Genomic DNA, 131,903 nt, shown 5'->3' with positions numbered 1-131,903 from the left:
GAACAGAGGAGGCTGAGGGGAGATTTGATTGAGGTATAAAATTATGAGGGGCCGAGATACAGTGGATAGGGAGGACCTATTTCCATTAGCGGAGAGGTCAATAACCAGGGGGCACAGATTTAAAGTAATTGGTAGAAGGATTAGGGGGGGAGCTGGGGAGAAATGTTTTCACCCAGAGGGTGGTGGGGGTCTGGAACTCACTGCCTGAGAGGGTGGGAGAGGCAGAAACCTTCAACTCATTTAAAAAGTACCTGGATGTGCACCTGAAATGCCGTAACCTACAGGGCTACGGACCAATTGCGGGAAAGTGGGATTAAGCAGGATGGCTCTTTTTCGGCCAGCACAGACACGATGGGCTGAATGGCCTCCTTCTGTGCTGTAAATTTCTATGATTCTATGAATGACCAGATCATCTGTTGCAGTGATGTTGGTTGAGGGATAAATATCGGCCCCAGGACACCGGGGAGAACTCCCCCCTGCTCTTCTTCGAAATAGTGGCCGTGGGATCTTTTACACCCACCTGAGAGGGGCAGACGGGGCCTCGGTTTAACGTCTTAACCGAAAGACGGCACCTCCGACAGTGCAGCGCTCCCTCAGTACTGACACTCCGACAGTGCAGGGCTCCCTCAGTACTGACCCTCCGACAGTGCGGCGCTCCCTCAGTACTGACCCTCCGACAGTGCAGCGCTCCCTCAGTACTGACCCTCCGACAGTGCAGCGCTCCCTCAGTACCGACCCTCCGACAGTGCGGCGCTCCCTCAGTACTGACCCTCCGACAGTGCGGCGCTCCCTCAGTACCGACCCTCCAACAGTGCGGTGCTCCCTCAGTACTGACCCTCCGACAGTGCAGCGCTCCCTCAGTACCGACCCTCCGACAGTGCGGCGCTCCCTCAGTACTGACCCTCCGACAGTGCAGCGCTCCCTCAGTACTGACCCTCCGACAGTACAGCACTCCCTCAGTACTGCCCCTCCGACAGTGCAGCGCTCCCTCAGTGCTGACCCTCCGACAGTGCAGCGCTCCCTCAGTACTGACCCTCCGACAGTACAGCACTCCCTCAGTACTGCCCCTCCGACAGTGCAGCGCTCCCTCAGTGCTGACCCTCCGACAGTGCAGCGCTCCCTCAGTACTGGCACTGGGGGAGTGTCGGCCTGGATTACGGGGCTCGAGTCTCTGGAGTGGGGACTCGAACCCACGACCTTCTGATTCGGAGGCTCAGTTGTGAGTTGGTTTGATTACGAGCCTAGTTAGTGGTGAATGATTCATTCTTACGGAGAGGTTAAAGAAGATGCAGTTGAACTTTGAACTCCTCCCCAACATCCCCCAAAATGGCGGGGGAGTGGGACCAGCTGGATTGCTCTTGCATAGAGCCGGCGGGGACTCGATGGGCCGAATGGCCTCCTTCCGTGCTGTAACCTTTCCATGGCTCTATGAAAAGCCACGCGAGTTACCCCATTGGGCTGTCCGACCATGGAAGGCATCATGGAATGACCCTCTCCCGTCGGACACGCTACGAGCAGGAGTCACAGGACGGTAACCGTGGCTCTTCCTCCAGCCGACACAACGTCCCCTGCCCAGGCTAACCGTTCTCTGTGTTCTGTGAGTACACACTTGGGAACTGGCCCCCTACGAGAAAAATGTTTACAGGACCGAGTCTGAGAATTCACCCAGTCACTCCAACCCGCCTTGACATTTTCAACAGGTCATGGGCACAGTGACCGGGATAATTAGTCCATCAATCATCTGGAGAGACTGCGTTCAGTTCTGGGCACCGCACCTCAGGAAGGATATATTGGCCTTGGAGGGGGTGCAGCCCTGATTCGCCAGAATGATACCAGGGCTAAAAGGGTTAAATTACGAGGACAGGTCGCACAGACTGGGCTTGTATTCCCTCGAGTGTAGAAGATTAAGGGGTGATCTAATCGAGGGGTTTGAGACGATTAAAGGATTCGATAGGGTCGATAGAGAGAAACTATTTCCTCTGGTGGGGGGAGTCCAGAACAAGGGGGCAGAACCTTAAAATTAGAGCCAGGCCGTTCAGGGGTGATGTCGGGAAGCACTTCCTCACACAAAGGGGAGTGGGAATCTGGAACTCTCTCCCCCCAAAAAGCTGTGGATGCAGAATACAGAGAGTCCAGCGGACAACTGAAAAGAGGAATAAAAAAGGCAAAGAGAGAGTATGAGAATAGACTGGCGGCCAACATAAAAGGGAATCCAAAAGTCTTTTATCAGAATATAAATAGTGAAAGGTCAGTCAAAGGAAGGGTGGGACCGATTAGGGACCAAAAAGGAGATCTTCCTGTGGAGGCAGAGGGCATGGTTGAGGTACTGAATGAACACTTTGCATCGGTTTTCGCTGGAGAAGAGGATGCTGCCATCGTAGCAGTAAAGGATGAGGTAGGGGCGATATTGGAGAGGATAAAAATAGATAAACAGGAGGCACTTAAAAGATTGGCAGTACTCAAAGTAGAATGGTCACTCGGTCCAGATGGGAGGCGTCCTCGGTTACTGAGGGGAGAAAGGGTGGAAACTGCGGAGGCTCTGGCCACAATCTTCCAATCCCCCTGAGATATCGGGATGGTGCCAGAGAACTGGAGAATTGCAAATTTTACAGCCTTGTTCAAAAAAGGGGAGAGGGATAAACCCGACAATTACAGGCCAGTCAGTCTGGATTTGTTAAAGGCAAATCATGTTTGACTTTTTTTTTTATTCGTTCATGGGATGTGGGCGTCGCTGGCGAGGCCGGCATTTATTGCCCATCCCTAATTGCCCCTTGAGAAGGTGGTGGTGAGCCGCCTTCTTGAACCGCTGCAGTCCGTGTGGTGAAGGTTCTCCCACAGTGCTGTTAGGAAGGGAGTTCCAGGATTTTGACCCAGCGACAATGAAGGAACGGCCGATATATTTCCAAGTCGGGATGGTGTGTGACTTGGAGGGGAACGTGCAGGTGGTGTTGTTCCCATGTGCCTGCTGCCCTTGTCCTTCTAGGTGGTAGAGGTCGTGGGTTTGGGAGGTGCTGTCGAAGATGCCTTGGCGAGTTGCTGCAGTGCATCCTGTGGATGGTGCACACTGCAGCCACTGTGCGCCGGTGGTGAAGGGAGTGAATGTTTAGGGTGGTGGATGGAGCCAATCAAGCGGGCTGCTTTATCTTGGATGGTGTCGAGCTTCTTGAGTGTTGTTGGAGCTGCACTCATCCAGGCAAGTGGAGAGTATTCCATCACACTCCTGACTTGTGCCTTGTAGATGGTGGAAAGGCTTTGGGGAGTCAGGAGGTGAGTCACTCGCCGCAGAATACCCAGCCTCTGACCTGCTCTCGTAGCCACAGTATTTATATGGCTGGTCCAGTTAAGTTTCTGGTCAATGGTGACCCCCAGGATGTTGATGTTGGGGGATTCGGCGATGGTAATGCCGTTGAATGTCAAGGGGAGGTGGTTAGACTCTCTCTTGTTGGAGATGGTCATTGCCTGGTACTTGTCTCGCGCGAATCTTACTTGCCACTTATGAGCCCAAGCCTGGATGTTGTCCAGGTCTTGCTGCATGCGGGCTCGGACTGCTTCATTATCTGAGGGGTTGCGAATGGAACTGAACACTGTGCAATCATCAGCGAACATCCCCATTTCTGACCTTATGATGGAGGGAAGGTCATTGATGAAGCAGCTGAAGATGGTTGGGCCTAGGACACTGCCTTGACTAACTTGCTTGAGTTCTCTGATGAAGTAACGGAGAGGGTTGATGAGGGCAGTGTGGTTGATGTGTATATGGACTTTAGAAAGGAATTTGATGAAATACCACATAATAGATTTGTTAGCAAAATTAAAGCCCATGGGATTAAAGGGACAGTGGCAGCATGGATACAAAATTGGCTAAAGGACAGAAAGCAGAGAGTAGTGGTGAACGGTTGTTTTTCAGACTGGAGGGAAGTATACAGTGGTGTCCCCCAGGGGTCAGTATTAGGACCACTGCTCTTTTTGTTATATATTAATGACCTGGACTTGGGTATAGAGGGTATAATTTGAAAGTTTGCAGATGACACAAAACTCGGGAATGCAGTAAACAGCGAGGAGGATAGTAACAGACTTCAGGAGGACAGAGACAGACTGGTGAAATGGGCAGACACATGGCAGAAGAAATTTAACACAGAGAAATGTGAAATGATGCATTTTGGTAGGAAGAATGAGGAGAGGCAATATAAACTAAATGGTTCAGTTTTAAAGTAGGTGCAGGAACAGAGAGACCTGGGGGTGTACGCAACCCCTCAGATAATGAAGCAGTCCGAGCCCGCATGCAGCAAGACCTGGACAACATCCAGGCTTGGGCTGATAAGGGGCAAGTAACATTCGCGCCAGACAAGTGCCAGGCAATGACCATCTACAATAAGAGAGAGTCTAACCACCTCCCCTTGACATTCAATGGCATTACCATCGCCGAATCCCCCACCATCAACATCCTGGGGGTCACCATTGACCAGAAACTTAACTGGACCAGCCATATAAATACTGTGGCTACAAGAGCAGGTCAGAGGCTGGGTATTCTGCAGCGAGTGACTCACCTCCTGACTCCCCAAAGCCTTTCCACCATCTACAAGGCACAAGTCAGGAGTGTGATGGAATACTCTCCACTTGCCTGGATGAATGCAGCTCCAACAACACTCAAGAAGCTCGACACCATCCAGGACAAAGCAGCCCGCTTGATTGGCACCCCATCCACCACCCTAAACATTCACTCCCTTCACCACCGGCGCACTGTGGCTGCAGTGTGTACCATCTACAGGATGCACTGCAGCAACTCGCCAAGGCTTCTTCGACAGCACCTCCCAAACCCGCGACCTCTACCACCTAGAAGGACAAGAGCAGCAGGCACATGGGAACAACACCACCTGCACATTCCCCTCCAAGTCACACACCATCCCGACTTGGAAATATATCGCCGTTCCTTCATCGTCGCTGGGTCAAAATCCTGGAACTCCCTTCCTAACAGCACTGTGGGAGAACCTTCACCACACGGACTGCAGCGGTTCAAGAAGGCGGCTCACCACCACCTTCTCAAGGGCAATTAGGGATGGGCAATAAATGCTGGCCTCGCCAGCGACGCCCACATCCCATGAATGAATAAAAAAAGTACACAAATACTTTAAGGTGGCAGGACAAGTTGAGAAGGCTGTTAAAAATCATTTGGGATCCTGGGCTTTATAAACAGAGGCAGAGAGTACAAAAGGAAGGAAGTTATACTAAACCCTTTATAAAACACTGGTTAGGCCTCAGCTGGAGTATTGTGTCCAATTCTGGGCACCGCACTTTAGGAAGGATGTCAAGGCCTTTGAGAGGGTGCAGAAGAGATTCACCAGAATGGTATCAGGGATGAGGGACTTCAGTTATGTGGAGAGACTGGAGAAGCTGGGATTGTTCTCCTCAGAGCAGAGAAGGTTAAGGGGAGATTTAATAGAGGGGTTCAAAATCATGAGGGGTTTTGATGGAGTAAATAAGGAGAAACTGTTTCCAGTGGCAGGAGGGTCGGTAACCAGAGGACACAGATTTAAGGTGATTGGCAAAAGAACCAGAGGTGGAGATGAGGAGAATGTTTTTTACGCAGCGAGTTGTTCTGATCTGGAATGCGCTGCCTGAAAGGGCGGTGGAAGCAGATTCAATAATAACTTTCAAAAGGGAATTGGATAAATACTTGAAGGGGAGAAAATTGGGAAAGAGCAGGGTGGGACTAATTGGATAGCCCTTTCAAAGAGCCGGCACAGACACGATGGGCCGAATGGCCTCCTTCTGTGCTGTACGATTTGAATGATTTGATGCTGGGGGTCAATTGGAGCTTTCGAGACTGAGAGCGATGGATTTTTGTCGGGTGAGGGGATTGAGGGATATGGAACAAAGGCGGGAAAATGGAGTTGAGGGGCAGATCAGCCTGGACAGGACATGTTGCCAAGGGAACAGATTTCTAAAGGCGATATTCAATGGCACCAAAGTATTTACTCTCTGTTGTGGTGGGAAACTTAAACATTTGTTTCCTGACTCAGGTAACCAGGGGTAACCAGGTATTAGATCTCGTGTTCAAGAGTAAACCTGACCTTCATATCAGTTAAAATTATGACAGGGGTTCGATAGGGTAGACATAGAGAAGATGTTTCCACTTGTGGGGGAGACCAGAACTAGGGGGCCATAAATATAAGATAGTCACTAATAAATCCAATAGGGAATTCAGGAGAAACTTCTTTACCCAGAGAGTGGTGAGAATGTGGAACTCGCTCCCACAAGGAGTAGTTGAGGTGAATAGTGTAGATGGATTTAAGGGGAAGCTGGATAAACACATGAGGGAGAAAGGAATAGAAGGATATGGTGATAGGGTGAGATGAAGTAGGGAGGGAGGAGGCTCGTGTGGAGCATAAACATCGGGATAGACCAGTTGGGCCGAATGGCCTGTTTCTGTGCTGTCGATTCGATGTAATTCTATGCAAGTCGAATAGGAATTGGGGAGATGTGCCCCTTTCACTTTCTCTAGTGATTGCCCCCATGCTCCGTAGATTAAGCGGGCCAGGATCGAGCACATGACGGAGTGAATTATACATTATCTGAAAGGTGAAAGCCGCAATTCTTATTTTGGTGTCCACCCCCTCTTCTTGCTTCAGGTGTCACCCCCTGGCTCAGTGAGTATCTCTCTCTCTCTCTCTCCTCCGAGTCAGAAGGTCGTGAGTTCGAGCCCCCCTCCACTCCCCACCCAGAGACTCGAGCCCCGTAATCCCAGGCCGACATTCCCCCAGTGCCCGGTACCGAGGGAGCGCCGCACTGTCGGATGAGACGTTAAGCCGAGGGCCCCGTCTGCCCCTCTCAGGTGGGGATGTAAAAGATCCCACGGCCACTATCTCGAAGGAGAGCAGGGGGGAGTTCTCCCCGGTGTCCTGGGGCCGATATTTATCCCTCAACCAACATCACTAAAAAAGACAGATGATCTGGTCATTTATCACATTGCTGTTTGTGGGATCGTGCTGTGCGCAAATTGGCTGCCACGTTTCCTACATTACAACAGTGACCACACTTCAAAAAAAGTACTTCATTGGCTGTAAAGCGCTTTGGGACATCCTGAGGTGGTGAAAGGCCCGGTAGAAATGCAAGTTCTTTCTTTAAAAATAGACCTGCATAATTAGGCGTTTGTATTTTTCTTCATTTTGGAAGCTTCTCTCGAAGGGTCTGGCAGACTCCCAGTACAGGGCCTGGCAGTCGACTCCCTCAGCAATCAGGGAGAATAAAGTGTCAGGAACGCAGTGGGGTAGACAAGACAGGAGGGTTAGTTCGTACAACTCAGAGCAGTGGGTAAAACCCTCTTATGTTTCGTTCCGTGACTTTTGGTTGGTTGGTGCTTGAGAATTTCTGTGCCAATGATCATTAAAAAGATTCACGAGGATGACACCAGAACTGAGAGGTTATAACTATCAGGAAAGATTGAACAGGCTGGGGCTCTTTTCTCTCGAAAAGAGAAGGCTGAGGGGTGACCTGATCGAGGTCTTTAAAATTATGAAAGGGGTTCGATAGGGTAGACGGAGAGAAGATGTTTCCACTTGTGGGGGAGACCAGAACTAGTGGCCATAAATATAAGATAGTCACTAATAAATCCAATGGGGAATTCAGGAGAAACTTCTTTACCCAGAGAGTGGTGAGAATGTGGAACTCGCTCCCACAAGGAGTAGTTGAGGTGAATAGTGTAGATGGATTTAAGGGGAAGCTGGATAAACACATGAGGGAGAAAGGAATAGAAGGATATGGTGATAGGGTGAGATGAAGTAGGGAGGGAGGAGGCTCAGGTGGAGCATAACCACCGGGATAGACCTGTTGGGCCGAATGGCCTGTTTCTGTGCTGTAGTTTCGATGTAACTCGATGTAACATAGGCCAGAGATTGTACCTGGGAAGGTCCCGATTTTCCTTATTGAACTGTGACTTTATGAACTGATTCGTCTCGAGAGTGCCCAAGGGACAAACGATTGAACAATGATATTGCTCAGAAACTCAGTTCCTCCTCCTTCCACACATATCGACACACCGTCACAACCTTATACCCAGGGACCTCCGCACAGGCCTGCAGGATAATGAGGAATGAAGGAGGGGTATGTTGAATCTTCACTGTCCCGTCCATGTGCTGCAACTCACCTTCAGACGAAAGTCTTCCCAAGGTAAACTTTCCATTCCCCTCATTGTGTGCCTTAACAAACAGTTGGTGGTCCAATCTCCGATTTTGTGGAATTCCAAAGGACTTAATGGAGATTGAACTCACTTTAATCAGGAGGCTCATCGACCAGCTGAAGTAGTAATCTCCTTCCAAAGATTTGCTCGATAGACCTCTGGTTTGGAGGTTATGGAGATCAGTACAGACTGTAGAGGATCCTCAAATACTCCATGGGCCTTAGCCGTTCCTGGGCAGTTTTGGCTGTGGGGACGGGCCAGCAAATTTTGGAACACAGCCCGTCAGAGTTAGATAGAGGAGATGGGAGACTGGATGAAATAATCTGGAGATTTGCCTGATTACGATTAGGAATCAGGAGGGATTTATATAGACGGTACCCTCAGGAGATTGAATGGGTGGGTGGAGTCCGTAATAGTGGGAGGAGATTAAATGGAGGGGAGAGTCCGTGATAGGGGAGAGTGTACAGGGACTGTGGGAGGAGATTAAATGGGTGGGGAGAGTCCATGATAGGGGAGAGTGTACAGGGGGTGTGGGAGGAGATTAAATGGGTGGGGAGAGTCCGTGATAGGGGAGAGTGTACAGGGGGTGTGGGAGGGGATTAAATGGGTGGGGAGAGTCTGTGATAGGGGAGAGTGTACAGGGGCTATGGGAGGAGATTAAATGGGTGGGGAGAGTCCATGATAGGGGAGAGTGTACAGGGGGTGTGGGAGGAGATTAAATGGGTGGGGAGAGTCCGTGATAGGGGAGAGTGTACAGGGGGTGTGGGAGGGGATTAAATGGGTGGGGAGAGTCTGTGATAGGGGAGAGTGTACAGGGGCAGTGGGAGGAGATTAAATGGGTGGGGAGAGTCCGTGATAGGGGAGAGTGTACAGGGGCAGTGGGAGGAGATTAAATGGGTGGGGAGAGTCCATGATAGGGGAAAGCGTACAGGGAGTGTGGGAGGAGATTAAATGGGTGGGGAGAGTCCATGATAGGGGAGAGTGTACATGGGCTGTGGGAGGAGATTAAATGGGTGGGGAGAGTCCATGATAGGGGAGAGTGTACAGGGGGTGTGGGAGGAGTGGGCTTGGAGAGCAAAATGGTCTTTTCTTTCATTCTTTGTCTCAAATTAGACAAGAAATGTTTCAATGGAAGAAGAGAAAGAAAAAGAAAGAGAAAAAGAGAGAGAGAGTTGGAACCTGGAGCTGAATGCAGGATTATCTATCGGATGATATGAGCTTTATAGGTTCTGATCAATCGGAGAAGGACACACCTACCTGGTTATGGGAACAGTCTTAACCGGACCTAAATATTATATTACAATTTAATATATTAATTTGGAGGCAAACATCTTGAATGGGTAATGAGATAACCCGACATTGTCTCTGCAGTGAGTTTCCAGGGTAACAGAGTCAATGGATGTATTAATAGGGCAGCAATAAGGTAATAAAAGCTTCTCTTTACACAGGTTCGTTCTGGTACATCCATATTGCTCTTGCACAAGAATTTAATGAGCCTCTTGTTGACATATATTAAAAAAAATCTCCTTTGGCAAATTACAGAAAAGCATTGATAATGGGCTGATAATTCTCCCCGGCCACTTATATGATTTGATCCCTGCCGATGTGCCTCCACATTCAGCTCCAATGGAAGGGTAGACACCTCACTAACTAAATTACTTGCTTTATTTGTAAGGAATGTAACGATTGGACGCCATTCGAAGGTGGATTGTAATATCCCGAGCTCGCCAGCTCTACTGGCTGTTTGATTGAGCCCGGCTGATGGGAAGGAGAGGATTTGCCTTTATATAGCACCTTTGCCAGGACATTTTCGAAAGCGTAATCGCTGTCAGCTTTCACTGGGCGACGTCTATGGCCGAGAATTTTGCTGTCAAATTAACAGGTGCTCGGCGGTATTTCCGAGCGAGTCGCGCGGCGGGGAGCAGATGCGCCATTAAACGCGGGAATCCGGAAGCTGCCGTTCGAGAGGCGCGGTTCGCTCTGCGAGAAGGGCGTCTCGCTGTCTGCCTCAGCGTTGAAATGCACTGAAGGGCGTGAAGTCGCTGTCTTGGCGTGTTCGATACAAACAAAACACACCGCAGAAAGTTCAGTCGCATCATTTCAAGTGTGAGTACCCTTTTTGACCAGACGATAAGTGTTAATAACTAGCAGTTAACCTCCCTGCTCTGAAAATTAACTATTACAAGTGGGGAGTCTCATTCATCCAGCTTTAAATTGTTGTGGGAGATTTTTTTTTAAATTTAAAATTTGCATTTTTTTTTCTTTCTCTCTCTCTCTCTCTCTTTATCCGCTCTTTCTTTCCCTCTCTTTATTTCGCTCTCTGTACCTGATTTAACCGTGAGATCACCCACTCGAATTTACACTGCCTGGTTCAGACTTTACCCTTTTTATTTCACAATCTTTCAATCTGATTGATGGAAAGGCTGGGGCTTTTTTCTCTAGAAAAGAGAAGACTGAGGGGTGACCTGATAGAGGTCTTTAAGATTATGAAGGGGTTCGATAGGGTAGACGTAGAGAAGATGTTTCCACTTGTGGGGGAGACCAGAACTAGGGGGCCATAAATATAAGATAGTCACTAATAAATCCAATAGGGAATTCAGGAGAAACTTCTTTACCCAGAGAGTGGTGAGAATGTGGAACTCGCTCCCACAAGGAGTAGTTGAGGTGAATAGTGTAGATGGATTTAAGGGGAAGCTGGATAAACACATGAGGGAGAAAGGAATAGAAGGACATGGTGATAGGGTGAGATGAAGTAGGGAGGGAGGAGGCTCGTGTGGAGCATAAACACCAGCATGGAGCAGTTGGGCCGAATGGCCTGTTTCTGTGCTGTAGACTCGATGTAACCCGTTGAATGTTTAGGAGATGCACAGCTGCTTGCCCCGTTCACCCAGGTCCAGGATGCCCTGTCCGCGCGGCCTGCTTCCCTCCGGCTCACAGCAACGTCCGCTGCAAGATCTGAGCGAGGTTAAACGGGCAAGAGGCAGGTCTAACTAACGGCGGGCAGCGGTCGTTCACCGGCTCCAGCAAACCCCGCGGCGATGAAGGGGATAGCGTCAGTGGGTTGGAGAGTCAACGGGCATGTTTCCGCAGAGAGAGAGAGAGAGAGAGAGAAGGGGGCTAAAGGAAGGAGGAATGCAAATCAAGGAAATGACTTGGTTTAGTTCCACAAAGAACTCCCTTGTTAGAATGTGGAGTGCCTACAATTATCGGTTATTAATAAAAGTGTGACTTAATCCTTATCTTCTGCCTTGCTATGAAGCAAACAGAATTAAATCCTAAAACCAACACAGGCAGATGGAGGCTCTAACACTCACACCCCCTTGGTCCTACTCACACCCCCTTGGTCAATACTATTTAAACCACCCTTCATTTCAATCTGCTGTCTCGTATACCCTCCCACTTGCTTTCATGATATGGTATGTGAACCTTTATCAACAGTGATCTGTGTGGCTATATAAAAACAATAACCTGCATTTATATAGCGCCTTTAACGTAGTAAAACGTCCCAAGGCGCTTCACAGGAGCGTAAATCAGACAAAAATTTGACACCGAGTCGCATGAGGAGATATTAGGACAGGTGACCAAAAGCTTGGTCAAAGAGGTAGGTTTTAAGGAGCGTCTTAAAGGAGGAGAGAGAGAGGCGGAGAGGTTTAGGGAGGGAATTCCAGAGCTTAGGGGCCCAGGCAGCTGAAGGCACGGCCGCCAATGGTGGAGCGATGGGAATCGTGGGGGATGCGCAAGAGGCCGGAATTGGAGGAGCGCAGAGATCTCGGAGGGTTTGTCGGGGCCGGAGGAGGTTACAGAGATACTCTGAAATTGCGTAAGAATGGAATTTCCCAACGACTATAAAAAGCAGAAATTAGAATTTCAGCCTCTGCTGATGCAAACCCCATCTTCAGACAGAACGAGAGAGAAAGGAAAAAGAAAGTAAGAACTGGCATTTCTGTCGTGTTTTTCACAATCTCGGGACGTCCCAAAGCGCTTTGCAGACAATGAAGCACTTTTGAAGTGTAGGCACTGTTTTAATGTAGGGAAATGAGGGCTAGAGGGAGAGAAAGGGAGAGAGAAATAGAGAGAGAGAGACAAAGAAGAGAGAGACAGAGAGAGAGAGAGGGAGAGAGACAGAGAGAGGGAGAGAGACAGAGAGAGAAAGAGAGAGATAGAGAGAGAGGGAGAGAGAGAGAGGGAGAGACAGAGAGAGAGAGAGGGAGAGAGACAGAGAGAGAAAGAGAGAGATAGAGAGAGAGGGAGAGAGAGAGAGAAAGAGGGAGAGACAGAGAGAGAGAAATAGAGACAGAGAGAGAGAGAGACAAAGAAGAGAGAGAGAGAGAGGGAGAGAGACAGAGAGAGAAAGAGAGACAGAGAGAGAGAGGGAGAGACAGAGAGAGAAAGAGGGAGAGACAAAGAAGAGAGAGACAGAAAGAGAGGGAGAGGGAGAGAGACAGAGAGAGAGATAGAGAGAGAGGGAGAGAGAGAGAAAGAGGGAGAGACAGAGAGAGAGAGAGAGAGGGAGAGACAGAGAGAGAAAGAGAGAGATAGAGAGAGAGGGAGAGATAGAGAAAGAGGGAGAGACAGTGAGAGAGAAATAGAGACAGAGAGAGAGAGAGACAAAGAAGAGAGAGACAGAGAGAGAGGGGGAAAGACAGAGAGAGAGGGAGAGACAGAGAGAGAAAGAGAGAGATAGAGAGGGAGAGAGAGAAAGAGGGAGAGACAGAGAGAGAGAGAGAAATAGAGACAGAGAGAGACAGAGACAAAGAAGAGAGAGACAGAGAGAGAGAGGGAGAGACAGAGAGAGAGGGAGAGACAGAGAGAGAAAGAGAGAGACAGAGAGAAAGATAGGGAGAGAGAGGGAGAGACAGAGAGAGAGAGGGAGAGACAGAGAGAGAGAAAGAGGCAGTGACAGAAAGAGGAAGAGAGAGAGAGAGAAAGAGGGAGAGACAAAGAAGAGAGAGACAGAGAGAGAGAGGGAGAGACAGAGAGAGAGGGAGAGACAGAAAAAGAGAAAGAGGGAGAGACAGGGAGAGAGAGGGAGCAACAGAGAGACACAGACAGAGAAAGAAAAAGAGAGAGCAACGGAGTGGGAGAAAGAGAGAAGGTGGCAGAGAAAGAAAGGGAAACAGGGAGAGGCAGAGAGAGAGAGGGAGAGACAGAGGGCGTGATTTAAACTCGGTAAAACGGGTGGGTTGAGGATGGGGGGGGCAGTAAAAATTTTAAAAATCTAAAACCCTCCCCCAACCCGCCCGATTTCCGTTTTTAGCAGACGGTCAGTAAAAGTTTTCAAGGAGGCTGCGGGCCTCCATTTTAAGAGCTCCATTTGTTTTTAGCCCCTGGGGGTCGGGATTCCCGGGTCTTCGGCTTCACGCTACACGATCTCTGAACCCCCCCACGATCTCTGACCCCCCCCACGATCTCCGACCCCCCCCACGATCTCCGACCCCCCCACGATCTCCGACCCCTCCACGATCTCCGACCCCCCCAACGATCTCCACCCTCCGCAATGACCTCTGACCACCGCACCGGTTAACCTCCACCCCCCCCCCACCGAATCTGACGCTTACCCTCGTTGGCTGCTCTCCCGTCCGACTGAAACCAGCCCGTCAATCAGGCCGGCCTCTCGGGCGGGAAACGCACAAGAAAGAGAAACACATCCTTACGCCGAAATCGTAAGGAAGTCCGGGAAATCCGTACTTCCGGGTTTCCCGTCAGGAATTCTAACCCCCTCCCCTTCCCAGCTCCCCGATCAAATCGTGCCTGGAGAGAGAGAAAGAAAAAGGGGGAGCAACAGAGAGAGAGAGAGAGAGAGAGAAAGGGAGGCGGAGAAAAAGAGAGGGGAAGACATGGAGAAAAAGACAGAAAGAAGGAGGCAGAGAGAAGGATAAGAAGGGAGAGAGAAGGAGAACAGGGAAAATAGAGAGAAAGAGGAAGAGAGAAAGAAAGAGAGAGGAGAGGAGAGGAACGCTGCACCAGAGATAGAAGGAAATATTCTCCCAGAGCAAAAATGAGAGGGGATATTCTCCTGGGATGAGAGGACTTTCCCTTTAGTGATGGGATTAGTTTTCACTTCTCATTAACTGCTCACAACTCCTGCTCACTGTCTGTCACAGTCCAATCCAGGAGATTATGTTTTAATCCTTCATTACATAGAATTGCATAGAATTTACAGCACAGAAACAGGCCATTCGGCCCAACTGGTCTATCCCGGTGTTTATGCTCCACACGAGCCTCCTCCCTCCCTACTCCATCTCACCCTATCACCATATCCTTCTATTCCTTTCTCCCTCATGTGTTTATCCAGCTTCCCCTTAAATCCATCGACACTATTCACCTCAACTACTCCTTGTGGGAGCGAGTTCCACATTCTCACCACTCTCTGGGTAAAGAAGTTTCTCCTGAATTCCCCATTGGATTTATTAGTGTTCACTCACACACAGTGACCCAGACGTGAGTTCAGCGTTAACTAATATGCAGCGTGACAACTTGTAACCCCTCAGAAAGTTCAGGCAGCCCAGTGTCCCTTACCATCAGCAGATTAGAGGACAATTGATGCAGGAAAATATATTTTGATTCTATCTTCTACCCAGGGCTCCACCTATAATTATTTGCATGTTTATTTCAATAGTCTTATCTAAACAACATTATTAAAGCTTTGCTCACGTAGGTAATTTTACCTTATTTTACCTAGAGTTTACCTTCCCCAGCTAGAACCCTTGTTCTCTTTGTTTGGTCGGTCTGGGCTGGGAGACACAAACCTTTATTAATGAATGTTCTATAGCTGTTCATCCAAAACATACAATCAATGATGGCCAGCGACAGATCGTTTGGCCCATCCAGCCTGTCCCACATCTGTTGGACACAGATCTGACACTGTATAACACTGGGGTACAGGTCTGACACTGTATAACACTGGGGTACAGGTCTGTCACTGTATAACACTGGGGTACAGGTCTGTCACTGTATAACACTGGGGTACAGGTCTGTCACTGTATAACACTGGGGTACAGGTCTGTCACTGTATAACACTGGGGTACAGGTCTGTCACTGTATAACACTGGGGTACAGTACTGGTGGGTACAGGTCTGTCACTGTATAACACTGAGGTTAGATACAGAGTAAAGCTCCTTCTACACTGTCGGATCAAACCTATCTGTGAAATTCCTCCCTGACTCTCTTGGGCGATCAAAGCTAGACCCGGTGATCACTCCGGCCCCTGATAATTTTCTGCAGGAGCTGCATTTTGTGAGAGGGGATCTCTGCCCCAGACAGGAACAGGTCCAGCCCTCTCGCTGGGAGGAATTCAGCAAATTGGCCTCCACAGGCCCACTATTCCCCGGGAAAAGAAACCTCCTGACATCTAACCCAGACCTGGGCCTCGTACACAACTTAAAATTGTGACCCCTGGTCCTCCTTAAACCTATTTAATCGGGACAAACCGTCTACTGGAACACAATCTACTCCCTCCATCATCTTATAAACCTCGATCACATCGTCCCCTAAGTCTACACTTCTCTACAGTCTGGAGTCCCAGATGTTTCAGCCTCTCTTGATGTTTTAAGCTGGGAATTATTCTAGTGACCCTCCTCCGCACTGTTTCCAAAGCCTCAATATCACCCACCATGCGAGGAGACCAAAACTGGAAGCACTGCTCCAACTGAGGACTGGCCAGGATCTCGTACTGGCACAAAATAGTCGGCTTAGTCTCAGGGTCAATCGTCCTCTAAATACACCCCATAAATTCACTCAATCTACGCTTATAGAATCACAGAACATAATTTGCCAATTATCTTAAATCTCGGTACCGATCAGAATTCCCACATCGCGGGTTTGGGACATGCAGGAGACGGTGATGGGATACATTTCCCCTCTTTATCTGTGCATTGCGTGATTTCCAAGGGGTCTGAAGCTAATGAACTTACAGTGGGCTTATACCATGCCTCCAGACTCGACTATTCCAATGCTCTCCTGGCCGGCCTCCCATCTCCCACCCTCCGTAAACTTGAGCTCCTCCAAAACTCGAGTCCTAACTCGCACCAAGTCCCGTTCACCCATCGCCCCCACTGTGCTCGCTTTCAAATCCTTCCATGGCCCTCGCCCCCCTCTCTATCTCTGTAACCTCCTCCAGTCCCTATGACCCTCTGAGATCTCTGCGCTCCTCCAATTCTGGCCTCTTGCGCATCCCCCGATTTCCATCGCTCCACCATTGGCGGCCGTGCCTTCAGCTGCCTGGGCCCTGAGCTCTGGAATTCCCTCCCTAAACCTCTCCGCCTCTCTCTCTCCTCCTTTAAGACGCTCCTTAAAACCTACCTCTTTGACCAAGCTTTTGGTCACCTGTCCTAATATCTCCTTATGTGGCTCGGGGTCAAATGAGTGTTTGTGTCTGTGTGTTTGTGTTGTTGTGTGTTTGAGTAACTGGGTCGAGAACCAGAGGACACAGATTTAAGGTGATTAGCAAAAGAACCAAAGGCGATATGAGGAAAAACTTTTTTACGCAGCGAGTGGTTAGGATCTGGAATGCGCTGCCCGAGGGGGTGGTGGAGGCAGATTCAATCATGGCCTTCAAAAGGGAACTGGATAAGTACTTGAAGCGAAAAAGTTTGCAGGACTTCGGGGAAAGGGCGGGGGAGTACTAGTGGGTACAGGTCTGTCACTTTATTGCTCTTGCAGAGAGACGACACGGGCTCAATGGGACGAGTGGCCTCCTTCTGTGCTGTAACCATTCTGTGATTCTATGATTCGAAGTGTGTTTGTGTTGTGTGTTTGTTTATGTGTGTCATTGTGTGTTTGGGCGAGTGTGTTTGTGTTGGTGTGTGTATGTATTGTATGTTTGGTATGTGTATTTGTGTATGTGTGTTGGTGTGTGTTTGGATATGTGTGTTTGAGTTGGTGTGTGTTTGGGTATGTGTTTTTGTTTTGTGTGTTTGGGTAAGTGTGCTTCTGTTGTGCGTTTGTATATGTGTGTTGGTGTGTGTTTTGTGTCTGTGTGTGTTGTGTATGTGTGTTGGTGTGTATTTGTGTCTGTGTGTGTTTGAGTATGTATGTGTTTGAGTATGTGTATTTGGGTAAGTGTCTTTGTCTTGTGTGTTGGTGTATGTTTGTGCTGGTATGTGTTTGTGTCTGTGTGTGTTTGTGTATGTGTATTTGGGTAAGTGTGTTTGTGTTGTGTGTTTGTAATGTGTGCTGGTGTGTGTTTGTGTTGGTGTGTGTTTGTGTCTTTGCGTGTTTGGGTAAGTGTGTTTGTGTTGGTGTGTGTTTGTGTCTGTGTATGTTTGGGTGTGTGTGTTGTGTGTGTTTGTGTCTTTGTGTGTTTGGGGATGTGTGTTTGGGTAAGTGTGTTTGTGTATGTGTGTTGTGTGTGTTTGTATTGGTGTGTGTTTGGGGATGTGTGTTGTGTGTGTTTGTGTCTTTGTGTGTTTGTATTGGTGTGTGTTTGGGGATGTGTGTTTGGGTAAGTGTGTTTGTGTGTTTGTGTCTGTGTGTGTTTGTATTGCTGTGTGTTTGGGGACGTGTGTTTGGGGACGTGTGTTTGGGGACGTGTGTTTGGGGACGTGTGTTTGTGCCTCTTTATTGTTTTGCCTGGGTGTGTCAGTGTGTGTTCGGGTGTGTGTGTTTGTATTGGTGTGTGTTTGGGGACGTGTGTTTGGGGATGTGTGTGTTTGTATTGCTGTGTGTTTGGGGACGTGTGTTTGGGGATGTGTGTGTTTGTATTGCTGTGTGTTTGGGGACGTGTGTTTGGGACGTGTGTTTGGGGACGTGTGTTTGTGTGTTTGTGTGTGTGTGTGTTTGTATTGCTGTGTGTTTGGGGACGTGTGTTTGTGTGTTTGTGTCTGTGTGTGTTTGTATTGCTGTGTGTTTGGGGACGTGTGTTTGGGACGTGTGTTTGGGGACGTTTGTTTGTGTGTTTGTGTCTGTGTGTGTTTGTATTTGTGTGTGTTTGGGGACGTGTGTTTGGGGACGTGTGTTTGTGTGTTTGTGTCTGTGTGTGTTTGTATTGCTGTGTGTTTGGGGACGTGTGTTTGTGTGTTTGTGTCTGTGTGTGTTTGTATTGCTGTGTGTTTGGGGACGTGTGTTTGGGGACGTGTGTTTGGGGACGTGTGTTTGTATTGCTGTGTGTTTGGGGACGTGTGTTTGTGTGTTTGTGTCTGTGTGTGTTTGTATTGCTGTGTGTTTGGGGACGTGTGTTTGGGGACGTGTATTTGGGGACGTGTGTTTGGGGACATGTGTTTGGGGACGTGTGTTTGGGGACGTGTGTTTGGGGACGTGTGTTTGGGGACGTGTGTTTGGGGACGTGTGTTTGGGGACGTGTATTTGGGGACGTGTGTTTGGGGACGTGTGTTTGGGGACGTGTATTTGGGGATGTGTGTTTGGGGACGTGTGTTTGGGGACGTGTATTTGGGGACGTGTATTTGGGGACGTGTGTTTGGGGACGTGTGTTTGGGGACGTGTGTTTGGGGACGTGTGTTTGGGGACGTGTGTTTGGGGACGTGTGTTTGGGGACGTGTGTTTGGGGACGTGTGTTTGTGTGTTTGTATTGCTGTGTGTTTGGGGACGTGTGTTTGTGTGTTTGTGTCTGTGTGTGTTTGTATTGCTGTGTGTTTGGGGACGTGTGTTTGGGACGTGTGTTTGGGGACGTTTGTTTGTGTGTTTGTGTCTGTGTGTGTTTGTATTTGTGTGTGTTTGGGGACGTGTGTTTGGGGACGTGTGTTTGTGTGTTTGTGTCTGTGTGTGTTTGTATTGCTGTGTGTTTGGGGACGTGTGTTTGTGTGTTTGTGTCTGTGTGTGTTTGTATTGCTGTGTGTTTGGGGACGTGTGTTTGGGGACGTGTGTTTGGGGACGTGTGTTTGTATTGCTGTGTGTTTGGGGACGTGTGTTTGTGTGTTTGTGTCTGTGTGTGTTTGTATTGCTGTGTGTTTGGGGACGTGTGTTTGGGGACGTGTATTTGGGGACGTGTGTTTGGGGACGTGTGTTTGGGGACGTGTGTTTGGGGACGTGTGTTTGGGGACGTGTGTTTGGGGACGTGTGTTTGGGGACGTGTGTTTGGGGACGTGTGTTTGGGGGACGTGTTTTTGGGGACGTGTGTTTGGGGACATGTGTTTGGGGACGTGTGTTTGGGGACGTGTGTTTGGGGACGTGTGTTTGGGGATGTGTGTTTGGGGACGTGTGTTTGGGGACGTGTGTTTGGGGACGTGTATTTGGGGACGTGTATTTGGGGACGTGTGTTTGGGGACGTGTGTTTGGGGACGTGTGTTTGGGGACGTGTGTTTGGGGACGTGTGTTTGGGGACGTGTATTTGGGGACGTGTGTTTGGGGACGTGTGTTTGGGGACGTGTGTTTGGGGACGTGTGTTTGGGGACGTGTATTTGGGGACGTGTGTTTGGGGACGTGTATTTGGGGACGTGTGTTTGGGGACGTGTGTTTGGGGACGTGTATTTGGGGACGTGTGTTTGGGGACGTGTGTTTGGGGACGTGTGTTTGGGGACGTGTATTTGGGGACGTGTGTTTGGGGACGTGTGTTTGGGGACGTGTGTTTGGGGACGTGTGTTTGGGGACGTGTGTTTGGGGACGTGTGTTTGGGGACATGTATTTGGGGACGTGTGTTTGGGGACGTGTGTTTGGGGACGTGTGTTTGGGGACGTGTGTTTGGGGACGTGTATTTGGGGACGTGTGTTTGGGGACGTGTGTTTGGGGACGTGTGTTTGGGGACGTGTATTTGGGGACGTGTGTTTGGGGACGTGTGTTTGGGGACGTGTGTTTGGGGACGTGTGTTTGGGGACGTGTATTTGGGGACGTGTGTTTGGGGACGTGTGTTTGGGGACGTGTGTTTGGGGACGTGTATTTGGGGACGTGTGTTTGGGGACGTGTATTTGGGGACGTGTATTTGGGGACGTGTGTTTGGGGACGTGTATTTGGGGACGTGTGTTTGGGGACGTGTGTTTGGGGACGTGTGTTTGGGGACATGTGTTTGGGGACGTGTGTTTGGGGACGTGTATTTGGGGACGTGTGTTTGGGGACGTGTGTTTGGGGACGTGTGTTTGGGGACGTGTGTTTGGGGATGTGTGTTTGGGGACGTGTGTTTGTGTGTTTGTGTCTGTGTGTGTTTGTATTGCTGTGTGTTTGGGGACGTGTGTTTGGGGACGTGTGTTTGTGTGTTTGTGTCTGTGTGTTTGTATTGCTGTGTGTTTGGGGACATGTGTTTGTGTGTTTGTGTCTGTGTGTGTTTGTATTGCTGTGTGTTTGGGGACGTGTGTTTGGGGACGTGTGTTTGGGGACGTGTGTTTGGGGATGTGTTTGGGGACGTGTGTTTGGGGACGTGTGTTTGGGGACGTGTGTTTGGGGACGTGTGTTTGGGGACGTGTGTTTGGGGACGTGTATTTGGGGACGTGTGTTTGGGGATGTGTGTTTGGGGACGTGTGTTTGGGGACGTGTGTTTGGGGACGTGTGTTTGGGGACGTGTGTTTGGGGACGTGTGTTTGTGTGTTTGTGTCTGTGTGTGTTTGTATTGCTGTGTGTTTGGGGATGTGTTTGGGGACGTGTGTTTGGGGACGTGTGTTTGGGGATGTGTGTTTGGGGACGTGTGTTTGGGGACGTGTGTTTGGGGATGTGTGTTTGGGGACGTGTGTTCGGGGACGTGTGTTTGGGGACGTGTGTTTGGGGATGTGTGTTTGGGGACGTGTGTTTGGGGACGTGTGTTTGGGGACGTGTGTTTGGGGACGTGTGTTTGTGTGTTTGTGTCTGTGTGTGTTTGTATTGCTGTGTGTTTGGGGACGTGTGTTTGGGGACGTGCGTTTGTGTGTTTGTGTCTGTGTGTGTTTGTATTGCTGTGTGTTTGGGGACGTGTGTTTGGGACGTGTGTTTGGGGACGTGTGTTTGTGTGTTTGTGTGTGTGTGTGTTTGTATTGCTGTGTGTTTGGGGACGTGTGTTTTGTGTGTTTGTGTCTGTGTGTGTTTGTATTGCTGTGTGTTTGGGGACGTGTGTTTGGGACGTGTGTTTGGGGACGTGTGTTTGTGTGTTTGTGTCTGTGTGTGTTTGTATTTGTGTGTGTTTGGGGACGTGTGTTTGGGGACGTGTGTTTGTGTGTTTGTGTCTGTGTGTGTTTGTATTGCTGTGTGTTTGGGGACGTGTGTTTGTGTGTTTGTGTCTGTGTGTGTTTGTATTGCTGTGTGTTTGGGGACGTGTGTTTTGTGTTTGGGGACGTGTGTTTGTGTGTTTGTGTCTGTGTGTGTTTGTATTGCTGTGTGTTTGGGGACGTGTGTTTGTGTGTTTGTGTCTGTGTGTGTTTGTATTGCTGTGTGTTTGGGGACGTGTGTTTGGGGACGTGTGTTTGGGGACGTGTGTTTGTATTGCTGTGTGTTTGGGGACGTGTGTTTGTGTGTTTGTGTCTGTGTGTGTTTGTATTGCTGTGTGTTTGGGGACGTGTGTTTGGGGACGTGTATTTGGGGACGTGTGTTTGGGGACATGTGTTTGGGGACGTGTGTTTGGGGACGTGTGTTTGGGGACGTGTGTTTGGGGACGTGTGTTTGGGGACGTGTGTTTGGGGACGTGTGTTTGGGGACGTGTGTTTGGGGACGTGTGTTTGGGGACGTGTGTTTGGGGACGTGTGTTTGGGGACGTGTATTTGGGGACGTGTGTTTGGGGACGTGTGTTTGGGGACGTGTATTTGGGGACGTGTGTTTGGGGACGTGTGTTTGGGGACTGTTTGGGGACGTGTGTTTGGGGACGTGTATTTGGGGACGTGTATTTGTGGACGTGTGTTTGGGGACGTGTGTTTGGGGACGTGTGTTTGGGGACGTGTGTTTGGGGACGTGTGTTTGGGGACGTATGTTTGGGGACGTGTATTTGGGGACGTGTGTTTGGGGACGTGTGTTTGGGGACGTGTGTTTGGGGACGTGTGTTTGGGGACGTGTGTTTGGGGACGTGTATTTGGGGACGTGTGTTTGGGGACGTGTGTTTGGGGACGTGTGTTTGGGGACGTGTGTTTGGGGACGTGTATTTGGGGACGTGTGTTTGGGGACGTGTATTTGGGGACGTGTGTTTGGGGACGTGTGTTTGGGGACGTGTGTTTGGGGACGTGTGTTTGGGGACGTGTGTTTGGGAACGTGTATTTGGGGACGTGTGTTTGGGGACGTGTGTTTGGGGACGTGTGTTTGGGGACGTGTGTTTGGGGACGTGTATTTGGGGACGTGTGTTTGGGGACGTGTATTTGGGGACGTGTGTTTGGGGACGTGTGTTTGGGGACGTGTGTTTGGGGACGTGTGTTTGGGGACGTGTGTTTGGGGACGTGTATTTGGGGACGTGTGTTTGGGGACGTGTGTTTGGGGACGTGTGTTTGGGGACGTGTGTTTGGGGATGTGTGTTTGGGGACGTGTGTTTGTGTGTTTGTGTCTGTGTGTGTTTGTATTGCTGTGTGTTTGGGGACGTGTGTTTGGGGACGTGTGTTGGTGTGTTTGTGTCTGTGTGTTTATATTGCTGTGTGTTTGGGGACATGTGTTTGTGTGTTTGTGTCTGTGTGTGTTTGTATTGCTGTGTGTTTGGGGACGTGTGTTTGGGGACGTGTGTTTGGGGACGTGTGTTTGGGGGTGTGTTTGGGGACGTGTGTTTGGGGACGTGTGTTTGGGGACGTGTGTTTGGGGACGTGTGTTTGGGGACGTGTATTTGGGGACGTGTGTTTGGGGACGTGTGTTTGGGGACGTGTGTTTGGGGACGTGTGTTTGGGGACGTGTGTTTGAGGACGTGTGTTTGTGTGTTTGTGTCTGTGTGTGTTTGTATTGCTGTGTGTTTGGGGACGTGTGTTTGGGGACGTGTGTTTGGGGACGTGTGTTTGGGGACGTGTGTTTGGGGACGTGTGTTTGGGGACGTGTGTTTGGGGACGTGTGTTCGGGGACGTGTGTTTGGGGACGTGTGTTTGGGGATGTGTGTTTGGGGACGTGTGTTTGGGGACGTGTGTTTGGGGACGTGTGTTTGGGGACGTGTGTTTGTGTGTTTGTGTCTGTGTGTGTTTGTATTGCTGTGTGTTTGGGGACGTGTGTTTGGGGACGTGTGTTTGTGTGTTTGTGTCTGTGTGTGTTTGTATTGCTGTGTGTTTGGGGACGTGTGTTTGGGGACGTGTGTTTGGGGACGTTTGTTTGGGGACGTGTGTTTGGGGACGTGTGTTTGTGTGTTTGTGTCTGTGTGTGTTTGTATTGCTGTGTGTTTGGGGAAATGTGTTTGGGGATGTGTGTTTGGGGACGTGTGTTTGTGTGTTTGTGTCTGTGTGTGTTTGTATTGCTGTGTGTTTGGGGACGTGTATTTGGGGACGTGTGTTTGGGGACGTGTATTTGGGGACGTGTGTTTGGGGACGTGTGTTTGGGGACATGTGTTTGGGGACTTGTGTTTGGGGATGTGTGTTTGGGGACGTGTGTTTGGGGACGTGTGTTTGGGGACGTGTGTTTGGGGACGTGTGTTTGGGGATGTGTGTTTGGGGACGTGTATTTGGGGACGTGTGTTTGGGGACGTGTATTTGGGGACGTGTGTTTGGGGACGTGTGTTTGGGGACGTGTGTTTGGGGACGTGTGTTTGGGGACGTGTATTTGGGGACGTGTGTTTGGGGACATGTGTTTGGGGACGTGTGTTTGGGGACGTGTATTTGGGGACATGTGTTTGGGGACGTGTATTTGGGGACGTGTGTTTGGGGACGTGTGTTTGGGGACGTGTGTTTGGGGACGTGTGTTTGGGGACGTGTATTTGGGGACGTGTGTTTGGGGACGTGTGTTTGGGGACGTGTGTTTGGGGACGTGTGTTTGGGGACGTGTGTTTGGGGACGTGTATTTGGGGACGTGTGTTTGGGGACGTGTGTTTGGGGACGTGTGTTTGGGGACGTGTGTTTGGGGACGTGTGTTTGGGGACGTGTGTTTGGGGACGTGTGTTTGGGGACGTGTGTTTGGGGACGTGTGTTTGGGGACGTGTATTTGGGGACGTGTGTTTGGGGACGTGTGTTTGGGGACGTGTGTTTGGGGACGTGTGTTTGGGGACGTGTGTTTGGGGACGTGTGTTTGGGGACGTGTATTTGGGGACGTGTGTTTGGGGACGTGTGTTTGGGGACGTGTGTTTGGGGACGTGTGTTTGGGGACGTGTGTTTGGGGACGTGTGTTTGGGGACGTGTGTTTGGGGACGTGTGTTTGGGGACGTGTGTTTGGGGACGTGTGTTTGGGGACGTGTGTTTGGGGATGTGTGTTTGGGGACGTGTGTTTGTGTGTTTGTGTCTGTGTGTGTTTGTATTGCTGTGTGTTTGGGGACGTGTGTTTGGGGACGTGTGTTTGTGTGTTTGTGTCTGTGTGTGTTTGTATTGCTGTGTGTTTGGGGACATGTGTTTGTGTGTTTGTGTCTGTGTGTGTTTGTATTGCTGTGTGTTTGGGGACGTGTGTTTGGGGACGTGTGTTTGGGGACGTGTGTTTGGGGATGTGTTTGGGGACGTGTGTTTGGGGACGTGTGTTTGGGGACGTGTGTTTGGGGACGTGTATTTGGGGACGTGTGTTTGGGGACGTGTATTTGGGGACGTGTGTTTGGGGATGTGTGTTTGGGGACGTGTGTTTGGGGACGTGTGTTTGGGGACGTGTGTTTGGGGACGTGTGTTTGGGGACGTGTGTTTGTGTGTTTGTGTCTGTGTGTGTTTGTATTGCTGTGTGTTTGGGGATGTGTTTGGGGACGTGTGTTTGGGGATGTGTGTTTGGGGATGTGTGTTTGGGGACGTGTGTTTGGGGACGTGTGTTTGGGGACATGTGTTTGGGGACGTGTGTTTGGGGACGTGTGTTTGGGGACGTGTGTTTGGGGACGTGTGTTTGGGGACGTGTATTTGGGGACGTGTGTTTGGGGACGTGTGTTTGGGGACGTGTGTTTGGGGACGTGTATTTGGGGACGTGTATTTGGGGACGTGTGTTTGGGGACGTGTGTTTGGGGACGTGTGTTTGGGGACGTGTGTTTGGGGACGTGTGTTTGGGGACGTGTGTTTGGGGACGTGTATTTGGGGACGTGTGTTTGGGGACGTGTATTTGGGGACGTGTGTTTGGGGACGTGTGTTTGGGGACGTGTATTTGGGGACGTGTATTTGGGGACGTGTGTTTGGGGACGTGTGTTTGGGGACGTGTGTTTGGGGACGTGTATTTGGGGACGTGTATTTGGGGACGTGTGTTTGGGGACGTGTGTTTGGGGACGTGTGTTTGGGGACGTGTATTTGGGGACGTGTACTTGGGGACGTGTGTTTGGGGACGTGTATTTGGGGACGTGTGTTTGGGGACGTGTGTTTGGGGACGTGTGTTTGGGGACGTGTGTTTGGGGACGTGTGTTTGGGGACGTGTGTTTGGGGACGTGTATTTGGGGACGTGTGTTTGGGGACGTGTGTTTGGGGACGTGTGTTTGGGGACGTGTGTTTGGGGACGTGTGTTTGGGGACGTGTGTTTGGGGACGTGTGTTTGGGGACGTGTGTTTGGGGACGTGTGTTTGGGGACGTGTGTTTGGGGACGTGTGTTTGGGGACGTGTGTTTGGGGACGTGTGTTTGGGGACGTGTGTTTGGGGACGTGTATTTGGGGACGTGTGTTTGGGGACGTGTGTTTGGGGACGTGTGTTTGGGGACGTGTGTTTGGGGACGTGTGTTTGGGGACGTGTGTTTGGGGACGTGTATTTGGGGACGTGTGTTTGGGGACGTGTGTTTGGGGACGTGTGTTTGGGGACGTGTGTTTGGGGACGTGTGTTTGGGGACGTGTGTTTGGGGACGTGTGTTTGGGGACGTGTGTTTGGGGACGTGTGTTTGGGGACGTGTGTTTGGGGACGTGTGTTTGTGTGTTTGTGTCTGTGTGTGTTTGTATTGCTGTGTGTTTGGGGACGTGTGTTTGGGGACGTGTGTTTGTGTGTTTGTGTCTGTGTGTGTTTGTATTGCTGTGTGTTTGGGGACATGTGTTTGTGTGTTTGTGTCTGTGTGTGTTTGTATTGCTGTGTGTTTGGGGACGTGTGTTTGGGGACGTGTGTTTGGGGACGTGTGTTTGGGGATGTGTTTGGGGACGTGTGTTTGGGGACGTGTGTTTGGGGACGTGTGTTTGGGGACGTGTATTTGGGGACGTGTGTTTGGGGACGTGTATTTGGGGACGTGTGTTTGGGGATGTGTGTTTGGGGACGTGTGTTTGGGGACGTGTGTTTGGGGACGTGTGTTTGGGGACGTGTGTTTGTGTGTTTGTGTCTGTGTGTGTTTGTATTGCTGTGTGTTTGGGGATGTGTTTGGGGACGTGTGTTTGGGGATGTGTGTTTGGGGATGTGTGTTTGGGGACGTGTGTTTGGGGACGTGTGTTTGGGGACATGTGTTTGGGGACGTGTGTTTGGGGACGTGTGTTTGGGGACGTGTGTTTGGGGACGTGTGTTTGGGGACGTGTATTTGGGGACGTGTGTTTGGGGACGTGTGTTTGGGGACGTGTGTTTGGGGACGTGTATTTGGGGACGTGTATTTGGGGACGTGTGTTTGGGGACGTGTGTTTGGGGACGTGTGTTTGGGGACGTGTGTTTGGGGACGTGTGTTTGGGGACGTGTGTTTGGGGACGTGTATTTGGGGACGTGTGTTTGGGGACGTGTATTTGGGGACGTGTGTTTGGGGACGTGTGTTTGGGGACGTGTATTTGGGGACGTGTATTTGGGGACGTGTGTTTGGGGACGTGTGTTTGGGGACGTGTGTTTGGGGACGTGTATTTGGGGACGTGTATTTGGGGACGTGTGTTTGGGGACGTGTGTTTGGGGACGTGTGTTTGGGGACGTGTATTTGGGGACGTGTACTTGGGGACGTGTGTTTGGGGACGTGTATTTGGGGACGTGTGTTTGGGGACGTGTGTTTGGGGACGTGTGTTTGGGGACGTGTGTTTGGGGACGTGTGTTTGGGGACGTGTATTTGGGGACGTGTGTTTGGGGACGTGTGTTTGGGGACGTGTGTTTGGGGACGTGTGTTTGGGGATGTGTGTTTGGGGACGTGTGTTTGTGTGTTTGTGTCTGTGTGTGTTTGTATTGCTGTGTGTTTGGGGACGTGTGTTTGGGGACGTGTGTTTGTGTGTTTGTGTCTGTGTGTGTTTGTATTGCTGTGTGTTTGGGGACATGTGTTTGTGTGTTTGTGTCTGTGTGTGTTTGTATTGCTGTGTGTTTGGGGACGTGTGTTTGGGGACGTGTGTTTGGGGACGTGTGTTTGGGGACGTGTGTTTGGGGATGTGTTTGGGGACGTGTGTTTGGGGACGTGTGTTTGGGGACGTGTATTTGGGGACGTGTGTTTGGGGACGTGTGTTTGGGGACGTTTGTTTGGGGACGTGTATTTGGGGACGTGTGTTTGGGGACGTGTGTTTGGGGACGTGTGTTTGGGGACGTGTGTTTGGGGACGTGTGTTCGGGGACGTGTGTTTGGGGACGTGTGTTCGGGGACGTGTGTTTGGGGACGTGTGTTTGGGGACGTGTGTTTGGGGACGTGTGTTTGGGGACGTGTGTTTGGGGACGTGTGTTCGGGGACGTGTGTTCGGGGACGTGTGTTTGGGGACGTGTGTTTGGGGACGTGTGTTTGGGGACGTGTGTTTGGGGACGTGTGTTTGTGTGTTTGTGTCTGTGTGTGTTTGTATTGCTGTGTGTTTGGGGACGTGTGTTTGGGGACGTGTGTTTGTGTGTTTGTGTCTGTGTGTGTTTGTATTGCTGTGTGTTTGGGGACGTGTGTTTGGGGACGTGTGTTTGGGGACGTGTGTTCGGGGACGTGTGTTCGGGGACGTGTGTTTGTGCCTCTTTATTGTTTTGCCTGGGTGTGTCAGTGTGTGTTCGGGTGTGTGTGTTTGTGTTCAGGTGTGTTTTTGCACCCTCGTGGTTCAGTGACGACGAGTGTAAATCCGGTCTGTGACACATGTCAGACCAATCAGTGATGTCCAGCCTCGAGTTGTGCACCAGCCCCGGTACCTGCGTGAAGCTGGTACATCGAGGGACCATATCAAACATCAGGAAGCAATAAACTCCCGGGGCTCTGACATGACCTAATATCCAGCAGCTTGGGAATGTCTGTCAGGTTGGCTGAACAAGCCTTTGTGCAGAATCAGGTAAATGTCACTCTTGTACTTTTAAACAGAAAGAACTGTGGAGACTTCACATTCAAAATGAAACGAATCAGTCAAATTAATTGATTGTTAAACGATCGGGTTTTACTTTCACACAAGAATTTTCTCTTAAAATGTTGGTTGTGGGGGTGTGTGGGGGGTAGGCAGAGAATGGGGGTTACCGTGGTCTTGTATCTGTGCACTTAGGTCCGTGTTTCTCGTGTGTCTCGCATTGAAGGCAGTTCAGAGAAGGTTCACTCGGTTGATTCCGGGTATGGAGGGGTTGTCTTATGAGGAAAGATTGAACAGGTTGGGTCTATACTCATTGGAGTTCAGAAGAATGAGGGAAGATCTTATTGAAACATACAAGATTCTGAGGGGACTCGATAGGGTAGATGCTGAGAGGATGTTACCCCTCATGGGGGAATCTAAAACTAGGGGGCATAGTCTCAGAATAAGGGGTCGCCCGTTTAAGACGGAAATGAGGAGGAATTTCTTCTCCCAGAAGGTCGTAAATCTTTGGAATTCTTTACCCCAAAAAGCTGTGGAGGCTGAGTCATTGAATACATTCAAGGCTGAGTTAGACAAATCTTTGATCAGCGAGGGAGTCAAAGGATATGGGGAAAGGGCGGGAAAGTGGAGTTGAGGTAAAAATCAGATCAGCCATGATCTCATTGAGTGGGGGAGCAGGCTCGAGGGGCCGAATGGCCTACTCCTGCTCCTATCTCTTATGGTCTCTCTCATGTGTGTATTTCTCTTCTGTTTGTTTCTCCTGTGTGGGTTTCTCAGGTATGTACAAATCTCTTTTGTGTTTGTGTGTATACCATGAGAGAATTTCCTGTGTGTACGTATATGTGTGTGTTTCTCTTTTTCCTGCGTTTGCGTGTGTGTGTATATGTATGTGTTTGTGTGTGTCTGTTTGTTCATGTATGTGTTTCTGTTTCCTGTGGCTGTATATGTAATCATAGGTGTACGTTTGTGAGTACATGTATGTGTACCTGTATCCCCGGTGTCCTGGGGCCAATATTTATCCCTCAACCAACTTCACTAAAACAGATGATCTGGTCATTTATCACAGTGCTGTTTGTGGGATCTTGCTGTGCGCAAATCGGCTGCCGCGTTTCCTACATTACAACAGTGACCACACCACAAAAAGTACTTCATTGGCTGAAAAATCCTTTGGGACGTCCTGAAGTTGTGAAAGGCGCTATATAAATGCACGACGTCCTTTCCCACTTTCTATATTTTTTAAATTATTCGTTCACGGGATGTGGGCGTCGCTGGCGAGGGGGCATTTATTGCCCATCCCTAGTTGCCCCTTGAGAAGGTGGTGGTGAGCCGCCTTCTTGAACCGCTGCAGTCCGTGTGGTAACGGTTCTCCCACAGTGCTGTTAGGAAGGGAGTTCCAGGATTTTGACCCAGCGACGATGAAGTCTGTGTGTGTCTGTGTGTATGTAGGTGTATGTGTTTGTGTTCTTTCCTGTGTTTGTGTTACCCATGTGTGTACACACAGCGTTGTGACTAAGATTTCATTGAAATATAATGATAGTCTGTCCGATTTTTGCATGACATCCATTTGAACTGTTGAAAAATATGCTGCATTAAAATAAGTAATATTGTCCTCGCGATTGAGGTCTGTCACTGTATAACACTGGGGTGCGGGTCTGACACTGTATAACACTGGGGTACAGGTCTGTCACTGTATAACACTGGGGTACGGGTCTGACACTGTATAACACTGGGGTACAGGTCTGACACTGTATAACACTGGGGTACAGGTCTGACACTGTATAACACTGGGGTACAGGTCTGTCACTGTATAACACTGGGGTACAGGTCTGTCACTGTATAACACTGGGGTACAGGTCAGTCACTGTATAGCACTGGGGTACAGGTCAGTCACTGTATAACACTGGGGTACAGGTCAGTCACTGTATAACACTGGGGTACAGGTCCGTCACTGTATAACACTGGGGTACAGGTCTGTCACTGTATAACACTGGGGTACAGGTCTGTCACTGTATAACACTGGGGTACAGGTCAGTCACTGTATAACACTGGGGTACAAGTCTGTCACTGTATAACACTGGGGTACATGTCTGACATTGTATAACACTGGGGTACAGGTCTGACACTGTATAACACTGGGGTACAGGTCCGTCACTGTATAACACTGGGGTACAGGTCTGACATTGTATAACACTGGGGTACAGGTCTGACATTGTATAACACTGGGGTACAGGTCCGTCACTGTATGACACTGGGGTACAGGTCTGACACTGTATAACACTGGGGTACAGGTCTGGCACTGTATAACACTGGGGTACATGTCTGACACTGTATAACACTGGGGTACATGTCTGACACTGTATAACACTGGGGTACATGTCTGACACTGTATAACACTGGGGTACAGGTCTGACACTGTATAACACTGGGGTACAGGTCTGACATTGTATAACACTGGGGTACAGGTCTGACACTGTATAACACTGGGGTACAGGTCTGACACTGTATAACACTGGGGTACAGGTCCGTCACTGTATAACACTGGGGTACAGGTCTGACATTGTATAACACTGGGGTACAGGTCTGACACTGTATAACACTGGGGTACAGGTCTGACATTGTATAACACTGGGGTACAGGTCTGACACTGTATAACACTGGGGTACAGGTCTGACATTGTATAACACTGGGGTACAGGTCTGGCACTGTATAACACTGGGGTACAGGTCTGACACTGTATAACACTGGGGTACAGGTCTGACATTGTATAACACTGGGGTACAGGTCTGTTACTGTATAACACTGGGGTACAGGTCTGTCACTGTATAACACTGGGGTACAGATCTGTCACTGTATAACACTGGGGGACAGGTCTGTCACTGTATAACACTGGGGTACAGGTCTGTCACTGTATAACACTGGGGTACAGGTCTGACACTGTATAACACTGGGGTACAGGTCTGTCACTGTATAACACTGGGGTACAGGTCTGACACTGTATAACACTGGGGTACAGGTCTGTCACTGTATAACACTGGGGTACAGGTCTGACATTGTATAACACTGGGGTACAGGTCTGACATTGTATAACACTGGGGTACAGGTCTGACATTGTATAACACTGGGGTACAGGTCTGACACTGTATAACACTGGGGTACAGGTCTGACATTGTATAACACTGGGGTACAGGTCCGTCACTGTATAACACTGGGGTACAGGTCTGTCACTGTATAACACTGGGGTACAGGTCTGACATTGTATAACACTGGGGTACAGGTCTGTCACTGTATAACACTGGGGTACAGGTCTGTCACTGTATAACACTGGGGTACAGGTCTGTCACTGTATAACACTGGGGTACAGGTCTGTCACTGTATAACACTGGGGTACAGGTCTGTCACTGTATAACACTGGGGTACAGGTCTGTCACTGTATAACACTGGGGTACAAGTCTGACATTGTATAACACTGGGGTACAGGTCTGACATTGTATAACACTGGGGTACAGGTCTGACACTGTATAACACTGGGGTACAGGTCTGTCACTGTATAACACTGGGGTACAGGTCTGTCACTGTATAACACTGGGGTACAGGTCTGACACTGTATAACACTGGGGTACAAGTCTGACACTGTATAACACTGGGGTACAGGTCTGTCACTGTATAACACTGGGGTACAGGTCTGACACTGTATAACACTGGGGTACAGATCTGTCACTGTATAACACTGGGGTACAAGTCTGACACTGTATAACACTGGGGTACAGGTCTGTCACTGTATAACACTGGGGTACAGGTCTGACACTGTATAACACTGGGTTACAGGTCTGTCACTGTATAACACTGGGGTACAAGTCTGACACTGTATAACACTGGGGTACAGGTCTGACATTGTATAACACTGGGGTACAGGTCTGACACTGTATAACACTGGTGTACAGGTCTGACACTGTATAACACTGGGGTACAGGTCTGACATTGTATAACACTGGGGTACAGGTCTGACACTGTATAACACTGGGGTACAAGTCTGACACTGTATAACACTGGGGTACAGGTCTGACACTGTATAACACTGGGGTACAGGTCTGACACTGTATAACACTGGGGTACAGTACTGTGCTCCAAGTGATGTTAATATGGAGACCAGAGTACTCCAATCACACGGCTTCTACATGTGCAGACGAGTTTAATATGAGGAATTCGACTGCTGCCTGTAACACGAAATGGTAACACTGGGGAAATTCATACCAGGCGCCAGGAGGCTTGCTGGTAAAGGCTGAGCTCAAAACTGTTCTTATCCTTTCAGAAAGGAGCGATGTTTAATACTCCAGGTGTGGTCTAACCAAGGTTCTGTACATGTGTAACATAAATTCCCTGCTTTTCATTTCTATCTCTCTAGAAATGAACCCCAGTGCTTGGTTTGCATTCTTATGGCCTTATTAACATAGATACATGTCTGCTCACACACAGTGACCCAGACGTGAGTTCAGCGTTAACTAATATGCAGCGTGACAATTTGTAACCCCTCAGAAAGTTCAGGCAGCCCAGTGTCCCTTATCATCAGCAGATTAGAGTACGCGCTCCACCAATAATTATTTACATGTTTATTACAAAAGCCTTATCTAAACAACATTATTAAAGCTTTGCTCACGTAGGTAATTTTACCATATTTTACCGAGAGTTTACCTTCCCCAGCTAGAACCCTTGTTCTCTTTGTTTGGTCGGTCTGGGCTGGGAGACACAAACCTTTATTAATGAACGTTCTATAGCTGTTCATCCAAAACATACAATCAATGATGGCCAGGGACAGATCGTTTGGCCCATCCAGACTGTCCCACATATGTTGGGCACAGGTCTGACACTGTATAACACTGGGGTACAGGTCTGTCACTGTATAACACTGGGGTACAGGTCTGACACTGTATAACACTGGGGTACAGGTCTGTCACTGTATAACACTGGGGTACAGGTCTGTCACTGTATAACACTGGGGTACAGGTCTGTCACTGTATAACACTGGGGTACAGGTCTGTCACTGTATAACACTGGGGTACAGGTCTGTCACTGTATAACACTGGGGTACAGGTCTGTCACTGTATAACACTGGGGTACAGGTCTGACACTGTATAACACTGGGGTACAGGTCTGACACTGTATAACACTGGGGTACAGGTCTGACACTGTATAACACTGGGGTACAGGTCTGTCACTGTATAACACTGGGGTACAGGTCTGTCACTGTATAACACTGGGGTACAGGTCTGACACTGTTTAACACTGGGGTACAGGTCTGACACTGTATAACACTGGGGTACAGGTCTGTCACTGTATAACACTGGGGTACAGGTCTGTCACTGTATAACACTGGGGTACAGGTCTGTCACTGTATAACACTGGGGTACAGGTCTGACACTGTATAACACTGGGGTACAGGTCTGTCACTGTATAACACTGGGGTACAGGTCTGTCACTGTATAACACTGGGGTACAGGTCTGACACTGTATAACACTGGGGTACAGGTCTGTCACTGTATAACACTGGGGTACAGGTCTGTCACTGTATAACACTGGGGTACGGGTCAGTCACTGTATAACACTGGGGTACAACTACAAATATTTGCATTTATAGCACCTTTAATGTAGTAAAACGCCTCAAGGCGGTTCACAGGAGAGGTTTCCAGACAAAATATGGCACCGAATCACATCAGGAGATATTAGGAAAGAGGTAGGTTTTAAGGAGCATCTTAAAGGAGGAGAGAGAGAGGCGGAGAGGATTAGGGAGGGAATTCCAGAGCTTAGGGCCCAGGCAGCTGAAGGCACGGCCGCCAATGGTGGAGCGATGGGAATCGGGGGATGCGCAAGACGCCAGTGTTATACAGTGACAGACCTGTACCCCAGTGTTATACAGTGACAGACCTGTACCCCAGTGTTATACAGTGACAGACCTGTACCCCAGTGTTATACAGTGACAGACCTGTACCCCAGTGTTATACAGTGACAGACCTGTACCCCAGTGTTATACAGTGACAGACCTGTACCCCAGTGTTATACAGTGACAGACCTGTACCCCAGTGTTATACAGTGACAGACCTGTACCCCAGTGTTATACAGTGACAGACCTGTACCCCAGTGTTATACAGTGACAGACCTGTACCCCAGTGTTATACAGTGTCAGACCTGTACCCCAGTGTTATACAGTGTCAGACCTGTATCCCAGTGTTATACAGTGACAGACCTGTACCCCAGTGTTATACAGTGTCAGACCTGTACCCCAGTGTTATACAGTGTCAGACCTGTACCCCAGTGTTATACAGTGTCAGACCTGTACCCCAGTGTTATACAGTGACAGACCTGTACCCCAGTGTTATGCAGTGTCAGACCTGTGCCCAACAGATGTGGGACAGTCTGGATGGGCCAAACGATCTGTCCCTGGCCATCATTGATTGTATGTTTTGGATGAACAGCTATAGAACGTTCATTAATAAAGGTTTGTGTCTCCCAGCCCAGACCGACCAAACAAAGAGAACAAGGGTTCTAGCTGGGGAAGGTAAACTCTAGGTAAAATAAGGTAAAATTACCTACGTGAGCAAAGCTTAATAATGTTGTTTAGATAAGACTATTGAAATAAACATGTAAATAATTATAGGTGGAGCCCTGGGTCGAAGATAGAATTACTGTATAACACTGGGCTACAACAACAACAGCCTGCATTTATATAGCGCCTTTAAAGTAGTAAAACATCCCAAGGCGCTGCACAGGAATGTTATCAAACAAAATTTGACACCGAGCCCCATAAGGAGATATTAGGACAGGTGACCAAAAGCTTGGTCAAAGAGGTAGGTTTTAAGGAGCGTCTTAAAGGAGGAGAGAGAGAGGCGGAGAGGTTTAGGGAGGGAATTCCAGAGCTTAGGGCCCAGGCAGCTGAAGGCACGGCCGCCAATGGTGGAGCGATGGAAATTGAGAATGCGCAAGAGGCCAGAATTGGAGGAGCGCAGAGATCTCGGAGGGTTGGAGGGGCTGGAGGAGGTTACAGAGATAGGGAGGGAGGGGGTGAGGCCTCGGAAGGATTGGAAGACGAGGCAAAATTGTGGCAATTTTAATATCTTCACAGGAGCCGCGGAGAAAACAGCATTGGAATCATGGAATCATACAGCACAGTAGGAGGCCATTCGGCCCATCGTGCCTGTGCTGGCTCTTTGAAAGGGCTATCCAATTAGTCCCACTCCCCCTTGCTCTTTCCCCGTAGCCCTGCAAAATTTTCCCCCTTCAAGTATTTATCCAATTCCCCTTTTGAAAGTTATTATTGAATCTGCTTCCACCGCCCTTTCAGGCAGCGCATTCCAGATCAGAACAACTCGCTGCGTAAAAAAACATTCTCCTCATCTCCCCCTCTGGTTCTTTTGCCAATTATCTTAAATCTGTGTCCTCTGGTTACCGACCCTCCTGCCACTGGAAACAGTTTCTCCTTATTTACTCTATCAAAACCCCTCATGATTTCGAACACCTCGATTAAATCTCCCCTTAACCTTCTCTGCTCCGAGGAGAACAATCCCAGCTTCTCCAGTCTCTCCACATAACTGAAGTCCCTCATCCCTGGTCCCATTCTGGTAAATCTCCTCCGCACCCTCTCCAAGGCCTTGACATCCTTCCTAAAGTGCGGTGCCCAGAATTGAGGCCTAACCAGTGTTTTATAAAGGATTTAGTATACCTTCCTTGCCTTGTACTCTATGGGGGTGACTTTCACCCCCAAGAGCAGGTGGGTTGGGGGCAGTTGGGACTTGAAAATAATTGTTTTTTTTGGTTACAGCTGCAAAATTTCCAGACTTTGCTTTCCCAGTGGGAAAGCCTGTACTTTTACGTGCCCACGTTAAGCCGGGTTGTGGTCTCCACTCAAAAAACAACTGTTTTCAACTCCCACCCACCCTCTACCCACCCGTTCTTCGGGATTAAAATCACCTCGATGCTTCTATTTATAGGCCCAGGATCCCGTATGCTTTTTTAACAGCCTTCTCAACTTGTCCTGCCGCCTTCAATGATTTGTATACATGCTCCCCCAGGTCTCTCTGTTCCTGCACTCCCTTTAAAATTGTACCATTTGGTTTATATTGCCTCTCCTCATTCTTCCTACTGAAATGCATCACTTCACATTTCTCTGTGTTAAATTTCTTCTGCCATGTGTCTGCCCATTTCACCAGTCTGTCTCTGTCCTCCTGAAGTCTGTTACTATCCTCCTCATTGTTTACTACTTTTCCGAGTTTCGTGTCATCTGCAAACTTTCAAATTACACCCTCTATACCCAAGTCCAGGTCATTAATATATATCAAAAAAAGCAGTGGTCCTAATACTGACCCCTGGGGGACACCACTGTATACTTCCCTCCAGTCTGAAAAACAACCGTTCACCACTACTCTCTGCTTTCTGTCCCTTAGCCAATTTTGTATCCATGCTGCCACTGTCCCTTTAATCCCCATGGGCTTTAATTTTGCTAGCAAGTCTATTATGTGGTACTTTATCAAACGCCTTTTGAAAGTCCATATAAACAACATCAACCGCACTCCCCTCATCATAGCTATACAAAACCCTGGTTAGACCTCACCTGGAGTACTGTGAGCAGTTCTGGGCACCGCACCTTCGGAAGGACATATTGGCCTTGGAGGGAGTGCAGCGTAGGTTTACTAGAATGATACCCGGACTTCAAGGGTTAAGTTACGAGGAGAGATTACACAAATTGGGGTTGTGTTCTCTCGAGTTTCGAAGGTTAAGGGGTGATCTGATCGAAGTTTATAAGATATTAAGGGGAACGGATAGGGTGGATAGAGAGAAACTATTTCTGCTGGTTGGGGATTCTAGGAGTAGGGGGCACAGTCTAAAAATTAGAGCCAGACCTTTCAGGAGTGAGATTAGAAAACATTTCCACACACAAAGGGTGGTAGAAGTTTGGAACTCTCTTCCGAAAAACGGCAATTGATACCAGCTCAATTGCTAAATTTAAATCTGAGATAGATAGCTTTTTGGCAACCAAAGGTATTAAGGGATATGGGCCAAAGGCAGGTATATGGAGTTAGATCACAGATCAGCCATGATCTTATCAAATGGCGGAGCAGGCACGAGGGGTTGAATGGCCTACTCCTGTTCCTATGTTCCTATCAACCCTCTCCGTTACTTCATCAAAGACTGACAAAGTTAACCAGACACGATTTGCCTTTAACAAATCTGGTGTTGGCTTTCATTTATCAACCCAGATTCACTAATGATATCCCTCCCTTCATTTTCAGGTGGCATGAGGAAAGAATGGCCTACCAGCCAAGGCATGACAGCCTGTACATCTCCGTCTACATCATCGCGCTCCTGACCGGCCTCCCCTGCAACATCCTGGCCCTCCACGCCTTTATAGGCAAGGCTCGGAGGAAAGCTGGCCCCAACGTCATCTTCCTCATCAACCTGACCATCTCCGATCTGGCGTTCCTGCTCTTCTTGCCTTTCAAGATCTTGGAGGCCACCGAGGGCAGCACCTGGACCCTGCCCGTCTTCTTGTGCCCGCTCAGCGGCCTGTTCTACTTCAGCACTATATACGGAAGCATCCTCTTCCTCACCGCGGTCAGTGTGGATCGTTACCTGGGCGTGGCTTTCCCCATCAAGTACAAGATGTACAGGAAATCGCCCTACGCCGTGATGGTTAGCTGCGTGCTCTGGGTCTGCGCCTTTGCGCACTGCAGCATTGTGTACATCACTGAGTACCGGGAAACGGGCAACCAAAGCTCCAACCACACCGTGTGCTACGACAACTTCACCCAAACCCAGCTGAAAGTCCTCTTGCCCACCAGGCTGGAGTTGGGCATCGTGATGTTCTGGGTCCCCTTCCTGATCACGACCTTTTGCTACTGCAGTTTCGTGCACATCGTCCTGTCGTCCCCGCACATCAACAGGGAGAAGAAGCAGAGAGCCATTGGGGTGGTCATGGCGACCCTCTTTGTCTTCTTGGTCTGTTACGCCCCTTACAACATCTCTCACTTTGTTGGCTTTGTCCAAAACCAGAGTCCCACCTGGCGGAAAGATGCACTGTTGCTCAGCACTTTCAACGCCAGCTTGGACCCCATTATCTTTTACTTCTCCTCCTCAGCTGTCAAGCGGGCTTGCAAAGGCTGCTTCTCGGAACTGACTCGGGAACTCAGCCTGCTCAATCCTATCCACCTCTTTGTCTCCTTCCTACGCAAGAGGAACAAGGCGCTGAGGGACCATTCGAACATCCATACGCAATCTTCCAACTTGTAGTCTATCAGCTGAGAGGGGGAGCCCCCTGAAAAATTGTCGTGTGTGTGTGTGCGGACTGAGCTATTTATCCGTCAAGTCTCTCGATACTGGCAAGATCCACAACCTTGGGCAGCGGCTGTGTCATACCGATGGTCACAACAAGTCTCTTCCAGAAAAAGCCAGGAATTGACGTCCTCCCAGCTTTCAAAAGGAGGTGACTGAGAGGGGAATTTGGTACAGGTTTTATTCGATGGTAAACAGCGTAAGGACAGGAAATGAAGAAAACTACCTCGAACCAGACCGTGACTGTAAGGGGCAGAGTGGGCACAGGGTCAAAGGGGAATCTAGGGCTGACTTTTCTCACACAACGAGCAGTCGGCACGTGTGAGGGGCTCTGAGTCGGGTAAGGCTGAATGTTGCCCACAGAGAGTTGGACACCATGGTGGGAGGGTCACTGATGTAACCCATCTTGCGATAGAGGCAAAGTGTTTGGATTTGATCAGAATAGACTCCGATACAGACAGAAACAGTGCTCGATCCCCTCTGCAAACTCCCTTCCCCCTGAATCTGGTGTTCCTCTGCGGAAACCTTCTCTCCCAAGATTAGGGCAGTCGGAGGGAGTGGGTATGAAAGGTCAATTTGCAATGCCAACTTCCTTACGTTCTTATTAACCTGATCACCCGCAAGTGAATTTGTTCTTTTATTATTCATTCTGGGGATGTGGGCGTCGCTGGCAAGGCCGGCATTTATTGCCCGTCCCTAGTTGCCCCCTGAGAAGATGGTGGTGGTGGGCCGCCTTCTTGAACCGCTGGTAGTGGGTTTCATGCAACCGAGTGTCTCGCTGGAGCCCGCTTCAGAGGGCAGTTAAGAGACAACCGCGTTGGTGTGGCGGCTGGAGTCACGTGTAGGCCCAGACCGGGTGAGGACGGCAGGTCTCCTTCCCCTAAAGAGACATTCGTGAAACTAGTTGGGTTTTTAACGGCAACCTGACAGCTTCACGGTCGCTTTTACGGACACCTGCTTTTTAATTCCCAGCTTTATTGAACTGAATTCAAATCCTGAATCCGCGGTGCTGGGATTTGAACTCGCTTCCGCTGGATCACTGGTAACCATGACGCCTTAGGGTCGTCAACTCTCCAGGGATTACCCTGGAATCTCCAGGACACTGCTACGAGCAAACACCCAGGAGAAAAATCACAGGGGCGTTAAGAGCAATTGTGCTTTTGTTCTCATTTTCTTTGAACACTTTTGTTTATTGGTTATAGAAATATTGCAGATGGCGAAAAAATTGCTCTTTGACTGAAATCATCCAACCGGGGAGTCTGTTGGCTCACTGATTGGCCGCGGGGAAGGCGGGGCCTCGTGAGGATTGACGTGTCGGTGACCAATGGCGGGCGGGGCGGTTGGAGGGTGGGGGGGGTGGGCGGGGAGGTCATGTGATGAAACCTCCAGGAATACGTCCAACCAGAGTTGGCAACCCCATCTCAGACTGCCGTCATTGTCATGACCGCCACGGTCTGGGTAAGAATCAAATAAGTCTTCAGAATCCACTCTGTTTCTGTGGCACGTTAAATGTTAACCTAGTAAAGGAATAGGTCAAAAATGAAATGTATGATAGTCTTTATTAAATGTTTTTTTGGAACCATTGCCAATTCCAGGTACGAGGTACCATCAAGCATGCCTTTTGGCACGGTACACGGACAATATTAAGAACAATTGTTTGGGATTCAGTCATCCTCGAAAGTTCTGACAAGGGCAGGCTCGTAGAATTACATAGGATTTACAGCACAGAAACAGGCCATTCGGCCCGACGGGTCCATGGTGGTGTTTATGCTCCACACGAGCCTCCTCCCTCCCTACTTCATCTCACCCTATCACCATATCCTTCTATTCCTTTCTCCCTCATGTGTTTATCCAGCTTCCCCTTAAATCCATCTACACTATTCACCTCAACTACTCCTTGTGGGAGCGAGTTCCACATTCTCACCACTCTCTGGGTAAAGAAGTTTCTCCTGAATTCCCTATTGGATTTATTAGTGACTCTCTTATATTTATGGCCCCCCTAGTTCTGGTCTCCCCCACAAGTGGAAACATCTCTACGTCTACACTATCGAACCCTTTCATAATTTTAAAGATCTCTATCAGGTCACCCCTCAATCTTCTCTTTTTTAGAGAAAAGAGCCCCAGCCTGCTCAGACTTTCCTGATAGTTATAACCTCTCAGTTCTGGTATCATCCTTGTAAATCTTTTTTGCACGTTCTCCAGTGCCTCAATATCCTTTTTGCACTATGGAGACCAGAACTGTGCACAGTGCTCCAAGTGTGGTCTAACCAAGGTATATAGAGACCAGAACAGTGCACAGTACTCCAAATGTGGTCTAACCAAGGTATATGGAGATCAGAACTGTGCACAGTGCTCCAAGAGTGGTCTAACCAAGGTATATAGAGACCAGAACAGTGCACAGTGCTCCAAGTGTGGTCTAACCAAGGTATATGGAGATCAGAACTGTGCACGGTGCTCCAAGAGTGGTCTAACCAAGGTATATAGAGACCAGAACTGTGCACAGTGCTCCAAGTGTGGTCTAACCAAGGTATATGGAGATCGGAACTGAGCACAGTGCTCCAAGTGTGGTCTAACCAAGGTATATGGAGACCGGAACTGTGCACAGTGCTCCAAGTGTGGTCTAACCAAGGTATATGGAGACCGGAACTGTGCACAGAACGCTAACTACTACCAGGCTTATCCAGGCCTTAGGCCTTCAAGTTTAACTAAAATTTCATTGGGACTTAGAAATTTCTAAATGTTGGGGATTACGTTGGTTAAACTTTCAATGGTGGCCTTTAGATGAGTAGAGTTTTTTTTTTACAGAGGCAGTCTGCCACTCCAAGGGCAGTGATGTACTGTCGAACGAGAAGATAAACCAAGGCTCCAACTGCCTGGTCGGAGTGGGTGTGAAAGGTCCCATTGGAAGAAAGGCGGAGAAGTTTCCCCGGCATCACAGCCAGCCACCCTCCCTCAAAAACAGGAGACCTCGTTTGCTCCTTTGCGGGATCTTGCTGTGCGCAGTTTGGCTGCTGCGTTTACCCACACAACAGCGAGTGCGTCTCGAAAGGAATTCATTGGGCGTGAAGCACTTTGTGACATCCTGAGACGCGATAGAAACTCCTCCTCTTTCTTTTCCCAACTAGATTTTCAGGTTTCGATGTGGGAGTATCGGGGTCACCTTCTGTTCTTGTTGTGACATGAGATCGCAGTTTCAGTGCCTATGCAACAGTAGTCACCGCACTACAGAGTTATTTATTGTCTATCAAGGTCTCTGAACTGTCTCTAAGAAGCATGATAAAGCATGAATCATAAATGTGAAGGAATGTTCAGGATCGGGAGAGATCAGTGTGGTCAAACCAGATAGTCCCAGTGTCGAGGATATTGCATATCTCACCATACTCCGATCCCAACATATCCCCTCTCCCCCCCAATGCTCCTCATATCCTATAGGTAGGAATTATAAGGGGGCCACATACTCCTTGGATAATAAGAGTCTAAATGGGGTAGAGGAGCAGAGGGATCTGGGGGTCCAGATACACAAATCACTAAGAGCAGCGACGCAGGTTAATAAGACCGTAAAAAAAAGCAAACCAAGCACTGGGGTTCATTTCTAGAGGGATAGAATTCAAAAGCAGAGAAGTTGTGTTAAACTTGTATAGAACCTTGGGTAGACCACACTTGGAGCACTGGGCACAGTTCTGGTCTCCATATACCTTGGTTAGACCACACTTGGAGCACTGGGCACAGTTCTGGTCTCCATATACCTTGGTTAGACCACACTTGGAGCACTGTGCACAGTTCTGGTCTCCATATACCTTGGTTAGATCACACTTGCAGTACTGTGAACAGTTCTGGTCTCCATGCTATAAAAAGGATATAGAGGCACTGGAGAAGATTTACTTGGATGACACCAGAACTGAGAGGTTATAACTATCAGGAAAGGCTGAACAGGCTGGGGCTCTTTTCTCTAGAAAAGAGAAGGCTGAGGGGTGACCTGATAGAGGTCTTTAAAATTATGAAGGGTTTCGATAGGGTAGATGTAGAGAAGATGTTTCCACTTGTGGGGGAGACCAGAACTAGGGGGTCATAAATATAAGATAGTCACTAATAAATCCAATAGGGAATTCAGGAGAAACTTCTTTACCCAGAGAGTGGTGAGAATGTGGAACTCGCTCCCACAAGGAGTAGTTGAGGTGAATAGTGTAGATGGATTTAAGGGGAAGCTGGATAAACACATGAGGGAGAAAGGAATAGAAGGATATGGTGATAGGGTGAGATGAAGTAGGGAGGGAGGAGGCTCGTGTGGAGCATAAACACCGGGATAGACCAGATGGGCCGAATGGCCTGTTTCTATGCTGTAGTTTCAATGTAACTCGATGTAACATCCCTCACACCCCATCATACTCCTCCGATTCCAACAATTCCCAGCACACTCCTCAAATCCCATCGGAACGCTACACAGGACTCCAGTCTGTCTATCTTTCGACTCTGATCACTATATAGTGGGGAATAGTGCACGCACGCACACACACACACGCACACAAACGCACACACGTGTGCACATGCAAAGGAAGAGATCAAACTCAACGTCGATTGTGCCTCATGGCCAAAGTAACCAAACACACAGGGGCTGCCTGGCTGACGTTCTGGGAGGGGCGAGGGGCCCCCACTGTCGCCCAACATAGGCCATTGAAGAGGGGGAAAGGGACGACCGGGGAAAAAATGGAGCGAGTTGTGTCAACTGTCCACTTTGGCCGTGGTTTGGCTCCTGGTTGTTGCTTTCCCATCGCCCAGGAAACCACTTTTTTTCCACTCGCCGTTGTAGCTTCCCCGTGTGACAAAGGAAAATTATCGATCAATATTAACACAAGGCGCGTTTATTCATGCCTCATTGGAAGAGCTGATTCACAGGTACCCTTCTGCAAACAGACAATCGGGTCAAATTTAACATCAGTCAAGTCTGAAAGAGAAATCGTTTGGTGATGGATTTTGTCGTGAAAAGGTGTGACTTTATTTATGAATATATCGGCCGTTCCTTCATCGTCGCTGGATCGAAATCCTGGAACTTCCCTCCCTGACAGCACTGTGGGAGAACCGTCACCACACGGACTGCAGCGGTTCAAGAAGGCGGCTCACCACCACCTTCTCAAGGGGCAATTAGGGATGGGCAATAAATGCCGGCCTCGCCAGCGACGCCCACATCCCCTGAATGAATTTTTTAACAAGTCTCTTTGCCTCCTGCCCGGCCTCCATTCTCCCACCCTCCGTAAACTCCAGCTCATCTAAAACTCTGCTGCCCCCGTATCCTAACTCGCACCGAGTCCCGTTCACCCATCACCCCCTGTGCTCACTGACCGACATTGGCTCCCGGTCCGGGAACCAGTATTTGCAGAGGAGAGGGTCCCCCGGAGTGTGTCAGTATTTACAGGGGGTCCCCGGGAGTGTGTCAGTATTTACAGGGGGTCCCCCGGAGTGTGTCAGTATTTACAGGGGGTCCCCGGGAGTGTGTCAGTATTTACAGGGGGTCCCCGGGAGTGTGTCAGTATTTACAGGGGGTCCCCGGGAGTGTGTCAGTATTCACAGGGGGTCCCCCGGAGTGTGTCAGTATTTACAGTGGGACCCCGGGAGTGTGTCAGTATTTACAGGGGGTCCCTGGGATTGTGTCAGTATTTACAGGGGGTCCGCGGGAGTGTGTCGGTATTTACAGGGGGTCCCCAGGAGTGTGTCGGTATTTACAGGGGGTCCCCGGGAGTGTGTCAGTATTTACAGGAGGTCCCCGGGAGTGTGTCAGTATTTACAGGGGGTCCCCGGAAGTGTGTCCGTATTTACAGGGGGTCCCCGGGAGTGTGTCAGTATTTACAGGGGGTCCCCGGAGTGTGTCAGTATTTACAGGGGGTCCCCGGGAGTGTGTCAGTATTTACAGGGGGTCCCCGGGAGTGTGTCAGTATTTACAGGGGGTCCCCGGGAGTGTGTCAGTATTTACAGGGGGTCCCCGGGAGTGTGTCAGTATTTACAGTGGGACCCCGGGAGTGTGTCGGTATTTACAGGGGGTCCCCGGGAGTGTGTCGGTATTTACAGGGGGTCCCCGGGAGTGTGTCAGTATTTACAGGGGGTCCCTGGGAGTGTCAGTATTTACAGGGGGTCCCCGGGAGTGAGTCAGTATTTACAGGGGGTCCCCGGGAGAGTGTCAGTATTTACAGGGGGTCCCCCGGAGTGTGTCGGTATTTACAGGGGGTCCCCGGGAGTGTGTCAGTATTTACAGGGGGTCCCCGGGAGTGTGTCAGTATTTACAGGGGGTCCCCGGGAGTGTGTCGGTATTTACAGGGGGTCCCCGGGAGTGTCTCGGTATTTACGGGGGGTCCCCGGGAGTGTGTCAGTATTTACAGGGGGTCCCCGGGAGTGTGTCAGTATTTACAGGGGGTCCCCGGGAGTGTGTCAGTATTTACAGGGGGTCCCCGGGAGTGTCTCGGTATTTACGGCGGGTCCCCGGGAGTGTGTCAGTATTTACAGGGGGTCCCCGGGAGTGTGTCCGTATTTACAGGGGGTCCCCGGGAGTGTGTCAGTATTTACAGGGGGTCCCCGGGAGTGTGTCAGTATTTACAGGGGGTCCCCGGGAGTGAGTCAGTATTTACAGGGGGTCCCCGGGAGTGTGTCAGTATTTACAGGGGGTCCCCGGGAGTGTGTCAGTATTTACAGGGGGTCCCCGGGAGTGTGTCAGTATTTACAAGGGGTCCCCGGGAGTGTCTCGGTATTTACGGGGGGTCCCCGGGAGTGTGTCAGTATTTACAGGGGGTCCCCGGGAGTGTGTCCGTATTTACAAGGGGTCCCCGGGAGTGTCTCGGTATTTACGGGGGGTCCCCGGGAGTGTGTCAGTATTTACAGGGGGTCCCCGGGAGTGTGTCCGTATTTACAGGGGGTCCCCGGGAGTGTGTCAGTATTTACAGGGGGTCCCCGGGAGTGTGTCAGTATTTACAGGGGGTCCCCGGGAGTGTGTCAGTATTTACAGGGGGTCCCCGGGAGTGTGTCAGTAGTTACAGGGGGTCCCCGGGAGTGTCTCGGTATTTACGGCGGGTCCCCGGGAGTGTGTCAGTATTTACAGGGGGTCCCCGGGAGTGTGTCCGTATTTACAGGGGGTCCCCGGGAGTGTGTCAGTATTTACAGGGGGTCCCCGGGAGTGTGTCAGTATTTACAGGGGGTCCCCGGGAGTGAGTCAGTATTTACAGGGGGTCCCCGGGAGTGTGTCAGTATTTACAGGGGGTCCCCGGGAGTGTGTCAGTATTTACAGGGGGTCCCCGGGAGTGTGTCAGTATTTACAAGGGGTCCCCGGGAGTGTCTCGGTATTTACGGGGGGTCCCCGGGAGTGTGTCAGTATTTACAGGGGGTCCCCGGGAGTGTGTCCGTATTTACAAGGGGTCCCCGGGAGTGTCTCGGTATTTACGGGGGGTCCCCGGGAGTGTGTCAGTATTTACAGGGGGTCCCCGGGAGTGTGTCCGTATTTACAGGGGGTCCCCGGGAGTGTGTCAGTATTTACAGGGGGTCCCCGGGAGTGTGTCAGTATTTACAGGGGGTCCCCGGGAGTGTGTCAGTATTTACAGGGGGTCCCCGGGAGTGTGTCAGTAGTTACAGGGGGTCCCCCGGAGTGTGTCGGTATTTACAGGGGGTCCCCGGGAGTGTGTCAGTATTTACAGGGGGTCCCCGGGAGTGTGTCCGTATTTACAGGGGGTCCCCGGGAGTGTGTCAGTATTTACAGGGGGTCCCCGGGAGTGTGTCAGTATTTACAGGGGGTCCCCGGGAGTGTGTCAGTATTTACAGGGGGTCCCCGGGAGTGTGTCAGTATTTACAGGGGGTCCCCGGGAGTGTGTCAGTATTTACAGGGGGTCCCCGGGAGTGTGTCAGTAGTTACAGGGGGTCCCCCGGAGTGTGTCGGTATTTACAGGGGGTCCCCGGGAGTGTGTCAGTATTTACAGGGGGTCCCCGGGAGTGTGTCCGTATTTACAGGGGGTCCCCGGGAGTGTGTCAGTATTTACAGGGGGTCCCCCGGGAGTGTGTCAGTATTTACAGGGGGTCCCCCGGGAGTGTGTCAGTATTTACAGGGGGTCCCCGGGAGTGTGTCAGTATTTACAGGGGGTCCCCGGGAGTGTGTCCGTATTTACAGGGGGTCCCCGGGAGTGTGTCAGTATTTACAGGGGGTCCCCGGGAGTGCGTCCGTATTTACAGGGGGTCCCCGGGAGTGTGTCAGTATTTACAGGGGGTCCCCGGGAGTGCGTCAGTATTTACAGGGGGTCCCCGGGAGTGCGTCAGTATTTACAGGGGGTCCCCGGGAGTGTGTCAGTATTTACAGGGGGTCCCCGGGAGTGTGTCAGTATTTACAGGGGGTCCCCGGGAGTGTGTCCGTATTTACAGGGGGTCCCCGGGAGTGTGTCAGTATTTACAGGGGGTCCCCGGGAGTGCGTCCGTATTTACAGGGGGTCCCCGGGAGTGTGTCGGTATTTACAGGGGGTCCCCGGGAGTGCGTCCGTATTTACAGGGGGTCCCCGGGAGTGCGTCAGTATTTACAGGGGGTCCCCGGGAGTGCGTCAGTATTTACAGGGGGTCCCCGGGAGTGCGTCAGTATTTACAGGGGGTCCCCGGGAGTGTGTCAGTATTTACAGGGGGTCCCCGGGAGTGTGTCAGTATTTACAGGGGGTCCCCGGGAGTGTGTCAGTATTTACAGGGGGGTCCCCGGGAGTGTGTCAGTATTTACAGGGGGTCCCCGGGAGTGTGTCAGTATTTACAGGGGGTCCCCGGGAGTGTGTCAGTATTTACAGGGGGTCCCCGGGAGTGTGTCAGTATTTACAGGGGGTCCCCGGGAGTGTGTCAGTATTTACAGGGGGTCCCCGGGAGTGTGTCAGTATTTACAGGGGGTCCCCGGGAGTGTGTCAGTATTTACAGGGGGTCCCCGGGAGTGTGTCAGTATTTACAGGGGGTCCCCGGGAGTGTGTCAGTATTTACAGGGGGTCCCCGGGAGTGCGTCACTATTTACAGGAGGTCCCCGGGAGTGTGTCCGTATTTACAGGGGGTCCCCGGGAGTGTGTCCGTATTTACAGGGGGTCCCCGGGAGTGCGTCAGTATTTACAGGGGGTCCCCGGGAGTGTGTCAGTATTTACAGGGGGTCCCCGGGAGTGTGTCAGTATTTACAGGGGGTCCCCCGGGAGTGTGTCAGTATTTACAGGGGGTCCCCGGGAGTGTGTCAGTATTTACAGGGGGTCCCCGGGAGTGTGTCCGTATTTACAGGGGGTCCCCGGGAGTGTGTCAGTATTTACAGGGGGTCCCCGGGAGTGTGTCCGTATTTACAGGGGGTCCTCGGGAGTGTGTCAGTATTTACAGGGGGTCCCCGGGAGTGCGTCAGTATTTACAGGGGGTCCCCGGGCGTGCGTCAGTATTTACAGGGGGTCCCCGGGAGTGCGTCATTATTTACAGGGGGTCCCCGGGAGTGTGTCAGTATTTACAGGGGGTCCCCGGGAGTGTGTCAGTATTTACAGGGGGTCCCCGGGAGTGCGTCCGTATTTACAGGGGGTCCCCGGGAGTGCGTCAGTATTTACAGGGGGTCCCCGGGAGTGCGTCCGTATTTACAGGGGGTCCCCGGGAGTGCGTCAGTATTTACAGGGGGTCCCCGGGAGTGCGTCAGTATTTACAGGGGGTCCCCGGGAGTGCGTCAGTATTTACAGGGGGTCCCCGGGAGTGCGTCAGTATTTACAGGGGGTCCCCGGGAGTGCGTCAGTATTTACAGGGGGTCCCCGGGAGTGCGTCAGTATTTACAGGGGGTCCCCGGGAGTGCGTCAGTATTTACAGGGGGTCCCCGGGAGTGTGTCAGTATTTACAGGGGGTCCCCGGGAGTGTGTCAGTATTTACAGGGGGTCCCCGGGAGTGTGTCAGTATTTACAGGGGGTCCCCGGGAGTGTGTCAGTATTTACAGGGGGTCCCCGGGAGTGTGTCAGTATTTACAGGGGGTCCCCGGGAGTGTGTCAGTATTTACAGGGGGTCCCCGGGAGTGTGTCAGTATTTACAGGGGGTCCCCGGGAGTGTGTCAGTATTTACAGGGGGTCCCCGGGAGTGTGTCAGTATTTACAGGGGGTCCCCGGGAGTGTGTCAGTATTTACAGGGGGTCCCCGGGAGTGCGTCACTATTTACAGGAGGTCCCCGGGAGTGTGTCCGTATTTACAGGGGGTCCCCGGGAGTGTGTCCGTATTTACAGGGGGTCCCCGGGAGTGCGTCAGTATTTACAGGGGGTCCCCGGGAGTGTGTCAGTATTTACAGGGGGTCCCCGGGAGTGTGTCAGTATTTACAGGGGGTCCCCCGGGAGTGTGTCAGTATTTACAGGGGGTCCCCCGGGAGTGTGTCAGTATTTACAGGGGGTCCCCGGGAGTGTGTCCGTATTTACAGGGGGTCCCCGGGAGTGTGTCAGTATTTACAGGGGGTCCCCGGGAGTGTGTCCGTATTTACAGGGGGTCCTCGGGAGTGTGTCAGTATTTACAGGGGGTCCCCGGGAGTGTGTCAGTATTTACAGGAGGTCCCCGGGAGTGTGTCAGTATTTACAGGGGGTCCCCGGGAGTGTGTCAGTATTTACAGGGGGGTCCCCGGGAGTGTGTCAGTATTTACAGGGGGTCCCCGGGAGTGTGTCAGTATTTACAGGGGGTCCCCGGGAGTGTGTCAGTATTTACAGGGGGTCCCCGGGAGTGTGTCAGTATTTACAGGGGGGGTCCCCGGGAGTGTGTCAGTATTTACAGGGGGTCCCCGGGAGTGTGTCAGTATTTACAGGGGGTCCCCGGGAGTGTGTCAGTATTTACAGGGGGGGTCCCCGGGAGTGTGTCAGTATTTACAGGGGGTCCCCGGAGTGTGTCAGTATTTACGGGGGGTCCCCGGGAATGTGTCAGTATTTACAGGGGGTCCCCGGGAGTGTGTCAGTATTTACAGGGGGTCCATGGGAGTGTGTCAGTATTTACAGGGGGTCCCCGGGAGTGTGTCAGTATTTACAGGGGGTCCCTAAATCCCCCCCCTCACTAACCCCTGTCCCCCCTCTGAATACCAGGAAATCAGCCAAACAATTAAGAAGTTGTTACAGTTGCGCGCAGGCGCAGTGCGCGGGGTGTGTAGCCTTTTTTTCCGGCCCAGCGCGCATGCGCCGTCGCTCAACTCGTATTTCGTTCAACCTTCACGGGGGGGAAATGACCCGCCGCCGGTCGCCCGGTGAACCGACTCGGCGGGCGGGGGGGACACACCGGCCGAGTCCCCCCCGCTGCGTTACCGCGGAGAAAATATAATTATAAATAAAAAAGAAAAAAAAAGTTCCGAGAAGCAGCGTCTGCGCATGCCCGGCCGCCGCGCCGCCCCCTGGGACCTGTAGTCCCCCCGCACTTCCGGCCGCGGCCGGGCCCACGGAGCCGGAAGCCGCGGCGGACTACAACTCCCGGCCTGCCCCGCGGCCCGCCCGGCCGCGCTCCCACCCCGCAGGGGCGGAGATGCAAAGATTATTTTTTAATAACTGAAACGGGAGCGAATTGCAGCCAAAAATCTGCAGCGCATCTGATGAAATGCAAAATGCGGAACATTGCACCGCCTTTATTTTTTTGCAATCGGTGTTTTTTATACGTTTAAAACTCTTTTCCCCCCCTCCTCCCCCCCCTTCTTATCTCTGCATTAGTCCCGGGTTCGTGCAAAATGCAACAAGAAGGAGCCGCATCACATCCTGCAGCAGGAAGCCGGATGCAAAAAAAGAGAGTGATAATTAAATCAGATTTTATGCAACAGTTTCAAATCCCGCTGCATTCGGGCCCGGCCGCCTTTTGCATTTTTGTTTTTTTTGCATTGCCCCCCCCTTTACCCCACTTTCCCCCCCCTCGCTCGCGGCCTGATTCCTCCTCCCCCAACACTGCCCGGGGAACTACAGCGCGCGGCGCATGCACATGCTCTTGCTCCGTCCTTGACGCTGGCTGCTGGCGAGGGAGGGAAAACCCGGCACTGGAATCCATTCTCTCTGCTCCTCCACCCCCCGAACGCCGAGCTGCAGCTGTCAATGATTGCATTGGAGTCACCGACTTGCAATGATTGCATTGCAATCACCAACTTGTAATCATTGTTTTGAAATCACCAACTTGTAACGATTGTTTTGAAATCACCAACTTGCAATGATTGCATTGAATTCACCGACTTGCAATGATTGTATTGCAATCACCAACTTGTAATAATTGTTTTGAAATCACCAACTTGCAATGATTGCATTGAAATCACCGACTTGCAATGATTGTATTGCAATCACCAACTTGTAATAATTGTTTTGAAATCACCAACTTGCAATGATTGTATTGCAATCACCAACTTGTAATAATTGTTTTGAAATCACCAACTTGCAATGATCGCACTCAAATCACCAACTTGCAATGATTGTATTGAAATCACCAACTTGTAATAATTGCATTGAAATCACCAACTTGCAATGATTGCACTCAAATCACCAACTTGCAATGATTGCATTGAAATCACCAACTTGCAATAATTGCATTGAAATCACCAACTTGTAATAATTGCATTGAAATCACCAACTTGCAATGATTGCACTCAAATCACCACTTGTAATGATTGTATTGAAATCACCAACTTGCAATAATTACATTGAAATCACCAACTTGTAATAATTGCATTGAAATCACCAACTTGCAATGATTGCACTCAAATCACCAACTTGCAATGATTGCATTGAAATCACCAACTTGCAAAGATTGCATTGAAATCACCAACTTTCAATAATTGCAATTTAGTTTGTGATTAATTGCATGCAATTGTTCTTGAAACGATGCACTTCAAATTCATCAAATTGCGTCTCATTTCAAAATTTACGAAGATAAATTGCGTTTTAAATTAACCTGTTTATTCAGATATTTTTGTTTAAAAATGAAATGCACTTAAATATTTTAATAAACCATTTTAAAATGTTTAATACATTTAAAATGCATTTTAATACGTTTTTAAAATTCAGCTTAAATTTAATAATGAAATGTACTTTAAACTACATGATTTATTAAAATATTAAAATGCATTTCTAGAATGAGAGGTGATCTCATCGAAACGTATAAGATTCTGAGAGGGTTTGACAGGGTAGATGCTGAGAGGCTGTTTTCCCCTGGCTGGAGAGTCTAGAACTAGGGGGCATAGTCTCAGGATAAGGGGTCGGCCATTTATAGAATCGTTACAGTGCAGAAGGAGGCCATTTGGCCCATCAAGTCCATGCCGGCTCTTTGTGAGAGCAATGTAGTTTAGGACTGAGATGAGGAGGAATTTCTTCACTCAGAGGGTTGTGAATCTTTGGAATTCTCTACCCCAGGGAGCTGTGGATGTTCAGTCGTTGAGTGAGATCAATGGATATTTGGACACCAAGGGGATACGGGGATCAGGCGGGAAAGTGGAGTTGAGGTAGAAGATCAGCCATGATCTTATCGAATGGCGGAGCAGGCTCGAAGAAACCTGCTCCAATTTATTCTGTTCTTCCATCGCCCGTCTCCGCCCCTGCCTCAGCTTATCAGCTGCTGAAACCCTCATCTATGCCTTTGTCCCCTCCAGACTCGACTATTCCAACGCTCTCCTGGACGGCCTCCCATCTTCCACCCTCCGTAAACTTCAGCTCATCCAAAAATCTGTCGCCCCCGTATCCAAACTCGCACCGAGTCCCGTTCACCCATCCCCCCCTGTGCTCGCTGACCTACATCGGCTCCCGGTCCGGGAACGCCTTGATTTTAAAATTCTCATCCTCGTTTCCAAATTCCTCCATGGTATCGCCCTCCTCCCTATCTCTGTAACCTCCTGGCATCCCCTCCTATCTCTGTAACCTCCTCGCACCCCCTCCCTATCTCTGTAACCTCCTGGCATCCCCTCCTATCTCTGTAACCTCCTGGCACCCCCTATCTCTGTAACCTCCTGGCACCCCCTATCTCTGTAACCTCCTGGCACCCCCTCCTATCTCTGTAATCTCCTGGAACCCCCTCCTATCTCTGTAACCTCCTCGCACCCCCTCCTATCTCTGTAACCTCCTCGCACCCCCTCCCTATCTCTGTAACCTCCTCGCACCCCCTATCTCTGTAACCTCCTGGCACCCCCTCCTATCTCTGTAACCTCCTGGCACCCCCTCCTATCTCTGTAATCTCCTGGCACCCCCTCCTATCTCTGTAACCTCCTCGCACCCCCTCCCTATCTCTGTAACCTCCTCGCACCCCCTCCCTATCTCTGTAACCTCCTGGCACCCCCTCCCTATCTCTGTAACCTCCTGGCACTCCCTATCTCTATAACCTCCTCGCACCCCCTATCTCTGTAACCTCCTGGCACCCCCTATCTCTATAACCTCCTGGCACCCCCTATCTCTATAACCTCCTGGCACCCCCTATCTCTATAACCTCCTGGCACCCCCTATCTCTATAACCTCCTGGCACTCCCTATCTCTATAACCTCCTCGCACCCCCTATCTCTGTAACCTCCTGGCACCCCCTATCTCTATAACCTCCTGGCACCCCCTATCTCTATAACCTCCTTGCACCCACTATCTCTATAACCTCCTGGCACCCACTATCTCTATAACCTCCTGGCACCCCCTATCTCTGTAACCTCCTTGCACCCACTATCTCTATAACCTCCTGGCACCCACTATCTCTATAACCTCCTGGCACCCCCTATCTCTGTAACCTCCTGGCACCCCCTATCTCTATAACCTCCTGGCACCCACTATCTCTATAACCTCCTGGCACCCCCTATCTCTGTAACCTCCTTGCACCCCCTATCTCTATAACCTCCTGGCACCCCCTATCTCTGTAACCTCCTTGCACCCACTATCTCTATAACCTCCTGGCACCCACTATCTCTATAACCTCCTGGCACCCCCTATCTCTGTAACCTCCTGGCACCCACTATCTCTATAACCTCCTGGCACCCACTATCTCTGTAACCACCTGGCACCCCCTCCCTATCTCTATAACCTCCTTGCACCCCCTATCTCTGTAACCTCCCCGCCTCTCTCTCTCTCTCTCTCTCTCCCCCCCTCTCCTCCTCAAAACCCTTTGACCAAGCGCTCGGCGCGCCCCAAATCCCCTTTGGCGGATAATCCCGCGGGGACGGCGAGGGAGATATACGAATGCAAGTGGGCCGCCTTCGCCCCCTTAGTCGCTGAGAGGCTCTGGACTCCAACCCTGCAGTGAGTGAGTGAGTGTGTGCAAAGTGACTCCACTCCTGGTCTTGCACAGGGCTTGGGCGGATGGTTCTCCAGCGTTGCAATGCTCTCTTCCCCCTCCCAGTGCCTGTGTGTGTGTCTCTGGGCAGGGGGGAAGGAGACAGACCCGTCCCTGGCTCTTCTCACGTGTCCATTTTGGGATCTCACATGACCCTGTTGTTTGGCCCCGTGATCAAATCTCTTCGAAATTCGAAATTTAGAAGCTTTTCACTGGCCACATGGATATATTAGATCAAGCTCTGGATACCAGGTGGGTGCTGGGTGCTTTGCAAAAAGACACACACATAAAAGGGACCCTCCCTTCACCCCCCCACCCCATGGAAAAAAAAGATTGCAACAGGGAAAGAAAGATACCAGGCTCCAAGTTTGCAAAAAAATAACTCAAACTATTGCAAAAAAAAAAGCAGCCAATTCCAGCAAAGTAAAAGGGTTTGTTTTTTGCATTGATTCTATTTTTTGTAAAATAAAATTCATCTTTTTCAATTTAATATTTGCACAAATGCAATGTGTTTTTGTGTAGGAGGAAGTTTTTTTTTTGGAGGGGGCTTTTTAGTGAGTATTTAAGTGTTTTTTTTCTAGGGGGAGAGGGTTTCTGGTTTTTGCATTTATTTGGACTGAAAGGTTCCCGCACTTTTTAAAAAAAAAAGTTTTTGAAGCTGAAATTCATTCTCAAGTGTTTTTGCAAAAAAATGTTTGGTGATCGATTTGTGTGTTTGCATTTTTATTAATCAGCTGCATTGTTTATTGCAGGGTCATTTCTGCAGTTGTTGAATTATTGGGGGTGAATGTGTTTTATTGTGTGCCATTTCTCTGTTAAACTCAGTCTGACACTCTGAGACAGGCAGGATTGGTCAGGGAGGGGGTTAAAAAGCCTTTTTTTCCTGTCCTGCCAAGTGTAAAATCCCAACAGGGGGCAGGAGATATTGGGACAATGAATGGCTGTTCATTTAGAAATCAAAGTAGTGGGGGGGGGGGAGAAGAAGAGAGAAATTTTGGGGAGTCTGGATTTCATGTACTCTCACTTGTTGGGAACTTATCTAAAATTCTGGTCTGACCCCCCCGCCCCCTCCATCTGGAGAGGCTGCGTTCAGTTCTGGGCACCGCGTCTCCGGAAGGGATATATAGGCCCTTGGAGGGGGTGCAGATTGAGCAGAATGCTACCCGGGGCTGAAAGGGTTAAATTCGGAGGACGGGTCGCGCAGACTGGGCTTGTGTTCCCTCGAGTGTAGACGATTAAGGGGTGATCTAATCGAGGGGTTTAAGACGATTAAAGGATTCGATAGTTTCTCTCCACTGTTGTAATGTAGGAAACACAGCAGCCAATTTTCGCACAGCAAGATCCCACAAATGTGATGAATGACCAGATCATCTGTTTTTTTTTTAGTGATGTTGGTTGAGGGATAAATATTGGCCCCAGGACACCGGGGAGAACTTCCCCCCCTGCCCTTCTTCGAAATAGCGGCCGTGGGATCCTTTGCGTCCCGCCTGAGAGGGGCAGACGGTGGGGGGGGCCCTCGGTTTGACGTCTCGTCCGCAAGACGGCACCTCCGACGGCGCGGCGCTCCCTCGGTGCTGGGCTCCGGGGGAGTGTCGGCCTGGGATTACGGGGCTCGAACTCACGGCCTTCTGACTCGGAGGCCAGAGAGAGAGAGAGAGAGAGAGCGAGCTTAACGTGTTCTGTTGGAAAGTGCGTGGATGGTGGGGGTAGATGGGACCGGGCTTGGCTGCGATGCAGTCTACAGCTGAACAGCCCAACCACGCCAGCAAGGTACCGAGAGAGGTACCTCGGCATCTTGGAGAAGGGGGCAGCGGGAGAAATTGGGAATTGGAGGGGGGGGTGGGGGAAGGAGCTGCTCGAGGAGTTTTTTTTCAATACTGCCCTCAAATAGAGGAACAGCTCTTCTAACTATTACTGTTGTATCAGGAGAGGGTTAATTCATTGGCCTATTTTGGTGTATGTTGCTTTAAATATAAGCACAACTCCCCTCAGTTTAAATAGGAAAAGGTTATAATCTCGGTAAATTGGTTTTCATTCTCTGGGATGTGGGCATCGCTGGCGTTTGATGCCCTGAGAAGGTGTTGGCCGGCTGCCTTCCTGCGCCTCCCTGGAAGTGGGGACTGAAGTCACGTTGTAGGCCCAGACCGGGTGAGGACGGCAGGTTTCCTCCCCTAAAGAGACATCGGTGAACCAGATGTGTTTCACGACAATCCACCAGCCTCACAGTCACTTTTACCGAGGCCAGCTTTTTTATTTCTACGTTATATTTTTAAACCTGATTTCTGATTCTCAAATCGCCCCGTGGTGGGATTTGAACTTGCGTCCCCTGGATTATTAGTCCAGTCGCACAAGCGTTACGCTCCCACTTCTTTTTTTTAAGAAGAGGGGGTTTAAAAAAGCAATCAGAGGTTAATGGGATGTTGGCCTTTATCTGGGTGGGAGATGCTGGAATACAATAGGGAGGAAGTTACGTTATAGTTTATGTTAAAGCTCTGGTCAGACCCCCATCTGGAGACTGCGTTCAGTTCTGGGCACCGCACCTCAGGGAGGAGATATTGGCCTTGGAGGGGGCGCAGCGCAGATTCACCCGGGGTTAAATTCCGAGGACAGGTCGCACAGACTGGGCTTGTATTCCCTCGAGTGTAGAAGATTAAGGGGTGATCTAATCGAGGGGTTTGAGATGATTAAAGGATTCGATAGGGTCGATAGAAACTATTTCCTCTGGTTGGGGGAGAGTCCAGAACAAGGGGGCAGAACCTTAAAATCAGAGCCAGGCCGTTCAGGGGTGATGTCGGGAAGCACTTCCTCACACAAAGGGGAGTGGGAATCTGGAACTCTCTCCCCCCAAAAAAGCTGTTGAGACCGGGGGTCACTTGGAGCTTTCAAAACTGAGAGCGATAGATTTTTGTCGGGTATCGAGGGATTTGGAGCAAAGGCGGGTAGATGGGGTTGAGTTACAGATCAGGCGGACCAGGCTCGAGGGGCTGAACGGCCTCCTCCTGTTCTCGATGGTCCTCTGCGGATGGGAAGAGATGGTCGGGCTGAGAGAGGGTCTCCACGTACCATGGCGCGGAAGCAGCTGGGGGGGGGGATGAAGGCGAAGAAACTCGGGGGTTTTTTTTTTTATTGGACTCGACGTGTCCAATCGCTGCAGGGCAGCGGACAATAAACCAATAGGAGGCCGAGCTACCCGCGCCCATAGGAGGCTGAGCTACGCGAGCAATTGGATAAATGCTTGAGGGGAAGAAGTTTGCAGGGCTAACGGGGGAAAGAGTGGGACTAATTGGACAGCTCTTTCAAAGGGCCGGCACAGGTACGATGGGCCGAGCGGCCGCCTCCTGTGCTGCGTCATTCTAAGATTGCACAGCACCTTTCACGACCTCAGGACGTCCCAAAGCGCTTTACAGCCAATGAAGTACTTTTTTTTTGAAGTGTGGTCACTGTTGTAATGTAGGAAACGCAGCAGCCAATTTGCGCACAGCAAGATCCCACAAACAGCAATGTGATAAATGACCGGATCATCTGTTTTTTTTAGTGATGTTGGTTGAGGGATAAATATCGGCCCCAGGACACCGGGGAGAACTCCCCCCTGCTCTTCTTCGAAATAGTGGCCGTAGGATCTTTCACGTCCACCTGAGAGGGGCAGACGGGGGGGGCCTCGGTTTAACGTCTCATCCGAAAGACGGCACCTCCGACAGTGCGGCGCTCCCTCGGTACTGGGCACCGGGGGGAGTGTCGGCCCTGGATTATGGGGCTCGAGTCTCTGGAGCGGGGGCCTCCCGCCCCGCCATGAGATCAGCCGACCGGCCTTGCCCGGGGATGAAACCAGGAGCTTTCCTGGCCTGTGTGGCCCACTATCACAGCGAGCAGTGCCTGGATCAACTGGGCCGTTGCGGGAGGAGTGGACGGGGAAGAGGTTTTAATTAGGAGGAAGGGGAAGGCATAAGGAGTGAGTCAAAAGGCATTGGTGGGGTCGAGTTAATAAATTTCAGCCGCTAAATCTCACAACCAGAGGCCAAAAGGGGATCTGCCGGAGATGAGGTACCAACACAACATCTTGCATTTATATAGCGCCTTTAACGTAGTGAAACGTCCCAAGGCGCTTCACAGGAGCGTAAATCAGACAAAATTTGACACCGAGTCACATAAGGAGATATTAGGACAGGCGACCAAAAGCTTGGTCAAAGAGGGAGGTTTTAAGGAGCGTCTTAAAGGAGGAGAGAGAGAGAGGCGGAGAGGTTTAGGGAGGGAATTCCAGAGCTTAGGATCCAGGCGGCTGAAGGCACGGCCGCCAATGGTGGAGCGATGGGAATCGGGGGATGCGCAAGAGGCCAGAATTGGAGGAGCGCAGAGATCTCGGAGGGTTGAGGGGGTTGGAGAGATAGGGAGGGGAGGCGTGTGGAGGGATTTGAACAGGAGGATGAGAATGTTAAATTCGAGGCGTTCCCGGACCGGGAGCCAGGGTAGGTCAGCGAGCACAGGAGGGGGTGATGGGTGAACGGGACTCGGTGCGAGCTCGGATGTCGAGTGGCGCTCGGCCCCGTGGCAGGTGTTTCCTCCCGGGGCACGGACGAGAACAGGGCTTCCCTGTTTAAATATAGAAGGGCGCTCACTGCCGCAGAGGCTCCTCGGGCCTAGTCAGGAAGGAAGGAACCTTGTTGTGGAGTCTGCAGCTCGGAGATCCTTTTGAGCATTGATTCCGTCGCCTACTCCAGTGAGTTAAAAGAAGAAAGGACTCCCATCTTCTACAGCGTCTTTCACAACCTCAGGACGTCCCAAAGCGCTTTACAGCCAATGAAGTACTTTTTTTTTGAAGTGTGCTCACTGTTGTAATGTAGGAAACGCGGCAGCCGATTTGCGCACAGCAAGATCCCACAAACAGCGATGTGATAAATGACCAGATCATCTGTTTTTTTTTTAGTGATGTTGGTTGAGGGATAAATATCGGCCCCAGGACACCGGGGAGAACTCCCCCCTGCTCTTCTTCGAAATAGTGGCCGTGGGATCTTTTACGGCCCACCTGAGAGGGGCAGACGGGGGCTTTGGTTTAACGTCTCATCCCGAAAGACGGCGCCTCCGACAGTACGGCGCTCCCTCAGTACTGACCCTCCGACGGTGCGGCGCTCCCTCAGTGCTGACCCTCCGACAGTGCAGCGCTCCCTCAGTACTGACCCTCCGACAGTGCGGCGCTCCCTCAGCACTGACCCGCCGACAGTGCGGCGCTCCCTCAGTACTGACCCTCCGACGGCGCGGCGCTCCCTCGGCACTGACCCTCCGACGGCGCGGCGCTCCCTCGGCACTGACCCTCCGACAGTGCGGCGCTCCCTCAGCACTGACCCGCCGACAGTGCGGCGCTCCCTCAGCACTGACCCTCCGACGGTGCGGCGCTCCCTCAGCACTGACCCTCCGACGGTGCGGCGCTCCCTCAGCACTGACCCTCCGACGGTGCGGCGCTCCCTCAGTACTGACCCTCCGACAGTGCGGCGCTCCCTCAGTACTGACCCTCCGACAGTGCGGCGCTCCCTCAGTACCGACCCTCCGACAGTGCGGCGCTCCCTCAGCACTGACCCTCCGACAGTGCGGCGCTCCCTCAGCACTGACCCTCCGACAGTGCGGCGCTCCCTCAGCACTGACCCTCCGACGGCGCGGCGCTCCCTCGGCACTGACCCTCCGACGGCGCGGCGCTCCCTCGACACTGACCCTCCGACAGTGCGGCCTGGACTACGGGGCTCGAGTCTCTGGAGCGGGGGCTCGAACCCTCGACCTTGTGACTCCGAGGCGAGAGAGAGAGACCCACTGAGCCACGGCTGACGCGTGCTGCCCAAGATTCTGGTCTCATTCTGTGCCTCATTCTTTGTTCCTTTCTCTCTTTCAGCCACGAGAAAGGTCAGGAGACAGACGAGAGTGGACAACTTCAGGAAGGTGAGAGCCTGAGGCATTGCCATTAAAAAATGGTCGCCCGGCAATGCCAGGGATGCCGCCGTTCCACGTGTCTTCTTCCTTTCTTCCCTCTCACGCGGCCCCGTTCCTCACTAATTCTCTTCCCCCGCCCCCTCCTGAGGACGTTTAGCTTTTCGTCCCTGGCAACTCGGCCATTCCCCCCCCCAGGGTATCGAGCGTCGACCGTAAGGAGGGGGCAAGGGACATCACGGTCGAGTCCGGTCGTGTCCTCGCTTGACGTCCGCCCAAGCCCGCTTCCAACAGGGCTCTTGAGCAGGGACAGCACAGAAGGAGGCCGTTCGGCCCATCGTGCCTGTGCCGGCTCTTTGAAAGAGCTATCCAATCAGTCCCACTCCCCACTGCTCTTTCCCTGTAGCCCCTGCAAATTTTTCCTTTTCAAATATTTATCTGATTCCCCTTTTGAAAGTTATTATTGAATCTGCTTCCACCGCCCTTTCAGGCAGCGCATTCCAGATCAGAACAACTCGCTGCGTAAAAAAACATTCTCCTCATCTCCCCCTCTGGTTCTTTTGCCAATTACCTTAAATCTGTGTCCTCTGGTTACCGACCCTCCTGCCACTGGAAACAGTTTCTCCTTATTTACTCCATCAAAACCCCTCATGATTTTGAACCCCTCGATTAAATCTCCCCTTAACCTTCTCTGCTCTAAGGAGAACAATCCCAGCTTCTCCAGTCTCTCCACATAACTGAAGTCCCTCATCCCTGGTCCCATTCTGGTAAATCTCCTCCGCACCCTCTCCAAGGCCTTGACATCCTTCCTAAAGTGCGGTGGCCAGAGTTGGAGACAATACTCCAGCTGAGGTCTAACCAGTGTTTTATAAAAGGGTTTAGCGATAACTCCCTTGCTTTTGCACTCTATGCCTCTATTAATAAAGCCCAGGATGCTTTTAAAACACCCTTCTCAACATGCCCTGCCACCTTCAGCGACGGCACTGACTCGCTGGTTTAGAAGTGGGGACCTTTGTTTTTATTTATTCGTTCAGGGGATGTGGGCATCGCTGGCGAGGCCGGCATTTATTGCCCATCCCTAATTGCCCCTTGAGAAGGTGGTGGTGAGCCGCCTTCTTGAACCGCTGCAGTCCGTGTGGTGACGGTTCTCCCACGGTGAATGTTAGGGAGGGAGTGCCAGGATTTTGATTGTTGAAGTGGGCCTGCTCTGTACCGGCTCGGCCGACAAAGCCTGGGCCTTTCCTGGGCCTGCACTCCACTGGACGAACTCGCTGATCCTCTGGGGCCGGCTGCTGGGTTCAATTGGTTTTTTTCGGGGGTGGCGGTGGGGGGGGAACGAAAAGAACTACGGTGAGAAAAGTCAACGGTTCAGTGATGTAACTCGTCCTGAAACCTTTTACCAGGGGTCAGGCTGCTGTCTGACCCAGGCCTCACCCCGAGAGTGTGTCGTGATTTCTTTTAGAAGTAATGAACAGAATTTAACAGCTACTTGATCAATGGGCTGTTGTACCCTTTTATAAATGTTTAGAATAATCGACCGGGTAAGATTTTGGAGCCAAGAAACACTCGGGGAGATTCAAACCACAGTGGGTGCTGAGCTGGGAGAGTTGGAGTTATTCGATGGGCCGAGTGGCCTTTTGTCATCAATGACCTTTCGGTGTCTCAGCAGAAACCTTCCTGAGTTGTAGAAATGCAGACTCATCGCTCTGGCTCGCTCTGTCGCCCTCTCTCGGTCGCTCCGGCTCGCTCTGTCGCCCTCTCTCGGTCGCTCTGGCTCGCTCTGTCGCTCTCTCTGGCTCGCTCTGTCGCTCTCTCTGGCTCGCTCTGTCGCTCTCTCTGGCTCGCTCTGTCGCTCTCTCTGGCTCGCTCTGTCGCTCTCTCTGGCTCGCTCTGTCGCTCTCTCTGGCTCGCTCTGTCGCTCTCTCTGGCTCGCTCTGTCGCTCTCTCTGGCTCGCTCTGTCGCTCTCTCTGGCTCGCTCTGTCGCTCTCTCTGGCTCGCTCTGTCGCTCTCTCTGGCTCGCTCTGTCGCTCTCTCTGGCTCGCTCTGTCGCTCTCTCTGGCTCGCTCTGTCGCTCTCTCTGGCTCGCTCTGTCGCCCTCTCTGGCTCGCTCTGTCGCCCTCTCTGGCTCGCTCTGTCGCCCTCTCTGGCTCGCTCTGTCGCCCTCTCTGGCTCGCTCTGTCGCCCTCTCTGGCTCGCTCTGTCGCCCTCTCTGGCTCGCTCTGTCGCCCTCTCTGGCTCGCTCTGTCGCCCTCTCTGGCTCGCTCTGTCGCCCTCTCTGGCTCGCTCTGTCGCCCTCTCTGGCTCGCTCTGTCGCCCTCTCTGGCTCGCTCTGTCGCCCTCTCTGGCTCGCTCTGTCGCCCTCTCTGGCTCGCTCTGTCGCCCTCTCTGGCTCGCTCTGTCGCCCTCTCTGGCTCGCTCTGTCGCCCTCTCTGGCTCGCTCTGTCGCCCTCTCTGGCTCGCTCTGTCGCCCTCTCTGGCTCGCTCTGTCGCCCTCTCTGGCTCGCTCTGTCGCCCTCTCTGGCTCGCTCTGTCGCCCTCTCTGGCTCGCTCTGTCGCCCTCTCTGGCTCGCTCTGTCGCCCTCTCTGGCTCGCTCTGTCGCCCTCTCTGGCTCGCTCTGTCGCCCTCTCTGGCTCGCTCTGTCGCCCTCTCTGGCTCGCTCTGTCGCCCTCTCTGGCTCGCTCTGTCGCCCTCTCTGGCTCGCTCTGTCGCCCTCTCTGGCTCGCTCTGTCGCCCTCTCTGGCTCGCTCTGTCGCCCTCTCTGGCTCGCTCTGTCGCCCTCTCTGGCTCGCTCTGTCGCCCTCTCTGGCTCGCTCTGTCGCCCTCTCTGGCTCGCTCTGTCGCCCTCTCTGGCTCGCTCTGTCGCCCTCTCTGGCTCGCTCTGTCGCCCTCTCTGGCTCGCTCTGTCGCCCTCTCTGGCTCGCTCTGTCGCCCTCTCTGGCTCGCTCTGTCGCCCTCTCTGGCTCGCTCTGTCGCCCTCTCTGGCTCGCTCTGTCGCCCTCTCTGGCTCGCTCTGTCGCCCTCTCTGGCTCGCTCTGTCGCCCTCTCTGGCTCGCTCTGTCGCCCTCTCTGGCTCGCTCTGTCGCCCTCTCTGGCTCGCTCTGTCGCCCTCTCTGGCTCGCTCTGTCGCCCTCTCTGGCTCGCTCTGTCGCCCTCTCTGGCTCGCTCTGTCGCCCTCTCTGGCTCGCTCTGTCGCCCTCTCTGGCTCGCTCTGTCGCCCTCTCTGGCTCGCTCTGTCGCCCCCCTCTCGCTCTGTCGCCCCCCTCTCGCTCCCCGGCTCGCTCTGCCGCCCCCCTCTCCTTCTTGCACACTCACGCTCTCTCGCACACTCGCACTCCAGCTCTGTCTCTCTCGCGCTCTCTTGGGGGTGATGGAGGGAGAGCGTAGACTGACCGTGAAACGTGACGCGGCCGACTAAACGGGATCTTTGGTTTCTCTCCCGCATTCCGGCCCAGGAGACGGCCCCAACGCAGACGAGCAGACGGCCGTGGCCATTGCTAGCGTCCAACAGGCTGCCTTCGCAGATCACAACATCCAGTACCAGTTCCGCACAGAAAACAATGGAGGTCAGGTAAGCCGGCGGGGAGGGGGAGGTCGGTGGCGGGGGGGAAGAGAAAGTCTGGGAGATCTTGGAGTCACTGTCTCCTCTCCCCACTCCCCAAACCAGGTGGCGATGAGAGAGCAGGCGGGTGGTTAAAGACCACCAGGGCGATGGATGGACACCATCCAGGGTCAAGAATTATCTCAAACAATCTTCCGTTGCATTTGCTTTGATGCCAATCCCTCCGAGATCTCACACTTCATTGGCCTTGGTTTTTTTTTTGAGGGGGGGGGGCGCCTTGTACCTCGTGGAAAGATTTTTTTTCCCCCCCCCGCCCCCCCCCCCCCCCAAACCCTGAAAGCTCCTCACCGTGCGTTCCCCCCACCCCTCGATGCTCGAGTTGTATCGAAGATGGGCGTCCGATGGGCCTGCTCGTTGAGACTTTATCACTGACCAAAGAGAGGAGTGACCGAAGACAGAAGGGCTTCAAGTATGGCAGCAGGCTGGCTACCAGTGGAGATTGTCCATCTCGGAAGGAGAGGTTGGGTCCAGGGTTGGTCTGTGTGTCCCTCGCTGTTGGGTGGGAGATGTCGATCTTTGACTGGGCTAGCGGGTGACAGGTGGGAGTAGTGTGGGAGCGAGGCAGCGAAAGAGGAACTATAACAGTCACTTGCATTTATATAGCGCCTTTAACGCGGAGAAAACGTCCCCAAGGTGCTTCACGGACAAAATTTGACGCCGAGCCACATAAGGAGATATTAGGACAGGCGACCAAAAGCTTGGTCAAAGAGGTAGGTTTTAAGGAGCGTCTTAAAGGAGGAGAGAGAGAGGCGGAGAGGTTTAGGGAGGGAATTCCAGAGCTTAGGGCCCAGGCAGCTGAAGGCACGGCCGCCAATGGTGGAGCGATGGGAATCGGGAGGCCAGAATTGGAGGAGCGCAGAGATCTCGGAGGGTCGTAGGGGCTGGAGGAGGTTACAGAGATAGGGAGAGGGGGGGGCGAGGAGGCCATGGAGGGATTTGAAAGCAAGGATGAGATTTTGAAGGAGGAGAGAGAGGCGGAGAGGTTTAGGGAGGGAAATCCAGAGCTTAGGGCCCGGGCAGCTGAAGGCACGGCCGCCAATGGTGGTGCGATGGGAATCGGTATGTGATACGTAGGATTGTGCTCCCACGAGGATGGAGATTGAGGGGTTTTATACAGGGAGAGTTAATCTCCGAAACTATTAGCAGAATGTTTAGTTGGAGTAAACAAAGGCCAAAGGCAATGGAATGTATTAGCAGAGGGGCTAATGGGTTCGGAACAGGAGGAGGCCATTCAGCCCCTCGAGTCCGTTCCGCCGTTCAATCAGATCATGGCTGACCTGCACCTCAACTCCATTTACCCGCCTTTGCGCCGTTAATATCCTCACCCAACAAAAACCTAACGATCCCAGTCTTGAGGTTTTCAACTGACCCCAGCCTCAAGAGCTTTTTGGGGCAGGTTAGACGGTCAGGCCCCACAGAGTATTGCGTGTGTTTCTGGTCACCCAATCGTAGCAAGAGCGTTAATTGTCCCTCAGAGGAACTGGACGGGAGGCGTGAAGATCATTTCCAGCTGTCAGGAATTCCAAGTTGTGAGGGAAGCCCATGGGAACTGGGTCTGTTTCCCTTGAAGAGAAAAGGAGAGAGTTTGACGAGACCCAATTGGAGGTTCTGGAGGGAGTTGCACTTGAGTTGATCTGAGCAGGTTTTTCTCTGTGGTGGGAGATAACGAGTTAGACACGAGGAAGTTTAAGAGAAAGAGGGGGAGATTTTTCACCCAAAAGGGAAATAGAATTGTAGATTAAGAAATTGAGGAGGACATCAATCTGGAGAAAGGGAAATAGAATTGTAGATTAAGAAATTGAGGAGGACATCAAAGTAGGCAGCATAAATTTGAAGAGTTTCTGGAGAGAGAGACGGGGAGAAGGTGGGATTGAGGGAGATGGGGAGAAGGTGGGTCGGTGGGATTGAGGGATATGGGGAGAAGGTAGGTGGGATTGAGGGAGATGGGGAGAAGGTGGGTAGGTGGGATTGAGGGAGATGGGGAGAAGGTGGGATTGAGGGAGATGGGGAGAAGGTGGGATTGAGGGAGATGGGGAGAAGGTGGGATTGAGGGAGATGGGGAGAAGGTGGGATTGAGGGAGATGGGGAGAAGGTGGGATTGAGGGAGATGGGGAGAAGGTGGGATTGAGGGAGATGGGGAGAAGGTGGGATTGAGGGAGATGGGGAGAAGGTGGGATTGAGGGAGATGGGGAGAAGGTGGGATTGAGGGAGATGGGGAGAAGGTGGGATTGAGGGAGATGGGGAGAAGGTGGGATTGAGGGAGATGGGGAGAAGGTGGGATTGAGGGAGATGGGGAGAAGGTGGGATTGAGGGAGATGGGGAGAAGGTGGGATTGAGGGAGATGGGGAGAAGGTGGGATTGAGGGAGATGGGGAGAAGGTGGGATTGAGGGAGATGGGGAGAAGGTGGGATTGAGGGAGATGGGGAGAAGGTGGGATTGAGGGAGATGGGGAGAAGGTGGGATTGAGGGAGATGGGGAGAAGGTGGGATTGAGGGAGATGGGGAGAAGGTGGGATTGAGGGAGATGGGGAGAAGGTGGGATTGAGGGAGATGGGGAGAAGGTGGGATTGAGGGAGATGGGGAGAAGGTGGGATTGAGGGAGATGGGGAGAAGGTGGGATTGAGGGAGATGGGGAGAAGGTGGGATTGAGGGAGATGGGGAGAAGGTGGGATTGAGGGAGATGGGGAGAAGGTGGGATTGAGGGAGATGGGGAGAAGGTGGGATTGAGGGAGATGGGGAGAAGGTGGGATTGAGGGAGATGGGGAGAAGGTGGGATTGAGGGAGATGGGGAGAAGGTGGGATTGAGGGAGATGGGGAGAAGGTGGGATTGAGGGAGATGGGGAGAAGGTGGGATTGAGGGAGATGGGGAGAAGGTGGGATTGAGGGAGATGGGGAGAAGGTGGGATTGAGGGAGATGGGGAGAAGGTGGGATTGAGGGAGATGGGGAGAAGGTGGGATTGAGGGAGATGGGGAGAAGGTGGGATTGAGGGAGATGGGGAGAAGGTGGGATTGAGGGAGATGGGGAGAAGGTGGGATTGAGGGAGATGGGGAGAAGGTGGGATTGAGGGAGATGGGGAGAAGGTGGGATTGAGGGAGATGGGGAGAAGGTGGGATTGAGGGAGATGGGGAGAAGGTGGGATTGAGGGAGATGGGGAGAAGGTGGGATTGAGGGAGATGGGGAGAAGGTGGGATTGAGGGAGATGGGGAGAAGGTGGGATTGAGGGAGATGGGGAGAAGGTGGGATTGAGGGAGATGGGGAGAAGGTGGGATTGAGGGAGATGGGGAGAAGGTGGGATTGAGGGAGATGGGGAGAAGGTGGGATTGAGGGAGATGGGGAGAAGGTGGGATTGAGGGAGATGGGGAGAAGGTGGGATTGAGGGAGATGGGGAGAAGGTGGGATTGAGGGAGATGGGGAGAAGGTGGGATTGAGGGAGATGGGGAGAAGGTGGGATTGAGGGAGATGGGGAGAAGGTGGGATTGAGGGAGATGGGGAGAAGGCGGGATTGAGGGAGATGGGGAGAAGGTGGGATTGAGATCAATCGACGAGGGGCAGATTGTAGAGCAAAATGGACTTTTCCAATTTCTAAAATTCCCATAGGAACAGGAGGAGGCCATTCAGCCCCTCGAGCCTGTTCTGCCATTCAATCAGATCATGGCTGATCTGCAGCTTAACCCCATTTACCTGCCTTGGTTCCGTAACCCTTAATCCCCTCACCCAACAAAAATCGATCGATCTCATTCTTGAAATTTCCAATTGACCCCCGGCCTCAACAGCTTTATGGGGGAGAGAGTTCCAGATTCCCACTCCCCTTTGTGTGAGGAAGTGCTTCCCGACATCACCCCTGAACGGCCTGGCTCTAATTTTAAGGTTCTGCCCCCATGTTCTGGACTCCCCCCACCAGAGGAAATAGTTTCTCTCTATCGACCCTATCGAATCCTTTAATCATCTTAAACCCCTCGATTAGATCACCCCTTCGAGCTGGCACGAGCACGATGGGCCAAATGGCCTCCTTCCGGAGGTTCTAACAGCTTCAGGGATTCGCCCCCCCCCTCTCAGTGAGACAGAGGAAGGGACAGGTTGGGATTATTTTATCTCTTTGTTTGAAAGCTTTACGCTTCTTGACACATTGGGACTGAGGGTGAGAAATGCAAAGTTTTTTTTTTCTTGCTGTTGTTTAAAGAAAACGCATCTTAGGGAGAACGTAAACTCTTCTGGTTAGCGGCCAAACCTGTGGGAACCTCGTAACTCTTGCCTGAAGACACCAGCAACAACCTGCATTTATATAGCGCCTTTAACGTAGTAAAACGTCCCAAGGCGCTTCACAGGAGCGTAAATCAGACAAAATTTGACACTGAGCCACATCAGGAGATATTAGGACAGGCGACCAAAAGCTTGGTCAAAGAGGTAGGTTTTAAGGAGCGTCTTAAAGGAGGAGAGAGAGAGGCAGAGAGGTTTAGGGAGGGAATTCCAGAGCTTAGGGCCCAGGCAGCTGAAGGCACGGCCGCCAATGGTGGAGCGATGGGAATCGGGGGATGGACAAGAGGCCAGAATTGGAGGAGCGCAGAGATCTCGGAGGGTTGTAGGGGCTGGAGGAGGTTTACAGAGATAGGGAGGGGAGCGTGAGGAGGGATTTGAAGACGAGGATGAGAACTTTATAATGGAAGGGGTTGCTGGACTTGGGAGCCAATGTAGGTCAGCGAGCCGGGTTGGGGGGGTCGGAGACCGTGAATGGGACTTTGGGATCTTCCTGTTCCCGTCGTCGTGGTGACCCCTGAACTGTTGGCTTTTGACCCCACTGCTAGTCAACGACACACACACACACATATACGGGATGAGCTGAGGTGCTAGGAGGAGGGAAGGAGGCGTTGATGGAGACGTTGGTGAGATCCTCTTACTGGTTGTGTGTTTTTTATTGTTGGATGATGTTAAGGCTGGACAGTTGCTCGCAGAGAACATTCCAGAAGACTGTGCAGTAATCACTTGATCTCAAATGGGCTCCACTCCCGATAATTCAATTGTTATTCCCGCACCATCATGCTGTCCCTTTTCGCTATCCAGCTCCCATTTTATTTGGACCTGTCCATTTCGTCCAATGTGTTTTTATCCCCCTCCTGTTGGAGTATGGGGGGGGGTCCATGGGCACTGACTGCCCCCCCCCACCCCTGGCTCCTTACACCCTCCACCCCGCCGCCCGACGTTCTCCATCACTGAGGCCAGACAGGTGAAAATGGCGGCAGCTATTCGACTGGGGGCGGAGGCACCGGGGACGATCTCCGATCCCTGTCCTCGCCGGGCGGGGTCGGGTCGTCTGTTTGGGGTGGGGTGGGGGGAAGAAAGGGGAACGCTGGCTGATTCTCTCCCTCGACCCCCCCCCCACCTTCCCAAAACCCCTCACGCACTAGAACTCCGAGAGCAATCGGAGTGTCGCCGAGATCAGAGACGGGGCATCGAGCCCCGAGGAAGGGGAGGAAACCATCCCCCTGCTCTATAGAGCTCGGTAACCCCCACCCCTCACCCCGCAAGTTCGGCCAATCGAACCAGCAGGGGGGGGGGGGTAAGAGGGACGATCGAACAGCCATTCATTAGAACGAAGACTTTCCATGGTACATCTCTGCACTGTCTTAGATTGTGATGTGTTTAATGTTATACAATAAGCCTTTCTCTCTCCCTCTCCTCCACCCCCCTCTCTCTCTCTCTCTCTCTCTCATATTTTATGTACCTGTTAAATTTAGAGATTGATAATTATGATTGACGATGATAGTTAAATGATTTCCAGGGGTTTGCTCATTTTATTCCGAATATTCCACCCCCCCCGAACTGCGAACACTCCACCTCCGAACACAAGCAGGCCGTTAACACACCCGGGGTACCCCCCAAACTGCACAATACTAAAATCCCACCGAGTGTTTTTGCAATACAGTGGGGCCCATTTAAGATCAACCTCAATAAGAGTCTGTCGACTTCAGTTAGCCTGCAGGATGCGGCCACGGAGAGCGTCTCGTTCGATCGTAAAGGGAAGGTGCCTTTGAAATTTATGTCCGTCGCGTTTATTGATGAGCTGGACCTGCGTAGAAAAGGGGAGAGGGACGTAATTTCCAAGTTTGCAGATGACACGGGACTCGGAAAGGCAGTAAACAGCGAGGAGGATAGTAACAGACTTCAGGAGGACAGAGACAGGCTGGTGAAATGGGCGGACACATGGCATGAAATTTAACGCAGAGAAGTGTGAAGTGATGCATTTTGGTAGGAAGAACGAGGAGAGGGTACAATTTTAAAGGGGCAGGAACACAGAGCGATCTGGGGGTTTATGCGCACAGATCTTTGAAGGCGGCAGGACAGGTTGAGAAGGGTGTTTAAAAAAGCATACGGGATCCTGAGCTTTATAAATAGAGGCATAGAGTACAAAAGCAAGGAAGATATACTAATCCCTTTTATAAAACACTGGTTAGGCTCCAGCTGGAGTATTGTGGCCAATTCTGGGCACCGCACTTTAGGAAGGATGTCAAGGCCTTGGAGAGGGTGCGGAGGAGATTTACCAGAATGGGACCGGGGATGAGGGACTTCAGTTATGTGGAGAGACTGGAGAAGCTGGGATTGTTCTCCTCAGAGCAGAGAAGGTTAAGGGGAGATTTAATCGAGGGGTTCAAAATTATGAAGGGTTTTGATAGTCAATAAGGAGAAACTGTTTCCAGTGGCAGGAGGGTCGGTAACCAGAGGACACAGATTTAAGATAATTGGTAAAAGAACCAGAGGGGGAGATGAGGAGAATGTTTTTTTATGCAGCGAGTTGTTCTGATCTGGAATGGAGGGAGCAGATTCAATAGTGACTTTCATTGGATAAATACTTGAAGGGGAAAAATTTGCAGGGCTATGGGAAAAGAGCAGGGGGGGAGTGGGACTAATTGGATAGCCCTTTCAAAGAGCCAGCACAGGCACGATGGGCCGAATGGCCTCCTCTGTGCTGTATGATTCCATAATTAGTGCCTTTCCCGACCTCAGGACGTCCCAAAAGAGCTTTACAGCCAATGAAGTACTTTTTTTTGAAGTGTAGTCTCTGTTGTAATGTAGGAAACGCAGCAGCCAATTTGCGCACAGCAAGATCCCACAAACAGCAATGAGTTAATGACCAGATCATCTGTTTTCGTGATGTTGCTTGAGGGATAAATATCGGCCCCAGGACACCGGGGAGAATTCCCCCTGCTCTTCGAAATAGTGGCCGTGGGATCTTTTACGTCCCACCTGAGAGGGGCAGACGGGGCCTCGGTTTAACGTCTCATCCGAAAGACGGCACCTCCAACAGTGCGGCACTCCCTCAGTACCGACCCTCCGACAGTGCGGCGCTCCCTCAGTACTGACCCTCCGACAGTGCGGCGCTCCCTCAGTACTGACCCTCCGACAGTGCGGCGCTCCCTCAGTACTGACCCTCCGACAGTGCGGCGCTCCCTCAGTACTGACCCTCCGACAGTGCGGCGCGCCCTCAGTACTGACCCTCCGACAGTGCGGCGCTCCCTCAGTACTGACCCTCCGACAGTGCGGCGCGCCCTCAGTACTGACCCTCCGACAGTGCGGCGCTCCCTCAGTACTGGCACTGGGAAGTGTCGGCCTGGATTACGGGGCTCAAGTCTCTGGAGTGGGGGCTCGAACCCACGACCTTCTGACTCAGAGACGAGAGAGAGAGAGAGAGACCCACTGAGCCAGGGCTGACACTGAAAGTGGGAGATCAGGGGAAGGCGGGTCCCTAGGCCATCCGTGTGAACTCTCCTACCTTGCAATGCGTTCATCTTTCCCTCCTAGCGGCCTGTGAATGGGACCGAGGGACTGGTGTGTGTTTCTGGGTGACTCGTGTTTGCTGTTATTTTAGTGACTGGACTATTCTTGATGCAAAGCATTTAGATTCTGCTTCAAAATCAAAACTAGGGGCCATAAATATAAGATAAATAAACCCAATGGGGAATTCAGGAGAAACTTCTTTACCCAGAGAGTGGTGAGAATGTGGAACTCGCTCCCACAAGGAGTAGTTGAGGTGAATAGTGTAGATGGATTTAAGGGGAAGCTGGATAAACACATGAGGGAGAAAGGAATAGAAGGATATGGTGATAGGGTGAGATGGAGTAGGGAGGGAGGAGGCTCGTGTGGAGCATAAACACCGGGATAGACCAGTTGGGCCGAATGGCCTGTTTCTGTGCTGTAAATTCTCACAGCCCTACTCCGCCAGTTTTTTATCCTTCTCTCTGCCCGTGCGCGGGCGCGTCTGCCTGTCCGCAGACCCCGCTCGTTACGAGTGGTCCGGTCGTCGTGTTGAGGGCGAGCGTTTGGTCGATTCGCGGCCGACCCTGAGCTCGCCCGTCCCCCGCTCTCCTGACGGGCCCTGGGAGCGGGACCAGGAGCTTGTGGTTGGAGCGATGGTCCTGAGGCCAGTTTGGAGTCTCGGGACCAGCCCCGGCTGAGGTCTGCGTAGGTCAGGGGTCGATCTAGGGTCGGTACGGCTCAGCAACGGTATGAGTGTTACAGGGGGCCCCGATCCCAGTTACCTCAATAGGGATCAACCCTCGGCCCCCTTCAGGAAGGATATATTGGCCCTTGGAGAGGGTGCAGATTCACCAGGGGCTAAAAGGGTTAAATTCCGAGGACAGGTCGCACAGACTAGGCTTGTATTCCCTCGAGTGTAGAAGATTAAGGGGTGATCTAATCGAGGGGTTTAAGATGATTAAAGGATTCGATAGGGTCGATAGAGAGAAACTATTTCCTCTGGTGGGGGGAGTCCAGAACAAGGGGGCAGAACCTTAAAATTAGAGCCAGGCCGTTCAGGGGTGATGTCGGGAAGCACTTCCTCACACAAAGGGGAAGTGGGAATCTGGAACTCTCTCCCCCAAAAAGCTGTTGAGGCCGGGGGTCAATTGGAAATTTCAAGACTGAGATTGATGGATTTTTGTTGGGTGAGGGGATTAAGGGTTACAGAACCAAGACGGGTAAATGGGGTTAAGATACAGATCAGCCATGATCTAATTGAATGACGGAACAGGCTCGAGGGGCTGAACGGCCTCCTCCTGTTCCCAATGTAATAGTTGGCGAGCAGTCGGAGAGGAGGTCACGCGCGGTTGGGTGAAAACCAGACGACGCAGAATATTCTGGGACGAGAGGGCCATCGGGAGGCGGAACGACTAGGCCCGTAATCCCCGACCTCCAGTCGCCAGCTTCCCCACGAGGGTGGGGCTCACGGTTGGGGCAGAACCGCAGGCCTCCAGCCTCGGTCTCCGTCGCCCCGTCTTCCGGAGCTCGGGCGTGGGGCGTGAAGCGGACTCCTGTTTGGGGTTGCTCCCGCGCGTTGGGGAACGTGATGGGGCTTCTGCTTCGAAGCGACCAGAGTCGTCCCCCCCACCGTGCTCCAGACCAGTCGGGTTTTTTAAGGACAACCAGGACGCTTCCATGTTCCGTTTTTCGATCTGGTCCCAGCACCAGATTTATCAGAATTCGATTGTCCCGTCCCGAGTTGCCCCGAGGAGGTGGCTGCCTTCTGGTATTCTCGCTGAGTTTTCTCCCTGGGACCCACTCCAGAGGGCAGTTAAGAGTCAGCCAGGTCGGTGCGGGGACGGGAGTCACGTGGAGGCCCAGACCGGGTAAGGGCGGCAGGTTTCCTCCCCTAAAGGGACATTAGTGAACCAGTTGGGTTTTTATGACAATCTGGCAGGTTCGTGGTCACTTTTATCGAGTCCTGCTTTTCTCAAGCTGGCCATGGTGGGATTTGAACTCGCCTTCTCTGGATTAGTAACACCCCTACACTACCGTTTAGAACAAGAGTAAGGAAGTCTTACTACAATTGTACAGGGCTTTGGTGAGACCTCACCTGGAGTACTGTGTACAGTTTTGGTCTCCTTATCTAAGGAAGGATATACTTGCCTTAGAGGCAGTGCAACGAAGGTTCACTCGATTGATTCCTGGGATGAGAGGGTTGTCCTTTGAGGAGAGATTGAGTAGAATGGGCCTATACTCTCTGGAGTTTAGAAGAATGAGAGATGATCTCATTGAAACGTATAAGATTCTGAAGGGGCTTGACAGGGTAGATGCTGAGAGGCTGTTTCCACTGGCTGGAGAGTCTAGAACCAGGGGGCATAGTCTCAGGATAAGGGGTCGGCCATTCAAGACTGAGATGAGGAGGAATTTCTTCACTCAGAGGGTTGTGAATCTTTGGAATTCTCTACCCCAGAGGGCTGTGGATGCTCAGTCGTTGAGTATATTCAAGACTGAGATCAATAGATTTTTGGACTCGAGGGGAATCGAGGGATATGGGGATCGGGCGGGAAAGTGGAGTTGAGGACGAAGATCAGCCTCGATCTGATTGAATGGCGGAGCAGGCTCGAGGGGCCGAATGGCCGACTCCTGCTCCTATTTCTTATGTTCTTAAAGGACTTCCGTTTTGATCATGCCTTTCATGACCTCGGGATGCCCCAGAGAGCTTTACAGCCAATGAAGTACTTTTTTCTGAAGCGTGGTTACTATTTGTAATTTAGGGAAATGTGGCAGCCAATTTGCGCACAGCAAGATCCCACAAACAACAATGTGACAATGACCATATTTTGAGGGACAAATATTGGCCCCAGGACACCGGGGAGAACTCCCCTCCTCTTTCCCCCCCCCCCCCGCTCTTCTTCAAAATAATGGCCGTGGGATCTTTTACGTCCCACCTGAGAGGGCAGACGGGGCCTCGGTTTAACGTCTCATCCGAAAGACGGCCCCTCCGACAGTGCGGCGCTCCCTCAGTACCGACCCTCCGACAGTGCGGCGCTCCCTCAGTACCGACCCTCCGACAGTGCGGCGCTCCCTCAGTACCGACCCTCCGACAGTGCGGCGCTCCCTCAGTACTGACCCTCCGACAGTGCGGCGCTCCCTCAGTACTGACCCTCCGACAGTGCGGCGCTCCCTCAGTACTGACCCTCCGACAGTGCGGCGCTCCCTCAGTACTGACCCTCCGACAGTGCGGCGCTCCCTCAGTACTGACCCTCCGACAGTGCGGCGCTCCCTCAGTACTGACCCTCCGACAGTGCGGCGCTCCCTCAGTACTGACCCTCCGACAGTGCGGCGCTCCCTCAGTACTGACCCTCCGACAGTGCAACGCTCCCTCAGTACTGACCCTCCGACAGTGCGGTGCTCCCTCAGTACTGACCCTCCGACAGTGCGGCGCTCCCTCAGTACTGGGCACTGGGGAGCGCGGCCTGGGATTACGGGGCTCAAGTCTCCGGAGTGGGGGCTCGAACCCACGACCTTCTGACTCAGAGGCGAGAGAGAGAGAGAGAGACCACTGAGACAGGGCCAGTGTTTTTCAGTATCAGATATAAGGGCCAGTCATAATTTGATCACGGGGCAAAATCACAGTTCACACAATGGGTGACACCTTACATTTAACGTAGTAAAACGTCCCAAGGCGCTTCACAGGAGCGTAAATCAGACAAAATTTGACACCGAGCCACATAAGGAGATATTAGGACAGGCGACCAAAAGCTTGGTGAAAGAGGTTGGTTTTAAGGAGGAGATAGGTAGGGTCTAGAGGGTTAAATTCCGAGGACGGGTCGCACAGACTGGGCTTGTATTCCCTCGAGTGTAGAAGATTAAGGGGTGATCTAATCGAGGGGTTTAAGATGATTAAAGGATTCGATAGGGTCGATAGAGAGAAACTATTTCCTCTGGTGGGAGGAGTCCAGAACAAGGGGGCAGAACCTTAAAATTAGAGCCAGGCCGTTCAGGGGTGATGTCGGGAAGCACTTCCTCACACAAAGGGGAGTGGGAATCTGGAACTCTCCCCCAAAAAGCTGTTGAGGCCGGGGGTCAATTGGAAATTTCAAAACTGAGATTGATCGATTTTTGTTGGGTGAGGGGATTAAGGGTTACAGAACCAAGACGGGTAGATGGAGTTAAGATACAGATCAGCCATGATCTAATTGAATGGCGTAACAGGCTCGAGGGGCTGAATGGCCTCCTGCTGCTGTTGTTGTGTAACAGGCTCGAGGGGCTGAATGGCCTCCTGCTGCTGTTGTTGTGTAACAGGCTCGAGGGGCTGAATGGCCTCCTGCTGCTGTTGTTGTGTAACAGGCTCGAGGGGCTGAATGGCCTCCTGCTGCTGTTGTTGTGTAACAGGCTCGAGGGGCTGAATGGCCTCCTGCTGTTGTTGTGTAACAGGCTCGAGGGGCTGAATGGCCTCTCCCTGTTCTTGAGTGTGAACTTTCAAAACCGTAAATAGCGATGCAGTTTCGGGAGAGAGGGAAACGTGCTATTTTCCGACACGGTGGGATCTTAGCTGAGTTAATCGTATGTGGGTTCCACTGAATTCATCGCACTCCCTTCATTTGGGACCATTGTGACGCACACGCGCACACGCACACGCACACGCACACACACACACACACACACCGCCCCCCACCCTCAATTGGCCACGGTGGGGGGCAGCCATTACCCCCAGCGAGAGTAAGCCCCCTCACACAGACAAGAGGCGAAAATTGGGGTGTGGGGAGTGGGGATCGAAGGGAATAATCTGGGAATGGGATGGGGGGGTGAGGAGAAGATGGAATAGAGTTTTCAACCCCCTGAATTTGCCTGCGTGTAGTTTGAAAAAGCATTTGAGAAATGGCCGCTCGTGTCATTCCGCAGGACTCGGTAACTGTAAATGAGCAGATTTTTCTTTCGGGAAAAAAAAATTTAAATGCACAATTTTTTTTTTAAAACAAAATCCTGTTTCAAACACCGATACAGTTCCTGTCTGTGGGAGGGTTATACTTCTGTGACTTCTCTTACAGAAAGCTGAACAGTTTGATTATCCCTATACGTCACCGGTAAGTTCTCGTCTGGGTGTGTGTTTTTGCGTCTGTGCCTGTCTGCGTGTGTGCGTCTGTGCCTGTGCGTTTGTGCGTGCCTGCCCTGTGCCTCTGCCTGTGCCCGTCTGCGTGCCTGTGCCCGTCTGTCTGTGCGTGCCTGTGCCCGTCTGTCTGTGCGTGCCTGTGCCCGTCTGTCTGTGCGTGCCTGTGCCCGTCTGTCTGTGCGTGCCTGTGCCCGTCTGTCTGTGCGTGCCTGTGCCCGTCTGTCTGTGCGTGCCTGTGCCTGTCTGTCTGTGCGTGTGTGCGTGACCGTCTGTGCGTGCCTGTGCCCGTCTGTGCGTGCGTGTGTGCATGCCCGTCTGTGCGTGCCTGTGCCCGTCTGTCTGTGCGTGCCTGTGCCCGTCTGTGCGTGCGTGCCTGTGCCTTGAGGTCTGCGAACCTCAAATGGACCAGATGCTTTTGTTTGGGGGAAACGTATTTGCAAAAAGGGTTAATGAGCTCGACGCCCGTTCCCAGTGTCTTGTCAGTGGAGAGCGTGCTCCAGCTCGAGTGCTACGCGATTCACTCCCGTTGTGACAAGTCAGGATTGCTCCTGTCGCTGGGGCCTCTTACATAGGAACAGGAGGAGAACATGAGAAATAGGAGCAGGAGTCGGCCATTCGGCCCCTCGAGCCTGTTGGGCCATTCAATCAGATCGAGGCTGATCTTCGACCTCAACTCCACTTTCCCGCCCGATCCCCATATCCCTTGATTCCTCGAGAGTCCAAAAATCTATCGATCTCAGCCTTGAATATACTCAACGACTGAGCATCCACAGCCCTCTGGGGTGGAGAATTCCAAAGATTCACAACCCTCTGAGTGAAGAAATTCCTCCTCATCTCAGTCTTGAATGGCCGACCCCTTATCCTGAGACTATGCCCTCGAGTTCTAGACTCTCCAGCCAGGGGAAACATCCTCTCAGCATCTACCCTGTGAAGCCCCTTCAGAATCTTATATGTTTCAATGAGATCACCTCTCATTCTTCTAAACTCCAGAGAGTACAGGCCCATTCTGCTCAATCTCTCCTCATAGGACAACCCTCTCATCCCAGGAATCAATCTAGTGAACCTTCGTTGCACCGCCTCTAAGGCAAGTATATCCTTCCTTAGATAAGGAGACCAAAACTGTACACAGTACTCCAGGTGAGGTCTCACCAAAACCCTGTACAATTGCAGTAAGACTTCCTTACTCTTGTACTCTAACCCCCTCGTAATAAAGGCCAACATACCATTTGCTTTCCTAATTGCTTGCTGTACCTGCATGTTAACTTTCTGTGTTTCTTGTACGAGGACATCCAAGTCTCTCTGAACACCAACATTTAATAGTTTCTCACCATTTTAAAAAATATTTTGTTTTTCTATTCTTCCTACCAAAGTGAATAACCTCACATTTCCCCACATTATACTCCATCTGCCACCTTCTTGCCCACTCACTTAACCTGTCTATATCCCTCTGCAGACTCTTTGTGTCCTCCTCACAGCTTACTTTCCCACCTAGCTTTGTATCACCAGCAAACTTGGATACATTACACTCGGTCCCTTCATCCAAGTCATTAATATAGATTGTAAATAGCTGAGGCCCAAGCACTGATCCTTGCGATACCCCACTAGTTACAGCCTGACAACCCGAGAATGACCCGTTTATCCCTACTCTCTGTTTTCTGTCCGTTAACCAATCCTCTATCCATGTTAATATGTTACCCCCAACCCCATGAGCTCTTACCTTGTGTAACAACCTTTTATGTGGCACCTTATCGAATGCCTTTTGAAAATCCAAATATACGACATCCACTGGTTCCCCTTTATCTACCCTGCTAGTTACATCCTCAAAAAACTCTAATAAATTTACCAAACACGATTTCCCTTTCATAAAACCATGTTGACTCTGTCTAATCATATTATGATTTTCTAAGTGCCCTGTTACCACTTCCTTAATAACGGATTCCAGCATTTTCCCTACTATTAATGTCAGGCTAACTGGCCTGTAGTTCCCTGTTTTCTCTCTCCCTCCTTTCTTGAATAGTGGGGTTACATTTGCCACCTTCCAATCCACCGGGACCGTTCTAGAATCTAGGGAATTCTGGAAAATCACAACCAATGCACCCACTATCTCTGCAGCCACCTCTTATAGAACCCTGGGATGTCGGCCATCAGGTCCAGGGGATTTATTGGCTTTTAGTCCCATTAGTTTCTCCAGTACTTTTTCTCTACTGATAATAATTACTTTAAGTTCCTCACTCTCATTAGCCCCTTGGTTCCCCACTATTTCTGGCCCCTCGAGCCAGTTACATAGAAACAGGAGGAGGCCATTCAGCCCCTCGAACTTCAGTCAGGTGAGGACACTGATATAAGGAAGCATTTCTTCACACAAAGGGGAGTGGGAATCTGGAACTCTCTCCCCCAAAAAGCTGTTGGGGCCGGGGGTCAATTGGAAATGTCAAGACTGAGATTGATCGATTTTTGTTGGGTGAGGGGTATTAAGGGTTACGGAACCAAGGCAGGTAGATGGAGTTAAGATACAGATCAGCCATGATCTGATTGAATGGCGGAACAGGCTCGAGGGGCTGAATGGCCTCCTCCTGTTCCTCTAACAGGCTCGAGATGGGGCGGAGGGGGATTGCCAGAGAGTGGGGGCAGTGGTGGTTTAAGACTCAGGACCGGAGAGTTGGGAGGCCACGATTCACAAGTCATTAAAAGCTCGTGAACAGGTGGAGATCCTGGGCTTTATAAATAGAGGCATAGAGTACAAAAGCAAGGGAGTTATACTAAACCCTTTATAAAACACTGGTTAGACCCCAGCTGGAGAATTGTGTCCAATTCTGGGCACCGCACTTTAGGAAGGATGTCAAGGCCTTGGAGAGGGTGCGGAGGAGATTTACCAGAATGGGACCAGGGATGAGGGACTTCAGTTATGTGGAGAGACTGGAGAAGCTGGGATTGTTCTCCTTAGAGCAGAGAAGGTTAAGGGGAGATTTAATGGAGGGGTTCAAAATCATGAAGGGGTTTTGATAGAGTAAATAAGGAGAAACTGTTTCCAGTGGCAGGAGGGTCGGTAACCAGAGGACACAGATTTAAGATAATCGGTAAAAGAACCAGAGGGGGAGATGAGGAGAATGTATTTTTACGCAGCGAGTTGTTCTGATCTGGAATGCGCTGCCTGAAAGGGCGGTGGAAGCAGATTCAATAATAACTTTCAAAAGGGGAATTGGATAAATACTTGAAAAGGAAAAATTTGCAGGGGCTACGGGGGGAAAGAGCAGGGGGGGGGAGTAGGACTAATTGGATAGCCCTTTCAAAGAGCCGGCACAGGCAGGATGGGCCGAACGGCCTCCTCCTGTGCCGTGCGATTCGCTGACTCTATGATGAAGTGATCGGAAAGGCCAGTGGAATGGGGGCCTTTACCTCGAGTGGGAGCGCCGGGATACAAAGGAGAGGAAGTTAACACTTGAGTTGGACAGAGATTGACCTCCGCGTTGCTCCTCGACGTTGACGTGTCCTGATCTCTAGGCCTCAGGCTTCTGGACGCGTGGTAGTGGCAGGCCCTCGAGCGCAGGCTTTCGAACTCCCCGCGCCGCGGGTTAAGGGCAGGGGTGGGGGGGGCCACGGACTGGCCCTTGTGGGTGGGGTCGGCTGTGAGGGTGACGCCCCCCTCTCTAACGCTTCTCCTCCTCCCTCCCTCCCTCCTCAGGTGACGTACAGAGTGGTCCAGGTATCGGACGGGCAGCTCGATGCTCAGGGAGACGGAACGGGAGCGGTCAGTGTCGTCTCGTCCACGGCGTTTGCCGGAGGGCAGCAGGCGGTCGCTCAGGTGGGTGGCGTTCCCGAGGGGGTCGGAGTGAGGGTCGAGGGTCGAAGGTCGGAGTGAGCGGGAGGTCGTGGGGGGGGGGGGGCGGGGGGCGAGAGGTTGTTCGTCCGCCGCGGCCCCTCCGTCACCTGTCGTTCTGTTCTCTCTTCGCAGGCGGTCATTCAGAACCCGTTCAGCAATGGCGGCAGCCCGTCGACGGAGTCCGTGGGCGGCGAGACGCGCTTCACGTATTTCCCGGCGTCCACGGTCGGGGACGGGACGACCGCGGTGGTCTCAGCGCAGGCGGACCCCTCGTTAGCGCAAGGCGGAGGTCAGTGGTTGCAGGGCGGAGCCCGCCATCTTGCTCGGAGCGCCCAATTGCGCCCCCCACACAGGGTGCAGGAAGAGCGTCCCTGGGGTGTTGGGACTGTCGGCGTTTTCACTCCTCCCGTCCCCCGGGGGCGCCGTGTCAGGAGGAGTCATCGCTCCGGCCTGGGGGACGAGGAGAGGTCCTGGGTGGAGGAATGTATTGGGGCAGAGGGAGCTTTACTCTGTATCTAACCCTGTACCTGCCCTGGGAGTGTTTGATGGGACAGTGTAGAGGGAGCTTTACTCTGTATCTAACCCTGTACCTGCCCTGGGAGTGTTTGATGGGACAGTGTAGAGGGAGCTTTACTCTGTCACGGGGCACCCCAAAGCACTTGAAGTGTGCTCACTGTTGTAATGTAGGAAACGCGGCAGCCAATTTGCGCACAGCAAGATCCCACAAACAGCGATGTGATAAATGACCGGATCATCTGGTTTTTTTAGTGATGTTGGTTGAGGGATAAATATCGGCCCCAGGACACCGGGGAGAACTCCCCCCTGCTCTTCTGCGAAATAGTGGCCGTGGGATCTTTTACATCCACCTGAGAGGGGCAGACGGGGCCTCGGTTTAACGTCTCATCCAAAAGACGGCACTTCCGACAATGCGGCGCTCCCTCAGTACTGACCCTCCGACAATGCGGCGCTCCCTCAGTACTGACCCTCCGACAGTGCGGCGCTCCCTCAGTACTGACCCTCCGACAGTGCGGCGCTCCCTCAGTACTGACCCTCCGACAGTGCGGCGCTCCCTCAGTACCGACCCTCCGACAGTGCGGCGCTCCCTCAGTACTGACCCTCCGACAATGCAGCGCTCCCTCAGTACTGACCCTCCGACAGTGCGGCGCTCCCTCAGTACTGACCCTCCGACAATGCGGCGCTCCCTCAGTACTGACCCTCCGACAATGCGGCGCTCCCTCAGTACTGACCCTCCGACAGTGCGGCGCTCCCTCAGTACTGACCCTCCGACAGTGCGGCGCTCCCTCAGTACCGACCCTCCGACAGTGCGGCGCTCCCTCAGTACCGACCCTCCGACAGTGCGGCGCTCCCTCAGTACTGACCCTCCGACAGTGCGGCGCTCCCTCAGTACTGACCCTCCGACAGTGCGGCGCTCCCTCAGTACTGACCCTCCGACAATGCGGCGCTCCCTCAGTACTGACCCTCCGACAGTGCGGCGCTCCCTCAGTACTGACCCTCCGACAGTGCGGCGCTCCCTCAGTACTGACCCTCCGACAGTGCGGCGCTCCCTCAGTACTGACCCTCCGACAGTGCGGCGCTCCCTCAGTACTGACCCTCCGACAGTGCGGCGCTCCCTCAGTACCGACCCTCCGACAGTGCGGCGCTCCCTCAGTACTGACCCTCCGACAGTGCGGCGCTCCCTCAGTACTGACCCTCCGACAGTGCGGCGCTCCCTCAGTACTGACCCTCCGACAGTGCGGCACTCCCTCAGTCCTGGCAGTGGGAGTGTCGGCCTGGATTATGGGGCTCGAGTCTCAAGTTTTTGATCAGCGAGGGAGTCAAGGGAAGTGGGGAAAAGGCGGGAAAGTGGAGTTGAGGTCAAAATCAGATCAGCCATGAATGGCGGGACAGGCTCGAGGGGCCGAATGGCCTTACTCCTGCTCCTATCTCTTCTGGGCTTATGGGGTGGGGGCTCGAACCCACGACTTTTTGTCTCGGAGGCAATTGCTCTCATGCTGTGGGGGGGGGAGGGAGAGTTAATCTGAGCCTCGCTCGTCCGTGAGTCACCGACTGATCGACCGTGTCGTTTGCCCCTCCCTCCCTCTCTTTGCAGGACAGTTCTACGTAATGATGACGCCACAAGACGTCTTGCAGACCGGAACGCAGAGAACCATCGCCCCTCGGACGCATCCGTACTCCCCGTGAGTACAAATCTCGGAGGTGGGGGGGTCTCCCCTGCATTAAATTTCTGGGACCACCTCTCCGAGCACCGGTTGTTCTCCGGAGGGACCAGCAGGCGGTGCTGTTGAGCAGTAAACCGTTCACCGCAGCGCGACGCCACCATCTGGTGGCGGCGACGCAGCATTACAGTGGCTGATCTGGGAGCGATTTGGGGGGGCAACGCTCACTAAATCCTGTGCCCTCCCCCCCCGAATTGTTTTTAGTGATTGTATATCTTTTGCATACATGTGCACCTGTCCTTTCCCGGGCCCTGCGACGCCTCCCTGTGCCCAGCGAGCAAGAAAGTAAGCCCTCGTTCTCACTGCCCCCTTTTGAAGGGGCGAGCAGCTTTGTTTTAAAGCCCCGAAAACACGCAGCAGCCCATCAACACCCGAACGCAGACGGCAGTCAGCCCGAGGATGCTCCTCTGTCACTCGCTGTGTCACCGTCAGCTTGCTGCCTTTGTGTTTTGTTTATCGAGCAGCTGCCCTGCATTACTGCCCCCCGCCAGCAGATGGTGGCGTCGCACCATGTTAATCAGCTGCCTGACGGCGTCCCCTTAAAGGAGTCAGTGAATACGGCCAAAATTATAACCCCAGACCCTTTAAGTGGTCAAAGCAGCCGGCTGCAGGCATTGGCCGGATCAGGCATTGGAATAGGAGGAGGCCATTCAGCCCCTCGAGCCTGTCCCGCCATTCAATTAGATCATGGCTGATCTGTATCTTAACTCCATCTACCTCCTTTGGTTCTGTAACCCTTAATACCCAACAAAAATCCATCCATCTCAGTTCTGAAATTTCCAATTGACCCCCGGCCTCAACAGCTTTTTGGAGGAGAGAGTTCCAGATTCCCACTCCCCTTTGTGTGAGGAAGTGCTTCCCGACATCACCCCTGAACGGCCTGGCTCTAATTTTAAGGTTCTGCCCCCTCGTCCTGGACTCCCCCCACCAGAGGAAATAGTTTCTCTCTATCGACCCTATCGAATCCTTTAATCATCTTAAACCCCTCGATTAGATCACCCCTTAATCTTCTACACTCGAGGGAATACAAGCCCGGTCTGTGCAACCTGTCCTCGTAATTTAACCCTTTCAGCCCCGGGTATCATTCTGGTGAATCTGAGCTGCACCCCCTCCAAGGGCTAATATATCGGCCGTTCCTTCATCGTCGCTGGGTCAAAATCCTGGAACTCCCTTCCTAACAGCACTGTGGGAGAACCTTCACCACACGGACTGCAGCGGTTCAAGAAGGCGGCTCACCACCACCTTCTCAAGGGGCAATTAGGGATGGGCAATAAATGCCAGCCTCGCCAGCGACGCCCACATCCCATGAACGAATTTTTTAAAAAACTCAGGAGTTTAAGCTGCATGGTAACCTCTTGTCTAGAGAGAGAGCAGCTTTTAAAGGCACCAAACAGTAGTTCCAGATCATTTTGCCCCCGAGATAAAGCTCGGGGGGTGGGAATTTTCAGTTCCTCCTTTCACTGTGCGGCGGACACGGGTAAGGTTCAGGCGGCTGAAACCGTTGAATCGGACGGGTCGGGATCGCGAGGGCAGAGTCGAGCTCTCGCTCCGAGTGTCGTTGGGAACTGTTGGTGCCCTGTGTCCGTCTTACGTTACTGTTTAACTGGCCGCTCTCCTGTGGGAGGGGCCCCGAGAGATGCCTCCGTTTCTATGGTGACCTGTTATTTTTTTCCGCAGAAAAGAAGACCCAGATCTCGGCAACATGTACGTGAATCTTCACTAAAATCCACTCCCACACCTCTCTCTCCCCCCCCCCACCTCTCTCCCCCCCCCCCCCCCCTCCCCCTCTCTCGTCCTCCTCTTCTCTCTTTCTCTTCTCCCCCCCCCCCCCCCCCTCCATTACATGGAAAAGTTGGGATCAAGCGATCAGGACGTTCGACCGGGGGAGGCTGCGCGGTTTGGGGCCTGTAGCTTTTACCGTTAGCGACTGTGGGGTTGGGTGGGGGGGGTGCGTTTGCCTCTGGGTTATCGGAGCAGAGACCCCGTCCCGCCAGGGGGGAAATTAGCCCCCCGACCCCCTCCCCCGGGGCAAAACTCGGGGTTCGAATCTGGTGCAGTACCGGTTGCCCGTCACATGGTGGCGCTACAGTGTGCCGCCTGCTGCTGCCACCTAGTGGCCAAAGGTGATTAACGCGCCGCCCGAGTGGATTCTGCGTTTCTCGGACACCCAAACCTTGCGATGATTGAGAAGGAGGGTGGTTTTATAAAGAGCGGGATCGGAATTCCCAGCCCACGCCCGGTCCCTCGCCTTTTGCGACACGGTGGAGCGCACACGACGGGGGAGGGGAATGGGAGGGGGAGGGGGAGCGAGTGTCGTCTTGTACGATTCCCTTCATCCTCCGTTTTTTTTTGTTTTGTGTCCGTCTTGTGTTTCTCTCCCCCGGCCCCTCCAGGAAAATTGACGGACCGCGGACTCCACGGGACGAGCGACGGCGGGCGCAGCACAACGAAGGTGGGTGTCGCCGCAGGGGGAAAAGGGGCAACGGGGATCGGAGAGAAAGAACAAACTCCCATTTCTACAGAGCCTTTCACCACCTCAGGACGTCCCACAGCGCTTTACAGCCAATGAAGTACTTTTTTTTGAGGTGTGGTCACTGTTGTAATGTAGGAAACGCGGCAGCCAATTTACACACAGCAAGATCCCACAAACAGCAATGTGATAATGAGCAGATCATCTGTTTTTTTTTAGTGATGTTGGTTGAGGGATAAATATCGGCCCCAGGACACCGGGGAGAACTCCCCCTGCTCTTCCTCGAAATAGTGGCCGTGGGATCTTTTACGTCCCGCCTGAGAGGGGCAGACGGGGCCTCGGTTTAACGTCTCATCTGAAAGACGGCAGCTCCGACAGTGCAGCACTCCCTCAGTACTGACCCTCCGACAGTGCGGCGCTCCCTCAGTACTGACCCTCCGACAGTGCGGCGCTCCCTCAGTACTGACCCTCCGACAGTGCGGCGCTCCCTCAGTACTGACCCTCCGACAGTGCGGCGCTCCCTCAGTACTGACCCTCCGACAGTGCGGCGCTCCCTCAGTACTGGGCAGTGGGGAGTGTCGGCCTGGATTACGGGGCTCGAGTCTCTGGAGTGGGGGCTCGAACCCACGACCTTCTGACTCAGAGGCTGCAGATTGAGCCAAGCTGACACATTACTACTCCGGGGAGGGGACCCCCTGTCGGGAGTGACGCCCTCCCATTGTAACAGTATTGATGCACTCGGAGTTATCCCAGCACTCTATTTGCGGGATACGTTTCTCGGTGATAAATCAGGCAGCCGAGAAGCCGCGTTAGTGAGTCGAGGGCCGCCTCTGGACCCTCTCGGATCCCGGGGGGGTTCCCCCGGGTTGGACAGCGAAGGGGGGCTTTAAAGTCTCTCTTTCCTTGCCTCGCAGTGGAGCGGAGACGCAGGGACAAAATCAATAACTGGATTGTACAGCTCTCGAAGATCATCCCCGACTGCAACGCGGACAACACGAAAACGGGACAGGTGAGGGGTCTGGGGCGGGAGGGGAGGGCGTTTCCGATGGGGTTCGCCGCTGACCTTTCACCTCTGCCACGAGATTCACTTCGCGGCCAGCGTTTATTGCGCCCTCCCCGGTCTCGCCTTGAGAAGGCGGCGGGGGGCCGCCATATTGAGCTGCGGGTTTGATACGATCGAGTGGCCACTTCAGGGCGCAGTTAAGAGTCAGCTACGTTTCCTTCCCCGAAAGGGACGTTTTTGCTTTTCGCGACAATCCGACAGCTTCCCGGTCACTTCGACCGAGACCAGCTTTTAATTGGGCGCCCCTTCTTATCTTTAAACTGAATTCAAAATTCTCGAAACCGGTCGGGATTTGAACTCTTTCCCCCCCCCCTCTGGGTTTCAAGCCAGGGCCCAGAGAGCGGCACGACACGCTGTCCCCGAGGGGCCGCAGGGCAGGCTGGCGAGGGCCCTGTCGTCGCCCTGGGGTACGGTGAGGCGGGGGGGGGGGTGGGGGAGTTCCCCCGACCGAGGCAGAGTACATTGAGTCTTGTTCCACCCGGCAACGGAGAGAGAAGTTGCTTTTCTGATTAACGCCTCTCAGGACGGCCCGCAGCGCTTTACAGACAATGAAGTACTGTTTTTTGAAGTGTGGTCACTGTTGTAATGTAGGAAACGCCAATTTGCGCACAGCAAGATCCCACAAACAGCAATGTGATCAATGACCAGATCATCTGTTTTTTTAGTGATGGTGGTTGAGGGATAAATATCGGCCCCAGGACACCGGGGAGAACTCCCCCCTGCTCTTCTTCGAAATAGTGGCCGTGGGATCTTTTAGGTCCCACCTGAGGGGGGCAGACGGGGGGCCTCGGTTTAACGTCTCATCCCGAAAGACGACACCTCCGACAATGCGGCGCTCCCTCAGTACTGACCCTCCGACAGTGCGGCGCTCCCTCAGTCCTGACCCTCCGACAGTGCGGCGTTCCCTCAGTCCTGACCCTCCGACAGTGCGGCGTTCCCTCAGTCCTGACCCTCCGACAGTGCGGCGCTCCCTCAGTCCTGACCCTCTGACAGTGCGGCGCTCCCTCAGTACTGACCCTCCGACAGTGCGGCGCTCCCTCAGTCCTGACCCTCCGACAGTGCAGCGCTCCCTCAGTACTGACCCTCCGACAGTGCGGCGCTCCCTCAGTCCTGACCCTCCGACAGTGCGGCGCACCCTCCGTACTGACCCTCCGACAGTGCGGCGCTCCCTCAGTACTGACCCTCCGACAGTGCGGCGCTCCCTCAGTACTGACCCTCCGACAGTGCGGCGCTCCCTCAGTACTGACCCTCCGACAGTGCGGCGCTCCCTCAGTACTGACCCTCCGACAGTGCGGCGCTCCCTCAGTACTGACCCTCCGACAGTGCAGCGCTCCCTCAGTACTGACCCTCCGACAGTGCAGCGCTCCCTCAGTACTGACCCTCCGACAGTGCAGCGCTCCCTCAGTACTGACCCTCCGACAGTGCAGCGCTCCCTCAGTACTGGGCACTGGGAGTGTCGGCCTGGATTACGGGGCTCGAGTCTCTGGAGTGGGGGCTCGAACCCACAACCTTCTGACTGAGTTGAGAGCGAGGGAGAGAGAGACCCACTGAGCCCTCACTGGCATCTAATAACAAGTTCAAAGAGACAAGGTGGGGGGAGGTGGGTTGCATTTAAAGGGACCCTCCCCCCTTTGGGATTGTCGAGACGATTCAGTAGACTTCCCCCTTTTAAGTTTGCATAAAGTTCGAGCCCCAGTGGTTAAAGGGATGGTCTGCAGGCCGTAATTAAAGGTGTGGTTTCTTTGCCCAGAGTAAAGGCGGGATCCTCTCTAAGGCGTGCGACTACATACGGGAACTCCGTCAGACCAATCAACGCATGCAGGAGAGCTTCAAAGACACAGAGAGACTGCAGCTCGACAATGAGATGTTACGGCAACAGGTACGTTACATCCCCACACGGGGCCTCCTCCCCCTCCCTCTGTTTACCCCCTCGTCCCTCCTCCCTCTCTCCTCACTCTCCATCAGCCTCTCCAGTCCCCAAGTGTGTGTGAGTATTTACTGCGGAAGTGCACAGTTCTGGTCTCCATATACCTTGGTTAGACCACACTTGGAGCACTGTGCACAGTTCTGGTCTCCATATACCTTGGTTAGACCACACCTGGAGCACTGTGCACAGTTCTGGTCTCCATATACCTTGGTTAGACCACACTTGGAGCACTGTGCACAGTTCTGGTCTCCATATACCTCGGTTAGACCACACTTGGAGCACTGTGCACAGTTCTGGTCTCCATATACCTTGGTTAGACCACACTTGGAGCACTGTGCGCAGTTCTGGTCTCCATATACCTTGGTTAGACCACACTTGGAGCACTGTGCGCAGTTCTGGTCTCCATATACCTTGGCTAGACCACACTTGGAGCACTGTGCACAGTTCTGGTCTCCATATACCTTGGTTAGACCACACCTGGAGTACTGTGCACAGTTCTGGTCTCCATATACCTTGGTTAGACCACACTTGGAGCACTGTGCACAGTTCTGGTCTCCATATACCTCGGTTAGACCACACTTGGAGCACTGTGCACAGTTCTGGTCTCCATATACCTTGGTTAGACCACACTTGGAGCACTGTGCACAGTTCTGGTCTCCATATACCTTGGTTAGACCACACTTGGAGCACTGTGCACAGTTCCGGTCTCCATATACCTTGGTTAGACCACACTTGGAGCACTGTGCACAGTTCCGGTCTCCATATACCTTGGTTAGACCACACTTGGAGCACTGTGCACAGTTCCGGTCTCCATATACCTTGGTTAGACCACACTTGGAGCACTGTGCACAGTTCCGGTCTCCATATACCTTGGTTAGACCACACTTGGAGCACTGTGTACAGTTCTGGTCTCCATATACCTTGGTTAGACCACACTTGGAGCACTGTGTACAGTTCTGGTCTCCATATACCTTGGTTAGACCACACTTGGAGCACTGTGTACAGTTCTGGTCTCCATATACCTTGGTTAGACCACACTTGGAGCACTGTGTACAGTTCTGGTCTCCATATACCTTGGTTAGATCACACTTGGAGCACTGTGCGCAGTTCTGGTCTCCATATACCTTGGTTAGACCACACTTGGAGCACTGTGCGCAGTTCTGGTCTCCATATACCTTGGTTAGACCACACTATGTTATATTTATGGCCCCCAGTTCCGGTCTCCCCCACAAGTGGAAACATCTTCTCTATGTCTACCCTATCGAACCCCTTCATAATCTTAAAGGAATTCAATGTAGACAAATGTGAGGTCATCCACTTTGGATCAAAAAAGGATAGAACAGGGTACTTTCTAAATGGTAAAAAGTTAAAAACTGTGGATGTCCAAAGGGACTTAGGGATTCTGGTACATAGATCATTGAAGTGTCATGAACAGATGCAGAATTAATCAATAAGGCGAATGGAATGCTGGCCTTTATATCGAGAGGACTGGAGTACAAGGGGGCAGAAGTTATGCTGCAGCTATACAAAACCCTGGTTAGACCACACCTGGAGTACTGTGAGCAGTTCTGGGCACCGCACCTTCGGAAGGACATATTGGCATTGGAGGGAGTGCAGCGTAGGTTTACTAGAATGATACCCGGACTTCAAGGGTTAAGTTACGAGGAGAGATTACACAAATTGGGGTTGTATTCTCTAGAGTTTCGAAGGTTAAGAGGTGATCTGATCGAAGTTTATAAGATATTAAGGGGAACAGATAGGGTGGATAGAGAGAAACTATTTCCACTGGTTGGGGATTCTAGGAGTAGGGGGCACAGTCTAAAAATTAGAGCCAGACCTTTCAGGAGCGAGATTAGAAAACATTTCTACACGCAAAGGGTTGTAGAAGTTTGGAACTCTCTTCCGCAAACGGCAACTGATGCTAGCTCAATTGCTAAATTTAAATCTGAGATAGATAGCTTTTTGGCAACCAACGGTATTAAGGGATATGGGCCAAAGGCAGGTATATGGAGTTAGATCACAGATCAGCCATGATCTTATCAAATGGCGGAGCAGGCACGAGGGGCTGAATGGCCTACTCCTGTTCCTATGTTCCTGAAGACCTCTATCAGGTCACCCCTCATCCTTCTCTGTTGTAGAGAAAAGAGCCCCAGCCTGTTCAGCCTTTCCTGATAGTTATAACCTCTCAATTCTGGTAGATAATCCTAGTAAATCTTCTTTGCACCTTCTCCAGTGCCTCTACATCCTTTTCATAATATGGAGACCAGAACTGTGCACAGTGCTCCAAGTGTGGTCTAACCAAGGTATATGGAGACCAGAACTGTGCACAGTGTTCCAAGTGTGGTCTAACCAAGGTATATGGAGACCGGAACTGTGCACAGTGCTCCAAGTGTGGTCTAACCAAGGTATATGGAGACCAGAACTGTGCACAGTGCTCCAAGTGTGGTCTAGCCAAGGTATATGGAGACCAGAACTGCGCACAGTGCTCCAAGTGTGGTCTAACCAAGGTATATGGAGACCAGAACTGTGCACTGTGCTCCAAGTGCGGTCTAACCAAGGTATATGGAGACCAGAACTGTGCACTGTGCTCCAAGTGCGGTCTAACCATGTATATGGAGACCGGAACTGTTCACCATTCTCTCTGAACAAAAACCAGATGTTTTTGCGAAAAACTTGAAGGGGTTGAAGCAGACTGAGTTAAAATGTGTTAGCATGATGGCATTATGTCAGGAGGACGGAATTAAACATGTCTCAAGGTACAAAACACCGGAGTTCCACTCCAATCTAGTCTTGCCGAGGCGAGCATAAGGTGTCAGAACGACACGCGTGCGACCTCCCGAAGGAGTCTTTGGTTCGTGAGTATAACCGGTGCCTATATTTCATAAACACCGCGTGTGAGGGGTTGTGTTTTATTGTCTCATCGACTTGATTCACTAAGGAGTACGAACCAGAGACAAACGTTTGTGTTTCCTGAGGAATCGAGCCCTCCCGCCATCTCGTCTCATCGCTCGCGCTCTCTCTCTCTCTCTCTCTCCCGACAGATCGAAGAGTTGAAAAACGAGAACGCACTCCTAAGGGCACAGCTGCAGCAACACGGCATCGAGCTGGTGGGTGAGGCGCCCGGGCAGTAGATTCCCCAGCTCCGTCGCCAAGGACCCGATGCTTTTGTTATTTTCTTCCTCCCCGCCCTCCCACAATCCCTGGGAATTCGCTGCGGTCATCGTTCCTGTTTTTTTTTGTAGTAAAAGACGAGAGAGAGAAAGACAGACACGAGGGGAGGGCAGGGAGGGGAATGAAATTTAAGGACTTGTGTATATTTAGTACAATTAACGCGAATGTTTTTTGAGGCATATTATATATACTCAATAAAATAAAGCAGCCAATGGCTGTGTTCATTATTGCCAGCCCTCTCTCTCCAGCCAATGGCTGTGCCCATCTTGCAACGTAGGATTCGTTGCCCTTCAGTGGATCACGGCCAATGGGAGAGCCCCTTCTTGCCGAAATAATGTGTGTATTTTGTTTTTAAACTGTAAATGTTTTTAGTTTTTTTTAAAAGAATATTTTACCTCATAGGATGACGAACCCATCCCGTTCTCCATTCTTGCTCTGCGATAATTTGTTCTCTCTTCCTCCCACCCGCCCCCCCCGGCTTGACGCGGTCGCCAATTTTTAAGCTCGGTTTCCTCAGCCGCTGGTTCGCGAAACCGGGGCGGGGCGGCGGTCTGAAATCCCGGACATCGGGACCGAAATCTCCCCCCGGCCGCGCGAGCTCGACGGGTGAGAGACGAGGCAGCCCTTGCGTCTCGTCGCTGGGCGCGGAGGGGGAAGGGGAAGGTGGACTCCCACGTCTTTGGCGGCGGATAATCGCGCCCTCGGCCGCTTCTGGTGCGCGGCCGCGATTCGAGGCGCCGAACCCGCGCGGTGAAACGGTGGCGGGGTGGGGGTGGGGGGAGGAAACGAGGAGTTGTTTTTTGGGGGCCTTTATTACGATGCTGAAATAAAAACCCTTTTCTGGCGGATCGATGAGCTGTGTTGGGCCGAGACGCTGAGGGGGAGGAGGGAGGCTCTGGGGGGGGGGAGGGGGGGGAATGAGGGCCTACCTGGTTTCCATGGCAACGGAGCCCAACTTACAATTTGCAGCCCCCCCCCCCCGGATGGTGACGGAATCCTAGCGGGATCTCTCGCGCCATCAAGAATTGCGAGGTTACGTCTCCCCGTGACGCGCGCCCTTTCTGACGTGGGAGCGATGGGCGGTTGTGGGGCTTTGCGCCGTGCGGGGGTTCCTTCGGCCGACCGGTCACGTTTCCGACCCCCTCTCGGAAGGCCCGGCCTCCTCGCCGGGAAAGTGCGCCCCCAGCCGCCGGAGGCCGGAGGCCCGAGTCCTTCCGGCCGTTCCCCCTCGAGCTCCGTTTGTGGGAAGAGGAGGGTGGGCCCGTTCAGCCCCCCCCCCTCCCCCTCCTCCTCGAGTCCCGTCCGCCATTCGTTCGAGATCATGGCTGTTCTGTGTCCATAACTCCAACCCAACCCCCCTTCGCCCCCCCACCCCCCCCCCCGACTACCCCTTCAGACCCGACCTTCGATAGTGAGAGTCTGTCGGCCTTTGTTTTTTTGTGACGATGGACCATTTTGAGGTGCTGCTCTCAACTCCAAACATGTGCACTTTCCAACAGGGGAGAGGCCACTCGATACTGATCAGGAGCCCGAGAATCATAGAATGATTCAACGCAGAAGAGGCCATTCGACCCATCGTGCCTGTGCTGGCTCTTTGAAAGAGCTATCCCATTAGTCTCTTTCCCCCCCGTAGCCCTGCAAATTTTTCCCCTTCAAGTATTTATCCAATTCCCCCTTTTGAAAGTTATTATTGAATCTGCTTCCACCGCCCTTTCAGGCAGCGCATTCCAGATCAGAACAACTCGCTGCGTAAAAAAACATTCTCCTCATCTCCCCCTCTGGTTCTTTTGCCAATTATCTTAAATCTGTGTCCTCTGGTTACCGACCCTCCTGCCACTGGAAACAGTTTCTCCTTATTTACTCCATCAAAACCCTTCATGATTTTGACCATCTCGATTAAATCTCCCCTTAACCTTCTCTGCTCTGAGGAGAACAATCCCAGCTTCTCCAGTCTCTCCACATAACTGAAGTCCCTCATCCCTGGGACCATTCTGGTAAATCTCCTCTGCACCCTCTCCAAGGCCTTGACATCCTTCCTAAAGTGCGGTGCCCAGAATTGGAGACAACACTCCAGCTGGAGCCTAACCAGTGTTTTATAAAGGGTTTAGTATAACTTCCCTGCTTTTGTACTCTATGCCTCTATTTATAAAGCCCAGGATCCCGTATGCTTTTTTAACAGCCTTCTCAACTTGTCCTGCCACCTTCAATGATTTGTGTACATACACCCCCAGGTCTCTCTGTTCCTGCACCCCCTTTAAAATTGTCCCATTTAGTTTATATTGCCTCTCCTCATTCTTCCTACCAAAATGTATCACTTCACATTTCTCTGCGTTAAATCCCATCTGCCATGTGTCTGCCCATTTCACCAGTCTGTCTCTGTCCTCCTGAAGTCTGTTACTATCCTCCTCGCTGTTTCCTACCTTTCCGAGTTTCGTGTCATCTGCAAACTTTGAAATTACGCCCTCTCAGGTGGGACGTAAAAGATCCCACGGCCACTATTTCGAAGAAGAGCAGGGGGGAGTTCTCCCCGGTGTCCTGGGGCCAATATTTATCCCTCAACCAACATCACTAAAACAGATGATCTGCTCATGCAGCTCATTGCTGTTTGTGGGATCTTGCTGTGCGCAAATTGGCTGCCGCGTTTCCTACATTACAACAGTGAGCACACTTCATAAAAGTACTTCATTGGTTGTAAAGCGCTTTGGGACGTACTGAGGTGGTGAGAGGCGCTGTAGAAATGAAAGTCCTTTCGGTATTTAAAATGTGAAGCTTCCTTTCGGGCCAATGCGTTTAGAACCAGGAGACGCACTGTGCTGGACGTTGACCTTTCACCTCAGGGACCTTGGCTCGACCGCCCACCCCTCGGGTGAAAGTCCAGCAGGTCACAACTGCGGGATGTAGCGTCTCCTGAAAGGCCGAGGGTGACGGAGTTTTCGAAATCCGTTCTTCCCCCGCTCGATGGGGCAGAAGGCGCCGCCGACCGTCGCTCCCTGGAGCACTGCGTCCGGTTCTGGCCGCCAAGGCGGCAGGGAGATCTTCCCCCCCCCGCTTGCCGAGTTGCCGACTGAGCCGTCTGATCCCGGCCGCAGGAGTCGGGGAAAGGCGACGTTGGAACTGGAGAGAAGGGGCTGGGGTCGAGAACGAGAATCGGGCTCGGCTGCGCTGCCTCCCTTGGTCGAATAGCCGGCGCGCACTCACCGCCTCGGGTCACGGTGGGGTCCTGGTTTGGCTAATTATGATGGGCTGGCGCCCTTCTTTAAAACCGTCGTTCCCACCACCACCAGGGGGGGAGGGGGAAGAGGTCTTGAAAGAACTCTCGGGGAGAGGGGGGGGGGGGGAATATCCTCGGCTTTCCTCCCGCGTCTGAGACGGGACCGTAAATATCGGGGTCCCGAGAGCCTTCAGTTTGACAAAAAACGCCAACTTGCATTTATATAGCGCCTTTAACGTCCCGAGGGGCTTCACGGGAGCGTAAATCAGACAAAAATTTGACACCGAGCCACACGAGGAGATATTAGGACAGGCGACCGAAAGCTCGGTCAAAGAGGGAGGTTTTAAGGAGCGTCTTAAAGGAGGAGAGAGAGAGGCGGAGAGGTTTAGGGAGGGAATTCCAGAGCTTAGGGCCCAGGCAGCTGAAGGCACGGCCGCCAAATAACAGTGAATAATGTTTTCCACTGTTGATGGTCGTGGAGAGTTGAGTCTTGGGCTAGAACAACACGTTGGGAATGTGGTTAAACCCGGGCTCGAAGGACGAACGCTGGGCCGTGTTTCTGACGGTCCTTTTTTCACCATGTATGTCTCTTGAGAGTGCGCACACGTGTTGACATTGGGGCAAGACTCCGCATTGACCTCTCTCTCTCTCTCTCTCTCTCTCCCCCCCCCCCCACCGCCTGCCCGGCCACTCTTCGTGGTCCAACAAACCCCTGCCGACCCTCACTATCTAAGGTCACGCTCGAGCGGTCACTGGAGGGCCACGATACCAGAAGCCTGCGGGACTAGGCCTCAGCCAGGAAACCAGGCCCTTTTGGGGAGAGCTGGGGAGTCGATTTAGAAGTTAGCAGGGGGGGGGAGAAATGGTGAAGGGGTATTCACCGTATGGTGCTTTGAACATTTATTATTGAGGAGTTGGGGCTTTTCAGCAAACTTGAGAGTCTTGACAGGACGTTACTGCAAGAGACGGGGCCTTTTCCAGCTCCGTATCTCTGAATTTTAAATCTTCATCGACAATTTGGGGACGAAGAAACCTTTTCTTGAAAAAGCACAAGGGTGTTTTTTTTTGTACCATGTATCTGTTGTAATGACTTTTTAAAAATAACAATTAAATAACACATTCACAGCGTAGGCCGTGGAAACATGGCATGGGCCCGTTTCCCTTAGCAACTGCTTTGGTTTCCTTGCTGCCGAAAGACCTTTTTTTGTTTTCTTTTGCCGAACACTTGACCTGGTCCTGAAGGCCTTGAGCAAAACCTCCAGCCAGGACCTGGCCTTCCTTCTGTAAATAAAATACTGAACTTTAATCTTGGACTGGGATCTCTCTCTGGCGTTTTATCTCAATCAGAATTTTGTTTGTGGTAATATTGGCATCGCTGAAACGACTAAAAGAAAGGATTTGCATTTCTGTCGCGCCTTTCATGACCTCAGGACGTCCCAAAGCGCTTTACAGCTGACGAAGTAGTTTTTGAAATGTAGTCACTGTTGCATTGTACCTGCCCTGGGAGTGTTTGATGGGACAGTGTAGAGGGAGCTTTACTCTGTATCTAACCCTGTACCTGCCCTGGGAGTGTTTGATGGGACAGTGTAGAGGGAGCTTTACTCTGTATCTAACCCTGTACCTGCCCTGGGAGTGTTTGATGGGACAGTGTAGAGGGAGCTTTACTCTGTATCTAACCCTGTACCTGCCCTGGGAGTGTTTGATGGGACAGTGTAGAGGGAGCTTTACTCTGTATCTAACCCTGTACCTACCCTGGGAGTGTTTGATGGGACAGTGTAGAGGGAGCTTTACTCTGTATCTAACCCTGTACCTGCCCTGGGAGTGTTTGATGGGACAGTGTAGAGGGAGATTCACTCTGTATCTAACCCTGTACCTGCCCTGGGAGTGTTTGATGGGACAGTGTAGAGGGAGCTTTACTCTGTATCTAACCCTGTACCTGCCCTGGGAGTGTTTTGATGGGACAGTGTAGAGGGAGCTTTACTCTGTATCTAACCCTGTACCTGCCCTGGGAGTGTTTGATGGGACAGTGTAGAGGGAGCTTTACTCTGTATCTAACCCTGTACCTACCCTGGGAGTGTTTGATGGGACAGTGTAGAGGGAGCTTTACTCTGTATCTAACCCTGTACCTGCCCTGGGAGTGTTTGATGGGACAGTGTAGAGGGAGATTCACTCTGTATCTAACCCTGTACCTGTCCTGGGAGTGTTTGATGGGACAGTGTAGAGGGAGCTTTACTCTGTATCTAACCTTGTACCTGCCCTGGGAGTGTTTGATGGGACAGTGTAGAGGGAGCTTTACTCTGTATCTAACCCTGCACCTGCCCTGGGAGTGTTTGATGGGACAGTGTAGAGAGAGCTTTACTCTGTATCTAACCCTGTACCTGCCCTGGGAGTGTTTGATGGGACAGTGTAGAGGGAGATTCACTCTGTATCTAACCCCGTGCTGGACCTGCCGTGTAGTAAAACGTCCCAAGGCGCTTCACAGGAGCGATTATCAGACACAATGTGACACCGAGGAGATATTAGGACAGGTGACCAAAAGCTTGGTCAAAGAGGTAGGTTTTAAGGAGCGTCTCAAAGGAGGCGAGAGAGAGGTTTAGGGAGGGACACAATACTCCAGGAGCAGTGAGACCAGAGCCTTGTACTGTTTTGACCTGTGTCGTTTAATGTACCTTTGTGGAGTTGGGTTGCAAATTAAGGAGTTCTCTTAACTAGCAATTAATCTGACCCTGCCCCTCGGGCCACAGGCAATGAATCGGAGGGTGAATTATCATACAGGATCACTTTGAAGTTAATAATTGATGTGACACAGCTGCCTCCAGTCAGAATGGGGGTGATTTAATGGTGATAATTGGGGTTCAGAGGTCACCTTACTGAGCATAGTTTTCTGAGCAATGCTTGAACAGCTGAGGGTATTTAAAAGTGCGGAAATTGTGATAGAGTAAACTATCCAGCAGCTCTCCGGAAAGTTCCGCTGGATGATTTTCTACATTAAAGGCGCGATGGTCAAGTCCCGTTCTCCCATCACCCCCCCCGCCGTGCTCGCTGACCTCCATCGGCTCCCAGTCTGCCAACGCCTCGATTTTAAAATCCTCATCCTCCTGTTCAAATCCCCTCCTCGCCCCCCCCCTCCCTATCTCTGTAACCTCCTCCAGCCCCGTACAAACCCTCCGAGATCTCTGCGCTCCTCCAATTCTGGCCTCTTGCGCATCCCCCGATTTTCATCGCTCCACCATTGGCGGCCGTGCCTTCAGCTGCCTGGGCCCTGAGCTCTGGAATTCCCTCCCTAAACCTCTCCGCCTCTCTCTCTCCTCCTTTAAGACGCTCCTTAAAACCTACCTCTTTGACCAAGCTTTTGGTCGCCTGTCCTAATATCTCCTTATGTGGCTTGGTGTCAAATTTCGTCTGATTTACACTCCTGTGAAGCGCCTTGGGACGTTTTACTCCGTTAAAGGCGCTATATAAATTCAGGTTTGTGGAGAAGCCAGATGAAAAGATTCACTCACGTGCGTGACACGGAGCAGATTCCTGATTTAATGTCTGCGTTCTCGAGACTGTTTCCTTGATTAGAGCTGGAAAAAAAACCAGAGGCCGACTACACATATAAACCTCGCCACTCCTCAGCACTTAAAGACCTAGCGATCAATTCACGAGGGGATCCTAATCAGGGACAATCATGCTCGCGATGATGAATTGTAACTCCGGGCCGACTGGTAACCAAAAATAACAAGACCCTAAGGAGCTCGGGGGCGGGGGGGAATGTCAGGGAGCCGATGAGGAAGGAGATTAGCAGCAATTTCTGGGAGTTCAGGAATGGTTGAGGTGTTGAAGGCAACGACAAACTATTGTTTGCTGTTCCTCGTTTGCACGGCCTGGCCTTTTGCTTCAGAGTCGGTCAGGATACCAGAAAACGCTTTTTGAGACTGTCGGGGTAATCGCAGATTCTTCCTGGTGTCAGCCGTGGTTCAGGTGGGTGTCGTACTCTCTCGCCTCTGAGTCAGAAGGTCGAGGGCTCGAGCCCCCACTCCAGAGACTTGAGCCCTGTAATCCTGGCCGATACTCCCCAGTGCCCAGTACTGAGGGAGCGCCGCACTGTCGGAGGGTCGGTACTGAGGGAGCGCCGCACTGTCGGAGGGGCGGTGCTGAGGGAGCGCCGCACTGGCGGAGGGTTCAGTACTGAGGGAGCGCCGCACTGGCGGAGGGGCGGTACTGAGGGAGCGCCGCACTGTTGGAGGGTCGGTACTGAGGGCACGCTGCACTGGCGGAGGGGCGGTACTGAGGGAGCGCCGCACTGTCGGAGGGGCGGTGCTGAGGGAGCGCCGTACTGGCGGAGGGTTCAGTACTGAGGGAGCGCCGCACTGTCGGAGGGGCGGTACTGAGGGAGCGCCGCACTGTCGGAGGGGCGGTACTGAGGGAGCGCCGCATTGGCGGAGGGGCGGTGCTGAGGGAGCGCCGCACTGTCGGAGGGTCAGTACTGAGGGAGCGCCGCATTGTCGGAGGGGCGGTGCTGAGGGAGCGCCGCACTGTCGGAGGGGCGGTGCTGAGGGAGCGCCGCACTGTCGGAGGGGCGGTACTGAGGGAGCGCCGCATTGGCGGAGGGGCGGTGCTGAGGGAGCGCCGCACTGTCGGAGGGTCAGTACTGAGGGAGCGCCGCACTGTCGGAGGGTCGGTACTGAGGGAGCGCCGCGCTGTCGGAGGGTCGGTACTGAGGGAGCGCCACGCTGTCGGAGGGGCGGTGCTGAGGGAGCGCCGCACTGTCGGAGGGGCGGTGCTGAGGGAGCGCCGCACTGTCGGAGGGTCGGTGCTGAGGGAGCGCCGCACTGTCGGAGGGTCGGTGCTGAGGGAGCGCCGCACTGTCGGAGGGTCAGTACTGAGGGAGCGCCGCACTGGCGGAGGGGCCGTCTTTCGGATGAGACGTTAAACCGAGGCCTCGTCTGCTCAGGTGGGACGTAAAAGATCCCACGGCCACTATTGGGGGAAAAAGAACGTGGGGAGTTCTCCCCGGTGTCCTGGGGCCCAATATTTATCCCTCAACCAACATCACTTTAAAAAAAAACACATGATCTGGTCATCATCACATTGCTGTTTGTGGGATCTTGCTGTGCGCAAATTGCGTTCCCTACATTACAACGGTGACTACACTTCAAAAAAAAAGTACTTCATTGGCTGTAAGGCGCTTTGGGACGTCCTGAGGTGGTGAAAGGCACTGACTAAATGTAAGTCTGTTTATTAACGAAGGCCTTTACATGAGACTTGTGAACTGTTTGAGCTCCTGTACTGCTCAGTCGGATCGCTGCCTTGTAATTATTTGAGTGCTCCGTGCATAATAAACCCCCCAACTCAGCTCCATGTTCACCACCTGCCGTTCTTGCCCCGTCCTAAGGCAATACAAACCAATTCATGTCGGGCTCACTTGAAGTGTTAATGACCTACGATGCAGTGCAGATCATTATAATGCCATTAAATATTCATTCTTTTTGCATATTATGTATAATCTTAAAGGAACCTAACCCTGGGTCTGACTGGGAGGGGGGAGAAGGAGATTCGAAGGTAGTGTAATATGGTAATAGATTTCCAAAGGGCCTACACTGTTGCCATGGTGACAGTGCCAGGCCGATGAGCGTTTGTCGAGTCGAACAGCACAGAAGGAGGCCATTCTGCCCATCGTACCTGTGCCGGCTCTTTAAAGAGCTGACCCATTCGTCCCACTGCTCCTGAGATTCCTGATCAACGAGGGAGTCACAGGTTATAGCAGGTAGACGGGAAAGTAGGGCTGAGGCCACAATCAGATCAGCCATGATCCTATCAAATGGCAGAGCAGGCTCGAGGGGCCGAATGGCCCACTCCCGCTCGTAATTCGTATGCTCTTTCCCCAGAGCCCTGCATTTTTTTTCCTTTCAAGTCCAATTCTTTTGAAAGTTATTATTGAACCTGCTTCCACCGCCCTTTCAGGCAGCGCATTCCAGATCAGAACAACTCGCTGCGTAAAAACCATTCTCCTCATCTCCCCCTCTGGTTCTTTTGCCAATTACCTTAAATCTGTGTCCTCTGGTTACCGACCCTCCTGCCACTGGAAACAGTTTCTCCTTATTTACTCTCTCAAAACCCTTCCTGATTTTGAACCCCTCGATTAAATCTCCCCTTAACCTTCTCTGCTCTGAGGAGAACAATCCCAGCTTCTCCAGTCTCTCCACATAACTGAAGTCCCTCATCCCTGGGACCATTCTGGTAAATCTCCTCTGCACCCTCTCCAAGTTCTCGACGTCCTTCCTAAAGTGCGGTGCCCAGAATTGGAGACAATACTCCAGCTGAGGCCCAACCAGTGTTTTATAAAAGCTTAGCTTTTTTCTCCCCTGGTGATCCTGGGCTAAATTTAATCGTAACTTCCTACACTTTTCCTGGGGAAGCCCATCCCGACTTGGAAATATATCGGCCGTTCCTTCATCGTCGCTGGGTCAAAATCCTGGAACTCGCCATCTAACAGCACTGTGGGAGAACCGTCACCACACGGACTGCAGCGGTTCAAGAAGGCGGCTCACCACCACCTTCTCCAGGGGCAACTAGGGGACAGGTTATAAATCTACGGAGAGAAGCTACTCGCAAGCCAAAACCTTTTCCAATCGGAGAGCTGCAGGGATACAAGAGGCAACGTGTTGATTTGTGGTTTGAACTGTAGCAACCGCTCATAGACAATGTGAAATTTGTAAGATTGTGCTAAACATTACTGGCGAGCCGCTCGTTTGAGATTCTAAGGCTTGAATTTGATGTGTTGCCTCATTAACGTCTGGATTCCCATCAGCCTTCAGTTCAGACACCATAATTTAGCGTCACTTGCAACAGTCAACTGCTCGTAGAAAGGTAGGTTTGAAGATTCATTGTCACCTCACCTTCCATTGGTCTTCTCTCCCTCATTGAGCTCCAATGGGACTCTTACATCTCCTCCATCGCAAACACAGCCTTCAGAGGGTCTCCATTTCCCCCCTTACGTTCTCCATGACACCTCTTCCCCATAATGTCTCACTCTGTCCAGGCCTGAATGATGCTTTTGTATCCAGGGAGGGTCTCCTCACCCAACCCTCACTCTCCTCACCCAACCCTCACTCTCCTCACCCAACCCTCACTCTCCTCACCCAACCCTCACTCTCCTCACCCAACCCTCACTCTCCTCACCCAACCCTCACTCTCCTCACCCAACCCTCACTCTCCTCACCCAACCCTCACTCTCCTCACCCAACCCTCACTCTCCTCACCCAACCCTCACTCTCCTCACCCAACCCTCACTCTCCTCACCCAACCCTCACTCTCCTCACCCAACCCTCACTCTCCTCACCCAACCCTCACTCTCCTCACCCAACCCTCACTCTCCTCACCCAACCCTCACTCTCCTCACCCAACCCTCACTCTCCTCACCCAACCCTCACTCTCCTCACCCAACCCTCACTCTCCTCACCCAACCCTCACTCTCCTCACCCAACCCTCACTCTCCTCACCCAACCCTCACTCTCCTCACCCAACCCTCACTCTCCTCACCCAACCCTCACCCTCCTCACCCAACCCTCACTCTCCTCACCCAACCCTCACTCTCCTCACCCAACCCTCACTCTCCTCACCCAACCCTCACTCTCCTCACCCAACCCTCACTCTCCACACCCAACCCTCACTCTCCTCACCCAACCCTCACTCTCCTCACCCAACCCTCACCCTCCTCACCCAACCCTCACTCTCCTCATCCAACCCTCACTCTCCTCACCCAACCCTCACTCTCCTCACCCAACCCTCACTCTCCTCACCCAACCCTCACTCTCCTCACCCAACCCTCACCCTCCTCACCCAACCCTCACCCTCCTCACCCAACCCTCACTCTCCTCATCCAACCCTCACTCTCCTCACCCAACCCTCACTCTCCTCACCCAACCCTTACTCTCCTCACCCAACCCTCACTCTCCTCACCCAACCCTCACTCTCCTCACCCAACCCTCACTCTCCTCACCCAACCCTCACTCTCCTCACCCAACCCTCACTCTCCTCACCCAACCCTCACCCTCCTCACCCAACCCTCACTCTCCTCACCCAACCCTCACTCTCCTCACCCAACCCTCACCCTCCTCACCCAACCCTCACCCTCCTCACCCAACCCTCACTCTCCTCACCCAACCCTCACTCTCCTCACCCAACCCTCACTCTCCTCACCCAACCCTCACTCTCCTCGGCATAACCCGAGGAGAGACATTATTTAATAGTGATTCCTTGTCTCTGCCCCTCTCTTTCTCTTTCCCTCATCTCTCCCTCTCTTTCTATCTTTCTCTTTCCCTCATCTCTCCATCTTTCTCTTTCCCTCATCTCTCCCTCTCTTTCTTTCTTTCTATCTTTCTCTTTCCCTCCTCCCTGCGCTCTTTCTCGTTCTCTCTTTCTTTTTCTCTCCCTTGTTTCTCCCTCTTTCCCTCTCTACCTCTCTCTCTTTCCCTCTCTACCTCTCTCTCTCACTCCTCTCTCCCTCCCTTTATCCAGCTCTCTTTCTCTCCCTCCTCTCTGCCCCTCTCTCTCCCTTGTTTCTCCCTCTTTCCCTCTATCTTTCTCTCTTTCTCCCCCTCTCCTCTCTCCCTTGCCTCTCCCTCTCTCTCTCTCTCTCTGTTCCTTTAACCATCTCTCTTTCTCTCCTACTCTCTCTCTGTCTGTCTGTCATCAGCTCTTGCTTTATTTTATGAATACCATTATAGTCAGTGGTCGTCTAAACTCTCCTTTCTTGTCTTTCCTAAGCTGCAACTCCCACGTCCTCCACACTCACTCTCCTCCAATGTGTCACCCTGGCTTAGTAGATCTCTCTCTCTCTCTCTCTCCCTCTCGCCTCTGAGTCAGAAGGTCGTGGATTCGAGCCCCCACTCCAGAGACTTGAGCCCCGTAATCCCGGCCGACACTCCCCCAGCGCCAGTGCTGAGGGAGCGCCGCACTGTCGGAGGGTCAGTACTGAGGGAGCGCCGCACTGTCAGAGGGTCAGTACTGAGGGAGCGCCGCACTGTCGGAGGGTCAGTACTGAGGGAGCGCCGCACTGTCGGAGGGTCAGTACTGAGGGAGCGCCGCACTGTCGGAGGTGCCGTCTTTCGGGTGAGACATTAAACCGAGGCCCCCGTCTGCCCCTCTCAGGTGGGACGTACAAAAAGATCCCACGGCCACTATTTGGATGAAGAGCAGGGGGGAGTTCTCCCCGGTGTCCTGGGGCCGATATTTATCCCTCGACCAACATCACTAAAAAAAAAACAGATTAATCCGGTCATTTATCACATTGCTGTTTGTGGGATCTTGCTGTGCACAAATTGGCTGCCGTGTTTCCTACATTACAACAGTGACCACACCTCAAAAAGTACGTCATTGGCTGTAAAGCGCTTTGGGACATCCTGAGATGATATAAATACAAGTTCTTTTCTTCCTCCCTTCATTCCTTCCACCTGTGTTTTTGATACTCTTTTATCACTGTAAGAATCTCTCTGGCCCCTTTTGACTCCCCTTTCATCAGAAACAAAGCTTTCCTGGCAAATGCACTCTCCATGGGCCTGCACCCAGTTTACCAGGGCAGCTAACTGCTTGTTTGATTGATATCATTCACTTCAAACAGAGGAAGTGAAGGGGTTACTGGCAGCCTGCAGCAGTGGTAAGGACCCCCAGACAATACATCGACAGCCCTGCTCTTTCATTTGACTCAATCTTCAGCCCTTTGTAAAGACTTACTCAGATCAGAAGGTGCTGAAGATTTTCTCCCTGCATTTGGAGCCCAAACTCCCTGAGTTTGTTGTCGTTCACTATCGGTCAGGTTAATTAGGCCATAAAAAAAGCAAACCAAGCACTGGGGTTCATTTCTAGAGGGATAGCATTGAAAAGCAGGGAAGTTATGTTAAACTTGTATAGAACCTTGGTTAGACCACACTTGGAGCACTGTGCACAGTTCTGGTCTCCATATACCTTGGTTAGACCACACTCGGAGCACTGTGCACAGTTCTGGTCTCCATATACCTTGGTTAGACCACACTTGGAGCACTGTGCACAGTTCTGGTCTCCATATACCTTGGTTAGACCACACTTGGAGCACTGTGCGCAGTTCTGGTCTCCATATACCTTGGTTAGACCACACTTGAAGCACTGTGCACAGTTCTGGTCTCCGTATACCTTGGTTAGACCACATTTGGAGCACTGTGCACAGTTCTGGTCTCCGTATACCTTGGTTAGACCACACTTGGAGCACTGTGCACAGTTCTGGTCTCCATATACCTTGGTTAGACCACACTTGGAGCACTGTGCACAGTTCTGGTCTCCATATACCTTGGTTAGACCACACTTGGAGCACTGTGCACAGTTCTGGTCCCCATATACCTTGGTTAGACCACACTTGGAGCACTGTGCACAGTTCTGGTCTCCATATACCTTGGTTAGACCACACTTGGAGCACCGTGCACAGTTCTGGTCTCCATGTTGCAAAAAGGATGTTGTGAAGAAGGTGCAAAAAAGATTCACAAGGATGATACCAGAACTGAGAGGTTATAACTATCAGGAAAGACTGAACAGGCTGGGGCTTTTTTCTCTAGATAAGAGAAGGCTGAGGGGTGACCTGATAGAGATCTTTAAGATTATGAAAGGGTTTGATAGGGTAGACGTAGAGAAGATGTTTCCTCTTGTGGGGGAGACCAGAACTAGGGGGCCATAAATATAAGATAGTCACTAATAAATCCAATAGTGAACTCAGGAGAAACTTCTTTACCCAGAGAGTGGTGAGAATGTGGAACTCGCTCCCACAAGGAGTAGTTGAGGTGAATAGTGTAGATGGATTTAAGGGGAAGCTGAATAAACACATGAGGGAGAAAGGAATAGAAGGATCTGGTGATAGGGTGAGATGAAGTAGGGAGGGAGGAGGCTCGTGTGGAGCATAAACACCGGCATAGACCAGTTGGGCCGAATGGCCTGTTTCTGTGCTGTACATTCAGTGTAATTCTAAACAAACTGGGTTAGCACAACCTCATCTGAGGCCTACTCTTGTCAGCCCCCATGTACACGACCTTCTGAGTATCTTTTTTCTGCTTTTAACAACTAGTCTTTGGTCAGGTGATAAAAGTTGAGGCCACACTGGGCCTATCTCTCCGAGTGCCATTTATTTCCCCTCTCTCTCCTTAATAAGTAGACAGGCCTAGCTCCAATTGTTAATGAGGCCTTTGTCTGTGGGTCACATTTATATTTTGTTTCTCTTTCACTCTCAGGCTCGCCCTGTTTCTCTGATTCCTGTCAATCACAAACAGGTTGGACCAGAATCATCGATGGCCCCCCCTCCGTCTCTAGTAAACAATCGGTGACCACCACAGCATGATTCACTTGAGACTGAACTCATGTGAGTCTAAACCTTTTAACTCGCCCTTGTTTCGAAGCAATCCCCACCATTTTTAATATAATTGGTCTCCTGCGACACTGCACATGGCCAGAAATACAAAAGTTCAGTCTCACTTTCCCTGTAACTCTCACTGCTTCTCTCTCATCCTCCAATTCTTCGTCTTCCCTTCTCTCACAGTTGTACACGCTTTCTGTAATTGTTCTGTTGATGACCCTGTTTCTCTTCCTCCTGTATGTCTCTCATTCCCTCTCGCTCCTCTGTATCCCACTCTCGCTCAAAGACATGCTCCTGTTGTCCTGCCAGTAGTCAAGGGGGTTAGATACAGAGTAAAGCTCTCTCTACACTGTCCCATCAAACACTCCCAGGGCAGGTACAGGGTTAGATACAGAGTAAAGCTCCCTCTACACTGTCCCGTCAAACACTCCCAGGGGCAGGTACAGGGTTAGATACAGAGTAAAGCTCCCTCTACACTGTCCCGTCAAACACTCCCAGGGCAGGTACAGGGTTAGATACAGAGTAAAGCTCCCTCTACACTGTCCCATCAAACACTCCCAGGGCAGGTACAGGGTTAGATACAGAGTAAAGCTCCCTCTACACTGTCCGATCAAACACTCCCAGGGCAGGTACAGGGGGTTAGATACAGAGTAAAGCTCCCTCTACACTGTCCCGTCAAACACTCCCAGGGCAGGTACAGGGGGTTAGATACAGAGTAAAGCTCCCTCTACACTGTCCCGTCAAACACTCCCAGGGCAGGTACAGGGTTAGATACAGAGTAAAGCTCCCTCTACACTGTCCCATCAAACACTCCCAGGGCAGGTACAGCACGGGTTAGATACAGAGTAAAGCTCCCTCTACACTGTCCTGTCCAGTGTAGAGAGAAATCAGAGGACATGTTTACCAGGGTGAGAGATGTTATTTGCATTTTTTTTTTGAAATATTAATAAGAAAAATTTGAAATTCCACTGGGAAGGGATAGAGTTTACAGATGACACGAGACCAGTAAGTAATTATTGTCGCTAGATTCTCTCTGGTTGGGCTGATTAGTTTAGCTGCTGCCTGGAGACAAGTCTCTGGTCAGATACCTGTGAAAGATTTGTCTTTGCATTAAATGATATGTTGGGTGTGCATGCTGAGTGGTGGGAGTCTGGAGTCTGCTGTCTAGTCTGGTTTTCAGGTGTAATCCACTGTTGGGGTTATTGTAATAGTCTGCCACTCTGTAAGACACCCGCTTTAGTTTAAACCCCTTTGCTTGAGGCCGAGGTGTGACTTTTGACCTTGGAACCTACTTCCCTTAACCTCCGTGACCTTTGCCCCCCTCCCTATCTCTGTAACCTCTTCCAGCCCTTACGACCCTCCGAGATCTCTGCGCTCCTCCAATTCTGGCCCCTTGCGCATCCCCCGATTTCCATCGCTCCACCATTGGCGGCCGTGCCTTCAGCTGCCTGGGCCCTAAGCTCTGGAATTCCCTCCCTAAACCTCTCCGCCTCTCTCTCTCCTCCTTTAAGACGCTCCTTAAAACCTGCCTCTTTGACCAAGCATTTGGTCGCCTGTCCTAATATCTCCTTAGGTGGCTCGGTGTCAAATTTTGTCTGATATACGCTCCTGTGAAGTGCCTTGGGGACGTTTTACTACGTTAAAGTCGCTATATAAATGCTGGTTATTTGCTTTGGTTTATTCCCTTTGCATGAGGCCCGGATTGGTCAAGTTTGAACCTACTGAATCAGTGCCAATCTCCTCCGATCGAGCAGAATACTCTGGATGGTGTCGAGCTTCTTGAGTGTTGTTGGAGCTGCCCCCAGCCAGGCGAGGGGAGAGTATTCCATCACACTCCTGACTTGTGCCTTGTTGGCGGTGAAGAGGCTTTGGGGAGTCAGGAGGTGAGTCGCTCATGGCAGAATACGTAACGGGAGGGGAGAACTTTGAACAGGAAGTGTTTCCGCTAAACGTTCCTTCAGCATTAAAGGCACTTCGTGGAACGTAGGAACAGGAGGAGGCCATTCAGCCCCTCGAGCCTGTCCCGCCATTCAATTAGATCATGGCTGACCTGTATCTTAACTCCCATCTACCCGCCTTGGTTCTGTAACCCTTAATCCCCTCACCCAACAAAAATCCATCAATCTCAGTTTCGACATTTCCAATTGACCCCCGGCCTCAACAGCTTTTTCGGGGAGAGAGTTCCAGATTCCCACTCCCCTTTGTGTGAAGAAGTGCTTCCTGACATCACCCCTGAACGGCCTGGCTCTAATTTTCAGGTTATTCCCCCTTGTTCTGGACTCCCCCCACCAGAGGAAATAGTTTCTCTCTATCGACCCTATCGAATCCTTTAATCGTCTTAAACCCCTCGATTAGATCACCCCTTAATCTTCTACACTCGAGGGAATACAAGCCTAGTCTGTGCGACCTGTCCTCGTAATTTAACCCTTTTAGCCCCGGTATCGTTCTGGTGAATCTGCCCTGCACCCCCCTCCAAGAGCCAATATATCCTTCCTGAGGTGCGGTGCCCAGAACTGAACGCAGTGTCTCCAGATGGGGCCTGACCAGAGCTCTGTGTAATTGTAACATAACCTCTATCTCTTTGTATTCCAGCCGTCTTGAGATAAAGGCCAACATAACATTTGCCTTTTTAATTACGTTTTGTACCTGTCCGCTAGCTTTTAGTGATTTGTGTACTTGGACCCCTAAATCTCTCTGCTCCTCCACTGTTCCGAGCTTCTCGCCATCTAGAGAATACTCTGAACTATCTTTCTCAGGTCCAAAGTGGGTGAACTCCGCACTTTCCCCACATTCAACTGCATCTGCCACAACTTTGCCCACTCACTTAATCAAAGGAGAAACCCAACAGGAGGGCCGAGAACCCACAGTGCAGTCCATCACCAAGGCTGAAGAGAGGGGGACAGTCGAGATAAACTAGGGAGAAAAGGCGATGCCAAACTCGGGGTGGGGTGGGGTTTACAAGTTTATAGATGGCTGGAAGAAGGGAAGATTAAGGCAGGTGAGATGTTTCACTTCTTGAAGCTCTGGGAAGGAATGAGCTGGAGCTGGGCCTGGAGATCAGAATCTTGCTTTCAACGCGGTGAGGAAGGAGAGAGAAGGAAGGAATGAGAGGAAAAACGAAAGACTTGCATTTCTATCGCGCCTTTCACATCCTCAGGACGTCCCAAAGCGCTTTACAGCCAATGAAGTACTTTTTGAAGCGTGGTCACTGTTGTAATGTAGGAAACGTGGCCGCCAATTTGCGCACAGCAAGATCCCACAAACAGCAATGTGATAAATGACCAGATCATCTTTTATTTGTGATGTTGGTGGAGGGATAAAGATTAGGCCCAGGACACCCCCTGCTCTTTGAAATAGTGGCCGTGGGATCTTTTACGTCCACCTGAGAGGGGCAGACGGGGCATCGGTTTAACGTCTCATCTGAAAGACGGCACCTCCGACAGTGCGGCGCTCCCTCAGTACTGACCCTCCGACAGTGCAGCGCTCCCTCAGTACTGACCCTCCGACAGTGCAGCGCTCCCTCAGTACGGACCCTCCGACAGTGCGGCGCTCCCTCAGTACTGGCCCTCCGACAGTGCGGCGCTCCCTCAGTACTGGCCCTCCGACAGTGCGGCACTCCCTCAGTACTGGCTCTCCGACAGTGCGGCACTCCCTCAGTCCTGACCCTCCGACAGTGCAACGCTCCCTCAGTACTGGCCCTCCGACAGTGCGGCACTCCCTCAGTAATGACCCTCCGACAGTGCGGCACTCCCTCAGTACTGGCCCTCCGACAGTGCGGCACTCCCTCAGTACTGACCCTCCGACAGTGCAACGCTCCCTCAGTACTGACCCTCCAACAGTGCGGCGCTCCCTCAGTACTGACCCTCCGACAGTGCGGCGCTCCCTCAGTACTAACCCTCCGACAGTGCGGCGCTCCCTCAGTACTGACCCTCCAACAGTGCGGCGCTCCCTCAGTACTGACCCTCCGACAGTGCGGCGCTCCCTCAGTACTAACCCTCCGACAGTGCGGCGCTCCCTCAGTACTGACCCTCCGACAGTGCAACGCTCCCTCAGTACTGACCCTCCGACAGTGCGGCACTCCCTCAGTACTGACCCTCCGACAGTGCAGCGTTCCCTCACCACTGACCCTCCGACAATGCAGCGCTCCCTCAGCACTGACCCTCCGACAGTGCAGCGCTCCCTCAGTACTGACCCTCCGACAGTGCAGCTCTCCCTCAGTACTGACCCTCCGACAGTGCAGCACTCCCTCAGTACTGACCCTCCGACAGTGCAGCACTCCCTCAGTACTGACCCTCCGACAGTGCGGCGCTCCCTCAGTACGGGGCACCGCGGTGTGTCGGCCTGGATTATGGGGCTCGAGTCTCTGGAGTGGGGGCTCGAACCCACGACCTTCTGACTCAGAGGTGAGAGAGAGAGAGAGAGACCCACCGAGCCCCGTCTGAGAGAGTAAGATGGGAGTTTGCGACGACTAGGGACGGGTAATGAACGCTGCCTTGCTGGCGATGCCCTCAGCTCCGGAAGGAACAATATTGGGAAGGAGAGAGAGAAGGAGGGAAGTTGTGCAGAGAGGAGGAGAGAGCTGTAATGCAGAGGGAAGTATCACAGTCTGGGTCGATCCGGATCAAGCCTTAGAGACAGAGAGAGAGAGACCGCAAGACACACATCGGACTGGAGCCTCTCCTGTAAGCATTTGGGCATTGCCTGGGCTGGGGAGCAGGGGGCAGAGTGGGGGATAGATTGAAGGGGAGAGTTGGACATCAGTGAACGCTGAGGGAAAAGAGATACGATGAGCTGGACCCCGCTGGGAGCTAAAGCGAACGAGGGGAAAGCAGATCCTTGAGAAGAAATATCGAGTGGCCGTTACCACATTGATTTGATTCTGTTTCGGCTGACATTTAAAATCCAGGACAATCCTGGCATCTTCAAAGCAGCTGAAACACGTATTAAGAGGAGGAGACAGTTTTAATCTGCAGGCTCTCAATCTCTGTCCAAAGGCTGCAATTTTCATTCCAATATACATATAAATTTCAATTAATAATTGAAAAGGACTTCTGCTTTAAAATGGTTGCCTAGTTTTTAACCCTGGCAGCGTTTGGTGCTAATATTTCTCCATCGATCGAGCGCACTATTTTAAAAAAAAATTATTTATGATTATTTTTGGCTGGTTTGTTTTTTGTGATGGGGAATGGTGCAATTCCCCAGCTCCTGCACCCAGTTTCTGCATAAATATTCCCAGGGCACGGAGTTAGATACAGAGTAAAGCTCCCTCTACACTGTCCCTTCAAACACTCCCAGGGCAGGTACAGGGTTAGATACAGAGTAAACCTCCCTCTACACTGTCCCGTCAAACACTCCGAGGGCAGGTACAGCACGGGTTAGATACAGAGTAAAGCTCCCTCTACACTGTCCCGTCAAACACTCCCAGGGCAGGTACAGGGTTAGATACAGAGTAAAGTTCCCTCTACACTGTCCCATTAAACACTCCCAGGGCAGGTACAGGGTTAGATACAGAGTGAAGCCCCCTCTACACTGTCCCATCAAACACTCTCAGGGCAGGTACATCACAGGTTAGATACAGAGTAAAGCTCCCTCTACACTGTCCCATCAAACACTCTCCTGCCAATCAATCAATCTCTATGTCTCTCTCTCTGTCTCTCTCTCGGTCTGTTTGTCTTTCTCTGTCTCTCTATTTCTGTTTCTGAAGGACAAGGGCTGCAGATGCATGGGAACATCATCGCCTCCATGTTCCCCATCAAGTCACACACCATCCCGACTTGGAGATATATCGGCCGTTCCTTCATCGTCGCTGGGTCAAAATCCTGGAACTCCCTCCCTAACAGCACTTTGGGAGAACCGTCACCACACGGACTGCAGCGGTTCAAGAAGGCGGCTCACCACCACCTTCTCAAGGGGCAACTGGGGATGGGCAATAAATGCCGGCCTCGCCAGCGACGCCCACATCCCCGAGAATGAATAAAAAAAAGAAATTCAGTCTTTTCATGTCTGAATCAAGTTGGCAGCCGTTGTTGAATTACCCAGAATGCTTGGTGTGGCGGTGGGCGGTCATGTGACTCACAAGATCCTTCGCAGAACCTCAGTTGCTGTGAGAGCTTTGATCGCAGATTGTCGTTCGATGGCTGAGCTGACCTTGGCATGTGCCTGGGTGACCTTTTGGAGAGTGGTTCTTGAATTCGGCTGTCGGTGGAGGTTTCTGATGCTGTTCCGAGCTATTGTCCCAAGTGCAACAGGACAAAAGGAACACCAGAGCCACAGAGTGAAGGTATCTTGATCCTTGATATCGATATGTCTAACATTCAGTCACCAGAGTATTCCCCATCTTGTGCGTGCGTGGCTAATCAATTGGGCTCTCTTCCAGTTCCCTCTCCAAAGGTTTCTCCCCTACGATTCCATCGAACCGTGTAAGTTTACAGGAGAGAACCATTCGGCCCATCGTGTCTGTGCCAGCCCTTTGCTAGAGCAATCCCCAAACTAATCCCACTGCCCCGCTCTCTCCCCATAGCCCTGTATCAATCCGCAGACTAATCCCACTGCCCCGCTCTCTCCCCATAGCCCTGCATCAATCCCCAAACTAATCCCACTGCCCCGCTTTCTCCCCATAGCCCTGTATCAATCCAAAACTAATCCCACTGCCCCGCTCTCTCCCCATAGCCCGGCATCAATCCCCAAACTAATCCCACTGCCCCGCTCTCTCCCCATAGCCCTGTATCAATCCCCAAACGAATCCCACTGCCCCACTCTCTCCCCATAGCCCTGTATCAATCCCCAAACTAGTCCCACTGCCCCACTCTCTCCCCATAGCCCTGTATCAATCCCCAAACTAATCCCACTGCCCCGCTCTCTCCCCATAGCCCTGTATCAATCCCCAAACTAATCCCACTGCCCCACTCTCTCCCCATAGCCCTGTATCAATCCCCAAATTAATCCCACTGCCCCGCTCTCTCCCCATAGCCCTGTATCAATCCCCAAACTAATCCCACTGCCCCGCTCTCTCCCCATAGCCCTGTATCAATCCCCAAACTAATCCCACTGCCCCACTCTCTCCCCATAGCCCTGTATCAATCCCAAACTAATCCCACTGCCCCACTCTCTCCCCATAGCCCTGCATCTTCCTCTGATTCAAATATTTATCCACTTTTCCCTTAAAATAGCCAGGATTTTAAAACCGCTTTGAATCCTGGTCAAAATCAGCACTTCATGACGAGCTGAGTTAAGAAAGAACGAACTTGAATTTCTACATCACCTTTCACCATCTCAGGACGTCCCAAAACGCTTTACAGACAATGAAGTACTTTTTGAAGTGTAGTCACTCTTGTAATGTAGGAAACGCGGCAGCCAATTTGCGCACAGCAAGATCCCACAAACAGCAATGACATAAATGGCACAGAAACCACGTCACCCTAAGTGATTAATAAATTTCCTCTTTGAGCATCATGGATGAGTCAATATCAGTGGCTCCTCGGGATAATGGATTCCATATTCTCAGAATCCTTTATGTAAAAACATTCCTTCTAACCCCTTCTCCTACTCAAGGAAGTTACGCTAAACCCTTTATAAAACACTGGTTAGGCCTCAGCTGGAGTATTGTGTCCAATTCTGGGCACCGCACTTTAGGAAAGATGTCAAGGCCTTGGAGAGGGTGCGGAGGAGATTTACCAGAATGGTCCCAGGGATGAGGGACTTCAGTTATGTGGAGAGACTGGAGAAGCTGGGATTGTTCTCCTTAGAGCAGAGAAGGTTAAGGGGAGATTTAATCGAGGTGTTCAAAATCATGAAGGGTTTTGATGGAGTAAATAAGGAGAAACTGTTTCCAGTGGCAGGAGGGTCGGTGACCAGAGGACACAGATTTAAGGTAATTGGCAAAAGAACCAGAGGGGGAGATGAGGAGAATGTTTTTTACGCAGCGAGTTGTTCTGATCTGGAATGCGCTGCCTGAAAGGGCGGTGGAAGCAGATTCAATAATAACTTTCAAAAGGGGAATTGGATAAACACTTGAAAAGGAAAAATTTGGGGATATGGGGAAAGAACGGGGGGAGTGGGACCAATTGGATAGCTCTTTCAAGGAGCCAGTACAGGCACGATGGGCTGAATGTCCTCATTCTGAGCTGTAAGGTTCTATGATTCAGTGACTCACAAGAGCGTTAATCAGAAAAAAAAATTGACACCATTCCAACGAAGGAGATATTAGGACAGGTGACCAAAAGCTTGGTCAAAGAGGTAGGTTTTAAGGAGCGTCTTAAAGGAGGAGAGAGAGAGGCGGAGAGGTTTAGGGAGGGAATTCCAGAGCTTAGGGCCCAGGCAGCTGAAGGCACGGCCGCCAATGGTGGAGCGATGTGAATCGGGGGATGGACAAGAGGCCAGAATTGGAGGAGCGCAGAGATCTCGGAGGGTTGTCGGGGCTGGAGGAGGTTACAGAGATAGGGAGGGGGGCGAGGAGGCCATGGAGGGATTTGAACACGAGGATGAGAATTTTAAAATCGAGGCGTTGCCGGATCGGGAGCCGATGTAGGTCAGCGAGCACAGTGGGTGATGGGTGAACGTGACTCGGTGCGAGTTAGGATACGGGGGAGCAGAGTTTTGGATGAGCTCAAGTTTATGGAGGGTGGAAGATGGGAGGCCGGTCAGGAGAGCATTGGAATGGTCGAGTCCGGAGGTAACAAAGGCATAGACAAGAGTTTCAGTGGCAGATGAGCTGAGGCAGGGGCGGAGACGGGCTGCCTCAGAAAACCCACTGGGATCAGAGCCCAGTGAGTTGAATCTTGCCCAATAAAAAGAAAGGACTTCCATTTATATGGCGCCTTTCACAACGCAGGACGTCCCAAAGGGCTTCACAGCCAATTAAATACTTTTTGAAGTGTGGTCACTGTTGTAATGTGGGAAACACAGCAGCCAATTTGCGCACAGCAAGATCCCACAATGTGATAATGACCAGAGAATCTGTCTGTTTTTTTTAGTGATGTTGGTTGAGGGATCAATATTGGCCCCAGGTCACCGGGGAGATCTCTTCTTCGAAATAGAGGCCGGGGGATCTTTTGCATCTACCTGAAAGGGCAGACGGTGCCTCGGAGTCACGTAAAAATCTGCCCCATCACGGACTCTACCCAGCCCATTTTAATCTCTTGAGGAAAGGTTCTCCAATAATCATCGCCATCTTTCAAAAAATAAGCAAAGCTAAATTCTGCACCATCTGGGTAACCTTATATCCTCCATTATTGATGTATGACCAGTTACTGAGACCAATGAGAGCAAGAACAGACAGGCTGCACACACACCATTCAATAGATCGGGATCTCAACTCAATCATCCAATAGAAAGGTTATTTATGGGCACTTAACCAGAGGTCCGCAGCGATGTCAATATTTAGGGTTAAAGGTGAGTTATTGTTAAAAAAAAAGTGAATTAGGATATTGGGCATTGCTTGTTTGGAGTCAATAGATGTCAAGTTCACATTGAGCAAAGGGCTCGATTGCAAACATAACAACTCGTGGTGCCTTTGACAGAAGTCAGAATGCATCGTCTCGAGGCATTGCTGAGAATCTTAACTAGGAATTCGAGCACTGTGCACAGTTCTGGTCTCCATATACCTTGGTTCGACCACACTTGGAGCACTGTGCACAGTTCTGGTCTCCATATACCTTGGTTAGACCACACTTGGAGCGCTGTGCACAGTTCTGGTCTCTACACACCTTGGTTAGACCACACTTGGAGCACTGTGCACAGTTCTGGTCTCTATATACCTTGGTTGGACCACACTTGGAGTATTATGTACAGTTCTGGTCTCCATATTGCAAAAAAGGATATAGAGGCACTGGAGAAGGTGTAAAAAAAGATTTACTAGGATGATACTAGAACGGAGAGGTTATAATTATCAGGAAAGGCTGAACAGGCTGGGGCTCTTTTCTCTAGAAAAGAGAAGGCTGAGGGGTGACCTGATCGAGGTCTTTAAAATTATGAAAAGGTTTCGATAGGGTAGATGTAGAGAAGATGTTTCCACTTGTGGGGGAGACCAGAACTAGGGGGCCATAAATATAAGATAGTCACTAATAAATCCAATAGGGAATTCAGGAGAAACTTCTTTATCCAGAGAGTGGTGAGAATGTGGAACTCGCTCCCACAAGGAGTAGTTGAGGTGAATAGTGTAGATGGATTTAAGGGGAAGCTGGATAAACACATGAGGGAGAAAGGAATAGAAGGATATGCTGATAGGGTGAGATGGAGTAGGGAGGGAGGAGGCTCGTGTGGAGCATAAACACCGGGATAGACCAGTTGGGCCGAATGGCCTGTTTCTGTGCTGTAAATTCTATGTAGTTCCATGTAAAAAATTCCAGCTGCAAGATTGTAAAAGGGAAACCTGTACGTGTTACGAGGAACAAATCATTTTACAAAATTCATTCAGATTAATAGGATGTATTGTTTTAGCCGTGTCTCAGTGGGTCTCTCTCTCTCTCATCTCTGAGTCAGAAAGTTTGTGGTTCGAGCCCACACTCCAGAGACTCGAGCCCCATAATCCAGGCCGACACTCCCAGGTGCCCAGTACTGAGGGAGTGCTGCACTGTCGGAGGGTCAATACTGAGGGAGCGCTGCATTGTCGGAGGGTCAGTACTGAGGGAGCGCTGCACTGTCGGAGGGTCAGTACTGAGGGAGCGCTGCACTGTCGGAGGGTCAGTACTGAGGGAGTGCTGCACTGTCAGAGGGTCAGTACTGAGGGAGCGCCGCACTGTCGGAGGGTCAATACTGAGGGAGTGCTGCACTGTCGGAGGGTCAGTACTGAGGGAGTGCTGCACTGTCGGAGGGTCAGTACTGAGGGAGCACTGCACTGTCGGAGGGTCAGTACTGAGGGAGCGCCGCACTGTCGGAGGTGCCGTCTTTCGGATGAGACGTTAAACCGAGGGCCCCCGTCTGCCCCCTCAGGTGGGATTTGAAAGTTCCCACGGCTGCTATTTCGAAGAAGAGCAGGGGGAGTTCTCCCCAGTGTCCTGGGGCCAATATTTATCCCTCAACAAAAATCACGAAAAACAGATGATCTGGTCATTATCACATCCCTGCTTATGGGATCTTGCTGTGCACAAATTGGCTGCCATGTTTCTGAAATTATAACAGAGACCACACTTCAAAAAATACTTCATTGGTTGTGAAGCACTTTGGGACGTCCTGAGGTCATGAAAGGCGCTATAGAAATGCAATTATTTCTTTTAACCCTAAATAGGAAACTGCCAGTGGCATTGCTCAGATTGGGTAGAATGATGTGCTGATTTATACTTTTTATCTGTCTGTCTCGGTGCTCTGTGTGTCTGTGTGTCTGTCTGTCTCGGTGCTGTGTGTGTGTGTCTGTCTGTCTGTCTAGGTGCTGTGTGTCTGGATGCTCTGTGTATCTGTATGTCTGTCTGTCTCGGTGATCTGTGTGTCTGTCTGCCTCGGTGCTCTGTGTGTCTGTGTGTCTGTCTGGCTTGGTGCTCTGTGTATCTGTGTGTCTGTCTGTCTCAGTGGTCTGTGTGTCTGTCTGTCTCGGTGCTCTGTGTGTCTGTCAGTCTCGGTGCTCTGTGTGTCTGTCTGTCTGTCTGTCTTGGTGCTCTGTGTATCTGTGTGTCTGCCTGTCTCAGTGCTCTGTGTGTCTGTCTGTCTCGGTGCTCTGTGTGTCTGTCTGTCTGTCTTGGTGCTCTGTGTATCTGTGTGTCTGTCTGTCTCAGTGGTCTGTGTGTCTGTCTGTCTCAGTGCTCTGTGTGTGTGTCTGTCTGTCTGTCTCGGTGCTCTGTGTGTCTGTCTGTCTGTCTGTCTTGGTGCTCTGTGTATCTGTGTGTCTGTCTGTCTCAGTGCTCTGTGTGTCTGTCTGTCTCGGTGCTCTGTGTGTGTGTCTGTCCGTCTGAATGCCTCGGTGCTCTGTGTGTCTGTCCGTCTGACTGTCTCGGTGCTCTGTATGTCTGTCCGTCTGTCTGTCTCGGTGCTCTATGTGTCTGTCCGTCTCAGTGCTCTGTATGTCTGTCCATCTGTCTGTCTCGGCGCTCTGTGTATCTGTGTGTCTGTCTGTCTCGGTGCTCTGTGTGTCTGTCTGTCTCGGTGCTCTGTGTGTGTGTCTGTCTGTCTGTCTCGGTGCTTTGTGTGTGTGTGTGAGTGTATGTGTGTGTGTGTTTGTCTTGGTACTCTGTATGTCTGTCTGTCTGTCTATCTGGGTTCTGTGTGTCTGTCTGTATATGTGTGTACGTCTCGGTGCTCTGTGTGTCTGTGTCTGTCTGTCTCTCGATGCTCTGTGTCTGTCTGTCTCTCAGTGCTCTGTGTCTGTCTGTCACTCAGTGGTCTATGTCTGTCTCTCGATGCTCTGTGTCTGTCTCTCAGTGCTCTGTGTCTGTCTGTCTCTCAGTGCTCTGTGTCTGTCTGTCTCTCGATGCTCTGTGTCTGTCCCTCGGTGCTCTGTGTCTGTCTCTCAGTGCTCTGTGTCTGTCTGTCTCTCAGTGCTCTGTGTCTGTCTGTCTCTCAGTGCTCTGTGTCTGTCTGTCTCTCGGTGCTCTGTGTCTGTCTGTCTCTCAGTGCTCTGTGTCTGTCTGTCTCTCGATGCTCCGTGTCTGCCTGTCTCTCGGTGCTCCGTGTCTGCCTGTCTCTCAGTGCTCCGTGTCTGCCTGTCTCTCGATGCTCCGTGTCTGCCTGTCTCTCGATGCTCCGTGTCTGCCTGTCTCTCGATGCTCCGTGTCTGCCTGTCTCTCGATGCTCCATATCTGCCTGTCTCTCAGTGCTCCGTGTCTGCCTGTCTCTCAGTGCTCCGTGTCTGCCTGTCTCTCGATGCTCCGTGTCTGCCTGTCTCTCGGTGCTCCGTGTCTGCCTGTCTCTCAGTGCTCCGTGTCTGCCTGTCTCTCGATGCTCCGTGTCTGCCTGTCTCTCGATGCCTCCGTGTCTGCCTGTCTCTCAGTGCTCCGTGTCTGCCTGTCTCTCAGTGCTCTGTGTCTGCCTGTCTCTCAATGCTCCGTGTCTGCCTGTCTCTCGGTGCTCCGTGTCTGCCTGTCTCTCAGTGCTCCGTGTCTGCCTGTCTCTCAGTACTCCGTGTCTGCCTGTCTCAGTGCTCCGTGTCTGCCTGTCTCAGTGCTCCGTGTCTGCCTGTCTCTCAGTGCTCCGTGTCTGCCTGTCTCTCAGTGCTCCGTGTCTGCCTGTCTCTCAGTGCTCCGTGTCTGCCTGTCTCTCAGTGCTCTGTGTCTGCCTGTCTCTCAGTGCTCCGTGTCTGCCTGTCTCTCAGTGCTCCGTGTCTGCCTGTCTCTCAGTGCTCCGTGTCTGCCTGTCTCTCAGTGCTCCGTGTCTGCCTGTCCCTCGGTGCTCCGTGTCTGCCTGTCTCTCAGTGCTCCGTGTCTGCCTGTCTCAGTGTTCCGTGTCTGCCTGTCTCTCAGTGCTCCGTGTCTGCCTGTCTCTCAGTGCTCCGTGTCTGCCTGTCTCTCAGTGCTCCGTGTCTGCCTGTCTCTCAGTGCTCCGTGTCTGCCTGTCCCTCGGTGCTCCGTGTCTGCCTGTCTCTCAGTGCTCCGTGTCTGCCTGTCTCAGTGCTCCGTGTCTGCCTGTCTCTCGGTGCTCCGTGTCTACCTGTCTCTCGATGCTCCGTGTCTGCCTGTCTCTCGATGCTCCGTGTCTGCCTGTCTCAGTGCTCCGTGTCTGCCTGTCTCTCGATGCTCCGTGTCTGCCTGTCTCTCGATGCTCCGTGTCTGCCTGTCTCTCAGTGCTCCGTGTCTGCCTGTCTCTCAGTGCTCCGTGTCTGCCTGTCTCTCGATGCTCCGTGTCTGCCTGTCTCTCGATGCTCCATGTCTGCCTGTCTCTCAGTGCTCCGTGTCTGCCTGTCCCTCGATGCTCCATGTCTGCCTGTCTCTCGATGCTCCGTGTCTGCCTGTCTCTCAGTGCTCCGTGTCTGCCTGTCTCTCGGTGCTCCGTGTCTGCCTGTCTCTCAGTGCTCCGTGTCTGCCTGTCTCTCGGTGCTCCGTGTCTGCCTGTCTCTCAGTGCTCCGTGTCTGCCTGTCTCTCAGTGCTCCGTGTCTGCCTGTCTCTCAGTGCTCCGTGTCTGCCTGTCCCTCGGTGCTCCGTGTCTGCCTGTCTCTCAGTGCTCCGTGTCTGCCTGTCTCAGTGCTCCGTGTCTGCCTGTCTCTCGGTGCTCCGTGTCTGCCTGTCTCTCGATGCTCCGTGTCTGCCTGTCTCTCGATGCTCCGTGTCTGCCTGTCTCAGTGCTCCGTGTCTGCCTGTCTCTCGATGCTCCGTGTCTGCCTGTCTCTCGATGCTCCGTGTCTGCCTGTCTCTCAGTGCTCCGTGTCTGCCTGTCTCTCAGTGCTCCGTGTCTGCCTGTCTCTCGATGCTCCGTGTCTGCCTGTCTCTCGATGCTCCATGTCTGCCTGTCTCTCAGTGCTCCGTGTCTGCCTGTCCCTCGATGCTCCATGTCTGCCTGTCTCTCGATGCTCCGTGTCTGCCTGTCTCTCAGTGCTCCGTGTCTGCCTGTCTCTCGGTGCTCCGTGTCTGCCTGTCTCTCAGTGCTCCGTGTCTGCCTGTCTCTCAGTGCTCCGTGTCTGCCTGTCCCTCGATGCTCCGTGTCTGCCTGTCTCTCGATGCTCCGTGTCTGCCTGTCTCTCAGTGCTCCGTGTCTGCCTGTCCCTCGATGCTCCGTGTCTGCCTGTCTCTCGATGCTCCGTGTCTGCCTGTCTCTCGATGCTCCGTGTGTCTCACTATACCTGTGCGTGGAGCCTAGGGTAAATATTATGACTGTTTTGTGATCTATCTGTTTATGACACCGTGGGAAAGAAGCGAACTGTGGATAGTAGGAGAGATGTGGGTCATTAGAGGAAACCTGTGTTACAGTGAATACTGAATAATTCCCACATTTCTCCTCCTTATAACCTGTAACAACTTAATTGGTTTGTTACCACCTACCATGCAGGTCTCTGCCGTTCGCATATTACCCCGAGTGTCAAGCCTTGCATAAAGGACGTAATTCACCTGACACATTCTGTCCAATTATGCTGATCAACAATAACACGGCAATAATATTTTGTCAAATTTCATATTCTCGCGTTTGAAAGCTTTGAAATCTCTTTTACGATCTTTTAGAATCATACAGCACAGGAGGAGGCCATTCGGTCCATCTTTGGAAGAGCTATCCCACTCCCCCCTGCTCTTTCCCCCGTAGCCCCGGCAAATTTGTCCCTTTCAAGTATTTATCCGATTCCCCTTTTGAAAGTTATTATTGAATCTGCTTCCACCGCCCTTTCAGGCAGCGCATTCCAGATCAGAACAACTCGCTGCGTAAAAAAACATTCTCCTCATCTCCCCCTCTGGTTCTTTTGCCAATTATTTTAAATCTGTGTCCTCTGGTTACCGACCCTCCTGCCACTGGAAACAGTTTCTCCTTATTTACTCTATCAAAACCCCTCATGGTTTTGAACATTAAATCTCCCCTTGACCGTCTCTGCTCTAAGGAGAACAATTTCTTGCATTTTACTTTAGTCCGCTCTCCTGGAGATGTTGACTCCTTGCTGGGAGACAGGCCTGAGGGACCTCATCATTCGTAGGGTGAGAGGTGAGGCAGTGAGGGGCCAACAGCCTGTTTGAGTAGGCCTGGCCTGATCCCGCCCTCACTCCACGTACACATGCACTGTCCAGCGGCAGTCACCAATGGTTTGCCTCAGTGGGGTCTGAGGCCCGGTCCAGAGACTTGAGCCCATCGAGATTATAGAGGGAGAGTGGCTATAGAGCGAGAGAGAGAGATTATAGAGGGAGAGAGAGATTATAGAGGGAGAGAAAGAGATTATAGAGGGAGAGAGAGAGATTATAGAGGGAGAGAGAGAGATTATAGAGGGAGAGAGGTTATAGAGGGAGAGAAAGAGATTATAGAGGGAGAGAGAGAGATTATTGAGGGAGAGAGAGATTATAGAGGGAGAGAGAGATTATAGAGGGAGAGAGAGAGATTATAGAGGGAGAAAGAGAGATTATAGAGGGAGAGAGAGAGATTATAGAGGGAGAGAGAGATTATAGAGGGAGAGAGAGAGATTATTGAGGGAGAGAGAGATTATAGAGGGAGAGAGAGATTATAGAGGGAGGTAGAGAGATTATAGAGGGAGAGAGAGAGATTATAGAGGGAGAGAGAGAGATTATAGAGGGAGAGAGAGAGATTATAGAGGGAGAGAGAGAGATTATAGAGGGAGAGAGAGAGATTATAGAGGGAGAGAGAGAGATTATAGAGGGAGAGAGAGAGATTATAGAGGGAGATAGAGAGGCTATAGAGGGAGAGAGAGAGATTATAGAGGGAGAGAGAGATTATAGAGGGAGAGAAAGAGATTATAGAGGGAGAGAGAGAGATTATAGAGGGAGAGAGAGAGATTATAGAGGGAGAGAGGTTATAGAGGGAGAGAGAGAGGTTATAGAGGGAGAGAGAGAGATTATAGAGGGAGCGGGACTATAGAGGGAGAGAGGGAGATTATAGAGGGAGATAGAGAGATTATAGAGGGAGATAGAGAGGCTATAGAGGGAGAGAGAGAGATTATAGAGGGAGAGAGAGATTATAGAGGGAGAGAAAGAGATTATAGAGGGAGAGAGAGAGATTATAGAGGGAGAGAGAGAGATTATAGAGGGAGAGAGGTTATAGAGGGAGAGAGAGAGGTTATAGAGGGAGAGAGAGAGATTATAGAGGGAGAGAGAGAGATTATAGAGGGAGAGAGAGATTATAGAGGGAGATAAAGAGATTATAGAGGGAGAGAGAGATTATAGAGGGAGAGAAAGAGATTATAGAGGGAGAGAGAGAGATTATAGAGGGAGAGAGAGATTATAGAGGGAGAGAAAGAGATTATAGAGGGAGAGAGAGAGATTATTGAGGGAGAGAGAGATTATAGAGGGAGAGAGAGATTATAGAGGGAGGTAGAGAGATTATATAGGGAGAGAGAGAGATTATAGAGGGAGAGAGAGATTATAGAGGGAGGGAGAGAGATTATAGAGGGGGAGAGAGAGATTATAGAGGGAGAGAGAGAGATTATAGAGGGAGAGAGAGAGATTATAGAGGGAGAGAGAGAGATTATAGAGGGAGAGAGAGAGATTATAGAGGGAGCGGGACTATAGAGGGAGAGAGGGAGATTATAGAGGGAGATAGAGAGATTATAGAGGGAGAGAGAGATTATAGAGGGAGATAGAGAGACTATAGAGGGAGAGAGAGAGATTGTAGCGGGAGATAGAGAGATTTTAGAGGGAGAGAGAGAGATTATAGCGGGAGAGAGAGATTATAGAGGGAGAGAGAGAGATTATAGAGGGAGAAAGAGAGATTATCGAGGGAGAAAGAGAGATTATAGAGGGAGAGAGAGATTATAGAGGGAGAGAGAGATTATAGAGGGAGAGAGAGATTATAGAGGGAGAGAGAGAGATTATAGAGGGAGATAGAGAGATTATAGAGGGAGAGAGAGAGATTATAGAGGGAGAAAGAGGGATTATAGAGGGAGAGAGAGATTATAGAGGGAGAGAGAGATTATAGAGGGAGATAGAGATTATAGAGGGAGAGAGAGATTATAGAGGGAGATAGAGAGATTATAGAGGGAGAGAGAGAGAGATTATAGAGGGAGAGAGAGAGATTATAGAGGGGGAAAGAGATTATAGAGGGAGAGAGAGAGATTATTGAGGGAGAGAGAGAGATTTTAGAGGGGGAAAGAGATTATAGTGGAGAAAGGGAGATTATAGAGAGAGATAGGGAGATTTTAGAGGGAGAGAGAGATTATAGAGGGAGAAAGAGAGATTATAGAGGGAGAGAGGGAGATTATAGAGGGAGAGAGAGATTATAGAGGGAGAGAGAGATTATAGAGGGAGATAGAGAGATTATAGAGGGAGATAGAGAGATTATAGAGGGAGAGAGAGAGATTATAGAGGGAGAGAGAGATTATAGAGGGGGAAAGAGATTATAGAGGGAGAGAGAGAGATTATAGAGGGTGATAGAGAGATTATAGAGGGAGAAAGAGAGATTATAGAGGGAGAAAGAGATTATAGAGGGAGATAGAGAGATTATAGAGGGAGAGAGAGATTACAGTGGGAGAAAGAGAGATTTTTGAGGGAGATAGAGAGATTATAGAGGGAGAGAGAGATTATAGAAGGAGAAAGAGAGATTATAGATGGTGAGAGAGATTACAGAGGGAGAGAGAGAGATTATAGAGGGAGAGAGAGATTACAGAGGGAGAGAGAGAGATTATAGAGGGAGATAGAGAGATTATAGAGGGAGAGAGAGATTATAGAGGGAGATAGAGAGATTATAGAGAGAGATAGAGAGATTACAGAGGGAGAAAGAGAGATTTTTGAGGGAGATAGGGAGATTATAGAGGGAGAGAGAGATTACAGAGGGAGAAAGAGATTTTTGAGGGAGATAGAGAGGTTACAGAGAGAGATAGAAAGGTTACAGAGGGAAATAGAGACTACAGATGGAGAGAGAATCAAGATGAGTGAGACTTAGTGAGAGGACAGAAAAAGTCTGGAGTGAGGGACAGACAGAGACTGGAATGATCAACTGGGGCCTGCAGCGAATGAAACGAGAGAGAGAAAAGCAGCAGTCGAGGCCGACAGGCGAGAGAGGGAGCAGAGAAAGACTCAACGCACTGCGAACAGGATAATCCTGAACCCGGGCCGGGACATAATCTGCTCGCTCTGCTTTTCCTCACCCGATTTAATTAATGGCAAGTTGAATGATGCATCATGTCCGGGGATGTGGAAAGAGTTTGATTGTCTAATGACCCTTTGTTGATTTGCTTTGACTGTTGGATCAAACAGGATGCAGTTATTTTTATCCTGTGTGTAATTAGATTATTTATTATTCAGTGGGGAAGGTTGGGCTTGGTTGAGATATTGCATTCTACGGGATCCCAAAGGAAACTCCATGTAATTGTACTGGTAAACCTTAATTCAGTGGGAAGGCCCCTGGTTAATACATGATTTAGAACTGAAGAGTGGGGCTCCCAAGAAAGGGCTGTGATTGTAATGGCAGCAGCGTTACACCAGACAGAGGCCAAAGTATTATTCTGCTGCTCAGGTGGAGCCCTGTCTAACACGGTGCCTCCCTTTTAAGGCCACAAGGTCTCATTTCTACAAATAGCTTCCTGTACGCCAATTGGCTGCCACGTTTCCTACATTACAACAGTGACTACACTTCAAAAAAAAAGTACTTCATCGGCTGTGGGGCGTTTTGGGGACGTCCAGAGGTCATAAAAGGCGCGATAGAAATGCAGGTTCTTTCTCCCGAACAGCGCTGTGGGAGAACCTTCACCACACGGATTGCAGCGGTTCAAGAAGGCGGCTCACCACCACCTTCTCAAGGGGCATCTAGGAGCTGGGCAATAAATGCCGGCCTCGCCCGTATCCCGAGAATGAGAATTTTAAAACTCCTGATCAGTTGAAACCAACTCTGGGACTGTTTAATGGGCCCCACAAATTTTATTACATGCCATCGAGTCCCTGTCTGCAACGACACCATCACTGCTTAATATTTATCTTCACAAAGCGACCTCTGTTTTCCTCAGCACAGTGATTCATAAAGCTAATTTATTTAGACACATGCTGTTTTATATTTACAATAATAGGACTGTGTGGGATTAACTGAGCAGATTGAAAATTATGTTTACAGTCGCCAGCCTCCTCACACATTGACAGATAATTCACAGCGTAACTTTTATTCCTCTTTTCTGTGATATTTGTGCTTATCGGAGCAAAGAAGTTGAATCCAGTGACAGTATCAAGCTCTGTATGGGTCAGTGAGATACAGAGTAAAGCTCCCTCCACACTGTCCCATCAAACACTCCCAGGGCAGGTACAGGGTTAGATACAGAGTAAAGCTCCCTCTACACTGTCCCATCAAACACTCCCAGGGCAGGTACAGGGTTAGATACAGAGTAAAGCTCCCTCTACACTGTCCCATCAAACACTCCCAGGGCAGGTACAGGGTGAGATACAGAGTAAAGCTCCCTCCACACTGTCTCATCAAACACTCCCAGGACAGGTACAGGGTTAGATACAGAGTAAAGCTCCCTCTACACTGTCTCATCAAACACTCCCAGGGCAGGTACAGGGTTAGATACAGAGTAAAGCTCCCTCTGCACTGTCCCGTCAAACACTCCCAGGGCAGGTACAGGGTTAGATACAGAGTAAAGCTCCCTCTACACTGTTCCGTCAAACACTCCCAGGGCAGGTACAGGGTTAGATACAGAGTAAAGCTCCCTCTACACTGTCTCATCAAACACTCCCAGGGCAGGTACAGGGTTAGATACAGAGTAAAGCTCCCTCTACACTCCCGTCAAACACTCCCAGGGCAGGTACAGGGTTAGATACAGAGTAAAGCTCCCTCTACACTGTCCCATCAAACACTCCCAGGGCAGGTACAGGGTTAGATACAGAGTAAAGCTCCCTCTACACTGTCCCGTCAAACGCTCCCAGGGCAGGTACAGCACGGCTTAGATACAGAGTAAAGCTCCCTCTACACCGTCCCATCAAACACTCCCGGGGCAGGTACAGGGTTAGATACAGAGTAAAGCTCCCTCTACGCTGTCCCATCAAACACTCCCAGGGCAGGTACAGGGTTAGATACAGAGTAAAGCTCCCTCTACACTGCCCCATCAAACACTCCCAGGGCAGGTGCAGGGTTAGATACAGAGTAAAGCTCCCTCTACACTGTCCGATCAAACACTCCCAGGGCAGGTACAGGGTTAGATACAGAGTAAAGCTCCCTCTACACTGTCCCATCAAACACTCCCAGGGGAGGTACAGGGTTAGATACAGAGTAAAGCTCCCTCTACACTGTCCCATCAAACACTCCCAGGGGAGGTACAGGGTTAGATACAGAGTAAAGCTCCCTCTACACTGTCCCATCAAACACTCCCAGGGCAGGTACAGGGTTAGATACAGAGTAAAGCTCCCTCTACACCGTCCCATCAAACACTCCCAGGGCAGGTACAGGGTGAGATACAGAGTAAAGCTCCCTCTACACTGTCCCATCAAACACTCCCAGGGGAGGTACAGGGTTAGATACAGAGTAAAGCTCCCTCTACACTGTCCCATCAAACACTCCCAGGGCAGGTACAGGGTTAGATACAGAGTAAAGCTCCCTCTACACCGTCCCATCAAACACTCCCAGGGCAGGTACAGGGTTAGATACAGAGTAAAGCTCCCTCTACACTGTCCGATCAAACACTCCCAGGGCAGGTACAGGGTTAGATACAGAGTAAAGCTCCCTCTACACTGTCCCATCAAACACTCCCAGGGCAGGTACAGGGTTAGATACAGAGTAAAGCTCCCTCTACACTGTCCCATCAAACACTCCCAGGGGAGGTACAGGGTTAGATACAGAGTAAAGCTCCCTCTACACTGTCCCATCAAACACTCCCAGGGCAGGTACAGGGTTAGATACAGAGTAAAGCTCCCTCTACACTGTCCCATCAAACACTCCCAGGGGAGGTACAGGGTTAGATACAGAGTAAAGCTCCCTCTACACTGTCCCATCAAACACTCCCAGGGCAGGTACAGGGTTAGATACAGAGTAAAGCTCCCTCTACACTGTCCCATCAAACACTCCCGGGGCAGGTACAGCACGGGTTAGATACAGAGTAAAGCTCCCTCTACACTGTCCGGAGGTTGTGATGGGCACAATATCTGATTCGGGACAGATCACCCTTCGCTGCCTCAGTCTCAGGCGGACGGGTGAAAGCAGGGAGCTGGGCTCCGACTTGTTATCTGGACGGGTTTCCGAAAGTCCGAGATACAAGTCATCGACTTCTGAGTCTTCCAGAGCCGTGTCATGTGTGTCTACACCTGCAGAGTGGAGAGAATGCGTTAGTGACATAAAAGTCTCCATAAAACTGTCACAGGGAGTCATAAAGAAAGGCTATGAGCTGAAGAGCCTGTTGTGGAGAGGGTGTTTTACAGGGCCCCTGTGTTAATGGCCGAGCTGTAAACATTGCGAACTATTTCAAATGTCAACGCATATCAGGCAGTGATAATAATGAGAGCTGGTCTGGTACATCGGATCAGGGTCAATGACGCAACGGCCCAGGGCACTGTGCGGCCTATACCCGCGACTCTTGTGTTCAGGCCTGCTGTTTCACCGGTCTGCTCACGCTGGAGTGCGATAGGGTTCGAGAGGGCCCGGGCCCCGAGCTCTGGAATCCCCTCCCTAAACCTCTCTCTCTCTCTCCTCCTTTAAGACGCTCCTTAAAACCTACCTCTTTGATCGAGCTTTCGGTCACCTGTCCCTAATATCTCCTCCTGTGGCTCGGTCTCAAGTTTTGTTTGATAATCGCTCCTGTGAAGCGCCTTGGGACGTTTGGGAATATTTGCTGTCAAGTTACAGAGCGGGCGGCTAGAATCATACAGCACAGAAGGAGGCCGTTCGGCCCATCGTGCCTGTGCCGGCTCTTTGAAAGGGCTATCCAATTAGTCCCACTCCCCCCCTGCTCTTTCCCCCACAGCCCTGCAAATTTTTCCCCTTCAAGTATTTATCCGATTCCCCTTTTGAAAGTTATTATTGAATCTGCTTCCACCGCCCTTTCAGGCAGCTCATTCCAGATCATCACAACTCGCTGCGTAAAAAAACATTCTCCTCATCTCCCCCTCTGGTTCTTTTGCCGATTATCTTAAATCTGTGTCCTCTGGTCACCGACCCTCCTGCCACTGGAAACAGTTTCTCCTTATTTACTCTATCAAAACCCCCTCATAATCTGACAGTGTTGACGAGACTGCCCCATTCAAGAGATCCAAACACTCTTGCTCTGTCACCCCAGCCTCAGTCGCTCTCTCTCTCCCTCTCTCTCGCCTCTGAGTCAGAAGGTCGTGGGTTCAAGCCCCATAATCCAGGCCGACACTCCCCAGTGCCAGTACTGAGGGAGCGCTGCACTGTCGGAGGGTCAGTACTGAGGGAGCGCCGCACTGTCGGAGGGTCAGTACTGAGGGAGCGCTGCACTGTCGGAGGGTCAGTACTGAGGGAGCGCTGCACTGTCGGAGGGTCGGTACTGAGGGAGCGCTGCACTGTCGGAGGGTCAGTACTGAGGGAGCGCCGCACCGTCGGAGGGTCAGTACTGAGGGAGCGCCGCACCGTCGGAGGGTCAGTACTGAGGGAGCGCTGCACTGTCGGAGGGTCAGTACTGAGGGAGCGCTGCACTGTCGGAGGGTCGGTACTGAGGGAGCGCTGCACTGTCGGAGGGTCAGTACTGAGGGAGCGCTGCACTGTCGGAGGGTCAGTACTGAGGGAGCGCTGCACTGTCGGAGGGTCAGTACTGAGGGAGCGCTGCACTGTCGGAGGGTCAGTACTGAGGGAGCGCTGCACTGTCGGAGGGTCAGTACTGAGGGAGTGCTGCACTGTCGGAGGGTCAGTACTGAGGGAGCGCTGCACTGTCGGAGGGTCAGTACTGAGGGAGCGCTGCACTGTCAGAGGGGCCGTCTTTTGGGATGAGACGTTAAACCGAGGGCCCCGTCTGCCCCTCTCAGGTGGATGTAAAAAATCCCACGGCCACTATTTCGAAGAAGAGCAGGGGGGAGTACTCCCCGGTGTCCTGGGGCCGATATTTATCCCTCAACCAACATCACTTAAAAAAACAGATGATCTGGTCATTTATCACATCGCTGTTTGTGGGATCTTGCTGTGCGCAAATTGGCTGCCGCGTTTCCTACATTACAACAATGAGCGCACTTCAAAAAGTTCTTCATTGGCGGTAACGGGCTTTGGGACGTCCTGAGGTGGTGAGAGGCGCGGTAGAAATGGGAGTTCTATTTTTCTTGTGTATTGGGAGGTGATACCCAGAGAGGGAGGGGGGTCTTTGTGACCCCCGTGAACAGGACTAAACAGGAGAGGCTGCAGCATTGAGAGAGAGAGAGAGAGAGAGAGCGAGAGCAGGCCTCGAACGCACTGACTGTGACCAGATGATGATGGTTTGATCGGTTTCCTGCTGTGCTCACTGCTGCGCGTAGAACAGCGGACAAGCTACAAGGCAGCGAGGTTTCAGCTTGAGCCTCAGGAGCAAATGGTTTCTCGGTCCAGTGGGCAAAATATCAGCTCAGCCCTTCTCCTGGCCTCATTTACAGGCCGCACGCATGTTTCAGACACTGTGACGGAGAAGGGTTTCTTCGGAACAGTGCTGGTGAAAGAATGAGAAATAGCGCCTTTCACAAGCTCAGGGCGCTTTTACAGCCAATGAAGTACTTTATTGAAGTGTAAGGCAGGAAACCCGGCAGCCAATTTGCGCACAGCAAGATCCCACAAACATTAACATGATAAATGACCAGATCATCTGTTTTTTTTTTAGTGATGTTGGTTGAGGGATAAATATCGGCCCCAGGACACCGGGGAGAACTCCCCCCTGCTCCTCTTCGAAATAGCGGCCGTGGGATCTTTTACGTCCCACCTGAGAGGGGCAGACGGGGGGCCTCGGTTTAACGTCTCATCCCAAAGACGGCACCTCCGACAGTGCAGCGCTCCCTCGGTACTGGCGCTGGGAGAGTGTCAGCCCTGGATTATGGGGCTCGAGTCTCTGGAGTGGGGGCTCGAACCCACGACCTTCTGACTCGGAGGCGAGAGAGAAAGAGAGAGAGAGAGACCCACTGAGACGCGGCCGAGCCGAGAGCCAGTGCCTTGTCAGATGTCCAGGGCTTGGGGGAGAGGTGGGAGATTGAACAGGTTCTGGCTGGCCAATTGACACAAAATCACATAACCCCACCCTAATCCCAACTGCGTTGACCAGATGTCACAGCCGGAGGACGAGCTCCCCAAGTAAAGTGGCTCTGCTTTGTCCTTGTCTGCCATGTTGCCGAAGAAAGCTTTGTCCTCTCGGGCAGGAAGGTCAAAGGGCGTGCGTGAAAGTCATTGGGAGGCCTTTCTTCAGTTCAAACCGGACGGACTTTTACTGCAGTGAAAGGAGAATGTGGCGGAAATGGGGGTCCCACCGGCGGGCAACTGAGATAGGAAAAGATAGATTCACCCTACAGATAATAGACACACGCACACACACACGCACGCAGACACACACATGCTCGCACACACGCAGACACACACATGCCCGCACATACACACGCATACACGCACAAACTCACACGGACACACACACACACACACAGTGTAGATAGAGACACTTGCAGAGTTGAAACACACAGGCGTCCCATGAATATCTCATGCTTGGAATTAATATCATTCTGCCCACTGCCTGTCGGTACTGACTGGGCATCGCTACTGGGGAGAGACGGCAGACAACAAACTGGGGAGTGGGAGGAGGGAGAGGCACAGCGTTCCCCCTCCACCCAGAACCCTCACCCTTGTGCTGGCGTTTTACAAAATGCTTTTAGCATTTCTCAGGATCGGGCCGTTTCTCGGGCCTATTGTGGACTGGCTGCAGGCCAGAACTCTGTACGTACAATTGAATCCTGTTAAATGCAGCCATAGTGTGCCAAGAAATGATGCAGTGTTATCCCCAGATTTAGGGCCTGAATAAGCAGGAGATAAAAATAGTGCTGCATGTAAATTACTTTTCCACATCGGCTTCATGCAGAGCGAAATAGCACAAAACACTTCACATACAAAGAAAAGATCTATTTGTGCCCAAATGATGGAAGATCTGGCTGGGATGGAATCCGAATCTGACGCTATTTAGTGATGTGTCTTCCTCCTTAATTTCTGTGCATGAAGGGACTGGGAGAGGGAAAGAACTTGTATTAATTCCCCATTAATTCCACATAGAGAAACAAACACTAATATTACAGTTATAAACACATTCATACATTAGCGATATCAAGGAGATAAAGATACACTTGCATTTATATAGCGCCTTTCACGACCTCAGGACGTCCCAAAGCTCTTTACAGCCACTGAGGTACTTTTTTTGAAGTGTAGTCACCGTTGTAATGTAGGAAACGCGGCAGCCAATTTGCGCACAGCAAGATCCCACAAACAGCGATGTGTAAAAACGACCAGGTCGTCTGTTTTAGGTGTTGGTTGAGGGATAAATATCGGCCCCAGGACTCCCCCCCCCCAACACTGCTCATCTTCGAAATAGCGGCCGTGGGATCTTTTACGTCCCACCAAACAGACGGGGGGCCTCGGTTTAACGTCTCGTCAGAAAGACGGTGATGTCCTTGAACGTGCTGTCGCCTCCCAAACCCGTGCCCGTCTTTCCCGCAACGCCAATCGGGTTTCCGCCCCTGCCACGGGACCGAAACGGGCCTTACCAAAGTTCTGTATGATGACGACCACAGTAAACTTTCCCCCCTCACCCTTCGAGACCTGGCCGTAGCCTTTGACGCGGCTGACCACACCATCCTCCTTAATGCTACCAACCATCACTCTCTGCAGGCTGTGCGGCTTGTTTCGCTGGATTGTGAACCATTAACTTTTGACTAGTGACCCTCGTCACCCTTACTGTGAGACAAGGCAGCTACGTGATAAAAGAGGTACATAAGAACATAAGAAATAGGAGCAGGAGTAGGCCAATCGGCCCCTCGAGCCTGCTCCGCCATTC

At 51.7% G+C, this 131,903-nt stretch overlaps 2 protein-coding genes across 5 annotated transcripts; both read left to right on the top strand.

Moving 5' to 3' along the window:
* The first annotated feature begins 10,207 nt into the window (after positions 1–10,207).
* On the top strand, positions 10,208–40,111 carry LOC137306300 (free fatty acid receptor 2-like). 2 transcript variants are annotated; one of them, XM_067975468.1, is made up of 2 exons: positions 10,208–10,279; positions 37,528–40,111. In XM_067975468.1, exon 2 carries the CDS (start codon positions 37,544–37,546, stop codon positions 38,522–38,524), a length of 981 nt encoding a protein of 326 aa, XP_067831569.1. In that variant the 5' UTR covers positions 10,208–10,279; positions 37,528–37,543; the 3' UTR covers positions 38,525–40,111. The 2 variants fall into 2 exon arrangements, with proteins under 2 accessions (XP_067831569.1, XP_067831568.1); XM_067975467.1 differs by lacking the exon at positions 10,208–10,279 and adding an exon at positions 11,968–12,100.
* Positions 40,112–53,849: 13,738 nt separating this feature from the next.
* On the top strand, positions 53,850–95,376 carry LOC137306222 (upstream stimulatory factor 2-like). Of its 3 annotated transcripts, XM_067975338.1 has the most exons (12): positions 53,850–54,045; positions 59,669–59,715; positions 63,158–63,273; positions 76,110–76,145; positions 79,854–79,973; positions 80,124–80,280; positions 82,102–82,189; positions 83,906–83,932; positions 84,622–84,680; positions 85,613–85,707; positions 87,512–87,640; positions 90,730–95,376. In XM_067975338.1, the coding sequence occupies exons 1-12, from the start codon at positions 54,014–54,016 to the stop codon at positions 90,817–90,819; spliced, it is 996 nt and encodes a 331-aa protein (XP_067831439.1). In that variant the 5' UTR covers positions 53,850–54,013; the 3' UTR covers positions 90,820–95,376. The 3 variants fall into 3 exon arrangements, with proteins under 3 accessions (XP_067831439.1, XP_067831440.1, XP_067831441.1); XM_067975339.1 differs by lacking the exon at positions 76,110–76,145 and having other exon boundaries at positions 53,851–54,045; XM_067975340.1 differs by lacking the exons at positions 53,850–54,045; positions 59,669–59,715 and having other exon boundaries at positions 63,210–63,268.
* Positions 95,377–131,903: the final 36,527 nt, after the last annotated feature.

The sequence above is a fragment of the Heptranchias perlo genome, chromosome 42 (assembly GCF_035084215.1).
Source record: "Heptranchias perlo isolate sHepPer1 chromosome 42, sHepPer1.hap1, whole genome shotgun sequence".
NCBI lineage: Eukaryota > Metazoa > Chordata > Chondrichthyes > Hexanchiformes > Hexanchidae > Heptranchias > Heptranchias perlo.
Note: the sequence above shows the minus strand (reverse complement) of the source record. Positions and strands in the feature narration are given on the sequence as shown.

Coding starts and splice junctions, on each gene's coding strand:
- LOC137306300 (XM_067975467.1), top strand. CDS start 12,000: ATGGAATTTCCCAACGACTATAAAAAGCAGAAATTAGAATTTCAGCCT. Junction 12,101..37,527: donor AGAGAGAAAGGAAAAAGAAA/GTAAGAACTGGC, acceptor CTTCATTTTCAG/GTGGCATGAGGAAAGAATGG.
- LOC137306222 (XM_067975338.1), top strand. CDS start 54,014: ATGGATATATTAGATCAAGCTCTGGATACCAG. Junction 54,046..59,668: donor GATCAAGCTCTGGATACCAG/GTGGGTGCTGGG, acceptor TCTCTCTTTCAG/CCACGAGAAAGGTCAGGAGA. Junction 85,708..87,511: donor ACAACACGAAAACGGGACAG/GTGAGGGGTCTG, acceptor TTCTTTGCCCAG/AGTAAAGGCGGGATCCTCTC.